Source organism: Drosophila ficusphila, unplaced genomic scaffold (assembly GCF_018152265.1).
Source record: "Drosophila ficusphila isolate 14025-0441.05 unplaced genomic scaffold, ASM1815226v1 contig_855, whole genome shotgun sequence".
NCBI lineage: Eukaryota > Metazoa > Arthropoda > Insecta > Diptera > Drosophilidae > Drosophila > Drosophila ficusphila.
In genome coordinates, this window is record NW_025064807.1 from 911,608 (window position 1) to 1,053,565 (window position 141,958).

General features: G+C 38.6%; 11 protein-coding genes across 14 annotated transcripts; 3 read left to right on the plus strand and 8 right to left on the minus strand.

Annotated features, from left to right (window-relative positions):
- Positions 1-2,330: 2,330 nt before the first annotated feature.
- Positions 2,331-3,573, minus strand: LOC108100911 (accessory gland protein Acp29AB). Its single transcript, XM_017205025.2, has one exon. The coding sequence runs from the start codon at positions 3,549-3,551 to the stop codon at positions 2,706-2,708; it is 846 nt and encodes a 281-aa protein (XP_017060514.1). The 5' UTR covers positions 3,552-3,573; the 3' UTR covers positions 2,331-2,705.
- Positions 3,574-4,533: 960 nt separating this feature from the next.
- On the plus strand, positions 4,534-5,578 carry LOC108100885 (SOSS complex subunit B homolog). Its single transcript, XM_017204995.1, has 2 exons — positions 4,534-4,742; positions 4,795-5,578. Exons 1-2 carry the CDS (start codon positions 4,611-4,613, stop codon positions 5,293-5,295), a joined length of 633 nt encoding a protein of 210 aa, XP_017060484.1. The 5' UTR covers positions 4,534-4,610; the 3' UTR covers positions 5,296-5,578.
- Positions 5,579-5,783: 205 nt separating this feature from the next.
- On the minus strand, positions 5,784-9,973 carry LOC108100883 (probable trehalose-phosphate phosphatase C). The gene is made up of 4 exons (XM_017204992.2): positions 9,807-9,973; positions 9,416-9,740; positions 8,723-8,909; positions 5,784-6,233 (listed from the first exon to the last, which is right to left on the minus strand). Exons 1-4 carry the CDS (start codon positions 9,869-9,871, stop codon positions 5,980-5,982), a joined length of 831 nt encoding a protein of 276 aa, XP_017060481.1. The 5' UTR covers positions 9,872-9,973; the 3' UTR covers positions 5,784-5,979.
- Positions 9,974-10,793: 820 nt separating this feature from the next.
- On the minus strand, positions 10,794-12,636 carry LOC108100884 (trehalose-phosphate phosphatase). The gene is made up of 4 exons (XM_017204993.2): positions 12,528-12,636; positions 12,144-12,276; positions 11,182-11,803; positions 10,794-11,117 (listed from the first exon to the last, which is right to left on the minus strand). Exons 2-4 carry the CDS (start codon positions 12,206-12,208, stop codon positions 10,983-10,985), a joined length of 822 nt encoding a protein of 273 aa, XP_017060482.2. The 5' UTR covers positions 12,209-12,276; positions 12,528-12,636; the 3' UTR covers positions 10,794-10,982.
- A 5,722-nt stretch (positions 12,637-18,358) lies between these two features.
- On the plus strand, positions 18,359-28,374 carry LOC108100904 (ras-like protein rasS). 2 transcript variants are annotated; one of them, XM_017205018.1, is made up of 7 exons: positions 18,359-18,804; positions 19,159-19,298; positions 26,499-26,629; positions 26,694-26,830; positions 26,889-27,047; positions 27,104-27,256; positions 27,746-28,374. In XM_017205018.1, exons 3-7 carry the CDS (start codon positions 26,521-26,523, stop codon positions 28,172-28,174), a joined length of 987 nt encoding a protein of 328 aa, XP_017060507.1. In that variant the 5' UTR covers positions 18,359-18,804; positions 19,159-19,298; positions 26,499-26,520; the 3' UTR covers positions 28,175-28,374. The 2 variants fall into 2 exon arrangements, with proteins under 2 accessions (XP_017060507.1, XP_017060506.1); XM_017205017.2 differs by lacking the exon at positions 19,159-19,298.
- An 81-nt stretch (positions 28,375-28,455) lies between these two features.
- Positions 28,456-31,346, minus strand: LOC108100903 (armadillo repeat-containing protein gudu). The gene is made up of 3 exons (XM_017205016.1): positions 30,624-31,346; positions 29,012-30,263; positions 28,456-28,675 (listed from the first exon to the last, which is right to left on the minus strand). The coding sequence occupies exons 1-3, from the start codon at positions 31,238-31,240 to the stop codon at positions 28,535-28,537; spliced, it is 2,010 nt and encodes a 669-aa protein (XP_017060505.1). The 5' UTR covers positions 31,241-31,346; the 3' UTR covers positions 28,456-28,534.
- A 393-nt stretch (positions 31,347-31,739) lies between these two features.
- Positions 31,740-35,692, plus strand: LOC108100871 (MTOR-associated protein MEAK7). Its single transcript, XM_017204960.2, has 7 exons — positions 31,740-32,002; positions 33,353-33,577; positions 33,908-34,223; positions 34,283-34,656; positions 34,719-34,825; positions 35,082-35,172; positions 35,240-35,692. The coding sequence occupies exons 1-7, from the start codon at positions 31,874-31,876 to the stop codon at positions 35,342-35,344; spliced, it is 1,347 nt and encodes a 448-aa protein (XP_017060449.1). The 5' UTR covers positions 31,740-31,873; the 3' UTR covers positions 35,345-35,692.
- A 119-nt stretch (positions 35,693-35,811) lies between these two features.
- On the minus strand, positions 35,812-43,952 carry LOC108100870 (neither inactivation nor afterpotential protein C). 2 transcript variants are annotated; one of them, XM_017204959.2, is made up of 14 exons: positions 43,847-43,952; positions 42,902-43,205; positions 41,742-42,605; positions 40,492-41,429; positions 39,928-40,220; positions 39,595-39,866; positions 39,102-39,388; positions 38,786-38,935; positions 38,632-38,729; positions 38,513-38,566; positions 37,715-37,902; positions 36,772-37,187; positions 36,441-36,717; positions 35,812-36,387 (listed from the first exon to the last, which is right to left on the minus strand). In XM_017204959.2, the coding sequence occupies exons 2-14, from the start codon at positions 43,184-43,186 to the stop codon at positions 36,010-36,012; spliced, it is 4,500 nt and encodes a 1,499-aa protein (XP_017060448.1). In that variant the 5' UTR covers positions 43,187-43,205; positions 43,847-43,952; the 3' UTR covers positions 35,812-36,009. The 2 variants fall into 2 exon arrangements, with proteins under 2 accessions (XP_017060448.1, XP_017060447.1); XM_017204958.2 differs by having other exon boundaries at positions 42,902-43,232.
- A 371-nt stretch (positions 43,953-44,323) lies between these two features.
- LOC108100783 (protein Wnt-10b) lies at positions 44,324-62,222 on the minus strand. Its single transcript, XM_043209371.1, has 6 exons — positions 61,799-62,222; positions 55,651-55,798; positions 54,202-54,280; positions 47,212-47,594; positions 46,165-46,624; positions 44,324-44,631 (listed from the first exon to the last, which is right to left on the minus strand). Exons 1-6 carry the CDS (start codon positions 61,999-62,001, stop codon positions 44,444-44,446), a joined length of 1,461 nt encoding a protein of 486 aa, XP_043065306.1. The 5' UTR covers positions 62,002-62,222; the 3' UTR covers positions 44,324-44,443.
- A 13,443-nt stretch (positions 62,223-75,665) lies between these two features.
- LOC108093530 (protein Wnt-6) lies at positions 75,666-89,791 on the minus strand. 2 transcript variants are annotated; one of them, XM_017193632.2, is made up of 4 exons: positions 88,456-89,791; positions 78,768-78,991; positions 76,768-77,288; positions 75,666-76,397 (listed from the first exon to the last, which is right to left on the minus strand). In XM_017193632.2, the coding sequence occupies exons 1-4, from the start codon at positions 88,515-88,517 to the stop codon at positions 75,936-75,938; spliced, it is 1,269 nt and encodes a 422-aa protein (XP_017049121.1). In that variant the 5' UTR covers positions 88,518-89,791; the 3' UTR covers positions 75,666-75,935. The 2 variants fall into 2 exon arrangements, with proteins under 2 accessions (XP_017049121.1, XP_017049115.1); XM_017193626.2 differs by lacking the exon at positions 88,456-89,791 and adding an exon at positions 79,905-80,220.
- Positions 89,792-110,273: 20,482 nt separating this feature from the next.
- Positions 110,274-120,083, minus strand: LOC108093336 (protein wingless). Its single transcript, XM_017193337.2, has 5 exons — positions 119,532-120,083; positions 117,538-117,788; positions 113,696-113,997; positions 111,966-112,393; positions 110,274-111,686 (listed from the first exon to the last, which is right to left on the minus strand). The coding sequence occupies exons 1-5, from the start codon at positions 119,645-119,647 to the stop codon at positions 111,380-111,382; spliced, it is 1,404 nt and encodes a 467-aa protein (XP_017048826.1). The 5' UTR covers positions 119,648-120,083; the 3' UTR covers positions 110,274-111,379.
- Between the last annotated feature and the right edge of the window lie 21,875 nt (positions 120,084-141,958).

Here is a 141,958-nt window from a genome sequence, read left to right on the forward strand (position 1 = left end):
CTCACTTCATATGCGATTTTTGGTATGTCGAACACGATTTAAGAGGATGAAAAATAGACGTTGGGTAATTGTCAGACTTACTCAATACGCTCACAAAATTTCATGAGAATCGGTATAGCCGTTTCGGAGGAGTAAGGTCACAAAAACTGTGACACGAGAATTTTATATATTAGAAGATATTTCGAATTCATTTAAATCAAAACTAAAGGCCAAACGGATTTGCCTTCTTTTCATTGAAAAATACGAAAGATAACTCTTTGGTCCTGGAGGAATCGTCTTTTATCTATTTTAGACTTTACATATGTACATATAGTATAATTCAATGGGCATGTTTGTTGTGGTACCTTAGTACGCCGAGTTGCGAATATTTTTGTGCAGAGAGTTAAGATTAAACCTGGTATGTGTAACAAAATCAATGGGCGAAGATATTCCCCTTTGTATGGTTAAAAATCAATCTGCAAATGAGTTCAGGAACATTTATGAAATCACTTGAGGCTTTTCTTTGCCAGCGATCAGAAAGATTGAATATACATATATGTATGTAACACATAATGTCTTATATATTACAGCTAATATCCTTTTTATTAAGGAGAAAATACTCGTCACACATCTAAACCTAAATGTTTTTTGGGTTCATTCTAACGAGGCTTGTCTTGTAATTGTAGTAACAATAGTTGACTTCTACATCTATTTCGTTCAAGTTGTTATTAGGCGACGAAATACAATGCAACTCTAGGTGGTTTTTTCTAAAATTACTCATTTTTCTTATTAGCACAGATATCATAATTTTGACAAATGATCGATGACCACAGATATTTTCAATAGTTAAGTTTTCATTATCCAAATGCATGGGGAAAGAACTAAGCCGAGTGTTTTGTTTTAATTGAAGTTTTACCTTAGCAGCAAACAAGTCAAGTCGAATTTTTCGGATGAGTGTGTTTAAAGCATTGCTCCCTTATTTTACCTTTGCTAAATGGTTAGGTTTGATATCATTTCGCTTAAGGAAAGCGGAGGACAATACCATCATCATGGAGGAGACCTGTGTCACTAGTTCCCGTTGGAAGTGGTTCGCGTTGATCCTGAGACTTGTGCCCCTTTGTGTCGATGTGTATATACACGTTTCGTGGTTTTCGGCCTTGGAAAGAATCGCCATAATACTGCACAGTTTTCGGATTTTACTTACGACTCCTTGCTACCTAACAATGATTTATATCCAGATGTTTCGTGGCAAAGACTTGATAATGCTGGTCAATCGCTATCTTAGACTATTCAGACGAGTGAGATCCCTGCCTATCAGAAAGCGAAAAGGATTCGCAGAAGGACGAGAGCTGCTGCTGATTCTTGTTTCCTTAGGATGTCACATCATAGAAACCGTATTTATCATTGGATTGATGACTTGGCCTCCCAACCTAAACACAATTACTAATAATTTCGTCATCTGGGCCAGCTTTACGTATGTCAGTCTGACCTGCAATCTGTCAGTTCGTGTCAGCTTTGTTTTCTATCTTAGCTTGGGTGTTCTTTTTTCAGAACTAAGCAATCATATCTGTTTTGAGACGACAATACAGATGGAAGCCCTTAGACTTAACAGAAGAAACCATTTTTCACAACGACAAAAAAGTATTTCCCAGCGACTGAAGAAAGTAATGAGTATCACCAGGAAAATATCTTATATCGTCAGTTCGCTGCAAAACATTTTAAGTGCTTGCCTTTTTTTTAACATTTGGTACACTGTTTCATATATAGCCGTACTTTCCTACATTATGATACTTAGTTTAGATTTCTTTAACTTTTGGATGTGGTTGGTCATTATAAAAATTTTGCTCGATGTTTTTATCTTATGTTTGGCTGTTCAAGAAGCGATGGATAATTTCCAAAATATTAGGAAGCTTTCTCTTGAAATTTTCTTTGTGGACGCGCTTCAAAATTGGTACAAAACGGTGAGTAAATTTGTTCTATACAATTTTCTGATAATATAATTTTTTTGACATTAGGTGGAAATGTTTCTTAACCATCTAAACCTAAACAAGTTTGAGGTCAAAGTCCTTGGAATTTATACAATTTCGAACAATATGTTCCTTTTAATTTTTTCTGTTATTAGTAATTTTCTCGTGTTTATTATTCAGTTAGTTATTAAGTACAAGCAACAGTAGTATGTTATTAAAAAGTTTGTAACTTATGAAACTAATAAGTAATCATGTTGTTTAATTTAATCTTTTTGATTATCTGTAAAATGTAATCCTTTGAAATAAATAGGTATAAAGTAACCCATTTAATTGTGTTTTATTCTGCGTAAAAGGTTTAAATTGAATCACCAAGTCTTACGCCAATTAAAGTTGAATTGAAAGTTTAATTAAAACAGTTTCCATAGACTGTAATGTAGAAAATACAATAATAACTTAATAGTTCTTGCTTATTTAGTAAAATTTTATTGGTTTTCATCCTTTGTTTTCGTAACTGACACATTCTTTGCTTACTTATTTTTTTTTTTGGTGACTTTGCTCTGTAATTTTTAAAAAAAAGTCGCCAATGAAATAAAAATATTTTAAATTACGCAAGCTTCAATTTAATTGAAATTTTTGAACTTAATAAATAAATCGAACATTCATTTATTTTTGTTATTTATTTTAACGAGTACATTTGTAATGTAAATGTTTGTTTTTACCTATATTGATCGCTGTGAGTTTGTGCCTTTGCTTTCTTATCTAAATTTCACTGTCTGATTGGCAGATAAAATGCATATCATCGTTGACACAAGATCGAACAATCATCACCCCGTTGTATATGAAAACGCAGTGCTGGGTGTCGTTATCGTATTTGGGTTCATTGGAGCGCCACTTCAAGTAAGGAGCTCGTTTTCCAGAGGCCAAGGATATAAACGTGCCCTGTTGGGCCAAATCGTTGATGCCCAGCCAATAGTTTGCCTTACTGAGCTTGCCTGTAATAGCCTTGTACTCCTGTTCGTTTTTAATCGCGGCCAAATGGCCACCCATCTCAACACAGATCGATTCCGCAGTTCTCCAATCGACAGATAAACTGTGTTCAATGTAGAATAACCTCGTTCCAATCCGCACAGGGAAGTTCAGAAGTTCGATTTTCCTGCCAATGTTGGAGAGTGAACCCTCGACGGCATCGTGGCGGCTGTCCAAATTTTTTTGTAGAACTCTCAGTTGATTGTTTAGTTCTGTCTGGTTTCCAGATATCCTGTCAAGTTTCTCATTAAGGTCCTGCGGAACTGAATTCTTTAAATTTTCGTCAAGGGATTTATACTGATTATCCAATTGTATCTGTGTCGCCGTTAACTGGTCCTCTATTTGATCAAGTTTCGCCTGGGTTTCATTTAACTTTGCTGTGCAAGTATTCGAATCCTGTTGTTCATTTGTTATGTGATCGATCACTGTCTGCAGTTCGGAAAGGCAGTATGGTCCACATTGGTTCTCAGGATCAGTCAATAAGCATACGTATCGCCTACCATCCTGTGCTCCTGCCAAGGATCCATATAGATGCAGTGTCATAAATGCACACAAAAAGTACGTTGCGAATTTCAACATTCTGAATAACCGTTGAAGTTGAAACTCGATACTGAAATGAATCAGAATTGTTGAAAAGTCATTATAAATGGTCTGGCTTATTTTTGATAAGCATATTGTTTTATTTTATTTTGATATTTCCAGAAATAGTGTTATCTTTATTTGATTATTGTTCGGCAATAAATTAAATATTCTTATAATATCTTTTGTTTGCCCTTCAGGAAGAATTAATTGTTATCTGTGATAATGAAGAGTATGATTCAAGTTAGAGCGCTTTGGTTGAATTGATTTTTATTACTTGTAGATAGTGTGAAAATATTTCCGGTCTTTCTTTTCTTGGTTAATATAACAAAATTGCGTGCTTGATAAGAGGTCAATGAAAAAGTTCAGTATCATTTGCCATTATATTTACAACTCGTTTATTAAACTTGTTATCAGATAAATAAACATAAGCTTGGCGGTGTTTTTTGATTAACAAAGATGCCAATCACCCCAAAAATTATATTTCAAATTGAAATAAGACCTTTACTGCCTTTTGATGTGTAGAACTAAAAAAAGTTTTTTTCTATTCATTATAAACCGGATCTAAATAAAGGTACAGGATTATGAAGTATTTTGTACTATATTAGATATATTAGATTAGATAAAACAAATTTTTTCAATTAGTAAGAAATAATTTGTGGGTGTTACCTTTCCAATATTTAATGGTAATTACAAATACTTAACACAAGCTGTTTAAGCTATTCAATTTTAATTTATTGTTGTTTAGGTAATTAAAATATTTAAATGCCAATAAACTTAGTTGAATTAAAAGCCAATATGTGTATTTAATATATACATCAACGATAAACACCTTATATCTTAGAAAAATGTAACAACATGAAATATTTTTACCGATCGTAAAATAATATAGAACTTTAATAGTTAATTATTTGCATTTGGTCTTATTCTGCACATCGTTTATCGATACCCGGCTACCATCACTATCTGCGGGTCTCCCATCTCTAACAACCGACGCCAAAACAAACCAAACAATACGAGTTTTCTTTGCACTTTCGAAAGTTATTTTACTATTTAGCCATGTACAACGGAGATTGCATTGCCATCAAGGACATTAAGCCAGGCCTGAAGAATATCAACGTAATCTTTATTGTACTGGAAGTGGGCGTGGCTACCGTGACGAAGGAAAACCGGGAAGTGCGGAACTTTAAGGTGAGACAATTTAATTATTTTGCACAGCAAAGTAAACTTTATAGCTCTTTAGGTTGGTGACCCCACGGCCTGCATAAATGTATCAATTTGGGACGAGCCGGGAAAACTGATAGCACCCGGGGATATCGTGAGACTTACCAAGGGCTACGCCTCCATTTGGCGGCATTGTTTGACCCTTTACTCTGGAAAGAACGGCGAGGTGTTTAAGATCGGCGAATTCTGCATGGTCTTCAATGAGGCTTTGAACATGAGCGAACCGAAGCGTGCGGAACAGCAGGGGGTGGCCATTCCTGGTGGATTGGTAGCCGTTCCTCCGGCAGGACTTCCCTCTGGCAGTGGTGGTGCCGCTATTCTTCCGGCGAAAGGCGGTGGAACAGCTGGCATTTCACAGCCCGTCGTAGCTGCCGCAGCCGGAAATTCCGCTGCCCAGAACCCTGTGACCACAACTCCCGCTCCTGCAGCGAGCAGTGCTCCCCAAACGGCAACGAAACAAGGAACCCGAGGGGGTCGAGGCGGCGGAGGACGAGGTGGCCTCAAAGGGGACAGGCGGTAGTAGCAAAGTAACACACAGATGGGCTCAGGATCAAGAACTAAGCGAACAACAACTATAACTTTGACATTAATGTATAGCTTAAGCAGACCCATTTCCACAGCGCTAATAATCAGCGTTTGGCTGATTCCATATCGGTATGTTATACTACGTGTTATCTATACAATTTTGACTTTGCAATTAACGAACTAAAGTGGAAAAAATAGGTTTAAGATCATTTCACACGAAGTGTGTATGTTTAACATTCACTTGTGTTTATATTAAAGCTATGTATATTTTGATAAAACATTTTCTTTTAAAGTGGTATTGAAAATTTATTGTAATATTACAGTTTTGCAGATCTGTTTTTGTATTCCTATTGATCAACGCTTGTCGGTACCGAAATCAAACATTTAAGTTAAATTTAAACAGACTAGTTTCTTTTCCTAATTAAACCGAAGATCGAACACGTTTTTTACGATTTGAAGGGTTTAAAAACAACGAACTAAAGATTTGTAATGAAAAATGTTTTATATATGTTTTATTTTGCAAAATCAAAGACACAAAAAGATTGTTGAGAGAGACTGTTGAGGAAGCATTTATAAAACTCAAACAGACAAATCCCTCTCCTCTAGGTGTAACTATGAGTGTGGTTAAAGTGAGTGTGCGTGGAATTTAGCTTAAGCTTAACATCCTCTGGCGTTTAACTTAGGCCTTCTTCTTCTTCTCGTAGTAGGCCTGCACGGCTTTCAGGAGATAACCGACCTCCTCGACGGTCTTGATCTGGTAGTTGGCATAGGTCTTCAGCGTGGGCAGCTCGGAGACACGGAAGGTCTTGCCGATGCCGTGCAGCACCTTGATGGCATCCTCGTCGGTGGTGTCATCGCCCACGTAGACGATCTTCAGGTTCTTGGCCCAGTCGGCGTCGAACTGCTTCTCCAGGATCATCTTGGCGCCCTCACCTAAAAAGTTAAGTGAATTCGTTTGTTAGAAAGCCAGCTACTAAAATATTTTATTACGACTATATAAAACTAGTCAATAAAAAGTAAATGAACATCCCTGCCGTCTAAAATTGGCGATTAAACAGTTGAAATTCTTAAAGCCTTGAAAGTATCTTTAAATCAACATTATAAAAAGAATTTTTAAAATCATAAAACCTAATTGGTTAAAAAGGCCTATATTACTTAACTATTTTAAAAAGTGGATGCTATAAAAAATAGATAGCTTTAAAATTAGAGTTCATTAGGTCATAGGTTTTTTCTATTCTTTTCATTCATGATTTGAAATTTTGAATTTATAAAGTTGGTTAGACTATTACGATTCCTTTCGCTTTAGTTTAATTTAAATTAATCAATTTATAACATAAATATAAATTTATAAATTTCTTTGTCTTAATGCAACCTGTGGTTCCAAAAACGCTCGATTTCTTGTGGAAGCCATGTGGAATATATAAAAACAACTATGCACTGCTGGATTTCGTCCAGAATCGCTCAGTAAACAAGCGAGAACAATATTTTCAAATGTCTAGAATTCTTCTCGGCACACATCTTAGATCATATAAATCGCATTCAGCAACAAGAAATAGAACCGAATTTTTCCTCCTTTTCAGTGAATTATTTTTAGGTGTCGACGTGGGCGGATCTTCTCTAGTTTTCGTTTCGTAATTTGGTTTGGCCAAAAGCGAGTGTTTGAATAGATGAAATCGAATCGTTTAAAATACAAAGAAGCCGTTCGCAGTTCATTTGAGCATATATTAGCAATTTAGTACGTTAATCCACCTCCTCTAATTATTTTAATTATTTTTCTTGCCCCATCCCTCCTCAGCGTTTAACGCCACATTTTTGTTTAATTGGTGACGCAGTCTATTCACCGATTTTCCACCCCCTTTCCCAACTGCAGTTTTCTCTTATTTTTCAGACGGCACCAAGAATTCTTGTTCTCTTTTGTATGCGCCAGCCAAGACTTCAATTTTCACGAAAAATTTATCACAACAACATTTTCTGTCGGCTTCTTTCTTTTTTGCAATCATTTTTTTTCTGGCCCCTATAAATTTATTGCCTTTGGAGACGTACACCATCATAATTAATTTTTGATTTTCACGCATTTTATACATGAATATATGATCTTAAATACGCTCCTTGTATTTTGTCGCCACAGCCCATTGGCCTGAACGACAATTTTGATGGGAATGGGTTGGATGTCTTCTAGAGGACAGAGGCGACAATTGGCTACCATAAATCTTCTTAAGAGGGGTACGAATATTTTGTAGATAAATTCTATAAGAATTTTGGAACTGCAGAAATATTTATGGTTTATTTGCTGGGATTAAAGCGGATCAAAGATTGGGGATAAGTTATGTTTAAATATTGAAATTTTTAAATATCTCTGATATCTCAAATGAGAAAAAATATTTTTATCGGACCAAAGGCAAACGAAATGTCAGGAAAATAAGTGGAAACAAAAAACTAGAAACAATTCCCCGAATTTAAGTACTTACATATGTACTCATGACAGATGTCGTTTTTATTTTCATGATTGATGTTTAAAAATTACTTAAAGAAGTTCTGAAGATGTGCAATTATATTTTTGAATAAATCCTACTTTTATATTGGTTTTTATGGGTAATAATGAAAATTGTATCTCTAGTTCTAGTCAAAACTATATTTTTATGGCCTGGCCTCTTTTCAACTATATGTCATTAAAACTACGCATCGTTAGAGAAAAACGTCATCAAATTAATTTGTTTTCGCTTCTTTTTGACTTCATTCATCTCAGGAAAGGGTAAAACAACAAACACCTCCGCCAAACGGAACAGTTTGTTTTTCAAGTGGGAACCAAAACTTTCCGACAAATATTTTGACTAGCAACGAAAACAAGAGATGAGCAATCTTAAAAGCGAAAGCGAAATCTTGTGTCTATGAAAAATTACAAAGATATGTTAATTTATCATAAGGAATCGGTCGAGGTACTGACTATGTATAAGAAGACAAGTATATATAGTTTTAGGCGCGCTTTTAACATCACTTGGCTGCGGGATGTTTTGTCTACCGAATCATTTTTTATATAATATATGCCACAATGTATATATATTTATTTTCCCGAGACGTTTTTATTTTGTCTGATTTTTGTGACTGAACTTTCAGGCAGGCGCTTGTGTGAAAATTTTTCCCAGAATATATTTTTTGTGAAAGACGCCCACATTGGATTCCCATCGGGGTATAGAGAAAATAAAGAAATTTGGCAATAATTAAATCATCGAAGCGTCGAGTCAAAAATCGAATTGTTTCGAGCAGGTGCCGAAGTGCGGAAAGCTGAAAGGAATGCCATGGGGACAGTTTGCAAATGGATGGCAACAGTTGGCAAATTGTTTTACGATGACGGGTGTATTAATAACCTCTTTGTATGATCGATTCGGATGGGATTGGATTCGATTGGTTTGGGTGCAACTAACCTTTGTCCCAGTTCACGCGGGGCTTGCCCTCCAAGGCGTAGGGGGTTTCGATCAGCTGGAATCCATGGGCCTGGATCAAGGCCTTGGCATCGGCGATCAGCTTGGCCTTCAGCTTGTCGGTGACGCCCTTGTAGTGATAGGTCACGGAGATCTTCTTGTCCTCAACCCAGGCACCGGAGCACACGACCTACGGAAAGTAAACAAATGTTTTATAAATCCGATTATTATATGGTATTATTACAAATTTTAACTTAATTGAATGGAAATCCAATAAAATGCTATCTTAAAAAATTAAACCCAAAGGTAAACTTAGGACTAATAAACCCTTACTATATTTTAAGAAAATTTACTTTATTAAATTGGATAAATTATACAAAATATTGGGGAAAGGTTTAATTTCATTTATATAGTTTTTCAAGATTTTTGTACATTTTAAATTGTTTCTTTTAATGGCACTAGTAAAAGAATTTAATTTATTTAAGTTATTTCATTTTGTCATATATCATAGATCCGGAATATTTATATTTGTTTCAAAAATTCGTTTTAAAACGAAACATTTCAAAAATTTGTTGTTAATCTATATCACTTTATATCACTCTCACTTGAATTTTGTATTATTTGAATTCTGATAATATCCGATCGGCTCAACTTATTTTTAAATTACACTATTAATTAAAAGATCACTTTTCTCACCTTCTCCTTGAGTTCAGCAACCAGTTTGTTGTGCTTCTCGAGCAGCTCCTCGGGCATCTCGATCTTGAACTTCTTGCCGGAAGGATACTCGACCTCCAGACCGTGGTTGCCGGCATAGGTGACATTGGGGAACTTCAGGTGGTTCTTGATCTCGCTCAATTCGCGACCGGAGAAAACGACCATGAAGATCTTCTCGTTGGCGGCCAGCTTCTTGATGTTGATTTCCGTATCCTTGGGCATCACGGAGAGCTCCTCAGTGAGGGGAGCCAGGGTGCCATCGTAATCCAGCAGAAGAGCCACCTGATCCGTTTCGGGGTTAATGAATCTGTCGATAAAGTTTTATATCTTCTGATCCTGGAAAGTCCTGTCTTCCTTCTTCTCGGAAACTCACCCCTCGAGGGCCTTCACGTAGTCCTCCTCCTTTTTCAGCAGGGGTGCCTTCTTCTGCTCAGCCATTTTCTATATGTGTATCTCTGTATCTGAGGTGTACGAATTATTTTGTATCTAACGGATATTGCGCGCCGTGCTGGACGTTCCTCGACCGATTTAATACTAATGGCCAGCTAACCTCAGCAGCCATATATCGCCTGTGATCTATAAGTATCCCGCGATCCCATCGCGCTCTCATTCTGCTTCTGCCTCTCTCTGAATGTGCGGTGGCAACTCTGGCCGCATACGTTGGCCAAGTAATTCCCACAATATTTATGAGGCATATGCGCATAAAAAAACACATTCTATAATGGATTCTTGACTGTATTCGAAGCGTATTTATATAAAGAAGGAATATACACACCGTTTCTATCTATATAGCCACAGATTTTCGTTTTTTGGGGTGCGGGGAGAAAGTATATAGTGTTTATATATATTTTGATGATGTCTTTGATGCACCTTTGTTTGAGGTTGTTTGTGTTTTGGAAGTGTTTCTCTTGTAAGATGACACACTTTGGGATTAGTATATTAGTCTGATATATTTTGGATTTTATTCGAAAAAAATAATACGTTCTTTTCTGTTGGTTTGTTTTTTCTTTGGTTTGTAGGTAACACAAACCATAATGTTGCGAATTATTGGTCAGTTGGATGAGCGGAAAAGTCAATTTCATTGGATTAACGTTCTCTACAAAACATTTCCATGATTTATTTATTTTCTTTTGATCTTCAAACGAATGGCAATCGGGGATGAGTCCGATTTAAGATTGATGAAACATTTTGTATCAGATAGTCTTGAAAAAAAAAATATTTTTTGTTTTCGAAGATGCTAATCAAAATAAATCTTAAATACATTCTTTAAAAAAAAAAAAAGCTTCAATTTTATATATAAATTAATACGTATACATTTTTTAATCCTTTTCGCTATAAATCCATTTCTTAAATATAAAACTTTTTTAATAAGAACATATTTGGTTTTTATTTAATTTTTACTATTTATACATAAACAATTACACAGTATCGAAATGTACCGATTAATTAACATAGATCTTTATGCAAAGTAAATTACCTCTTTTAGAACAAATCTAAAAACTGATATTATTCAAATAAACATTTCTAATTTAACAAAAATCTAATAAATCTAGGAAACATAAGCACCAGCTATCCATTTAAGCAGATCCGTCATTACAGCCTGTTGGGGCAATCGGAAATCCGCGAAAGTCTGGATCTGAGGATCTGCAGAAATTCTAAATGAGCAACCGACGCCTTGGAGGGCCTAAAATATTTCAAATAATCAAGATAAAGTAAAGTACAGTAGATATAATAGTAGTTGAACTCACTCTCATGGCATCTTCATCGGTGGTGTCATCTCCAGCAAATACAACATTTATAACCTGTGGCCAATTATCACCGAATTTCTGTTTCAGGATGTACAAAGCCGCCTCTCCTTTGTTCCAATTTACTGGGGGCTTAGCTTCGATAGCTTCGTGGGCCTGATTTGCTCTGAATCCGTACTTTTTGCAGATCTCCGAGGCCAACTGTTTCTGTTCATCCTTGAGTTCAACGGGAGTATCCCTGTAGTGATAGGTGAGCGAAACCTTCTTATCCTCAACCCAAGCTCCATTCTTCTCCACCTTTTGCTTGAGTTCCGCCACCATATCTGTGTAGTTTTTCTGGATTTCCTTGGGCAATTCGTAGTCGTGTCTGGAGCCATCGGGGTACTCGATTTCCAGTCCATGGTTTCCGGCATAGATGGCTCCATCGATGTTCACCTGTTTCTGGACGTCCTTGAGTCCTCGGCCAGAGATCACAGCTAAAAATACTCGGGGATTCTGGGCCAACTTGTGGATTATGGCTTCCAGTTCTACAGGCATTTTGGTCTTGGCGGGATTATCTGCTATTGGAGCCAGGGTGCCATCGTAGTCCAAAAGTACGGCAATCGGATACGATAAATCGATCCGGCTGTAAGAAATAGTATATAATATAATAAATAAACTTGATAATCATTGTAAAATAAAAGTATTTAAAATTGAAAAAACGTTTAAAATAGGCTTTGTATGTGTTTTTATCTTCAATCACAAACGTTAAAAAAATAGATTATTTTAGAAAATGAATGTTTTGTTGCTGTAATAAAACCGCAAGAAAAGAGTCACCATGTAAACTTATTAAACATTTGATAAGAGAGAAAGAGAGAACTAAGTAAGCAGTGATGAAATTTATTTTCCTTATCAGTAAATTACTCATTACATGACATAGACAAGGTCACTCTTCCGTTGTTAATTATTTAACTATTTCGACTTACTTGGGTAAATTGTCCTCAAATCCTTTCAGATCCTGGATAACAGTCGCCACATGTTTTTCCGGCATATTGGCAATTTCCTGATAACTTCTTGTCGCGTTTAGAAGGAAAGCGAAAACAAATACGAGCGATTTCACTGCAAAATATTATAAGCAGAAGATTAGTTTCGCGTTTGAATTTGGCTTATCAGCGTGTTGATGTCTCAGTGTCTCAGTTTCAACTGCGAGATCTTCCGGCTGAGACTTGCTTTTAAGGCAGTTTGATAGTTCTCACTCTCTGGTGATAAGAAACCCGAATCGATGGGGAGTCTGTTTTCGGGATTCTCGCGCTCTTTGGTTAATTATCACCTAAGTACGATCAGCTCTAGAGATCAGATCACTTTTATACCTTATACGAGTACTTTAAAAGTCAGAGTTTGGATGTTTTCGACTTGCTATCGACACCTTTTCCTGATGAATCTGCGAGACGGTTTGACTTGATGTTTCTCCGGCACCTGCAGTTTTATAATGTTTCGTTGATGGCGATTTCCTCAAACATTGACGACGGGTTTTTGTCCTATGGAACAAAGGCGGAAAGCCACCCACCCAACCCCCTTTTTCGATTATCTGATTCAGTGCATCATGCGTCGCCTTCGTGTGCGGTGCGTGCATTGCCCGCTTTTTCCCCCCAAGTTCTTCAAGTTCACATTCGTGGGCAATAAAACAAAAACCGAAACTCATAAATTCCACCCACCAGCTCCCACAAACATCATCCCATTATTACCCCCCTACCATTTCTCCTCTTTACTTTGACCATCGTTAATTAGCAATGAGCATGCAAATCTGGTTATGTCGACCGCGTTTGTCCTCGCCAAATCCCTTTGACTCTCCGATAAGCGTGTCTCTATAGGAGGTAACCGAATGACTCCCCATGAATTATCCTATGGACCCCGACCCTTATCCCTATCCACACCACGATGCCAACGCGATTTCGGGACACAAATATTTGCTACATGCAGTAGAATTGATTAGGCGAGGCGGCCCTCTAAAAATAGTCACAGCATGGGCGCGACACGCGAAATCTGTGGAAATGGGGGTGGGAAATTAAGGGGAAAACCTAATAGGGTTTATAAAGATAACAAAAGGACCTTAAAGGGGTGCCAAAACAAACATCTCCTTATGATAGTAAAATTTGTTTGGACAATTTCTACATTTTTTCTAACAAAAAGATATTTGTTATCTAATAACTACTGCTACTACTAGAAAATAAATTTCTCTCTTAAATCAGTTGATCCCATATTAAAAACTGAAAATTTAAAGTACTTTATTATTTTTATTTACCTTTAAAACGTTGAAAATTTCCTTTTAAAATTTATCTTCTAATTATATTATCACATAAAATTATCTTACAATTTTCCATTGTCCACAAAATTTTCCAAATTGAAAATGTTATCTAAAACTCGCCATGAGATATAACCTATTAAATACCCAGCAAATTTTCTGGAAAGGTGAACAGTGGAAACTCCCTAGAATAAAATCAATCGCAGGTGGCTTAGAAATGTTTTGGGTTAGCAAAAATTATAGAGGTTGACTGCTAAAGTGAATCACGCTACCTGGAAACAGCAGCATGCTCCTAAAGCATGTTCGAACAAACATCAATAAAGACCAGACCCAAAACCAATCCAGACCTGACCAGGCCAAACTGTTCACTCGCAATATGACTACAGATGGAACTTGCTAACTCGAACCAGAATAAAGCACTTTCAAGGTGGCGTAATCAAATGGTTTTACTTGTTATTTACTCGAAAAAAAAAAAAAAAACAATAACAATATGTATGAATATTTTCAATAATAATTCTATCAACTAAAGATTTCAATAAAATAATCAATAAAATCTTAATAAAAAAGTTCTATGCATTTTTGACATTACAGAGCTTTTTTTATTAGTAAATAAATTATGTTAAATATACTTTTAATATATTTTTAAAAGAATAGTGTTACTTATATGGAGGTTGACTGTTTTATTATCGTATCTGTGGCTTTTTTAAAGAGGGTTTAGATGCAGACAGCACGCTTATATCTAAACAAACAAATCCACTGGAGTTGGAGCCCCCCTAATCGAATCTTTCGATGGGCACGAGCACAGCTGTCCGACTTTATCTGGCTGCTAATTTCAATCTAATTGGGAGGCGACTAATTTTCACATGGTAAACAAGTGTCTGGGGAACCCCCTTTCCCCTTTTTTGGCGACCCACCATGAAAAGTTTGAAATCAGCATCGGAACATCGACACATGAATATGTCTTGATAAATTATTTTCATTTTCCCACTCACTTTTTCACCGAATTGCACTGATTGACCTGTCACAAAACTTAATTCGCCAATTATTCAAATACAAAACTGTCAATTAATTCAAATAAATCGCAGAATTGGCTTTGATTTTGGTAAATATTTTCGCGTTTCATCGACTGAATTTTGTTTTCTTCGTTCCTAATTTTTGTTTTGCTTGGCTAGAAAAGCTTTCGCAGAAGCTCTAAGATCAAGCTCTCTGACTCAGGTAATAATGTGGTAATGATGACGGGATGGGGAAGATTTATTGGCCGCCCCAAATAGATATTTGAAAACTGTTTGTAGAGGAGGCTGTAAAAAGAAATGGCCAAAAGTAGGCACAGTGTGCTGCGATGTTACGAAAATTTTACCAAAATATTTCGTTAAATAATTTCACAACAAGCTATACCTATTCTTTTACTAACATGATTCACCTTAATAATTTTATGATTTTTCGATTTTATAGAACTTTAAAATAAAATTTTTTTATAAAAAGAAAAAAAAATTTAACTGTAGACTCGTTTACTGAGCCATTTAAAAACCTGTTTCTCATTAGAGAGTAGGTAACTTACCATAAGTTTTCCAAAATGTTTCCTGTCAATCTCTATAAAATTTTAACATTAGGAAACGTCATAAAGAAAATAAAAATAAAATGGATAGCTGCATTTATTTAAATTATACTATTCATTTTGATCATAAGTAGATAATAATGCAAATATAATATAATTAATAATTAAAATATTTGAACTATTTGGAGCAGAATGTATGTATTGATTTCAAGTTCTTTGCATCCATATGGCTTTTAGGAAAATATGCCCACCATAAACATTAATTAACATAAGCAAGTGTCAGGTTGTTATCCTACCTATCCTACATAGCCTCTAAAATCTTTAGTTTCCACCCTTTTAAGGTTTAAGGGAATTAAAAAGAAAGATGGGGGCGTTGTTTTGAACACCTTTGCGTTTCCTATTTGTAAACAACAAGAATGCAAAGTGACAGAAGAGCATGACGAGCGGAAGGGGTTGAAAGGTCGGGCATTGGGGTTTTCGGGGTCCTGGGGGCAAAGCTTAAGGTGGACATTAATCAACCGAAAATCGCTGAGAGGGGGGTCGAAGGGCATGGGCAAACCCAGGCCAAGGCCAAGTCGAGCGTGAGGCATTAACGTTGGCCGAAATTAATGTTCAGCTCGGCTGACAAAATCCGACCTGTTGCCACTGTCAGAAGCAATTAGTGGACGTGCCACGAGGCGTTTCGATGTCAACAGGTTGCCACATTCCCTCTAGATGCACACCGATAATATGGTTAGGTTCACTGGATCCATATAGTGGCTAGAGGTTATATATATATATGGGGAGGGGGTGGATGGTAATGTTTTTGTTAAAGGCGGTTTCTCTGTGCGTAGAAAGCCGTGTAAACATTTATTTCACCGTTTGCGTGTGGGCGGCGTGTTTAGAATAGCATTAGGGCATGGCTTAATGCCAATTACATGGAGAATGTTTGCATACTTTCCTTCGTTTTTTGTTTTTATGTTTGTTCTGTTTCTCGGGCCTAATGTTAAGTGAAGGTCAGATGGACAGAAACAAAATTCAATTGCCCCCCGTGGTTAGGGGAATGTTTGTGATGGGCGACCTGGCAACAGAAATAGGCCTTTTCTATTCATCTTTAGCAACATTGTTGCCGAATTCGATTAGGATTGTAGGTCAAGTTTACGATAATTGTGTGTGCTTTCCTTTTGGGTATCTTAATATTAGAGTTGATAGCTTGGCCTATTAGAAAGAATGTCTGTATTAAGAATTTTGGGGTAGGCAGTAATTAAGAAAATTAGGTAGGTTAAATGTATTGTTCCTTATTAAACTTTAAATTATTTTAAAAGATAACATTTTTTAAAACGCCAATTACTCAATGGTTTATATAATCTGCTATATGAAGTTATTCAAGTTATAAAGTTAACACTAGACACGGGCACTGTATTAGAGGAAATTATAAAAACATAAACTTTTTGTTGATAAGCTTATTGCCACTTTGGTTTTACTTTGGTTCTTCCCAGAAAATTGTTTGATGTTCATTGTTTATATAGCTCTTAAAATAAAACATAGAACATAAATTTTTTTTGTTTAAGCGAAATTTATTATTAAGCTTTATAACACTAAGCCCAGAATAGAACAAAAGTCACTAAGATGTTTTTATAAGCAAATGTATATTTTATTTTAACTTAGATATATTCTTGTATACATTATTTATTAAACAAACATTTTTGTTAAACTTTTAAAGTACGTTAAGCGTATACATTATTTTTTCAATGGGTTTTATATTTTCTGATTTATATATTAAGGTTCGTTTTTTTTAGTTGTGCTTGCTTTACTAAATGTAGTCATCTGATTGACAGATGTAATGCATGGCATTCCTGTTGCATTGTTCAAGTATCATCTCCCCCTCGTAAATGTAAGCACAGTGCTGATTATTGTCGTTTTTGGGTTCATTGGAACGCCACTTCATATATCGAACTTTTTCTTTAGAGGCCACGGGTGTAAACATGCCTTCTTCGTCCAAATCGTTGATGCCTATCCAGTAGTTTGCGTTTTTAAGCTTTGCAGATATAGCGTTGTATTCCTCTACATTTGCAAAGGCTGCCAAATGACCACCAATTTCACGACAGAATGATTCGGCAGTACTCCAACCAACAAGATAATTGTGTTCAATGTAGAATAAACTTGATCCAATCCGTATTGGAAAGTTCTGAAGGGCGATTCTCCTGTCAATTTTCATTTGTGAATTTTGAATGTCGAGGAGTTGGCCGTCGGTTTCCCTTCGATTGATCAAAATTGCGAATTTTGTATCAGACAAATTTCCAAGTATGTGATCCAGCTTTTGGTCAAGTACCTTCGGAATTATTTTAGTTACATTTTCCCGAAGCGATTTAAATTGACTTTCGATTTGGATCAGTGTTGCGTTTAACTGTTCCATCACTTGATTAAGTTTCGCCTCGGTTTCATTTAGTTTTAGTTCGCAAATATTCGATTCCTGCTTGTCGGTTCTTAGGTGATCGATCACAGGTTGTAGTGCAGAAACGCAGTAAGAACTGCATTGATTTTGAGGATCACTTAATAAACAGACGTATCGCATACCATCCTGTGCTTCTGCAAAGGATACGTTGAAATCCAAGGCAACAAATACGACAAAAATAAATGTCTTGAAACTAAACATTTTGTATATCCTCTTAAGTCGAAACCTAAGAACTGACTGATATTGTATTCACTGGCGGACTTCTTAAAGAACATGCATTGTTGTTGATAAGCTTGTTTGATCTTCTTATAATTATTCTACCAAGAATAATAATTAGGTTATCAGAGTTTGAGAGCTTGGTCAATATAATATAACACTAATACTTCGCTTTATGACTTCAAATCATTTGAAAAGTGTCAGATTGTAAAATGTTACATAAAAAAGCATTGCCTACTTTTTGGTTGAAAGTGTTATTTTGGGTTTGTCTTAAGTTCAATTAATAATGAACATTTTTTGTAACGATGTTTTTGATGCTAATAGCTAATGTATGCTGTGAGAAAATAATAATTCTGTGTATGAGTAAGTCAACTTAATCTTAGTTGAGATAAAGGGTTTCTAAGGTGATATATTTACATCATTATTTTTAGCTTGTAACAAAAACTCATTATTTTATTTTAAAAAAAACTTTTTTAACTCACTTAAATTTTAATAGATTCTTAATCTTTTTTTTTATATATTTGTTTATAAGTTGCTTCAAATTTTTACGTGCAACATGGCAACTGAAAAGATACACATGCGGCTAGCATCACAACAAGTTGCTGGCAACATGTTGCTGATTTCATATTGCGCGGGCTTTCTGATTGTTTATAAACCTTTGGGGCTTCATTCAAGCAACGGCAGCGCAGCAGATGCGACGCGTCGCGGTCGCAGAGGAAAACTTCGTTCGAATTGTTGTTGCGGACTCTGCCGCAGATTCCGCGCCCGATTTCGATACGCGTATGTGGATATAGTGCACCGACTTGCCGAACTCTTTTGCATATTACATCTGTCTACGTATTACCAGTCTTTTAAAAACACCGCTGCGAAGGTGGAAAAGCCGTGGTAAAGCGGTGGAAAAGTGGGTGGCCACTCGAGCTTTGTGTGTTTTGTTATTGCCGCACAATGGCAACGCATCGGTCGGCGTTGCGTCGCAATAAACCTACTTGGATGGCATCGGCAGCGGTACTAGTTGGATATATAAAAGCATAATTGCTGCCACCCAGCGGTTTAATACGCAAGTGGAAGCTGAAGTGTCAACAATTCGCCAAATTCAACACAAAAATTCAATTTCTCCAAAACTAATTACATTTTTTAAATGTTAGTAAAGAAGTTTAAATATTAAAATCTTTATAAAAAATAAAAAATTAACAGGGAGTTCCAATTAATACAAGTCTATACTGACAAAATAACAATTTATTTAAAAAAAAATATTGAATGATACTTCTCAGAAAATTTAAGTCCTTGAAAATCATGCATAAACTCAACAATAAGTACAAAAAACAAAATGATTAATCCAAAATTGGGAAAATAAAGCTAACAACAAAAAGTCGAAGCAAATAACAAACTATTAAGAAAAATAAACATAAACAATAAAAACATATTTTTACATCAAATATATAATTTTTAAAATAAGGTACATATTTGATATAACATTTATTATTTTTCAAACAGTGCGTATACTTAATATATATATAAAACATTGCTAAGAAATGTTAACCAGTTGGTCTCATAAAATGGTTTCGAATAAATCATAAATACACATACAAGACAACTAAAAATATTTTTGAGGAAAACGAAAACTTGTTTAAACGGTGCGTATACTTAATTGTTGTTACAAGTAAATAAAACATCAAATTTATAGCAATCAAATGGAAGAAAACTTTGTTGCAAATTTTACAAACACAACATTTCATGAACACATAATAAATTAAATCAAAACTTGTGTTTTTTTGATTGTTTCTTGTTTGTTTTGTAAACAATTATGAATCAGTGGCGGTGGTAAAGGGTGTTTCTAGAGGGACAGACAGCAAAAAGTCCTAAGTAAATAGATTTCAGAAACTTATATCAGCTATACATCTCCGCTGTTGTTTAAAATACTTGTTTGTTAAAAGCCCCAAAAAGTTCCGCTCATGCTCGATTAATATTTTTGTTTCTCCAGTCGACCTTGACTCGCGTCTATAACATTTCACCTGATGGTCTGCACATATACTTTTCGGTTCTCTTGATTTCTAAATCATTTTAATTGGCTTTGATTCTGCTACTTCCGCCCCAACAAAAAGAAAAAAGTCTTGTGCAAAACTGTTTGACTTTGAATTGGTTTCAGAAAATAAAACAAATTGCTGTGTGCCTCTCCATCTCTTTCTGTCTGTTTTTGATTTGTTTGTTTGATATGTTTTAAATTTGGCGGCGAGGTCGTCAGCTTGTCTGTGCAAAAGTGAAATGCAAATTCGTTTCTTTTTCGCCGACCGCTATGCGTTATCTCAATTCTGTTTTGGATGTAAGGGGGTTAAAGGGAAAGGTGTCTACGGGGCAGCAAGATTTATTGCATCAACTAAACATAATCAGGCGCCTTAGCACTTTTCCCCCGATCCGACACACATCGCACCTTTATGTGGTGGCTAGTTAATAGCACCCGATACTAAAGTGCGGTGGAGGACGGCTCTTACTTTGTGGTGCTGCTAGTGGGTATAAAGCCACAAACAAAAGCGTTTTATTGCCAACCGACCGCAGACACGACCAGAGACAGTAGCAAACGATGACAAACGCCATAGCCGCAAAATAATAGAATTGCCCGAATCATAGTTAGTGAATCGAGACTCGAAATACCCTAAAACGATTTAGAAGCTATATTTTTGCAGACAGTTTCACCTTTAGATCCTTACCATTACCTTTATAATTTAGAACAATATGCAAGTATAATATATTTTAATAAAATAACGCTATGCAATATATTTTAATAAAATATATATAAAAAAGATACAATTTTATTATATTTATATTTTGATAAGCAGAGGAGCCTTAAATTACTATTCCATTTACAAATAGTTCTATTGTGGTGCAAAGTTTTAAAGACTAAGTGGTAACAGATATATTATTGAGTATTATTGATAATATATTTTTAGCTTCACTAGATGTCATTAAATGTTTATAAAAATGTAGGTATGTAAAGTAAACAGTTCTCCCAAGAGTTACAGATTTAAATAGTTCGACAATTTAGATACCATTTTCCCAATTATCTAAAGTGACATACTATTTTTAATGCCAATTAAACTCTCTGTTCTAAGGGTAGCAAAAATAATTCATCGTTCCGAACAACTGACACAATGAGTGGGTACGACAAGTGCATGGGAATTTTATGAGGATGGGGATCATAAAGAGCAGAAAGCTGGAAGTTAAGGGTTGGGTTGCCGATGGAAAGAGGGTTATAACATGTTATGGCGCTTTCTGAGTTATTGATATTTTGCATCTCGGCCTACGACAAGTGGCAAATGTGGCAAGGAATGTTTGAGGCTAAGGAGATTTCTTTCAATTTGTGCGTTCTCTTCACTGCGAACTGAGGGTTGGTATGTCCTCATAAATTCCATTGATATTTATGAGGAAGCCCAATTTTTATTGGAATGGAAGAGGAACGAAAATAAGCAGATAAAAGCCTGCCAGACTTGATAAAAATTATGTGCGATGGGCGCGGGTTGTTTGAAATAGAATAATGCATACTTTTAATGAAAGACTTGAAAACGAGATAGACATCAGTTTTGTGGGTTCCTTTTGATTTTTCAATGGAACACAAAATAAAGAATTAAACGGAGTAGGAAATATTAACCTCATAAGTAAAATACATATATATTTTAGCTAACCAATAAAATGAATTTAATTTTAATTACTTTAAAAACAAGTCACATCCCAACGTTTTAAACTTTCCTTGTCCTTTCTTTATTATTTTCGTTTGCTCATTATTTCCTGATTAAAGTTTTACCTCATTTAAAATTCGTTCCAATTTTACCATCTCAAATTTCAAACAGCTTGAAACTGTTTAAGTTTTTTCCTTCGCCCCTTTTCTCTTTAAATCCTATCACCTTTTTTTGGGCATTTCCAATTCTTTCGCTATTACTTGGACCTTTTTCCTGAGAATAAAAAACATGTCTATGTTTATTTAAATGGTGCTTAGTCATGAGAAAATACCCCGTGTGAGCCTAACTAAAATAACATTTATGACGCTTGACTTGTATTTATGAAGCTGATTTAGCAATGTCTGCTTCCAAGGTGCCACAACAAAAGAGAGAAAGAAATTTCTTTTCATAGATTTATTTTTATATATATTTAAACCCCACTCAAGGTGAATACTTATGTGGAGGAAGTTGACCGCCAACTCCAACCATTTTTACGCATTTTCAATTTCATGGCCGCACAGCAAAACAAACTGAGTGTGTGAGCAAAAAAAGCAATGGAAACATTGGATATTATTGCACAGTGAAAGAAAATCTAATTGGAATAGTAAAATACAAATTGCACTTTAATTATTTAATAATAATTTCTAATGAGAATCTTAATAAATGTTGGTACATTTCTTTTTTTTTGTTTTTATAACTTGTTTTTTTATAAGAAATTTCCTTATAGCAAATAAAAGAAAAAATATGATACATTTATTTCTTTCATTTCAATTAATCATTTCTGTATTAAAACTATCTACATTTAATAATTTTAAAAAAGCAATAAGTATTAAGATATACTTTTTGATATCAAATTGTCAATTAAAATATTTACAAAACACTTGATTAAACCAAGTGTATATATTTTCTTCCTGTGTAAATACGGTTAATGTTAACCTGCTGCTCGATACCGAAATGAAATGACAAGCAAAAAACGCGGGAAAAGTGGTGGGGCAGGTGGGGCAAGTGGGGCGGGTGGGGCAGTGCCATCGAGACAACGTGGAGTGGGCAACTCCAATCACCAACAATGGGCCCCGAATGGCAAGTGGCGCACTTCCCATGACCTTAGCCGAAAGTGGAATTGGTTGGCACCATGACAACCCACATGGCCCCCTCCCAACCCCCTTTGCCCACTTCCCTCGATTTCCTGAACAACCACTTGTTGGCCGGGCAGTTTGATTTGTTTTCCGTGGAACTCCAAGCGGCATAATCATCCTCATCAACCCAATCAACATCGGCTCTCGGGCGATGACAACCACGACTGCCCAACACGTGCCCCCAAAACAAAATTTGGAATGGGATGGGAGCTCACGTTGCTGGAAAAGAAGGCCAAAACTATAGAGTCCCGTAACTCAATCTTCGTCTGGACCTCAAACAATATTTTGGGTGCGCAATAGAACGCCATGTGTTGGTAAACATAACAACCAGGTCAACAACCCAAATGGTCCTTTCCCATTCCATCGGGGTTTTCATTTTCAATGCCTCTGCCAAGGTCCAGTCGACGTCCTCGCAATTCAGGCATGCGAGTGTCCTGTCATTACCTGACATAAGGGGTGCTCCATCTCCATGAGTTGGGGTTAGTTTAGGGACCCGATGAAAGATAATCTGTAAGATAAAGTGTTCCTTTGATTGCCGGGACCAACTACGCAAATAGGGGATAGTCTGTGGCAATTAAGAATTAGGGCATTAAAGTGGGTTATCTTATCAAGCTTTAAGGGTTCTTTTGTTGAAAATTTAATATAAGCCCAAGTTAAAGCATACTTAAATTGCTAGCACAGAAAACGATTTGTTATACCGTCATAGTAGTCAAAAGTCAGAGGTATCGTTGAGGTATCCTTTTATTTTATAGATAATGTATATTTTTAAAGGTAAAAACGAACTAAAATTAATAATCGTGACAAACTTGTTTACTGTTTTGCTTACTTGAATATTTATTTCCTTGCTAGATAACAATACACCCAAGGTCAAGAAATAAATCCATAAGTGCACCCCACTCTTTTATAAAAAGTTCAAGGGTAATCAACCCTCTTGTCATATAATTTCAAAACAACAACTTAGTTCTTAAGGGAATGCCAAAGAGCTCAGACACTTCATTGTTCGTAAATTTGTACTTGTTGCTTCCTCCACTGCAGCCACTTATTTATTTTTATTTTATTTTATTTTATTTCACAAGATCCCAGATTTTTTTACCATTGCCTCGGAAACCAATCGCTTCCATTTGATTTCATTTATTGGGGCAGCCAAGTTTTAATACGGCGAATACCCTTAATAATTTCTGGTGGAAATTCTGTGAAACTCATTAGTGTGCGTCTAACACCTTGCTTCACTGCATGTCCCTCGCTCTCTCCACTCGACTTCAAATCATCTCCTGTTCAAGGACCCCACCAACCCCACCATCATCCTTTCCGTTTTCTAGAGATTGCCTGCGCAATAAAAAATGAATCCCTGCGAGTGTGAGATAGTGGGTGTAATGGAGAGGCAGGATAATAATATAAATTGATGAGTTCCATTGCAGACTTTCGGGCGTGTGAAAACCCAAATATGTTGACGAGTCTCGCTTTCCCGAGAATTTCCCCAAAATGTATAATTAAATACAAATTAGCAGGAAAACGGAAAAGTTGTTCCTTTCCGGGGATTAAAACCGTCTGGCTACAGACAAAACTTTCCTGATCTGCCTTAAATCCAACGCCCGAAAACCACTTGATGCTGGGCATTACGTATACGCCACGTTGGTGATGCCACACCTGGCTGAAGGCAAGGGAATCCGAACTTGAGGCTGGGAAAACAGGAAAGCAGGAAAGCGGGAAAACGCTTCATTAAGCACGCACCGTCGAGTGTTTGAGTTTCAAATCCAACTAATTAAAATCTACGCAGCACAACTTGAAGCAGGGAAAACTCGGTAACTCAGTGTTGCTCGTGTTTTGGATGAGGTGAGGTAAGCTGGACTTAGATTGCTCCTCATCCTGGTTGCCGTCGACCGTCGAGTTCATTTGTTTCACTTTGTCTGAGAGCCAGCCACAATAAAACTTCTCAGTTGCCCTTCGAAACCTTAAAAGTTGTTCTATTATACTTTAACCGAAAATACGTTTTAATTACTGATGAATGAAAATGAATCATTCATAGAATTTCATTGAACTTGTAGACGAAATTACAAATAATGAGTTATTTACTTTAAAGACAACGAATGTAAATAATGTAAAACTCTCGCTTTGATTAAAATTTTTACAACTTATTGATATCAACAAAAATAGAAAGATAACAAATCTGAAAAACTGTTGTTGGGAAATCCGATGATTAATAATATTTTTTCTATATTTATTTATCGACAATTTATGACTCAGCAGCTAATCAGAATTATGAATGACTTTCGTTTTTAATCAGCAAACATTTATCAGCAGCTATTCAATTGTATACATTGAAGTGCTTTCAATATTATATGGACTCACAATGTCCGTAGTTGTCATCAAATAACTCATGTCCTTGCACGTGTCGTTGAACTGAGCCAAGAACTTCCTCCTGCGATTCTTCATAGAATTATTTATGTGCTCGAAGGACTCATTGATATCCGCAAGCGAAGGACACAAATGAGCAAGTGACATTCCGTTCGAGGAAAGTGATAATTGATATTTTATTGTCGTCACTTGTTGCTCGTTTATTTTGCTAGTTCTGCCATATTTTGATATCCTCTGACATCCGGCGCTAATCGGCTGATGGGGTGTGTCCTTATAATTTATTATAATGACCATGACAAAGACCAAGGACTCGGTTTCCTGCACTTCCAACTTTTTTTTCTGTGTCTGCGGCTCTTTCTGGAGGACAACGCAGAAAGTGTCCAATAAATGTTTTATAGTTGTCGGTAGTCTGACATTGTTGACCTTATCAAAAGCACAAACACTCCTACTCCTTCATGTGAGTGTGTTGGTTTGTTTGTGTGTGTGTGTGTGTGTCCATGGGTGGCTATAAAAAACACACAAGCCAAGCGTCTTTTGTTTGGGATTCTTGCTGAGTTTTTGAATCCATGGCACTTTAAAAATCTTTTACCAATAATGACAATTTTTTTATGGAAACATAAAAACATTTTATTTTAAATCTGTTGTATAATTTTAATGAATGACATTTGAAACTTCATCCCAGAAAGAATTATTTTGCAGTCAATGGTTTTTCTATATTTAAAAATTGTTTTTGCAAAAGACTATCCAAACGCCATTAAAAGAATATAATAAAACAACAAGTTTTATTATAAAAAGAATATCATAAAACAACAAGTTTTATTATGAAAAGAATATCATAAAACAACTAGTTTTATTAATAAGATTTTTTATTTCAGTTAAACAGGAATAATTTTAAAAATTAATTTTGTATTGTTTGACTTTAAAAACATAAATATGTTTTTTGACTGTGTTTACAATTTTTCTGTATTTTCCTTGTGTCTTTGCGCTTGGAAAATATGCAATATTGCTGGAAGTCACTGGCCAAAATTAGAAAGCCACCTAGTCTAGTTTTCTCTTTAGTTCTAAGATATTTTGATGTGGGTTAAGGGGACCAGAGCCAGCCACAACAGCATCTGGAATCCGGGGCCAACAAAGGTCGTGTCACTCATTCCCAGCAGACATATTGTCTCGGAAATACGAGACTTTAACACCCACACCCAAGGAATAATAGCAAATAGTTGTACCCTGGAACAAAGTTAAAAATGCTACGAATTTTTATCTATTTTGCATGATTTTTTTTTGTGAATAAACAATTTAAAAACAAATATTATTGAAAGCCATAATAAAAAGTTTTTCACACCTTTAAAATTTGGACACTGTGTAGGGAAAAATAAAAATAAACATTAAAGCGTTCTTAAAATATAATTAAATTCTAAAAATATATTTCTGCAGTTTTATTAAATTTGTTGCGCTTGGTGTCCTATAAAAAATATAAAATAACATAAATAAATCCAAATTAAAATGAAAATTAGAGAAAGTAATCTTTATTACATTTCAATACCAAACAAAAATTAGCTGATAGGTAACTAAAGGTCTTATATAGAGTGGATTTTCTGATTTCTGACTTACCAACCTTATTTATTATATTTCGCAGGCAATTGTTCCCCGTATCTGCAATGAACGCCACCTCACCGAAGTCATCGCTGGTCAAGTTGGGCCTGCATACCAACAAACAAAAGACGCTGAAGGTTATGGTCTTGGGCCAAAGTGGCGTGGGAAAGACGGGTGAGTTTGCCACTCACCTACCGAGAAAAAAAAGAAACCCATCTTAAGGGACCTCCCCATTTAGCCATGGTGGTGCGTTTTATTACCCGGCGCTTCATTGGCGAATATGATCCTAATCTGGAAAAGATTTACACCTGCCAAACGACGCTGGACAAGGAGCAAATTCAGTTTGACATTCTGGATGCCACCGGCCACCTGCAAGTGGGATTTAAATCTCTTTTTCACATTAGAAAAATTTTATTAAATCTTTTTTTTATAGGAACTAGATGGCGTTAGTCTAGAATCGAACATTCGCTGGGCCGATGCTTTTATTCTCATGTACTCCATCACCGATAAATGTTCCTTTGATGAGTGCAGTCGCTTAAAGTTCCTTATTAATTACAACAAACGAAGACGCAAGTTGGGCTCGGCTAGTAAAGTAAGTAATTGTAGAGAACCATAAGTATTAACTATATTTATTTCCTTATTATTTAGGACTACACTTTGGATATTCCTGTCATATTGGTGGGCAATAAGACGGATCAGACGGGGGATAGAATGGTTAGCTTAGAGGAGGGTCAGCGGAGATTCAGGGAGTTATCGTGCGCCTGTTTTCATGAGATTTCCGTCAGAGAAAGTGTGGATCAGGTAAGAATAAATTGCAGAATATAATATATTCGGATATGATAAAATACGTACATATATGTACATATAAAAGAAAAATGGTACATACACAAATACAAAAAATCAATTAGATCTATGTTACTTATTCATTTCCTAAATTTGTTGCACATATATTTTTGGTATAAAAAGACCTTAAATATGTTCTAAGACATTACACAAAAATAAAATGTTGTTTCTTAGTTCGTTCTTTATTTTCTTTATGTTATTCTTGGTCATAAATAAATTTGTGTTGTAATACAATATCCATTGATTTTTTACGATCATAAAGTACATTTCACGTTTGTTAATATTTATATAATAATTATCTCACTTTTATATAATACAAACTTTAAACTTTACCAATGCTTTTTATAGAACCGTTTTTTTATATATGACTGTTAATATTATTATGCAGGCACAAGTATATTTAGGCATATCTAATTTATTTATAAACTGTTTATTTTTTCCACCCAGGTGCAAAATGTTTTTCGCGATGTGTTTCGCTTCTGGCGAGTCTTCAGCAAATTCCCCAAGCTCAAGCGCTCCACGAGCGATGTGGCCAACACGGATGGAATCCTCACTCCAGATTCCGGATCCTGTTCCTACTACGATGCTTCCTCTTTGGGTGCTGGTCGTCGCTCCTTTTTGGTGATTGGAAGCGCCTGTTTGGAGGAGAGCAGCGGTGACCACACGGAGTCCACGGATGAGATCGGCAGCAGTAGCTTGAGCAGCTCTCGCAGCGATATTGATGCCCCATTCCGGAGTCGAGCTTCGACTGATGGAACCTTGTTGTCCCGACCACGAAGATGGCGATATCCACCGCCTGGATGCCTACTGCCACACACAAACCGAGTGGAGCGACGGATGAGCATTTCCACCAGGGGCAGCAACGCCAGTTATTGAGAGGGGAACCAAGTCCACGGGGGTCAAAGGTCGAGGGTCGAGCTTAGCTAGTCAAATTGTAGCGACAAATGTATAGCTAGATGTTATTGTCATGAAATGTGGCTTGTGTATTTTTGGGAGAAAAATATATGGTGTTTTGTTGTGATTAAAAATAAAATTTTTTGAGAAATTTCACACAAATTAAGTTACAGGATTTTCCAAATACAAAGTTTATATTTATTTAAAAACTGATACAAATTTTCTAAAATCGGGAACTATCGTTTTACAGAAAGTTGTTGATATCCTTTTTCGTATTTATTTAAACATCAATTACTTAACAAAACAAAGCAAGAAATGGGATTACAGGCTATTGACCATAAACTAGTCATCGTCGATTTTAAGCAGATATTCCTCGGCACGCAAAGCGAGTTCTCGGATATTCCGCAAACATCCAGCGGCGGCCAACTGGAGCTCCTTATTAGTAGATCCAATGCACTCCAGCAGGAAGGGAACCACTCCACTCTGAAGTAAAATAAAAATTGCAGTTTATTTTTAATAGAAGTATACAATTTTAAAATACCGCTATTTGATAGTAAAACTAAAATTAAATTCCAAATTACTACCTATAAATGCTCTTAAAAACTTAAACTGAAATGTATTTAGGTTAATTATGAATTTTAATAATTTTTTAATGCCTGTCTTTTTTCGTTGCTTGATTGACAAAATAGTTAAAAGACTATTTTTATTGATTTTAAATGATAGTATTATTTTAAAATAACACTTAAAAATCAGATAAATATTAATATATTTATAGAGCAATTGATTTAGAAAATATTAAAAAAAAAAAAAGTTTCTTACCTGGTGCATGGTAATGCAGTTCTGTGGATCCATTGATAGTTTCTCCAGAGCCATGGCTGTGCTGCGGTGCACCAGAGGATTATCGCTGGTCATGTAGGTGACAATCGGAGTCACAGTGCGCAGGCGTCCCAGTTCCTCGGTGTTATTGCCGAAGCAGGCGCATGCGGCCACGGCAGCTGCCAAATTCATTCGCAGTAAGTCATCCGTAGTCTGGACAAGATCGGCCAGCTTATAGATAACCCTCAGATCGGTTAGAATGGCTAGATTGGTCTGATCCTGGGCAATTGTGGCTATAGCAGCACAAACAGCAGACAGAACCATAATATCCTTGGATTTTAAGAGACCCACAACAAGTTCCATTGCGCCAACCAAACTCCTGACCAATTCAGCAGAATCGTGGGCGTTTTTAACACAAGGACAAATTGCATAAGCGGCATGAGCTTGAACTCTGGTGCTGGTGTTTTTCAAAAGCGACCAAATCAGTCTGACGGCATCCAAGTCCTCCAAAATCCTCATGCTCTCGGGATCTTCAGCGCACTCCTTTAATCCCTTAGCTAGATTTTCCAGCAAAGGACCATGGGAGCTGTTGAGTAGAGCAACCATGGCTGGAAGACCTCCAGCTTGTCGCAGTTGTTCTCTGTTGTTTTGGAACCTCACACATTCGGAAATTGCTCCAGTGACATTGGTCAACACCTCGTCACATTCATCATTCAGCAAAGCCACCAAATTGTTGACCGTTCTCAGTTGATCCAAGACTTTGACATTCGCATCGGTTACGGCACACATCCAAATCGCCCCAGTGGCTCCCCTCAAAAGGGGTTTGTTGTCTCTCAAGTTCTTTTCTTTTATAATAGTTACCAGGGGTTCCAAGCCCCCCGCCTCCCTCACCAATTCCCTGGTACTTGCATCAAAGGCACACTTATAGATAGCCGTACTGCCCTCCATCTTCAGTTCGGTATTTTCGGAACTCAAATGGGTCACGATATCGGGAATCATGCCCTCCGTGGTGATGGCCAGTTGGAATTTCGGTTCCGAAGAGCATTTACGTACGGTTCCCATTATCGGAATTACTACATCGATGTGGCAGGATTTGAGTAACTGAGCCATCAGGGGTACGATTCCACTTTTGCGCATCTGTTCCATATTGTGTTTCGAATCGGCCAAAGTGAAAAGGGCTCGGGCTCCAGCTCGTGTCATATCCAAAGATTCCAGATCATCGGGGTTCAATTGATCTCGAGGGGTTTTTAAAATGCTACAATATATTATTAAGTGTTAACCAATTTTCTGAACTAAACAAAATCAAGGTAAAGACTAAAAACGGAACCGGGAAAAATATTTTAATAAAAATTGTATGCACCTTAAAAAAAAAAAAATTGTTGGATGTTTTAAATATCAATTTTTGTTCTCGCTTAATAAGATATTTATTGGATTGCTTTGAATTAATTTAAAATGTTTTTCCCTGAATGATTAACATTTTTTAACGGTATAGAAATCTTTTAATTTTTACTCCTAAAAGTCAATGTTCTTTTTTGAAATAGAAATGTATATAACAGGTAATTTTTGGTTTTATGAAAATACGATAAAAAAATATTTTTTGAAAACACCAACTCACCTTAATTTGATATCGATAAGATCCACCAGCTTGGGGATTCCCCCACAAGTTCTTACATACTTCCTAGCCAGTCGCACCTTGCACACATTAGCCAATGTCTCCGCCGCCATGGTCTTCAAATCTTTCATGGAGGAGTTTAGTATATCAACAATCAGTGGAATACCATCCAGATCCACGATGGTCTTTCTTATGTCGATGTTCAAAGTAATATCCGAGAGAACGGTGAGGGCGCCCAAACAACACTTGGTGTCGCTGCACTCCAGAATATTGACCAGGACATCGAGTCCACCGATGTCCGAGATGGCGAACTGGTTGATCTGGGTGCTCAGATCGTAGTCCTTCAAGCAGCACAACGATACTATAGTGGCTGTCTGATTGCCCGCCTTGATGTACTTCACCAGTTTCTGGATATTGTAATAGTCGGCTGGAATTTCAGCGGCCCTAGCCACTTCCTTCCAGCGATCCTCCTCATCCGTGGACGATTCCTCTTCCGTGGTCTCCGAGTCCTCGGCGACCACCTGGCGCTTATCCTTGGAGAACCTGTTTGGACAGGATCCGCACTGCTCCCTTATTTTCTTTCCCCGCTGATGGGAAGTTCCGCTGCTAGTGACAATCATGGGTTCTGTTTTGGCCAATTTTATTCCTGAAATATCTGTCAATGAGCCTGGGTCTTTAGTTTATGTATGGGAATTTATTGTGTTATTGTGTAGGAGAATTTTGGGCTAGCCAATTGATTAAATACTCCTTGTTACTAAGGTAACAAAACTTAACTTTTAAAGGGCCCCTAATAAAGGAATACGTTTAGGTAATCATGAAGCCAGACAAATATAAACTAATTGCTGGAAATCAAGTCACATTTCTCTTTGAATTTTGACTAAGTTATTGATGCTTATTTGTATTGATTAATTACATTCAAAGTATATATATATAGTACATTTTTAATTTTAAAACCGAAAATTAAAACTAATATTATTTGAACTGAAAAAAATCGGTGGAAACAGCCCAAAAATTTAAACTCATGGTTTGGGTATTTGCTAAACTCCTCCCGAGCTCCAAACCGAAGGTTTTTGTAACAAGAAGATTATTTGAGTGCTTTTCCGCGAAGCATGCACGGTCACTCCGGCCGTTTGTTTTCAATCGGGTTTGTTTTTTTTTTCAATTAAAACTCGGCGATCGCAAGAAGCAGCAGCTGCATTTGTTTACCAACCGCTGTCGTAAAGTCACCCGGAAAATATAACGGTCTGAGGGAAATGGGAAATGCGAGCGGCAAGCGGGAGACGGATAATCTCTACACGTCGGAGGAGCTTCGCATGCTGGATTTGGCCTACAAAAACGCTTCTGGCGGAGCTCTAGAGAAGTTGACCCAAGACAGATTGGTGGTAAGTTCGCGGCCAAAATGCCACGTGTGTAAGTGCGAAAATCAATGCCCAATGCAGGCTGCAACTGCGGAAGGGTCAGGGTCACAAGTTCAAGGACGCCCGGGGTGAACTTCCTTTAAGAAAAAAAGGCCAAAAAAGCCTTCGAGTGCCTGACAAATGGCCATCCACCTGCTGTGATTAACACTCTATTAAAGAGTATACTCCCGACTCACCTGAAAGTTATATAAACTTCAATCGGTTTTTAATGATTTATTTTTTATTTATACTATTTAAATTTTTTTTATTAGTAACATTTTCATTGAACGTTTTTGTGGTATAGATTTTTTGTTGTGAATTTGTGGTAAAACCGATAAATAAACATGATGCGTAGAAGCCCTTTTTTGTTACTAAAAAATCATTTTGGATGATCTAAGACTGTTTTTATAGTTTTTGTCAATGTTTATTGAAAGACTAGGAAATTCAACAACATAATTCAAATTCTTGAAAAATGGTTTTAATTGTCTAGCTCGTATTGGGTTTAAGTAAAAACTATTAAATAATGTATACATTGTAATATAAAAGCATTTGTCATCCAATTTTTTTTCGATGCCGGTTCAAGGCCCCAGATTTTCATTCGTTTTATTTTTACCACAACAGATGACGGAAATGCAACCATTCAAAAATGTTTGTTTGTAAAAAGATAATTCTTCTTAATATTGCTTGTTTTGTCTATTTATAGCTGACATTTGATAAAACCATAATTCGCTAGGGTATATCAGAGTTCGATATCCATAACTAAATGCCTTGGCTGTTATCAGTTATGAACTGATAATTCCTTGGCCTGTGCGAACGTGTCTACAATTTGTCTAATTTGTTTGCTGTCGCCTTTCGTTGTTTGACTTTTGCTTTGTTGAATTTGCTTGCTAACGAATTAGTCGTGATTTCGATGACTGGGGTCGTCAATTAGGGCCAGCCCAATTGAATTAAAAATAAACAATATGCTTAACCCGTTTGCGGTAGCATTATGTCCCGCATACCCATAAAATTAATAAAGGCTGCACAGAGAAAAAAATTTTTTAGGCGGAAGTAATATTAAGATTTATTTACTTTGCATAGTATACATATATATTACGGTTTATTTACTACATTCATAATTTTTTTAAATACATTTTGAGGCCAACTTATTTTAAATGACAAATTTAATAATTTCAAACTCAAATATTTTTTTGTGTGCAGCCCTCAATGGGTTAATCTGTGTCAGCGCTTCCCAGACCTTGGTTCCCTGCAAGAATCTGCTGACAGCAGAGGGAAAATTATGTTTACGTATCCGGTGCGCATTTTGTTTATTTCATTGTTTTGCTTTGAAAACAGGAAACTTGGTCGCAAACCATCGAACGCTCACTGGCCGAAAGTACGGCTCAGTATCTATTTGCACCCACGAAGCCTGGTCAGCAATGTGTCAACATACCGCTGAGGAAGTTCGGGGAGCCCTACTACATCATGGAGCGAGGATCCTTTGACCAGAAGCTCCAAATGCTCCTGGGATCGTTGGAAAGAACTGGAAACGACACCTTCAACAGCAAGCAATTGGAGCAAGTGAGTCTATAAATAAACAAACGAATATGAAATTGTAAACACTATCACATGTCGAAGAAATATTATTTAATACTGATGCAATTTAAGCTATATAAGATACATACAGAGTTGAGGGTTTGGAGAAACAGGTTTTCGTTTTCCCCTTCGTTTTTTGTGAAGTTCATAGAATTTCATAGAGATCATAGAGATTCATTGGCTAGCCTTTGCTATTAAAGAATTATTTTGCTCTTTAACATTGCCAGATTGTCTTAAAAGCTGAAATATAGTTTTAATTAAAATTAAACTTTAAATAAATAGATTTAAACAATTTAATTAATTGATTTTTTTTAGTACATCTATTCGGTGATTAAGAGCTATGTGCACTTGGAGAGCACTGCCAAAAACTCATCCATTAAGGACTGGCAGGATATGGGCTTCAATACCACAGAGCGGTCGGCAGCCACTTTTGCCAAGGGCCTGATGCGAAATCTTGGCAAGGAACTGGAGCACACAATGCCCAATGAAGCCTTGGAACGGTGGTTGCATGTCACTCCGCAGTTTTTGCAGCTCTGGCGGGAGGTCTTCAGTCAGCTATATTGTCGCCATGGTGGCAGCAAACGCAACATAATCAAGGAAATGGAAATTCCAATTCTGCCCGAGTTGTGTGGTAAGTTAACCAATTTAAAATAAAAACTAACTTTAATAATCATTTTTCCTTTTTTCTAGATGCTCCCCAAAACAGTCACTATCGCCCAATCATCGAACTTCCGCACGTCCTGTATATTAATGCTCAATTGCCCCGAGAGCATCGTCACAAATGGCGCTTCCTCTTCTCATCGAAAATCAACGGGGAAAGCTTCTCGACGATGCTGGGAAAAGTTCTGGACAAAGGACCCACGCTGTTCTTCATCGAGGACGAGGATCAATACATATTCGGCGGCTATGCGTCCGAGACGTGGTCAGTGAAACCACAATTTGGGGGCGATGACAGCTCATTGCTCTACACCTTAAGCCCAGCCATGCGGTGCTTTTCGGCCACAACTTATAACGATCACTATCAGTATTTGAATTTGAATCAGCAGACTATGCCGAATGGTCTGGTGAGTAATGTTTATATTTAATTGATTGATTGCTTTTCTAATTGTGTTTATTCTGTATACAGGGCATGGGCGGTCAGTTTGATTTCTGGGGCCTTTGGATTGACTGCAGTTTCGGAGATGGACAGAGCGTTGAAAGCTGCACCACATATCGAGATTATGTGCAGTTGAGGTAAATACAAATAATACAAAACATTTCTATTAACTTAACCCAATAAGAAATACTGAGGCTACGTTCCATAAATATTTTTGGAATAATCTGAATCCAAAATTTTAATTGATTGCTGTTATTTTAAAACCGTCCTTTTAATATATAACTTAATAGACTGTTTTAAAACTACTAAAAAATATTTTTTTTTACAAATTTGTTTATCATATTTGTTATCAAAATTTATTTTCACAATTAAATGGTTTCCATCTTTCAACAGTAAACGCAAACAATTCAAAATTCGCAACATGGAAGTCTGGGCCGTGGGCGATTTACCCGTAAAAGAAGATGATGAAGAAGGCAACGGTCAGGTTTGTATTTTTTATTTTTGTTATCAACATATATATCAGTTATTAAGTTTAATTATTTCCCTTCCAGAAACGTTCGGTTTTGGATGGCAATTTGGAAGACCGTGCGATGCTAGAAATCGCCGGCAAGAAAATGCACTCTGATGGTTTACGCGAACCCGGCATGGATGATTGATATTATATGAAACTATTAAGAGGAAAAGCTTGGTTTTATCACGTTCAAGAATTTATAAGACCATGCCCGTTTTGGGTGTGCAGTTAATAATTCGATTCTCTTTCCTTTAGCCTTATTGCAAAAACCCTATCGAACACACAAAAAAGTCCTGCGAACAAGAAAGTATTTGTTCAATCCATTCCTATAAACGTTTTTGTTTAGCTATTAATGTTTATATATATACAATGTATAATGGATATAGTTTATGTAATACTGAGAGTATTGTTGTTGCGTTGTAGATCTAAAAGTGTGAAAATGAAATCATTTAAATGGTAAAACAAACAAGCAAACAAAATAAGCAATGTTAAATCGTCGAATTTTCCCCTTTTTATCCTACGTCAATAAAATGCAAAATATTTGCTGAATTCTTATTTAATCGAAGGTGTTTTAAATTATGTTTTATGAGTTTTAAAGTTCAAACCAATTTGTTAAAATTACTGGAACCACATTTATTATTAAATCAAGATACATTATTAATGTTGTGTAAAATATTTTTAGAGAAAGTGAAGAATCCTTCGAAGTGATGAAATACAGGATTGCATTTTACTATTGCTATGGAACTTTGGTGGGTTTATTATCTCAAACTTATTACACTGCATAATCCTTTATATTCATTTCCGTGATGTTTAGATATCCACTGCATATCCGGATAGTGTGACTCCAGGGGCAATTTCCTCCTCTACATAGGATCCTGCCTCCTCGAAGGACCTGGCGTTGCTATCCTCGAAACTGCGGCCCACGCTGGCAGGAGCTTGTCTCAGTGTCGGAGCCCTCTGCTGTTGGCCAAAGTTCCTAGAGACTCCATAGTTTCCCGATGAGGAGTTATAGTCCTCGTCCTCTTGGAAGCGACGACCGGTCGATCGCAATTTGGGCGCCTGGAATGTGTGTTGACCGCTGTCCGATCCGCGTCGATTGTTGAAATCATAAGTGCTGGTTTCGGATCCCCTGGGATAGTTTGTCTTGCGCAGCATGGCCTTGAAGTTGAATGGTGGGTCCTCAGAATTCTAAGAAATATATATCTCTATAATTGATCTATTTAAATACCTTAGAGACTTACATCTCCCTCATTGCGAGCCATGTTTTGAAGCTCCCTCACGGGATCCGATGGTGGATACGAGGATCTCTGCTGATAATTGCGCTGCTGCTGGTTGGGATTATTGCGATAGTAGTTGGACGAGGGCATCGGAGGAGGAGGAGGCGGAGGCGCCGTATAACCCTTCAAGGAGTTGCGCCTGGATCCTGAGCGATGGACACCCCAATTCTGATTGTTGTAATTGCTGTTGTAGCTGTTGTAGGCATTGTTGTAGGCATTCATGTTCATCTGCATTTGATTTCTGCACAAAGAAGCTGTTATTGGTATTCAAATTAATGATGAATCGAATTCTTACCTTCTCAGCTGCTGGGGATCCCTGAAGTACCCTTGATTGTAGATATTATCGCTCTCGCCCATGCGATCCCAGTTGGTCTGGCAAGCCTGCTCCTTCTTGTAGGCATTGTAGGTCAGGGCACACGAGGTCATCGAGGGATTGCGCTGGAGAGGACTGTCCCAGGGCTCGTCATCCTCCATGTGCTGCATCAGCAACTGGTTGGGGAACGTCTGGCGGGAAATGGAGTTGGCCGGGTCCACCATGTACTGGGTGTCGTAGAAGGGAATCTGGTCCAGCCGGAAGGGCATCTTCTTCATCGGCACTGGCAAAGGTCCCAGCTGCGAGGAGTTCACCTCCCGCATGTTGATCCTCTCGAAGGGCACTGCCCGGGTGCATTTGTTCAGCCCTGCCACCATTCTTTGGTTGTAGATGTGGACCTAAAAAAAATAAATATTGGGGTTTCTAAGAAATTTTTTCCAACAAAGAATTTATATAATAATAAACTGAAAGCTTCATAAAGCTTGCATTTGCAAAAAACTCAGAAAAAACAACTGATATTAGACTTAAATTTAACGTCTTTAAACTAAAATAATTCTAATAATTTTAAAAACAAAATTAAAAACAAATTGATTTCCCTAACTCAAATAGCAAACACAAATCATTAAAATTCATAGTTTAAAACGCGGACGACAACAATGAAATGACTGAAATGCAACTTTTAACTTGTTATTAATTCCAGTAACAATTAAAATAAGGGATAAAATAAAAAAACAATGTTAAATTTAACGGTATAAAAAACTTTTTAAGTAATGCAAATTATAATATACAACTGTATAAAACGATATTAAAATAATATGTCATTTAGTTATATTTAGAATTGTTATCCACACATTTGCTCAGAGGAAATGTACTTCTTTTTAATCTTTGTTTTTCCTTATATTTTGTGGAATATATTTTGGAATACCTGCTGCGAAAGATTGACAAAGTCCTGGAAGCGAGCCGCCCTGTAGTGGAGGAGGACCTGGAAGATGGACTTCTCGCGCCACTTCTTGGCAAACGGGCGGATAAAGTCGGCGGTGTTCTCGTTCAGCTGTCCGGACTTCTCGTTGACCAGCGGAGGGAGGCGGACCCGGTCGCGGAATCCCCTGTAGGCTGTGGGAAATATAAAAAGGGAAAAGGCGGAGGAAAGCCGTTAGAGTAACCCGTTTACAAAAGGCGGTCAGCGGTCAGGTGGACGGAGGAGAACGAGAGGGAAGTCACCTTAATTTAATTAAATTTTCATTTCTTTTCTAGCACAGCACTTATAATTCATCTCCTGCCGTAGGTGCCGTCGATGTTAAGTGTTATGTCTCAGACTGATATAAGCCGATTGGTTGCATCAGATGGCGGAATACAACCACCCAGCGGTGCGGTATGGGGATGGATCCACATTTGACACCACTAAGCGGCTTAAGTGGTTGCCGAGACCCTAGACTAGTTGATTGCCTTTGTTGTTGTTTTGTTTTTTTTGCATTTTCTAGATTTTATTGGTAGTAGTATTACGAGTAGTATCGATCGATATAGTGATATAGTGTGTATAAATGGTATATTGCTGGGGCCTATTCATCGACGGAGGCCTGTTCGATCTTCGATATCCGCACTGCCGCCAGAGCCTCGTCCATTCTGGCCTCGAGGAACATGTCCTCGGCCTCCGAGGGCGTCTCACTTATGTCGATGTGCTCCTCCTCGTACTCCCTAAGCTTATCCACCTGCGTTTTTTTACCTTTTTGTATTTTCGATGCGGCCACATCATGATGCTCCTGTCCCTTTTTGCCCACTAGGAGTAGGAATTATTGTTAGTTTTGAAAGTAATACAAAGTTAATATAATTTTAAGAACCTACATTTGAACACCTTGCCGCCTTTGACGCGTTTTCGTGCCAGCAAAGCCCGCATCATGGATTGCACTTTGATCACCTTCTTCACCTGCAGCTCGTACAATCTGTTAATATTATTAATTATTACATTTTGTTTGAATTTAATAAATAGATAGCTCACCTGGCCAAGAACTCGTCATTGTAGTAACGCAAAAACACCTTGGTCTTGCCCAAGGACCAGCCTTCCATTTTAAGACGCAAAAACAACAGGCGACAATTATCCTTGGTCATTTCAACAGGCTCATCAAAATCAAAGGCAAGGAATTGATATCTGAAATATATTTTTAAATTTATGTTTAACAAATACATATTACAACATAAGAATAAAAATCTTTTTTAGGTTCCTGTCAATTTCTAAAATAATATTATTGTAGAACTTTGTTTAAAGACATTTTTTTAAGAACAAAAATCGTAGAATAGTTTCGGCAGTTACTCACCTTCTCAGGAACTCCTCGAAGGGCAGCCGTGAGCTGTAGCCCTTCTGCCGGGCAACAACAGTGTCCAGGACGCCCAAGGCCTTCATCTGTTGCTGCACCACATCCGAGTGGAAAGCCCTGGGCTTGTACTCCAGATCAGCGCGAATGCAGCGAACAAAGTGCACCCCGAGACTCGAATTCTGGCTTAGCATTTTGAGCAGGGTCAGGCAGGTGAAGCGGAAGTTGGCCGCCAAAGTGCGGAGATTGTTCACCTGTGAGATGCAGCCGGCACTCAGGGTATTTAAGGCCTATAAGAGTTAGAAAAAATAAAATGTATAATTAAATTGAGATTTTAAAAGCATTATTTTGACGACAAAAAATATGCTACAGAATTTGAATTTGTAAAATACAAATCCCATCAAGATGTTATTCACATGTGGGACTTTTCTAGCTCAGATTACTTCAAAATTTAGAAAAACACCTCTTTATCAGTAATAGTAAATAGTAAACTCACATATGACTTCCTTTCGGTTTCATCCTTATGCTGAACCGCCTCGAAGGGCATCGTAAGGTTTCCAGCCTTGGTCAGTTGATTGGTAAACATGAGCATGATGCTCTCATCCAGCGAGGAGCGGAAAGTTTCGATCATCTCCGGCGGTACGAAATCCCGGTTAATGTCGGTGAAGGCGCGCGTATCGTAAATAATGCGGCCCGTATAATGAGCCACGGAAATCTCAGTGGCAGTGTGCTTCTTCACAAACTGGCTGTGCTTCTCCGAAACGCGATCTGGTTAAATACAAATTTCAGTTCAAGGTGATCCAATAATGTGTGACTATCGCATGCATACCCATTATCAAATCCTGATCTTGGCAGGAACGTGAGGCATCATCAATGATGTAGAACAAGCCATCCGGTTTGGTTAGCAAATTATCGAGAGCCGTCTTGTTGTCATAGAAATTCAGGTTGATGGTGTCTATATCTTCAGCCTCCATTTCCAGCATTTCACTGATAAAGATGCGTTGATTGTAGTGATACTGCATCTGTTCGTTTAGAGTGTTGATCATCAGTTGCTCGAGACCGTTTCGATTGAAGCACTCGAAGCCAAACATGTCGTGGATAACGATGGCATTGGTGTCACCACTGAAATAGGTAAACAATGGTGTTACAGAAACAATTTCTAAACAAAAAGTTCGTAAAAATTATTTATTAGCAAAAAAGTGAAACATTTTTAATAGAATTAAATAGATTTTTTAAAAAAATTTTAGACATAGGGTCAAAAAAGTACCCTCATACAAGAAGCTTTACAAATATTATTAAAATATTTTTTTTTTTTAAATAGTTATTGTATCTATTATATTTAAACACATAAATTTAAAAAAAATTTTTTACAAAGAATTATATTTATACTTACAACACTGCCCTTGGGAAGGACATGTTCATATTGATCCTGTTGATGATGAAGTCCACCAATCGGGAGTAAAGGGTGCTGGCCACTGCATCCCGAGCATCTCGGGCTTCTTCAGTAGAATACTGACGCCTCTCGGCAATGCCGCCCTTAACCATAATAAAATTGGTAAGGGACCACATGAATTTTTTCTCATCCACCCGCAAAAGTTCTGCAATTCGGGAAACAATATCGGTGTTTTCGACTTCGGCGAACTTTCCGCTCTGCCGGAAACGGATGTTGCCGATATTCAAAATGGCCGACAAGACCTTGCGAACGGTCTCCAATTGTTTGTGATTGAAATCAATATCCCTCAGGATGTCCTCGAATTCCCTGTACTTCTCTACATTTCCCTGCGGATCGTCACGACGATATTTAAGTTTGGATGGGGGAACTTCTGGGGGAATTCGCAGATAACGATAGTTGCGGTCAGCTTTTAGGTTATACTCTTTAAGCTGATTCTGCTGATTGATGAAGTCGTAGAAGTAGTAGAAAATATGGAAATTGTGCTGGGTGCCATCCGTTGTGGCCACTCGTAACTTTTCCAGCATGTACATATTGAAAACGGCTCCACTCATCTTGCCAGTTTTTCCGAAAGTCAAACAATATTGCAGAACACATCTGGTCGAATCGTTGTTCACCGGTGTTCCAGCATTCACCATCATCAAAATGGCTTTGATGGAGCTCTCCACTCTTCCAGTGGCTCCTCGATTTCCGGCACCCAAGTAGCACAGGTGCTTGATCAGCAAATGGGCATTGGTGGACTTGCCCGAGTAACTTTCACCGGAGAGCACAATGTGCTGCGGTTCCTTGTGGTGCAACATGTCCTGGTAGGCGATGTCGGCCACCGAGAAAATGTGCGGCTGATTTTCAGAACGCGACTTGAAGCGGTACTTGGCATGGAACTGGAAAAATTTAGGGAATTAAGTCAGTAAAATGTGTATTAAATTAGGTTACCTAGCTAAATGAATACCAAAAAAAAATTCCGAAATCGGTTTAGCACAGGCGTTTTAATTAATCCAGTCCCGGTACTTTTTGACAGAAGGTAGATTATCTACAGGAACTTAAGATTTGTCTATGAAAATTTATTCTTAATTATTAAAGGAATATAAAATCTAAATTGCAGTTCTCATCTATCCAAATATCTTTTTGACTACCCGTTTTATAAAAACACTACACCAATCCCCACAAATAACAATCAGTAATTTCAAGCTTACCTCCGGGGGGAATTCATTCTTGATTTCATTCGAATTTAAAGACAGCAAAATATCCCCAATAAAACTGAATGATTCTCCATTTAAAATGCGATGTCGCAGTGATTCAATTATGCTCTCATCCACTGGGTTCTCCAAGGCAGCCAAATCCTCGGGATACATTCTCTCCGGTTTTTCATCGAACCTCTTGACATAACCGCGGTCCACAAATAATTCCGGCTCCTTGTAGAGACTCTTCACATCCCTGGAGAGTTCCAGCATCTCCGAAATGTCCGAACGCATCTCGTCCTCGTTTTCGATGAGTTCCGTGAGGAATGGATGCTCCACCATCTCAACCATCATGGGCCGATTCTCGGCATTCTTCTCCAGACACTCGGATATAAAATCATTGATCTGCTGGGACCAATTAGTCGGACGCATTAAAGTTGGGGGAGGATTGCGAATAATCTGGAACATGGCCCTGGTTGGATGCATGTCAGCAAATGGTGGCTTTCCATCTGCCAACTCAATGGTGGTAATTCCCAAAGCCCAAACATCGGCTCGAACGGTGATATCTGGTTCCCTGGATTCCATGGCGGAAACCACTTCGGGAGCCATCCAACAGGGCGATCCAATGCAGGTTCCCCTCTTTCCCAGGGTGGAATCCACCTGACGGGATAAACCGAAATCGACGAGCTTCACGCGTCCATTTTTGGTCAGCAAGATGTTATCTCCTCTGATGTCCCGATGAAGGACATGGTTACGGTTCAATTCGATGGCAGCACGACAAGTCTCCCGGATGATATAGGCAATATGCTCCTCTCGCATTCGACGATCCAGTTTCAGAAGCTTATTAACCATATCCACTGCAGTTCCTCCAGAGCAGTACTAAAAATAAATATTAAATCAAACAAATTTAAAGAAACTTTATTCGAAAAATGTTTTTTTTTTAAAGAAAATCTTTTCTGAATGAGATCTTGCTTGCTTAAAACCCAATTTTTAGAAGTTTAACGAAAAATTAACGTGTCTTGTAACAAAAGGAGTATTTAAATTAATTTTTTTAATAATTTCTTTGTTAAAAAATAATCTATTTTTTTTTTTAAATTAATCATACATTTTAGAAAAACATAGTTCCGAACTGTATTATTGCTATTATTATTATATTGTTAGAATTTTTCTCTTACCTCCATGACAAACCAGATCTCGTCAGGTCCATTAGGCTTCGAAAGCTTGTAGACTCCATAGAATTCGGGGAGATTGGGATGGTCGCAGTAATCCCGCAAGGTGCGATACTCCTCCTCGATGGACACCTGGTGCTCCTCATCGTAGTGCTGGATCTTTAGGGCAACGATTCGATCGTTTTCCAGCTCCTTGGCCCGAAAAACCTTGGCATTGACACCTTGGGCTATCTCCTCGTAGATCTCAAATTTATCCGTCGGATCCGGCAGTTGCGAGTACGGCAAATACATCCTGACTCAGTTACTTATCCTGCACTTTCGAATAATTGGTGTTAAACTTGGGGAATAAGGTCAACATAAAGAGGTTGTTAAGGGGATTGCATTTTTCAATCTTCTCTTATGTAAATCGCATTATGCTTGTGTTCATTGAGGCGTTTTGCATAAGACTTGAGTATAGAAATTCTAGGGATTCTTTTAATCTTTTGGTTCCGCAAGTGTTTTTATCCCTGATTGTATAAGCATTTAAATGTAATGATATCCTAAAATTACTCTTATTTAGTTACCTGAAACTTTATTTTTAAAAGAATTTTATGAATGCTTTAATTGATTCGATGGAAATTGAAATTAACTTTCAAGTTTGTGAGACCTTTCAAATTTGTTTTGAAAATATATTAAAACAATTTTTTAAGGGCCTTTTATAAAATTAAAAATTTAAAAAAAACAATTAAGTCTTATTTGTTATTTTTTGTTTTCAAAAATGGTTTTATAAATTGAAATGTTTTATTTAAAACACGTATTTTATCCTTTGGTGCACAGATTCCATATCCTTTTTAAGGATGTTTAATGTTTGGATTTTCTTTGCTGCAACTTTGGTTTTGTTGTTTAATTTTTGTAAGAAGTTCAGTTCACAGATCTTTGATCACTTAATCTTTAATCCTTCAGGACACACACCTTTGTTCTTTGATCAGAATTTTTTCACTTTTCCCACAGAAGTATGCTTTCAAGGAAGTATTTATTTGTTTTGAATTTCGAACCGACCGCACGCATGCAGCACGTACCGCTGCCGTAAGCCAACTAAATGATGGGCCAATGCAATCGACGGCTTTTCACTGGCAAGGAAGGAAGCCTTTCAATGGGCAGTACCTGGGTGCACACCTTGGACAACAATTTAGCTGGCTAATTCAATTAGCGCTGGCGACATTCACGTGCCAGAGCAAAAAAAAAGAAAAACAGAGACACAGGTGGGCAAAATACCCAGGTGAAAGCGAAATTGCCAACGCGAGTGAAAGTCAGCTGATTGACAGACTAATTATGCATCTTATTATTCGTATTTACAAAATATATTTATAAGTATTCCAAATGGCTGGAGATTGCTAAACTAAGCATTGCATTTACACACGTTTATTGATTTCTGCCCTATTGCGTATGTTATGTTTTTTTCTTTAATACTGATCTGTGTGTTAAGTGTTGTTAGATTGAAGAAAAGTCTTTTCTTATTCGCGTGGCTGGGGCTCCCTGCTTTTCCGATTCCATTCCACTCTGTTTCCCTCAATTGCATACGCTAATCCATTCCTCCACGTGGCACTCCTCGCACTCCACGTTACAGCACCATTGGAATTTACAGTGACACCGCTCCGCCCTCCTCTGGATCACCTGGCTGTGGCCACGCCCACAGCAGAGGGAGGTGCACCCGTCGCTGGTCGTCGTGTTCCGGTTGCACTTTCGACCCACGGTGCCTGCGGAATAATTAAGATTAAATAGGAAATTAATATATATTAAACATATTTATTTTTTAAATTGATAAAAACAGATTATATATTAAATTTAGGTAATACCAAAATTTTTAAAGTTTTAGTATTTAATTTCATAACTATTTTTAAAGAATTTATATTGGGGTTTCAGCCAAATCCCTTTAGTTTAAATAGTAATATATATTCTAATTTGTAACGATTGCATTTTTCTTTTATTGATCTTATATAAATTGGAATGGAATTAACCTGCAAACAAGTATTTAAAATTTTCCATTGACAAAATCCACGAGCAAACCTTTTTTAATTCCTCCCACTAAAGAAAAAGCTATTAAAATGCAATAAATAAACTATTAAACTAAAGCTGAATAGACAAAGTATCATAATTGTTTGGCCGGCGATAATTGCCAGCGTTAATTGGCATCATTTGCCTAGACACGACACCGGACATGGACACATGAATCAAAACGCCCGATGGGCTGGTACCCAGTTCACTTCGGCTGGAGCTACCTGGCTAAGCCGGTGATTAATTATAAATTTGCGTCGTAATTAACACTTTTAAACTGCTGCCAGTCGCCGGAGCAACAGCGGCTTTTGATAATTTGCAAATGTGTCAACGGCAAAATGGCTAACGAAAATTGCAAGTGGCAGTTAGACGTCGATTTTTCGATGTGAACGTGCCGCAGCTCCAAACGATCCCGAAACCAGAGGAGAAACCAGAGGGGTAAAGTTACTTAATCAACTTTTGGTTTTACTAAAAAATAAAAAAAGTTAACAATATTTGTCACTTAATTTGAATACATTGGTTATTGGGATGGATTAGAAAATTAATAACCGCAAAGATTTCCAACAAAGTTAAACAGTTCATTTCATATTTAAAAGATGTTTGGCCATTAAAATTGGCTTTTAAGATTTAAAATACATTTTTTTAAACCCCCCTGGGATTTTTTAGCCTTCGTCTCTGCTTTTAAAATTCCAAACTGAGCTAAGCTGATCCGATCCGATCCAATCCGATCCAAACTGAGCTAAACTAAACTGAGCTGCTGTGCGCATGCGTCGTTGTCGCATTTTTTTCGTGAATTATGTGGCATGTTTGGTAGCCCGTTTAAAAAAAGCGTTTTTGCTTTTGTTGCATTTGCGGTTGCTGCTGTTGTTAATTTGCATATGTGATTTATTTATTAGAGGCAAATCAAATTTATCGCTTGGATCGAATCTGTAAATCATTTTTAATTAGTTGCACCGAATTTCTTAACGTCAAAATTGTAAATTAAGTTATAACGTAATGGATTCTGTGGGTTGGAATTTGTATTGATAAGAGGTTGAAATTGTAAAGAAAAAATAAGGTGCTATTTGAGTTGATAAAAGGTTTCAATTGTAAAGATAAAATAGAGTCCAGCAAAGTTAAAAGGTAGGTGAATTGGATGTAGATTACCAAATTAAAATATAAATAATTTAATAAAATGGCTTAATGGTCAGTAAAAATTTTTGATAATTATTATAAACTATTGATGATCCACTCACCCTGAATATCAGCTCCCAAATCCCGTTCACAAAAGTTCGGCGATCGTTGGTAGTAAAACAGAGAGTTCTCCAATTTGCGGGCCATTCTTGCCGCATTTTTATCGGCACTCGGTTGCAACGTGCCCCGCTCAACTCCGAGCTCCTCATGCCGTCGCGTCTCCGAATCTCCTGTGCCTCCTCCATCGGCGCCCCCAGATGCATCCGCGGTATCCGAATCGGGGGACGTTGATCCCGAGCCACTGCCCCCATTTGACTTCTTATTGCGCGCCCTTTTCAAAACGACCACGGGCTCTCCATTTCCCAGATTCGATTGGTCCACCAGAATGGCCTTCCGGAACTGGTGCTTCAGCACCTTGCCCACCACGTGGAAGTCGGGGGCGGACTTCCAGCAGGTCTTCAGCTGGCAGCTGCCGGACATTCCGTGGCACTTGCACCGGAATTCCATGTTGTTGGAGACGGCCTAGAAATGATAAAAAATCATAAAACAAATACTTATATAATAACAACAAAAATCTATAGATATGCTAAAAAAAGAATTTGTCGGCGAACAGCATAGTGAAAGAACAAATGCAACTGATAAAGTTTAATAATTTTCCACAAATCCATATTTTAAAAGTTTTATGAATAGTTTTTAAGATATACCATATGATAAGGGCATTTAAGTTTGAAAAATTTATTTAAGTTTTCAAAGAATAATTTTTATTTTTTTTTTTGAAGAAAAATTAAGCGTGGAAACATTGTTTTAAAAATTTCAATACAATAAAAATTACCTCTATTTTTACATTTTTATTATGGTATTTTCATTTGAATAACCATACAGGGAAAAATAAAAGCAAAAGAATACATATGACCAAGGCAAAGCTTTTATAAAGTTTTCTTTTCACATTATTCCAGATTATTTATTCTCGATAAAAAATAATTATTGGTTAACATACTATATATTATTCGTCTAATGTGAAAAGAAAACTTTACCTTATTAGGAAAGAAGGATTAATTAATTTATAATTTATTTATATTTATTAATAATAATAAAAGATCTGAACTCACTATCCTGCCGGCGTGATTGTTGTGCAGATTGATCTTGGACTGGATGTCGCCTGCTTTTTCGCGGCAGTCGAGGAAGAGCTTGGAGTACTCGACGCCGAAGTCCATGTTGTGGGAGCAGCCGCCCCACTTCCACCGGCTGGCGATCTTGGACCGCTCGTACTTCTTCTCCTCCTCGGGTGTTAGAATCTGGTTCGTCTCCAAGTACTGGAGGAAGAGCTTCTTCTCCTTGTCGAGCGACTGGCGCAGGTTCTTGTTGAGCGTCTTGCGGTTGATGGTGGGGTCGCAGCCGCAGGACATCAAACGACCTTGGCTGCAGGCGCGGGCCACACTGTGTGCCACCCCGGCAGCCGAGATGGCAAAGGCGAACGCACTCTCCCGATATCCTAAAACGGAAACAAATGTATTGGTTGTGGCTCTCGAATGGGATTTAGTATCGTAGTCCGAATGGCTGGACAAGCGGAGGTCCTGCCCCTGGGAATCATTGCCCACTGCTGCAATTTATGCGGTGTTATTTTTAACGCTGCATTCGAAGCAGTCGCCGCCCTGGGAATTCAGCGGCATTTCAGCTTTGACAACCAAAGCCCAAAGCCAAGACACTGTGGCAAGACCATTTTAATGATGCAGTCCACACCCACCCAAGGTTTGGAAACACTCAGCAAAATATTTTTGGGACAGGCGAACACTTTTTTTTTTTTAATTTTTTGGCCTTTATATATAATAAGATATTTGTTAAGAACCTTTAAATATTTAACTTTAACTATTAAGCTAAATGTATAAGTAAAATTTTTGTTTCAAGTTTCTATTATAAATAATTTTTTATTGCAAAAAACATTAAATTTCTTTCTTTTGTTCTTAACCTAATAAAAAAATTTTGGTTGACTTTATTAAGGGGTTATATACCTTCTTTGTCGAAAAAAAGAGGAAAGTTCGGATTTTTTTTTAGGTATGTAGCAATTATTTAATTACACGGGTGTTTTAATTTTTTGATAGTACACTTTATTAACTATGTTTGTGCAAAATTTCGTGGAAAAATATCAATTAGTTTTTAAGGGGTGGCTGTTTCCCTTCGAGGCCTTTTTTTTTAGAGCCTTGCGGTGATAACGCTCCTGGTCGAACCGGTCAATTGAAACCATAAAAGTTAAAAAATTTCATTAGTTTAGAGTAATATCTTGTGCTTGAACGAACGATTTAAAAATTTTTTATTTTTTTTATGCATACGGGAACGTTTTATGCTAAAAATGAGCTTTTTGGTCTCTAGAAATTTCACTAAAAAATTAATTTCGGCGAAAAAAAATTTTTGCGTGAAAAGTCGATCGTTCAAGCACAAGACAATTTCATTACGAACATTTAAAAAAAAATTTGAAGTAAATCGGCTTAGTAGTTTTCCGCCAATCGTTATCACCGCAAAGTCATTTTTCAAGAAACACCATTTCGAGATATTCGCGTTTAAAGTTTCAAGTTCCAGTTCTAGCCGCTACGAGGCGCGCGGTTAGGAGCGCTGTAACTTTTTTCTACTGCTCAAATCTCTATGAAAATTTGGGAAAATATTCTCAAAGAGTGGTTCTTTAAGATAAAACAATAAAAAAAATTTCGATTTTTTGAAAATAAAAAAGGTATATAACCCCTTAAATGTTTGCTTTTTTCCCAAAAATTAGCACAATTTCAAAAACGTTGTAGTTTGACTATATATTGAATGCCAAACAACTACTAGATTTTTAAGTTTTTGAAATAGAATTTCCAAACTATATACTATATTAAAATATATTATTGTTTATAATATTAGATTATAGTCTTTTAATAGAGAAGCTAGCAAAGAAGCTAATAATCCTTCTGCAAATTCGGAAAGTGTATTATTTGAAATGCCTTATGCAGCGCTGGCAGCTGTCAAACGGCTGTCAAAATGCTGACGTTAATCATGGTCGACATGGCCGTGAGTGGCCCAAAGTTGGCAACATTTGTCAAGCGATTGACATGCAAATGGTCAGCGCCACTTTGCATAAAGCCAAATCGAGTCGCTATACTCTTAAAGAGAAAAAGAGAGAGATCTCCGAATCGGCGACAGTACATATGTCAGCGTGACAGGCTTGCATCATTCTCGGATCTCGGATCTCGGGGGTCGCGAATCCGGGCTGCAATGGACACTCCTCTCCTTCGATCCGCTGTCAAGCAATCAGTCAGTCAGTCAAGTTGGCCAGTCCGTCACTCAGGATGAGCTCGAATGCAAATGTCAATGCTGTGACAAGTTGTCGTACAGATCGGGGGTTCCAGCAATCCAACCGGCGATCGAAGTGCAAGTGCAATGGAAAATTGTGTGTGTAGCGCGCATTTGATTGACGATTAAGACGCCATCAATCAAGGCATCAGCGAACAGTAGCCCCAGCCCACTCGGAATTCTCCACTCCCGCTTTTCACCGATCAACGATCACCGATCACCGATCAGCGTTCAGCGATCAGTGGACTTGATTTATGCACGCTTTGTTCGTCTGGCCGTCCCCTTTCGGGCCATTTGCAAATCCAAATCACATCATTGGCAACAGTTACATTTGACAATGCCTTGGGGTCCCTCGATCTACCGATCTGCCGATCTACCGATCTCGCGATCTCTCACCGCCTTGCGCATAAATTGGCCACAAAGCCAAGATCTTGGCGACCTGTCTCGATCTCCGCCAGAGTCTGGAGCTCCAATCCCCTTTCCCCGGTTCCCTGTTTTCTGTCCCGTGTGTTGCAATCCCAAGTAATTGTTTGCGACATACGTCGCTCGCTGGTTGTCACAGAAACCGAGAGAAACCCGAGAGAGAGAGTAGGAGAGGCCCACAGATAAAGGTCGATCTTAAATCAATCACTAAAAAAATATTTTCTGAAAACTATTTTTTAAAATAAATTACAGCTATCACCCCAATTCTTCAAGAATTCCTTTAAATGCTTTTCAAAATATGGGTTTCTTGATCATAATCCGTTCCTTATTTTGATTACATTTATCAGTTGTTAAATAAGTAAAAATCTAGCAGATTAGTGAAACTTTAATTATAATATAATCAATCCTGATCAATCAGTTATTAACTAACCATTCAATAAATTATCCATCAATTAATCATCAAATCAATAATTTAACTTTGAGTACATTAAACGTGAATCAAAAATTTTTAGGTAGAATTAGAGATATTAACTAAAAAAATAAATAGTTTTAATGAGTACTAACCTAATTCAGAGTGTCACTTCACGTCCCAAAATTGTACTTCTTTGGGAATTAAAATAAAATGTATTTTAAAAATCAAAATAAAAAAGTAATTCATTTTGAATAGTGTTAGCAAATGATTTGAATATTAACTAAATATCAATGGATGATACTTAACTTAAAGGCTTAACTTAAAGCCTTAATAAATATGACAAGCTGAGTTTAGAAAGTGAATCCCTATTTTAGTGGCTTATCTTTGAGTGTAGGTAATCCTTTTACTACTTTGTGTTGAAGGCTTTGGGAGACTGGGGGAGCCTCCCCCTCTGCCGCTCCACTTGATTGACAATAATGCATGGTAGCAGCAGCTAAAGCAGCAAAAGCAGCAGCAGCCGTCGCAGCAGCAACCCAATCCAAGATCAGCGATCTGCAACGACGACGACGCTGCGACGATCGACGAGTTCCATAAGTTATAGTAGATGTATGCAAAATAGTTGACCTGTCCGTGCGCCGTTTCGATTGTCAGTCATTGTGCGACTTGGCGACCGGGCGACTTGATTTGTTTCGTTTCACTTGGTCGCCCCATCGTTGGCCCCCGATCTTCGGGGTCCCATGTCCACTGTCCACTGTCCACTATCCACTATCCACTATCCAATGTCCAGTGTCCACTGTCTACAGTGTCCATCGTCCATCGTCCACAGTCCAATGTCCGTCCATCGAATCGATCCCTGACTTTGTGGCTGCCTTTCTGCCCTTATAAGTCGTCTTCTTTGGCCGCGATCGTTGCACGCGTTGCTGTTGGCCTGTCAATATTGACTCTCGTTATGTGCAGTTCCTTCCTTATTTAATGGACGCACGAACGGACCGGGTTGACAAACGGACAGCGGACATACGGACGGACAAACGGACAGACGGACGGACAGACGGTCGGACGGACAGACGGACGATCCTCAGACATGTCAGTGACATAAGCTTGGGTTTACCATATTGGCTGAAGGCTAGTCGAGAGTTACTTGGAAGTGCTGCTGCTCCGGCTGCCGCCGCTGATCTGGTGTGGCATGCATTTGGAGATTTATGGTTCGGCATTGTCTTTTCGGCAATGTTGTTAACTTTAACCCGCCGGCCTGGCATTTGCCTCGATCTGCTGCCAGGCCCCCGAATGCAAATAATATGCACAACATTTGCTGTAATGGAGTGATTTGGCTACAAATTCCTTATTTCGCAAAAGCATCAGAAGTGTTTTCATTCGCAGATAAAAAATGTAGAACTAACATTATGTTTTTTACCGTGAATAGGGTATACATATTTTAATTTTAAATTCGCCTAAATGTTCTTTTAGAATAATCAATTTAATATTGGCACTCGACAGTTTCTTATATTACTAATTATTCTTACTATATTATATGCTTTCTTTGAGAGAATATTTTATATAATAATGAACAAATGATAATAATAGTTAGTTACCAGTTAGTGCATATTTATATAGATCATCAAACTTGTGAATACCAAGATAGCTTGGAAATAATACATTTATCAACAACTCAGATTAGCTAAGATTTTTTAGAACTATTTTTTTTTCCCAAATCTAAAATGAGAACAACTTGGGTTCCAAAATTTTGGTCAGATTGGGAAACGGGAACGATGCTGATAATCACATCAGCGGATTGACAACAACAATGTTGGGACCCTGTCCGTGTCCTCATCCTTATCCTCAGCCTTATTCCCGTCGAAAACCATATCCCATGTCCATTCCCAGGACTGTCCTGTCCTGTCGTCTCCTCTCCAAAAAGCATTCGTTTGTCTCCGCTGTTCGTTGTCATTGGATGCGGCAGCATCCGTCAACGGAGATAACAATTTTTTAAATTGAAATTGAATGAAGTGGTTTGCTTACAATATAATTTATACGATGAATGCAAATAAATTACGCCGTTCGAAAGACGAAAACGAGATGAGGCCTCTGGCCTTTCCCTTTTTTTTAGCTTCTGTTGCCGTTGTTGTCGCCTGTCGCATTGAAATTTGTGAGAAATCTCCCCAACATCTCCGACTATACTCGTATATCGTTTGCATCTGGACTGCAGTGCCGCCATTTTGCCCATTTCCATTGTGTTTTCCTTGGCCACCGCTCTTGGGCCTCCGTTTCCCCCCTTTTGGCATTTTTACAGCACTCGAATGATGCATAATTTAACTAATGAAGCATTCTGGGTAAAGCGTTGCGTTTATTCCCATACGACGTCCAAAGTGTTTGGTCAAATTAGTGGGTAATTGAGCGCGGATTTAGTTCTTTGAATTGGGTTTGTATTTAAATGATTTTAAGTAAATTAAAGCCTTGAATAAGGCAGTAATGAATATTCAAAACTTTTAGCTTGAAAAAATATTATTTTGTTATCTAATGAATTCTTTAAAAAAATAAAGCAACAACATTTTTTTTAAATACATACCTACAATTTATTAAACATTTTATTTCTTATTTGACTTTCGATGTTAGTTAAAATGTTGGCTAATATTATACTATTAAAAAATGTAATTTAAGTTCAAGGAATTCATGTATTTTCGATGTTTCGAACTTGAAATGGTTAAGGAGCCTTAGCGGTATTACCACCCCAACCCATTTATTCATGACTCATAACAGTAGTCAACGGGAAAATAAGAAGCTTGCAAGCTTGCGGAAAAGCCGAGATCGGCGCCTGTGATCAGAGTTACCGCTACTTGTTGGCCCGGCCAACAAAAGGGGCTTAGAATGCGGCTCTTCTTTGTTGTATTTAGATGGTTAGATGGGCTAGGGAGAGTGTGTGATCTATCCGTCATAAGGCACACGCCGCGTGGGTTTCCAAACGGCGGATTGGGTAACACAATGCCCCGCGGACAGATTAAGATATCAAAGTCAAAGTTCGCATAGCCGCTGTTTTCGCGATGCGATGCACCGGGCTGTGACAAAACGGTGGGTCCCAGACCTCAGAACAAGCTCCGCTCAACACTCTTACTCGGACACATAGAAATTTGATCTAGTCCGGGTAAGATGAGTGCACAGAAAAAAAAACACCTTTCATAATACTCATGAATCTTGAATGGAAGGGAATCATTATGCCATTAAGAAATTCACCATAAGTTAAACGGCTATGTTGAAAAGTTGGAATGATATTAAGACATTTGATATTATAAGAATATTTAAGTAAATTTTGGTTTTTTATTGGAAAAAATACACCTAAGGAAGAATAAGAACTTTGATATGATGTTATACATTAGGGAAAATGATTTTTGGCATCTATAATTCTATGATCTAAAAATCACTTCTTCGTGACTTTTTATTACCCATAACTTCTATTTAGCATAACATTCATATTTTTTGTATAATTCTGGTTTAGTTTTTTTTCTTTTTATTGCCAACTTGTATTTCCCATAAAATGTTTCCTGTGTGGGAGCATTAGAAGCTGGGATCGTATTGCTGCTGTGGCTTTTGTGCCGTGTCGTGTCTAATAATGCGACGGTTAATAGCTTCGGACATTGTCTGCTTGACCAAACGTCTCCGCTATGGGCAATTTTAATTAGACTCTTTGCCTAGCGGTTTGCGTGTGGGCCGGCAATGTTTTCCTCCTACCAAATCCCCAACCTCGACTTTTCTGAACCGCAAAACTCGTTGACAGTTGGCGGACTTTAGTTGGCGACTCGGGCCGGTCATAAAGCGATTTTGTTTGCGTGAAAGCTGAGCCACGCTTACTGCACATTTTAGTGTCAGCTTAATGGCTTTGGGCTACGGCTACCACTCCACTACCACTACCACTGGTGGCAACCTGAACCTGGGAAACTCTCAGCCAACTCACCTTTCTTCAGCAAACTGGAGGCATGCGGATTGCGGCTCTTTGTGCTCAGCGACGAACAGTTCCAGCGATGCCATTGAAACTGTTGGGATAATGCAGAAAAAATAATGAAATTTAAATGGTTTTCAATGCTAAGGAGCTCATTAAGATAAAGGGGAAAAGTGTGTTACTTTTGGGTGCTTGATTTACTTTCTTTTTTCAGTAACTACTTTTTGTGGCAAGTACATAAATACTTTAGTGGAAAATTATACAATTATAGGTAAGTACACTTGTCTTGAAAGGTCGTTAGTAACATTTTAAAATCCTAAAACTTGACCAAAAAGTTTCGAGGTCGATTGGAAAAAAAAAAAAATTATAATAAAAATTTCGTTATACATAGTAACATTAATAACAGTTACATCAAGAGAAATAGAGCGGAAGTCATCTTAAAAAATTGGTTTACTCCTTTAAGCCAGTTTATCTATACTAATATTATAAAGAGATAAAATTTGTTTGTTTGTTTGTTTGCAGCGAATAGGCTCCGGAACTACTGGTCCGATTTAAAAAATTCTTTCACCGATAGAAAGCTATATTATCGTGGAGTTAAATAGGCTATAATTTATTTTGAAAAAAATTAGGGATCCGTAAGAAAATTGCAATATTGTCGCATATAAAGTGAGTTGCTACCTCATCACTCTGACAAACACGCTTCCATAGCATTTTAACTCAATTTTTGTGTTCACTGTGAAATTGTGAAAAAAAAAAGAATTTTTATTCAATTTAAGTTGAATTGTGAAAATGATGTGGATCGTGCATTTGAGGATAAATTCACCACTCTGTCCATAGTCCAAAATGCTTAGAGGACGACGTGCAAACATTGGCCGCAGACATCCAAGCCAGCAACAAGTATATTCACAAATCTTAAGCGAAGAAAGACAAATGAGCACATGGAGATCATTGGCATCATTCAATCGCTTGGCATTCCAATATGACCCCACTGCGAACTACAGTGATAATGAAAATTTAGATATTGGACCAATGGCGACTATATACCGATATTGCAGTGCGTTAAAGTTTAAAAGAGAATCGGCTGGATTGTGCTGCGCAAGTGGAAAAGTCAAACTGGAAAAGTGTTAAATCACCATCTTTCTATACTTCCATATATTTGAAAAATGTTGCAACATTGACTTTTATGTTGTTAAATTGTGTTGACCAGCGAAGCGGACACAGGACCTCTAGTATTTGAATAAAGCATTATGTAAGGGCCACATAAACATTTAAATTTGAGGCACATAAATATGATTTAATTCTTGATTTGAGTAATGCAGACTTAAGACTGTCTTTCTGACTGTACAATAAAAAATCTTCTACCCAAAACGTTTTTTTTGAAAAAAATTAATTTTGCAGCTATACATTTATACTATTTAACACTTCTTTAAACATTTAAAAATTTTCTAATTTGTAATTCCATACCTGAATTTGACATTCACGAATGGCCATGTCGAGTCCTTCGAGAGCTGCCGCCGTCACATCACTGGCCTTGTAGCAGAGCTCCACTTGATCCTTGGTCAATCCAGGCACTGAACGGCAGGTGGCACGGCCATCCGGCAAGCCATAGAGCCTTGAAAAAATATTACGGAATTAAATTAGTGAAGAATGCAAATAAATTACTTCCATACGCGCTGGGAACATTTGTTGAATGACTGCGTTGACTTTGCTCCCAGAATTTTAAATCCAATTAAAATTTGATTACAGCTACCAACCGCAGTTGGCAATAAATGCTCCAAAAATCCGAACCCAACCATTCGAAAACCGTAATTAACCTTGAGTGGTTGGCTAAAACCGCAGAAGAAACCCCAAAAAACAAGACTAAACTAATTTAATTTCATTTTGTTTTCGTTTCTCTAGATGTGAAATTAAATTTGCTTTTATTTAAGCTCAGATTTTATCGTGCTATTCACAGCGAACCAGGTTGAGACAGTAGCTAAATATAATTTTTGTTGCCAAGTTTGTCATAAACCTTTTTGTCAAATAGCTGGGCGATGAATCACTAAACTTTGCAGCAGCCAAAAAGTAATTCTGGACTAGATTTGGTGTTACTTAACCCTATAAAATTGATTTAAGCTCACTAACTAAAAATAATTATTGCGGTAATTAAAAAAATTAATACCAGAATGTTTAAGCCAAGTTAAATTGTTGTCTTTTAAATTTATTGGATTAAAAATGTGTCTTTTCTTCTGCAACTAATGTAAGTTACATTAAAATTCGATTTATTTCTCATGTGTTTAAACAGGGTTAACAATTTCGCTCCCGACTGAACCCATTTAAGACCGGGCCGTGGCATTCAAGGTCAGCTAAGTTGAGTTAAGCTGAGTCGAGGTGTTCAGATCTTCAGCCAGAGATACAGATACGAGTTTTTTCGACTTTTTTTTTAGCAGCAGTAGTCTGTGAGTGAGTGCCAGTTGACGTTGAACAACTTCATCTGACTTCAGCTATAGGTCTAACTTCAGGTGATGTTGGGGTAAAGCTGTTGTTGCCACATCGCGACTTGCATCGCTTTGGAATCGCGTCGAAATCGCGTTGATCTACGACACGCAGCGAGGAATACCGGGCGTATACGTGATGTGCGTCTGGCGTCTGCAGCTTAAAATCGTTGGTAAATATATATTTTCTTAATGCCCAGACTCGCTTACTCGCTGCTGCTGCTTCTTCCTCGCGGGGTTAATTGTGGCACGTCGCGTGTAGGAAAAACGAACAAAAATGCCTCAAATGTAGAAACGTGCCATTTTCACACACGTCTCTTTGTTGCAAAGAGCGAAGATTTAGAGATCCTCATCGACATCGCGCCTCATTTGTATGCCACTCGCGATTCGGCGTAACTGCAGTTGATTTGGCCAGCAGATCAGCAGATGGCCAGATCCGCACAGCAGGTTCATATAATTTAAGAAATTTGTCGCTTTAAACGCCGAATTTGCATATCAAATTCCCGAGGGGTACATTATTTGGATAAAACTAAAAGCTTGCAAAAGTGAATGCTTTAATAGATACAATACAAAGTTGAGAATAGTGCAAAATTCACTCTTTAGTTTTTGGTAATTTTTTTCTCAGTTCCCCAAACTTAATACATGTTAAAAATGTGGAATAAGGTACAAGAGGATAATTTTTTTTCAATTTCCGTTTTAGAACACATTCAACCAAATATACTAACAGTCATTCAATTTTCACAACATTTTAACTAGCGCGGAATGATTTTTCAGCTTATCTCAATCACAAACAAACACAATTAGATTCTAATAAAAAGCATTAACCAACAGCGATGTCTTTCACTCAACAGCCAGTATCATTATTTGCCAATCAAAGCAACAAAACTGCAATTTAAAAGAGTACAAAAAGTACTAAACCAAAAAAATAAGGGGATAAAAAGAATCTGAACAACATCTTGGGCAAAATGCATTTTAATTGGCTGACGTTTCTGCGATACGAATGCGAATATGCAATGCGGACCAGACATCTCGCCAGATAAAGAATTTAAACTGATGCACATTTTGTTAACAGCTTTATAAAGCATATGGCTTTTAGTTACCATTGCCGATGCCATTTGCCGACTTCAATAAAACTGATAAGCGAACGTAAAGAGAGAAAGAGCAGAGCACTGAGAAAAAGATAGTTTTATCTTAATTGAAGGTAACTTTAATTACCAATTTAAAAATATACATATATGTTTTGTTTGAACATTTATTAATTTTTTTCTTTAGTGTCTTCTTCATAAATCAATGTTTAAATTCGTAATACATAAAATATTTTTAAGATACATTCTATATTTTTGTGCTGTGCACTAAAATTGCCTGAATCGCCGGTTTCAGGACTCTGAGTCATGCTTTCAAGCCAGTTCAGTTCCCAGATTCCTCGTTTGCGTATTTCACGCGATGCGATAGCAATGCAATTGATTCGCTTATAAAATTTATCGATCGTTGTTCCCTCGAAAAGGAGCGAAGACGTTTGCTTATCAGACGCACAGAGTGTTGGTGCCAAGATAAAAGCCGGCAACTGGCCAGCTCTAAATTTCATTTCGATTTTCATAACCGCTGCAGTCCTTTCTCACGCTCGATGGTTCTCCCGAGTTCTATTGAAATGCCATAAAAAGATTGAGGCTTTAATAGGCGCCGCCACAGCCAGACTTTTTCCACCTTATTTTTTTTGTATATATATTTCTTATATTTTTTGTCTGGTCTGTCAAACGGTAGCCCATGCATAAATCAAGGATTTTTGGTGCTTTCGGCTTATGCCTCCAGCGAACTTTATACACAATCTTTGTTATTCAGCTAGCCTAAGCCAGTTAGGCAAAACAATGTTTCCCACACAGAGATAGATACAGACGGATAGCCGGAGATTGAAGCATTTCAGACGGGGCAGATAACTTTGGTGGAGACATTCCTGAACAGTTCGCTTCGGATTGGAAGGGGATTGAATTCGGATTCGGGCGGCCGCAGCAACAGCTAGGAATGTCTTTGATCCAATCCGTCCGTACAGGGTGATCCGGCTTAAAAATGCTTCATTTCCATACCCCTTCGCCAGGGTTTTTTGATAATTAAATACAATTATCGCATATTTTAATTTTTGGATTTAATTTATGATATGTTGAAAGGTTAAACAAAGAAAAGGGCAAACGAATATTTGGGTAAATATTGAAATATTAAAAAAATATTTTAAGAATTTAATAATAATTAAATATTTACCGCCTTTTGTATCCATACTATAAAAAAATAAATTTAATTAAAGTAAAATTATCTTGTAAACTCAGCTCATTGATCTTTTAATATATACAATTAATAACTATGTTTGTAGTTTTGTGCTTTGGTTTTTATAAAGTTCAATACTAATACATGATGTAAGACTTTATTAAAGTTGTTAGTGAGCATTGGCAGTGCCAGCTCTTGGTTTTTTTTTTTTACCTAATTTTCTAGCATTAAAGAAAGATAAAATTTAAGTTAAATAATGAACGCATTGATTTGCTTGCAATAATATTATGCTAGCTGGCGGAAGCTGTCAAGTCAGAAGCTCTTGGCTCATAAATAAATTCACTTCAAGTTGAAGCTGTTGATACGAGAAAAAAAAACAAGTGAAGAACCCTTGAACGTGTGAAATCCGCTGCAGTGTTGGCTTATTTGTGCGCAGGTGTGTGGTTGGTGTGCGGTGGGTGTGTGTGCACCCAATTAAGCTCCAAACTGCAGAACTGGCGACCCGGAGGCGTGGCACTTCGGCAATTCATTTGCATTTCAAACGGGCGAAATTGTGGCGCACCAACACCAACTCACCTGCGAGTGTGCTGGATGTGTGTGCCTCATTATGCGTTGCAATTATGACGTTGCAACTACAAGTATGACGACAGCAACGACGAGAAGAGCAGCAACAACGCCAGCGAATTGCAGGCTGCACTTCAGTTGCAACATCGCTGCATTGCTGCACTGCTGCAGTCTCAACAAGCAGGGCAAAAAAGTATGTTGACAACCCCGAGGAACAAGAAAAGGCTGAATTACTTCGCAACTCGAAAACTGCAACACCCTTACGCGCTGATAGTTTCTGTAACCATATCTTTTTTCAACAAAACCATATACAAATTCATAATTGTATGTGTAAGATGTTAGTTTGATCAATTAAATATGGGTTTGAAAAATAATAAAGTTACTACAATTATTTAAAAATGTCAATAGTACGAAAAATCAATGACAAAAAAAAAAAACATTTTATAAAATGTTTTAAAGCAAAAAGTGAACTCCTAAAATGGGTTGAAAAGGCAGTTATATCAATGACAGATAATTGGGTGTAAGTATCAATCGATGTATCTAAGTACATGTAATTTTTTATTTGGTTTCTCAATCATAGCAATTAACGCTAATGTAGCTGAACTCAAAAAGTCCCAGACATGAAAAATATTTAAATTCCTATGCAATAAATCAACGATATGGAATTTGCTTTTAAAGAACGTAACTTATATTGACACTAGTAGATTTTGTATATTTAGGAATACGATAACTTAAAAAGATAAGCTACTTCCAATCAAAAAGGTTAATTAAAATTAATTTAGATATACAGTGCAATAAATATACATAGTATATTTTATATTAAATGCACTAATAGCTTAGATGTACCTACAGTACCCCCTGCAAGTGTATGAGAACAACGAGGGTAACGAGATTAACAAGCTGCAACTACAAGGCGAGGCAACCAGTCAGGCAAGGCGAAATAATGCAGCCAGCATCCAGTGTGCAGAGTGCAGTATGCAGTATGCAGCATAAAGCCCTGATCCCTGCTCCCCGATCTCTGATTCCAGCTCCGCCTCACTGGGCACATGGAAAACCGAGAGCCAGGAGACGCGGATTGACAAGCGACCCAGGCGCATTATAAAACTTGAGTGCCGGGGACCACCCTGCAATTGGAAAATCAGCTCAATTGTGTGTAGGCCCCCGTGGTTCAGCAACTGCGAACATTGGAGGGGATTCCGATTCCGATCCCGATCCAGCGACAGCCGGCAATCCCAACTCCGACTCCAATCATCCACTGACGATGCGGCGACCACGGGAGCCGTTGGCAATTTTATTTGCGGCAAGCTGCAAACCCATAAAATGGCGGTCGTTGTTTGGCTTGGTCTAACATGTAAGTTGCCATTTTTGTTAGCATGGCTGCCAGTTTTGCAGGGTCTGCAGTAGAATGGGTTTTTTAAATCACTCGAGATATGATTGCTTATTAATTGTATTTTAGATTAAAAGAATTCAATTTGTACAATAAGAAATAATAAACTTAATATGGTCTTAGTTCTAGAGTAATTTCTTCTCTGCTAAAAATATTTTTGATGCTTCAAAATTTAAATGTGATCAAATATTTTTTTATGTCACTAACAATTTTTGTCAGCAAGCAAAATGTATGAGCTTTAAACAAGAGATCTTTGTCGTTAACAGGGTTTCATTTATTTAAACAGAGTGTTTATAATAAGAATAGTATAAAAATCTTTAAATTTCCAAAAGAGCTTTAATTTACAAGAATCTATAAAATAGGAAAAACTTTATGCCTTTATTGGCAACAAAATTGTAAAAACAATTTTGAGCAATACTTTTCCGACACCTTTTAACTTTTAGAAAATCTTTAAAATGTAACTACGCATTTTCCGTAAAACCTAAAATTAATACAGTTCCGATTCTCATTTCCGAAAACCATGCGTGAAGGGGAAAACATCCCGGTAACCGTCGAGTATTTCCCACAACCGCAACAATCTCATGTTAATCGGCCACAATTAGGTTAGCCTAAGTTCCCTGGCCTATCACTAGATCAATATTAATTATGCCAACACCTCCGGCCGACAGCTGTTTCTCTCGCCCGCCCAGGCGATTGATTAATCTGTTGTCGCTGCGGCAGCAACATTAACCCAGTCGCTGTTGCCGCTTGTCGTTTAATTAATTAACTGGCCAACAGCAAAGCCGCCATATAGCCATATAACACGGCGTAATGAGCCCGAGCTGGAGTTAATTTGTTGACAGGCTTTTTACAGTGCGCAGTTTAGCTTTACATGCTTGCGAATGGTGATGGATTCGGTCTTAGGATAGAATACACCTCGAGTGCGACTTACCAGCGTGTGCAGCAGGCCAAGATAATCACAACAATTAAATGCAAATTGCAATGGCGCGATGTTGCCGGTGTGGCAACCAGGTTGTTGCTGCTGCTTCCTGTTTCTTGTTGCTGCTGCTGCTTTTGCTGTTGCTGTTGCTCGTGGCCTTTTGATGTTGCTTGCCACGCAGTCATCGCTCGGCTTTGATTTGCATAAATTTTCATACAATTGTGGCCAAATGTTTAATTGCACAGCATTTTCGTTAATCAATTTATCACTTGGCACTCTGGTTTTGGTCGTTGTTGCAGCGGCTTTTGAATTCGTTTGCAGGGGCCGAGCAGCAGGAAACATTTTGTAGAACTCATTTGAAAACTCTAGAACTCTTTCCTTTGTTCTTTATTTATTCACATTATTGTTAACTTTATTTCAGGGCGGCTCATTTTTAGTAATTAATTTCAAATCACATTTTTTTTCGATGTTTAGAAGTTTCTAAGGAAAGATAACTAAGCCTAAATTTACAAGTTATAAGTTAGGAAATAGATTTTATAACTTTAAGTTATATTTGCTTAAAACTTGTGGGTGTATTAAAAATGTTCATTTTAATTTATGCACTGTGTTTGTATATGTCTTGAAATTATTTTTGACACTTATTTTTTTTGTTTGTTTTATTGAACATTTTTTTGATTAGGGCCGGAAAGTAACTTCACTATTTACTTTCTCCTAATTTTGTTTGTATTTTACCATTAAAAATTAATATTTTCCTTATGCAATTTTCGTTTACAAAAATATTAACAAACGCTTTGTTTATTTGAATTATTGCGATTCTCGCTTCTTCAACAATTCTTTCTCTTCAAATTAAATTTGTTTTTCACTTGGCCAGAGGCCAAAGTCCGACTATTTCACGATCTGCTCTGGCTTTCAACTTTGAGCTCAACTCTCTGGCTACTGAATGGATAGCAAAAATCGTTTTCTCGTAATGTTTGTCGTTACATTCGTTATTTTTATTTTCCTTAGTTACAATCGTTTTTTTGCCGGGAGACTGGGCTTGTCCGATTGGTCTGTAGTACAAGTTTCGGATTCTTGTAGGTTTTGCATGGAGTCTTTCATCGTTTTTTGTTGTTTTCTTTTATTCCTGGGTGGTTTGCCTACTTTGATTTGATTTGTTTCTACGTTTTTGTTGGAAGGTTATTTATTATATTGTGGCAATCGTAGCCGAAGATTTTAAGAACAAAATTTATGAAAAGAATATAATAAAAAAATAAAAATAAAGACACGACACCTTAATAATTATCTTTGTAAAAATGGTTTTTTATACCATTTTTTTTGATAAAGTATGTATATGATGCCTAAAGCATACTTTTTTAGATTAACCGTTTAATTTGCAAGTTTTTGTCTATAAATTCGTTTAATTATATAGTTTTTACATAAAATGTTAAAAGATTTTATTCATTATTTGAGAAAAAAGAATTTAGAGAGATTTATTTAGAAGTGTTAAAAAATTTATGTCACTAAATTGTGTTTATATTTTGTAAGCTGTTACATTCACGAGGTTTATTATAATTTGATTGATAAATCTAATTTTGATCACTCTTTTATTTAAAATTGAAACTAATTTGGTTTTTGTGATGGGGTGCTTTATTTATTGCACGGAAGACACAGGACACGAACGTCCTGCCAGCAAAGCGATTCGCGGGACTATGAGACGAGAGCCGAGCCTGCCAGTCTCTAAATGCAAATTAAAATTGAAATATTTGAACCGGAGGCTGGCTTCGTTGTTATCGTCATCGCCATCAACGTCGTCGGTTGTTCTCGTTGTCGTCCTCGCATCGTCCTCGTCATCAGCCTCGTTGTCCTGTGCGTGTTATCCTGGGAATTACGGACCCATGGTGTGGGACTTTCGTTGGGAGGTGGATGTGGAATGTGCGCGTGCCTTTCCGTTGGAGGGTGAATTCCTGATTCCTGGCTCAGCGACTGGCTGGCGAAAGGACAAATACATCAAAGGATGCAAACACCAACAACCACACAGGCCATGTATTGAGGCAGGGCTGCTCATTCTGGTTGCACTTATCGCATGCGAGAGAATGTCTTCGGCTTTCGATTTGCGGTCCAATTAACACATTGGGATAGGCATGATAAATGCATTTAATGGCATTTGCTGGTGCTTAAATAAATTATTATGTAAGTGATATTAAATATACTCAAGTACTATTTAATGGGACCTTATGAAGCTTTACAAACTTACAGAAATAATTCCCGAAAAATGCAGAAGCAATATATAAAATCATAAAAAGTAGCTAACTATATCATCTTTAACATTTTTACCAATTTTTTCTAAAACGTTATTTACCAAGGATTTTTTCAGAAAAAATCCTTACTTTTCATCCAATTTCCATTGCCTTTAATTGATTTAAGGTTTAACCCCTGACGGCTCTTGACACCTGACTGCCAGTCTGGCCTTTAAAGACTGATTAAGCAGCATTCTTCTTGTGTTTTTGTTGCTGTGGCAAGGACACACGACTGAGTGCCACTTCTGCTGAACATCAAAGGGTTAACAACAAAAGTGAAACTGGTGCAGTGTCGCCTTCCTCTCGCTGTCCTCCTCTCTCTCATGTCATTGTTGTCCTGTCAAGGACTCCAATTATTGCAATTTCGTTCTTTTGTTGTTGTTGTTTGCCTTTGAAATATGCTAATTTATATACTCGAGGCGGCGAAAAACAAAGGCCGAGGCAATTGATTCACGTCTGCTTCCTTAGTTAGTTCAAGGGGTTAAGTGTGGGGGGTTTTTTGGGGGACAGACGGAAGCATCGCAAAATATGGGTCGTTTAGACAGGCGGCTTTTCTTTTATTTTCATTTGGTCCGTGTGTGTTTGTGAACTTAACCCTCTTTGACTTTTCACTCGCTACTTGTTACACTTCAAAGGGATTTTCTCGGCGAGCTAAAGAAACACTTGTTGCCAGCTGTTCCTCAATGCAATATGGTCTGCATTTAAAGGACAACGTTGAGGGAATTTATGCAATTAAGGGATTGATCAACAAAAATTTCAAATACTGTTTTTACTATTTTCACGACAATAAGTAGCCTTTTAAATTGAATTAGCCAATGACAATTAAGGAAAAAAGGTTGCCAATGGAAAGGGTAGATTCAATCAATTTATTAATTTAATAAAATGGTGTGCATTATAAAATTGAATGTTGATTAAGTAAAATGACAATGTAATGGTGTAAATAATATTATTTTTAATAATTAATATCCTTTAAAACACAGTAACTACTTGCCGTAGCTTTATATTTATATATTGAAAAAATTACTATAAAGCCATCAAGGTTTTAAATAGTTTATTTTGTGTTTTATTATAAAAGTACAAGACATACTTTCTGTTCAGCACAACTTTATAATATAAATTTGTGTTAATAGTCCTTATAACTGACTCAAATGGATGTTTTCAATAACTCTCGTTGACTCTTGAATGGAAATTCCTTTCCAACAACTTGCGCACAATGTTAATGTTAAAGCTCATTAAAAATTACCCGTTAACAGCTCGAAGCATTGCACCTCCCATTCCGCTCAGCTCCTAAAACTCCCCGTCCGTTTTCCATCCATTTTGCAGGCCACTCAAACCGCAAAGAAACCACAAAAACCTAAAAAAAAAACAAAAAACAACAACAACAACGGAGACAAACAACGGCAGCGGGCATTTGACCATCGCATCTACCGCATACAATTGCCATGAATCACCATCACCTGGCGGTGGCTTCAACTGCTTTTGGGCCGGGCTCTGCCATTTCTGCCCGGAGGAGAGGAACATCCATCAATGTGCCGTTGACATTTGCTTGGACCGCTGACAAGAATTGTCACAATAAACAATACAACCACGAGGACAACAAGAACAATGTTCTCAATGCGATGAGGAGGACACGTGACGTGATCAGGAGCAGGAATCAGATTCGGATCCGGATTCGGATTCGGCTTCAGAATTGGAATCGGAATCAGCCTGATGATTAGTTCGGTAAGTGGCAGCTTTTTTCGGTCGAGGGGCGCATAAATTATCGAAAGGATTAACCAACCAGACTCAGACAGCTGAGGGAAAGGACAGAGGGTAGAATATCATTGTTTTTGGCGGTGTTCAGTGAACTGTAAGGGATTCCACCGGAACAGAAAATCCAGAGTCGGGGGTTTAGGTTCAGACACCGGGGGGTTTGTTTAAGCATCATGCTAAAATTACAATCAGATCAATTTCACAGATATTAACATGAGTATTTGGGCTAGGGCAAGTGTCGATGGGAGCGAGGGGTGGCTCTTATTGAATTTTTAAAAAAGGGTACGATTTCTAATGAGCGAATGCAAATTGGGAGGGTGGTGGTAAAATAACTGACTGGGCTTTTGAGATACGTGTTAATGAATATACTTACTATTGTAAATATTTAGTAATTTTTTAATTTTTTATTTTGAACTCTGTCTATGATAAAGTATTTAGTCAATACATACAGCATAAAACGATTGCAAAAGATTTTAGAATATTACAATTTATTTATACAAATACAATATAATACAATTAAATATAGTATTATAATTAAACAGCTTAAATTGTTTTAGAAAAACCTTTTATTGCCAAGGTAAGGGTTAAAGCAAAACTTTGTTTCTTATAACTCCTATTCTGAGTCCGAATTCGAACCCCACCTTATGCCTTATTAAGGACAATCCCACACAACAGCATCTACTATATTTACCACCGACTTGAAATCTTTTCTGTAGGTGTGCCCCCGCCAAAGTTCAAAACAATTTTGGCTCATTAAAAAGGAAAAATCCGTGAAAAATTCATCATAATGACGTAGCCCAGGGTTACCGAAAAAGAAGCAACCATAATTTAGTTAATTTTCGGTTGGGCCTTACATTGTTTTTTGCTGCCGCCATTGAGGTCGATTTTTGTTTTTAATTAACTCGAAACGATGGCGCGTTCATAAATCCTGACAAAAATCTGACAAAATGACGCAAATTTTCGCGTCGAAGAAATATCTGTTCGCCGGAGTAAGAAATAAAAATAAAAATTAAGCGAAAATTAATCGAAGTAATTTCGAGAGCAGCTTCTGCGGCAGCGGCAACCCCTGGCAGCCCGCAAAATCGGGCGACATTGCGAACATAACTTGTGGAATTCTTGGGGCCAAAGTGGCACAAGGTAAAAAGGGTTTTGGGGCCGGGGCTTTGGGTCTGCTCGTTCGTATGGGAAAAATTCCGCTGGCCTCCAATCAGTGCACACAGTTTGCATTGCCCTGACATGAAAAAGAAATCAGTGCAGGGCTCACTCTTCTCCCTTTCCTCTTTTTTCCCTCTTTTTTTTTATTCACAATTTTCGGTTGCAGATGTGTGGGAAAATTTTTCAATTTTAATTGCACGTTGTGCGTTGTCGTCCCAAAATTTAAACTGTCGATATCAGCGAGGGCCCACCTACAAATCCCGCCCGTCTGTAAGGGTTAAGAGATCCCGGTGGTTGGGTGGTGTATCTCCAAGGGGGAAGGGGGAAGGGGGGTTAACTCACAAAGTTCGTTTAGCTCGCGTCTGCATACCAGAAGGGCCTTTCTATGAAAATTCCTGGCAGCATCTCGTCGCAGCCGCGACTGGCATCCCAGCAATGTTTTGGCTCTCAACTATGCAAGCGGAGCTTCCGAAGTCCGTCCTTTCCCCCTTCCCCTTCTTCTGGGGATGCCCCCTCATACCCCGTGTACCCCCCTTGTGGTGCCGCCCCTGTCTCAGTGCGCGGTCATGTCAAGTTTAGCAACATTGAATGCTGGGGAGTTGGCGGGAAGGCGTAGCTTTGCGCAAATTACAATTAAAAATTGTTTCAAGTGGTTTACAAACCACAGCACGCACACAACGAGCTGCTGGAAGCGGACTTAAATGGCCAGGGATGGATCGGAAACTTTTAATCTAAACAAGGATATTCAATTAATAAAGATTTAAACTGTTAATAAAAAGGTTTAGGTTTAAAAAAATATAAGTAGAATAATACACATTGGATTTTTCTATATTGATAATAATGTTATTTATCCCCTATATGCATCCCTTATAAGGAAATTATAACAAATTAAAAAGAAGAATTCAAATTAAAAAAAAAAATTTTTATAACTACTTAGAAAAAGAAAAAAGAAAATTGTCTTATACATTCCATGTACTTTTAAATTTTATTCTTTAAAAGTAGTTGGTATGAATTTGTTGATTTTTACCTTTCCCTATTCTCGATTTTAGTTACAGAAGATTATTTATTTTTACAAACAAATGTGAAATCTCTGTCAGAAGTATGCTGCAGCCCTTTTGCAACGATAGTGGTTAGCCGGACTTGGACTGTCCAGCGCCCATTCACATCATCGTCGGCGTTGTGGTCATCATCATCATCAAAATGAAAGTTCAAGTGCATGGCACTCCACTCGTTGGCTCCAGCGGCCATCTTGGCTTTTTAGTGACTGCCAACCAACCAGAAGAAGTGCCGGGTGAACGGAATGGAGATGGAGATGGATGGAGATGATATAGGGGGCACCTACGGACCGTTGAGGGATCGGAATGGGTAGCCGTTTGGCCAGGGACTCCATTGTTGCTGTGCTTTATGACGTTGATGTGGCGCTGAACGGCGACTGCATTCGTCATCCAACAAGTTGCAAACAGCAACAGTTGGCCCAAAACCCGATGAGGGTAAGAAGCCGGAGGCTATGGAATTTGCAGATGCATTCTCATTGGAGGCAGCAAATAAAAGGCCTGAAACCATTTTGGCCACCGCTGCCTGTGACTTTGATTTGCTGCTGTCACTTGGGCCGTCTTTCGATCTTTTTGCTGCACTGCCATCCTGGCAACTTCATTTTGTTTGCCGGCTGGCGAACGGAGTGCATCCAATCCACATCCAACCCCCAGGTTTCCAGTGCGCATGTCTGCGGTTCCCGACAAAATGAACGCCCTGTGTGGGTGGAGCCAAAATCGGAATGAACTTGGGTCGGAGCTTTCAGAGCTTTCGTTTTTGGGGATTCACCAGGGAAAGCTTTAAGCTTGGACAAAGGACACACCAAAGCGTTGCCAGATGTTGGGGTAAATCATCTTAAATGGGAAATGAATTCAAGGATTTCTTGGGACTTTAATAAAGCAAAATCGGTTAGACTTCGAAAAATACATTTTTTCCATCTTGAAATATTTAGTTTTTGATGTTATATTCCTACTAGTAGTGTTAGGCAATTTGGATTTTATTTGTACTATAATTATATTTTACATAATGCTTTTATTTAACTTCTTCTTTCTTCCTTTATTTTGTGCCTCATTAAAATGGTTTAAGTTTAAGTTAATAACCATTTGTGGGGTATCTTTTGGTCGCAATGGCTTTAAATATACGATTCTTTCTTATTTCTTTTATCGCATCGCGCACGCGCACAGCTTATGAAAATTATGAAAGATTTACATTAATAATTCTTTACAAAAGCCACACATAAATAGCCGACCGTGCAATCTACAGAGATCCTCCACCCCAAGTGCACTCCCCTTCGCCACGATTCCCACCACAGAAAAGAAGCAAAAAGAAGTAAAACACAATAACCATTTTTATTAAGCGACAATCAGCGCGCGCTGCGCGAAGTCCGGTCAGTGGATCCCCAGCTCCAGCTTAAAGTCCAGATCTCCGTGCGCCTCATCCTGCAGTTCCATCTGCGAACTCTCTGCTCCAGGGTCCAGTTTACACGCTGAGAAATAAAAGGTTTTTGTAAATGTTGTTTTAAAAATACATATAATTGGTAAGGGATCTAGTTCTTAAGAAACCCCATGTTTCTTACAATTTGCAGAAAGGCAAATATTTAATATTTGAAACATTAAAGCTCTTGAATTAAATATTTATTACCAACAACTTTTAAAATGATTTATTTGACTTTTTATAACGCGTTGGCACAATTGTTTTATGTATATAAAGTAAATATAAAGTACTTTTATTCGTCCACAAAACAACCAATTTAATTTAAAATCACCATTATTAAATGAACAGGTTGCTTCAATTTAAAGAAGTAACCTAATTGATCAATTTTTGCTACAATATAAAAAAAGTGTATGAAAAATTTTTTCCTGTGCACTGAGTAAGTTGTTGAAGTCGGGGTCCAGTCCGAGGTGCACTGCCAGATCGGAGCTCTGGACTGGGGAACTGGGGACTGGGGACTGCCCGCTGCGCATGCGTGCGGGGCTCTTGCATGCAAATGGAATCACTTTATTAAACAGCTTACATAATTCATGTGCTGCACATTTAATTTAAGGTCATCAGGCCCGGGCAATGGGCAGGCCGCATCATGGGGTCCGCACATCCCGGGCATAATGAAAAAGACTGTGTAATAATTTTTAAATGTTTGTAAAAATAGGTGTAGACAAGTTGAAATTTATTATGGCGACGTCGAAGGAAACGTGGGCAGGATATTTCAGCGGAGGGGGAAATGGTGGTACGGAGGAGCGGACGGAAGTATTTTGGGTTAGTTGTTATTGGCAACGGTGGGGTAATTAATTTTATTATAGGTCTTAAATGAATTTATGTTCAAGAAGGGGTAAAAGGAAGTGGTACTGCAGTAATAATAATATTATCAGAGCATTTAATCGAAATACATTATTTATGTAAATTAAGAATATGTTTAAATTAAAGGGTAAGTATGATAAAGGTTTAAATTAAGTTAGTTATTCACAAATATCTTCATTACTTTTAGATTATAAACATCAATGGATATTAGGGTTTTAGTGATATTATACTTCGAAGTTCTTGTTCTGATTACATATCTTCTTACTATATTGTTAACTAAAAAAACCATAAAAAACAGCAAGTAAAGATATTTTTCCAGGGCATAACTTTTGGATTGCATCGATGTAAATCAAAAAAGAGAGACAGGAACTGAAAAAAAGGACGGAAAGAAAGAAAGAAAGACGGGCAGAGACCCACCTGGCTTGACTACCCACCATGACTGCATTAAAAATCAACTTAATTTCACTGCCCATGGGGTCATTTTTATGGAAACACAAAAACCAAGATCAACACAAACACGGCAACTGGCAAGAAGCAACATTCAACATGCAGCAGCAACAGCAACAACAAAAACAGCAACAACAACAGAAGCAACAACAATAACCGAGAGCAACGATGAAAAAATGATGAAGACCTCCAAAGTGGCAAAACACGAAATGGCAACAAAAATCATATTTTCACAGGCGCTTGGCGTTTGCGCAGAACTTCGCACTTGATCGTCTTATGGAATTGGGGGGAAAATGGCGGGGAAAATGGGGAACCGGGATGGATCTCCGCTGAGAGATCCCAAAACATACGCAATTATGTGTTTTTTATTAACTCGGAGATCGGGCCTCCGGGAGGAGAATCCACTCCGAGTTCGGTTCAGCGGAGTCCATCGCCATTAGGGGGGTCCACTCGTACGGTCCACACACGCACTCTCTATATAATTTTAACACATGCTGCGTTTTGGGCCTTTCGTTTCCCAGTTCGCATCTTTCTTTTGCTCCTCCTTTTGTTTTCCCCTTTTTTCCTGTTTTTTTTTTTTTTTTTTGGCACTGCAACATTTCCCTTCAAGGCTCCAAGGCTTAATAACTTTATTTAGCTTAGATGGAGATGAAGATGGCGATCGTGAGCCGTGTGTGGCTCAAGCCCAGCATTTGAGGCACGAACGGATCGGGATGAGGCTTTCGCTTTGGTATTAATTAGCGCGGTAGTCCTTTGTGGAGATGGCTAAGAACCCAGCCACAATAACCCACAACAAAGGTTGCACAATCGGCTCGGCTTTGGTGTTGCGTTATTTAGACATCAAGACTTTGATTGATGACTCTTTAGCCTTTTGAGCCGAATGACTTGGGTGTTAACGGATAACTAATAGCATTGGCAAGATGTAATAACACTAAAATTGATTGTAAAACTTTTATGGACGCTGAACACATAAACTGCAGCAAGAGATTTAAAAAATATATACCATATATTTACTTGCTTAATATCCACAATTTAAAACGAACAATCATTTTATTATATATATTTTTTTGATCCCAAAGTAATATCCCCATTCGTATTCCGTAATATTTTATAGCCCAGATGTAACCTTCAACACCCACTTCACTTAATTTTTATCTTATCCACCTCATTTTTCACATTACAAGTCAAATTAGCAGGGCGCAAAACCACACAAAATCCTGCGCCACATGGAACAATTAAATAATTCATTTATCTTAATTTGTCTGCAATTTCCTTGGATCACCTTGGAACCCAGCTGCCTTCTGCTGCCATCGGGCCGGAAAAAAAATTTGAAATTAATTGCTGCCAGCGACTTTCGTTTCGTTTTGGTTCCACCGCCGCCGCCGCCTGAGATTTCTGCTGTGTCATAATCTTCACACCCGAAAAAGGATTCACGATCGCTCCGCAGACAGATCGTTCGGGGTGATGATCTTTTTCTGCAGCTCTACCGCCTCTTTGTGGCCCGTTTGGAGGTTGTAATCTTTAAATAATTTAAGCCAATTCGCCGTAAACCGTTAAGGGTTCGAAGCAGTCCAGGGCGTTGCCCATCCATCTGCGATCTTGCCGATCCGATCTGTGTTAATATTTGCTCACGATCATCGGCTTTTAAGGATCTCCGGCGGGAAGGACGGCGGAGGAAGTGGGGCAAAACCCTAATTACCACATTAAGGTGTCAAAATGATGAGCATCATCTGCTTTGTCTGGCGTTTCTTTGCCGGCAACAATGTGGCAAATTTAATGAATATGTCAAGTAGTCAGCGCTCCAGAGTGTCCAGTGATAAATCTGCCTTAACGTCTTAGAACGCTGGGAACCCAGCCGCAATTGACAGCAGTCCAGCAGACTCGCTGGAAGCCATGGGTTTTATGAAGGAATCTGTGGAGAAGTCTCCGGTTTTGCTTATGGAGCGTGTCCGATCACCAGATGGCCACATTTTGTCTTTGTGCCTGGGAATTTTCTGAAAAAAGCCCTTAAAACTTTGTGGCTGACTTTTGTGGTCTAAAATTATGTAAGCAAAGAAAGGTGAGAAAAGGTCATTTGGAATTTAAAAATATTTTTTAAATATTTAGTAGCTTAGTTCAGTACTTCGATCGAGATTTATGCATTCAACATTTAGATAAAATAAGAAATTGATAAGAGATAAGTTAATATTTTAAATCTATCTGAGTTCCCTTTATATTGAACCTTTTTTTTTTTGATTTCTACAATACATTAACTAACTGTTAAACTGCTATTCAGTTTATAATGAGGACTTTCTTACTTGAATTTTCCCTTAGGACAGAAAGTCACTTTTCCATTTCCTATAGTCAGAAGATCCTAATTCTTTGCTGCTTTCCAAATCAAAGTCAAAGTCAGGAATTGACCAACCCAAAAAAGACGATCGACCTTTTTTGCCTTAGCCTTCTTCCCTTCCCTTTTTTTTGCCACATTCTTTTACGCTCGCCTTCTTCATTTCCACTTCTTCGGGTTGTCTTTTGAGCCTTCTTGGGCTGTAGGTCTCTTCGGACCCAGGTTGAGGTCCAGGTTGCAGGTTCTCCAGGTTCCAGGTTCCAGGTTGCAGCCAGGTCCATCGGTCGGTCGGTCGGTCGTTCGTTCCATTTTAATAACATTAATTAAGGTGTTGCCTTCGTTGGTGTTCTTCACGCCTTTCCTTACAAATTACGCAGGAATTTCATGTTTCAGGTTTTGTTTCTGTAGTTTTTCGTTGCTGTTTGCTGTTGTTGCTGTTATTTGGATCCCGGACAGGCGTTCAAGCGGTCTTAATAGTTGTTCTTCTTTATTGTTGTAGCGCCCCGTCTGCCGTTCTTTGTTGTTGCTTCTCCTGCAAAGAAGAGAACTGCTGGCCAAGAACTGCAATTTGGCTAAAATGGTTCCTGCCGACTGATCATTGAGGATCGATACGTACACCTCCGAATTAAGCCATTAGCTGGTGTCTATATAGAGGCACATTTATATACTCCTTATATATCAGATTGATATGGGGCGCCATTTTAGGCGCCACTTGAAAGAAATTCAGCCGCTTTTATGGAAATTATTATGCAAGCGGAAACATTTAACATAATATATAGTATTATATTAAATGTATTCGTTAAGAACACATCTTTAAAAACTAAATATATTATCAATATATTATGGTGTCACGGATATCGTTGTTCATAGAGGCAATTAAATAAACAACCTATACATAATTCAAATGAAAGCTTTAATCTTAATTTAGATCCACAAGATGTACATATATTTAATAAACTTATGCATTTTCCTCTGTGTAAGGACAGCATACAATTTTAATTTTATTAAAACACCTAAAAGAAGAAGTAGTCGAGGAGCCATCTTCAGTTACCTCAGCCAAGGTCGGCTTGAGGTCAATGGCACTCTAGAAAAAATAATGGAAATGGAGTGAGAGGTAGCGCCAGCCTCGTGTTTAGTTTGTTAGATGGATGACTAATAAGCGTCGCCACAATTAATTGAAATCCACTGATACGCATCTACCGAATGGCTTCAGATACAAGCAAATCTCATTAACGCGCCCAAGATAAAGCCACTGGAATCTGGAAAAACAACGCGAGGCGGAGGAGAAGAGATGCGATCCCAACGCACATATATCTCAGCGTACATTTTGTTCAGTCAAGTGAACCAAAGCCAAAGAAGCGGCCAAGAAGATTCCATTCCCGATCCCAATCCCAATCCCAATACAATCTTGAGCCCAATTCCGTATCCACATCGGAGGCTTTATAAATGCATGCAGATACAGTTTTCGTCTTTTGTCTCTCTTTTTTTGGAAGTCAAGCGGTTTGCATTTGTACGATAAATAAAATGAATGCGATTGTTAATTAGTTGTTGCTTTTGGAGAGCTGCTGCCGCTGATGTTTTGCTGGAAGTATCTTATCGTTGCCATGGGCTTGTCTCCTTGGCATCCCCAAAATAATAAACCAAATAAGAGGCTCACAAGTAGGCAAATGAATCGGAATTTAGTCTTTGGTATTTATTGGGGTCCCTTAAATTATTTTTTAAAGTAAATTAGAATTATTATACAAACGAAGTGGTTATAAAAATAATTTAATAAAATGTTAGAAAGTTACTCAAGTATGCTTTTTTAAATAAATCAGCTTACAAGAAAATCTCCGCCCATGAGTGAAATTAGTAAAACACACAAAACGTTTTAGCCATTCATCACCCACTTCTCATCCAATTTAAAATTCCAATAGAGTCAATTTTTCTGATAGCAGCATATATAATGCACATTTGTTTGCTTCTGTTGCCTGCGTTGGAACATCACAATATGATATTCATTTAATTACATGCATTTAGCGACATCGATTTGATTTTTTAATTTATGCATCCAAAGATCGATGGCGCTCAATCGATCTGTCTGTGAATCTCGTAATTTATTCACAATGGGCAAATCAATTTTCATTCTGTTCAATGTGCGTTTTGCATTTTTTTCGTTGTCATCGAACTTTTGTTTGCTGTTTAGGCAAATTTCTATAGATTTTTATCTCGTGTCGACAACAATAAAATTGTGTTAATTTATGGGAAAGTCAACGGAATGACTATGCCCAAAAGATAGATAGATACACTTGAATGAAACTGGGAAACTTGTTTTTGCTGCCAATCGATTAGTGTATGTTGTTGTGTTGTCTTCGTTAATTTACGTTTAATCATTTATGCAGATTTCAATCAATGGGCGAATCGACTTGAAATACATTTCCGTTTAGCATATAATTTTGTTGTAGACAATCTGGTTATTTGAAATTCAATTTGTTTGCAATTAATTGGATGACAAGCAGAAGGAGTTGTAAAACGGTTCAATGAAATTTTGATTCTATAATAAAAAACATTGCAAGAAATCAGAGATACTTTTAAAATAATAAAACTAGTTTTATTGTTAATTTTTTCTTTGACTTTTATTACAAATATTTACAAGGCTTACATGAGTTGCATATGAATGATATAACGTAGGCATGTTTATGTGGTTTTTATTTCGTATTTACAACTAGCTAAAAGATTAGAGATACTTGTGTTTACTTGTTAGTTAATACTTAAAACGTTTTCTGTGTAAGTGTGTGTTTTCTATCACGCGAAATGGAAAGCTTTCAAAAATTCTATTCCTGACTAAGCCGAAGAGAATAATACAAATAATAATAATGGTGGCCATTCAAAGACAGGTGTTGACTGCTCGATGCTCCAGGCACTTTTCACAGGTCACCTCGCAGCACCATTTGAAAACGCATTTGCAGTTGGTCTGCTCCTCAACAATCCTTCGAGTGTGACCGCGGTTGCAGCACAATCGATCGCATCGATCGGATCCCGGACTGGTCACATTGCACTCCCTGCCCTGAGTTCCCAGCGCTCCTGTTTTCGAGTTGGGTAAGCAAAAGTCGGGCGACTCGTCGGCGAATACCAGTTGGTATTTGTTCGCCGGCCTCGAGTGCGGACTTTCCGGCATGAAGCTATCACCATCGTTGCGCAACGTCACCTTCCTGGCGCTGTCGTACCGGTCACGCAGTCGTCCTGCCACTTCCCGGAACGGGGGCATCTTCAGCCAGCAGGTCTTCACCGTACAGGATCCGGAAAGCCCGTGGCACTTGCACTCCAGCCGCATGGCATCGCGAATGGCCTGGAAGGGTTATGAATAAAATCCTTTACTGCTTTGATTTTAATAGTGTTATGTAAATAGTATTTTTTTAATAATTGCGATCACGATTTCGATTCAATCGCACAGAATTTTGTGCTAAATTTATGTCAGTAATTTTTTTCAAAATGTACTTACAACATTTGTCAAAATAAATACCTTAAGTTAAATATTAAACTAAATTTCTTTACTTAATTTTTTTAAGTGAAACACAAACATGGCATACTTTTCCTTTTTTTTTTGCTAATGGCACACGGTTTGAAACAAGTGCCTTTTAATAAGCTATTAATTTTTTTTATAGCTCAATAAATATTTTTTAAAAGTTAGTGTTATACCAAATTGGTGGAGAACTCACCAATCTGCCCGCATTATTGTTGTGCAGCTTGACCAGCGTGCCGAGATCGCTGCGCCTCTGCCTTTGCTTGGCGTCGAGGAAAACGCGCGAGTTGCGAAGGCCAAAGTTCACGTTGTCGCTGCAGCCGCCCCACTCCCACTGACCCTCGGGGAACTTGATGTTGTCCCAGAACTTGCGACGCCCCCTCCTGCCTCCGTGCTTCCGATTCCGTCCGTTTCGGTTCTCCGGCGGAGATAAGTCCGTCATGGTGCTGCCGTTGTTGATGCGATTCATTCGCTGCTGCTGACTAAGAAGTGCATCCTGCAGGGGCAACTGTTGCCGCAACATCGCAGCCTGTTGTTGCCGTTCTAATGTTGCCTCCGCGGTGGCTGCCGTCACCATTTGGGGCTGGCCGCCGTTCCTGCGCATGTGAGCCTTGTCGCAGGAGCACTCCACCAACGTGCCCATCGTGCAGGCCTTCGTCACCGCGTATGTCACTCCGGCGGCTGTGATTGCGTTCACGAATCCCGTCTCCCGAGAATCTGGAAAAGTAAGAGTTTAAGATTTAATTCCTGACATTAATACTAATTCTTAAAATATTTTTTGTTTATATCAAATTATAGGAAAACTATATAAGATCTAAATTTAAATAAATTGTTCCTATTTTTGTGAGGTAGTTCCTTATTACCAATAAAAATATTTAAAGTCGCTTTGAAAATATGTAAAAAACAAATAAATATATATTTTTCGATTATCACAAAAATAATTATTTATTTTTTTTATGACGCTTGTCAATAAATTTAAATGTATTTATGCAGAAAATCTGGTAAATAACAAATATTGTTTTTACTAAAGTAAGTCCCAACCAAAAATTTGTAAGGAATTTGTTGTATAAAGTTGTTTCTCCTGAAATGCTTAAACTAACTACTATATCTAAATAACACAACATTTACATTCACCATCTTACTAAAAATAAATATTGTCTGAATAGTTAAATTGATTTTTTTAACACCCCCATTTTTAGTTGGTAATTATCAATAATAAGTGCCACATCCTTTTCCCATAGGCAAACGCACCCTGTGCCAATACCAATATGCCAGACGTTCAATCAATACTCAATCATTAGCCTTGTCAGCACGTGTCGCCTGATTGATTTTAATTTGTCAGCCTCGGCGACAAAATGATTTATTGCTTGTTCGATTGGCGATCACCAATCAGCGATCGCTGCTCTATGCAAATCACAAATCGCGAGTGTCCGCTTTCAGCTCGTGGTGTTTGCAGTCACGTTTAATGAAAGCGAAATCGAAATCCGAATCGCAATTGTAATCGCTGCGTTTTTAATTTGCATAAGCTTGTAATTCACGTAAAGGCGAAGTGCTTGTTCTTTTTCCACCGCGACAGGTGATTTGTCTTGAGCCACCCTAAAATGGAGTGTTACATGAGAGACGAGAGAGTCTTCTTCGGTATTATTTTACTTTTTTATTTTCGCTGACAGGTTGACAGGGCGAGGCTTTAATCCAAGCCAAGGGGAATTTCGGTGGTTACGCCCTTGGAATTTATGGCACATACCCACCGTTTGGTATGTGTTTTGTTTGCGCATTGTTGTCATTAAGTGCAGGGATCGAGGATCGGGGGCAGTATCCAACCCATCCATCCCAAACCATCCTCCTTTCGCCTGCCTTTTTCCTGTGCAATAATTTATTAAAATTGACAGCTTTGTAGGCTCATTTCAGGCGCTATTCATCAGCGCGGGTCGCTGCATTTTTATTATGCAACTTGATGGATGGTGCGGTCTGCAAGGCCTTGTCCATGACAACCCGAAAAAAAACTGAGTTGAGTAAAATAAAGTCGGGGCGTGCAACGATGAGTTGTAATTAGGCAGCTAACCGGCGATAGCATCTCCACCTGGTTTTCAACCTCTGTGAGTCACAGAGTGTTGACAGGTTGCCTGTTGGCACTGCATAATAAAGTCGATCCCCCTCCACTGAAACTAGTTTCGTTCGCCTCTGAAAACTACTTACCGCGCATTAAGATTTTCCTCATGCTCTTGCGCAGAACAGTGCAGTTCCACCGCCGGTTGCGGAATTGAAACTCGCATTCGCGGAAGCCCAGGTTGATGCCACTGACTATGATCTCTTTGAGCAGGGCCGAGTCGTGCCGGCAGATTTCGGCCAACTTGCCACGCAGACGACGTGTCTTTTTGCACATTAGATTTGGATCGAGAAGGATGTTGGTGCCCTCGGCCCTAAAATAATAACAAAGAATTAGATTTATAAAATACAATATAAATGTGTTTATACATGTAATTTTAAATAGCTCACGAAAAATAGATAAAAGATGCTAATAGATTTGACCGGTAGATAACTTATTCGAAACTAAAAAAACAACTGAGTTTCAAGTACTCGACTTTTTTTTTAAGCCTGAGAACTACTAAATCTTTGGTAACCCAAATGATACTTAGTATTAAACATAAAAAATCAGATTTGTCAATTGTTTCATTTTATTTATTTTGATTTTTTTAGTGGTATTGTTTTTTTTTCTGACTGGCTCAAAAAAGGTATTACCCATATTTCTCACCTAGGACACACCTAAATCTATAGCGTCACAGCCGATAAGCAATCACGTATTCGATTATCTATGACCAACTTTTTGTTTTCCTTCAAGGGTTTGTCTCTGACCCGAAGGCATTTATCAGACCAAGCACTTTGTCATCGATGAATATTCTGCACGTTGTTCACATTTTGAAGTTCGCCGAAACTTGGCAGTGATTTCTTGTATTTTTAGACTGACTCAGCCGAGAGTTCCCCTCACTTTTATGGCTCTGAAAGCACCAATTGCGATTCGCTTGAAGCAATAGATAATAGACAAATCGATCAATCAGTGCTTGAGGAAAGAGCAGAACTAGCAGCAGAAAATACCGGCAGCAGAAGGCCCTATTAGCCGCTTTATTTACCCCGGAATCTCAAACCGAGCAGAGCATTAACCATCCGAAACACTTTCCAAACAACTGGAAATCGGCGCAAAGTTCACGAACAGCCAAAGTAAATTTCACGCGAATGTGCAATGTGAAAAAAAGCGAAAAGCCGAGCGATTGAGCTATTAAAAAGTCATAAATCTGAAATGGAAAAACATAAATCAGCGCCAAAGGCGAGCAGTACCCGCAGAAACAATTTCCAGTGGCCGCTTCTGAATGCTGACACATACCCGAGTATTCCGATCTCCAAATGAATATATACTGTACCATAGGTATACACACACACACCCACGTATATATTTATATTTGTGCATACTGCACCCACATTGTTGGGTAATTATTAATTTTCCACCTAAATTAAATTTTAACGCCGCAGAACCAGCCGGCAAATGGCATTCAAAATGAAAACGAAAATTGCATCGATTGGGAAAATTGCAAAATGTTTGTGTGCGCAAGTATGGGTGAAATATTATTGATCGACTTTTGCTAGCGCTTCGGTTCTATAAAAATAAACAATGGATGAGGACCTCTTCATCGTCGCCATTACGTATACGCAGCATATGACGGCCATAAAAAAGCCAAAAAAACTGAAAAATTAGTTCATCTTTTGGAAGTTCTTGTTTTCCTTTGGCTTTCTGCAGTCTTAGCATTTTGGGCAAAATAAACGCTGGCAAATTTCGGCTACAAAAACAAATACAACTATTTTTAATGAACTTGTGCGTGGAATGATATACGAATTGTATGGCGCCAAACTCATAAGTGGAAGCTTAGCCGACAAATATGCTAATTACCGGATGATATGTGGATCGGATTTGTTGTCTCAGATATATTTTACTTATTTTACTAGATTTTTGCCAATCGCAGCATTGCAAAAAATGGAGATGTGGGTGCTGTGCTGATTTGAAACACACACGAAGCTTTTCATTAAAAATCTTTTTAAAATTCACAAAATTTACAAAATATAAAGGAATATACATACTTTAACGATAAAAATTATCTAATTGAATTATAATAAAATATCAAGATTTAAACAACGGAAAGAATTCTGCTTTATATTTTGATGATCTTCTTGAAATTCTATCAGTATAAATACTGATCTATTTATACTGATGAATATATTGTAGTAAAACTGCATTTATAACCGGTTCTAGAAATTCTCAGCATTCTCCCACATCCGATAACCCAGTTCTGGTGATCCCAATTTTCTCAGAGCTAGTAGATAAACCACTTGAAACGCTTCAGATTCCCATTATCGATGCCCACCTGGGTCGCCTTTGCCACCTGGCTGTTGCACTGCAGCTCCCTGTGGCAATGCCACAGAAATTATACACACACTTCCAAAACACTCGACGAGATTATGACAACTTAATAGCTACAAAATGAAAAAAAAACAAAAAAAATCCGAATAACAAATAGAGCAGACACACGCACGCACAAGTACTTAACGAAAATATTAACTCCAAAGGCAACAAAAAACAATCGCCTCTCGACCGCCAAACACACAAACTTCAAATGATAGACGCGCTGGTAAACAAAGTAGAAACAATTGAAGTTCAAATCACAATGATCATCTTCATCTTCGATCGAGATGTTGCTGTTGCTGTTGGGCTGTTGGGAATCTAGATGTTGCTGTTGCTACTCTAAATGTTGCTGCTTTGATGATGATGACGTCTTGGCTGCGTTGCGTTGATGACTGGAGAGATCTAAAGAACTCAAACACCTTTCAACCACACAAGTTGCCACCACCACCGAACACAAATAGCAACGCGAGGCACAAAAAAAAAACGCAGGAGATTTTTGTTAAGCGGAAAATAGCCGCACAGAGAGTGGAGCAACCGATCGTTCGACACTTTTTGGTTTTTGAAGTTGAACTGAAGTTTACTTGGCAGCGAACTCGGCAGCGAAGTTGTCGGCAAACATGAAAAGGAGCCAGCGCAACTTCAGGTCTCTCAGGTCCCCTCCCCCCTCTCCTCCCTCTCACAAAACCCATCCCGTTCCCCCTGCTCCCAAATGCCATCCCATATCCCACACTATACCATCCCATACCATCCCATTCCATCCAGTAAAGCAACACTTGGCAACGTATCTTTATTTTGCTCCCAGTATCTGTGTGCGTTTGTTTGCCAACTGTATGCATGTGTGCGAGTGTGTGTGTGTGTCGTTATAGGCCTCAATGGACTTTCAGTGATTCCTTTCCCTCTCTTTCTCTTTGTGTCTGCCTTTCTCTCCTTTAAGGTGCTTTGGCATTGATCAAAGTGCCCGGTTTGGTTTGGTAGCCCCGAACAGACAAGTGGTTGAAATTTCCCATACTATCCCATACCCCATAGGATTGTAAGTGCTATTAAAAAAGCGGGGAAATATTTCGAAATTTTTAGGGAGTATTCCAGAACGCAGAAAATTTATATTTATATTTTTTTTATAATTTATGAATTGGGTATTTAAAAAAAAGTTCTAAAAATTGTTGTGGGGAAACAAACTTGTGTGGCTGAATAAATATTAATCAATCGAATCACCTTTAATAAATGTAAATATTTTAAAAAAGTTTAACCCAACGATTTTTAAATTCACAGTTAAACTGTTCTATGAAAAAACTAATAATATAATTAAGTACTTAAGTGAAATGTATGACTTGTTTGCTTAATACTGACAGGCCATTGAAAGTTAGTTAAGAAATTATCAGTATAGTTAACAGGTAATTATTGTTTAGTATTATAAATCTTGTAACCTGCAATGAAAAATATGGGACTCCAATTATACAAATATGTAGAGATAATAAATGTGATTTTATGCGAGTTAGTAACAACGTCCTGCATTTTGTGAAAAAAGTTGTATCAAACTCACTGCAGTTTTTCCCACCTGCTATCTCGATTGCTCTGTGTAAATAAGTAGAATCGTTTGATTGACTCATTTTCGTGAGTTGCTTGTCCAGGTTGCCGCTTTACTCCCCTCCCCTCCTGCCTCCTCCCCTTGACCATACGAATTCCCCTTCTGGCCCGTGTGGTCAGTGTAAACAAATCAACGACTTAAACCACTTGTCAACATGCGAGTGGCAAAGTATTTAAACAAAGCGTTGACAAGTGAATGAATGGCCATTGGATTGGTCGCCCGGCTGGCTCTCTGGCATTTTTATATTCTGACTTTCCTGACTGCCTGCCTCTTGGCTCTGAGCTGGTCCGTTGGATTTTCGCCTTGGCCAAGTCAAGTGCTGTTGCGGCTGGTCAGTTTCATTTACGCGCTCAAATATTTGCCTACAGAATGCCTCGGCGCAAGTGCTGATCTCTTGTGCATACGAATTTCGAGGGAGAAGCGTTTGATGTGGGCGGCAGCATTGACAATCGATTAGGTTCCCCCCAGTCTGAGCTACTGGCAAAAAAGCTGGTGAATAAATAAATAAGAAACACCGAAAAGGTGTTGACATGCCTGGGAGTTGGGAGCCGATCTGATCCGGTGGGTGCGGCATCGTGTGTGGGCGCCACATGCTGCTTTTTGCCACCTTTTTTCGGGGAAGAAGAGAACGAACTGGCGTTTGTCATTTGGCAATTAGCATATTATCTCAGGCGCCGCTTTTAAATCCAATATATCATTTAATTCTTTATAAACTATGCAGTAACATATATTTATATTTGCTTTGTTTATTTGTTTCAGTATTAATAGTAGTTTAATAATGGCATTATTGAAGTGTATATTGTTCTTATGTCAAGAGCACGATACCATTGCATAGAAATATTTGAAAGTTATAAATATTTAAATTTGTAACTTTTAGTTCCTCATAACCATAACTAACTCTATTTTAACTTCAATTTCAATGCATTCGATTTAAAATAACTCCAAGCGTTGTTAGTCTTTAATCATTTTCCGAGTCATGTATATAATTCACTGGTCAGTCAGAAATCATCAATAAATAATAAAACCTATTAAAAATTAGAGTTTTTTCTTAAAAAAATGTATAAAAAAGTTATAAATTTATAATGATTTTTTAAGCCTCAGGTTACTTCAATATATGTCCTTCTACTTTTATTTATGGCACATCGACTTTAAACTAATGTTTAGTTAGAGCTGGAATCCCAAACTTAGGTGTTCGCACTGTTTCCCAGGCATGCCCATGTCCAATTGGCGCAACAAAAACGCCGGCTAATAATTCAGGCATATTTACTATGAGCATTTTCCGCGCCAGGCGATGTCATTCCTTTAACAAGCCTCCTTAAGTTCCAGTGGGCAGGGCACGACTTCAACTTTAGCCTTAAGTGCTTAAAACTCCGCTTAACTCCCTTGGCCAACAAAGGCGACATCAATCTCTGGGCTTGGTGACTTTGAGGTGCGCAAATTGCGACAACGTTTAACTTAATTATGGCTAAAATAGGCGTAGCTGGGCTTTGGCAACGATCATCGTCGCACGGACATGGTCATGTTCATGTCAAGGATGTCTAAACTGTGCTTAATCACACTGATTGAGGTTGTGAGAACGAGGAATTGGGTACCTTGGCTGATGGACAAGGATTCCTTGGGGCTTAGAATGCCAGCGACATTAGAGATTGGAAAATATTTTGATATGGGGAAAAATTTATATGATTAGGTGAGCAACATAAAAGGCATATAGTTTTATTGGGAAAATTATTTGAGACGAATTGATATCTTACAGTTGAACACATTTCAAATTTTAAATATATATATTTTTTATTAAAAATATGTTGGTTACTTTAACATATAAAAATTGGGACTATCGGTATTATCACCATTGTTAACCTATTAAAACATTAATGAATAAAATTACTGGAGGTTTTGAAGGAATATTTGGAGAGTTTAGATTACTAATGTACCGATCACATTTAACTCGAATATCCTTTTTTAATTCTAATGAATTTGCATAAAGCCTTTTATGAAAATCCTAACACTGATTCCCTACATTTTTAATAAGCTTCCGTAATTTTGTGATCCCAGTGCACCCTATTCCCTTCGAGATGACGGCCAGAACACATTCTCGAGGCACTTGGCTTACATTGTTTGACAGACATCTTGGCCTGGCCCTCTACCTGTTCATGGGCCACACTGTCCTCCAACTTGACCCATGTCTGGTCGTGTTCTTTTGTTTCGTCATCCAATTTAATTATGATGCAGTCGACAGACAGACCGAAGACAGACACATTCGTCAATGTGACGTGGGGAAAGCGACAAATTACCGAAATAAACAAATGGCATGACTCGTAATTAAAAGATTTGCAACATCTAGTGCTCGGGAAGTAGCTGCTTTTTGGGGTTGAGGTTGGGGAAAGAAACTTGAACGTGAAACTTTCTCTAGAGACACGGACACGGACGAAGAGACTCTCGTTAATGTCGGGCGAATTGTGTCAGAGACTCTTTTTTTTTTTGCTGCTCATAATCAACTCATCTGCATTGGATTTTGGCAATTGGCCGAGTTTTGTCTGCTCGTTAGTTGAACATAATTATTGTGTTGTTTTTGCTTTTTGCGGTTCGGGGGTGTTTGTTGCTGCTGGCTCATAAAGTGTGCCAAATTCGCGCTAGAGATAATCTCGTGGTTGCACGGGGCGTATGAGCAATGCAATGTTGATGCAACCACCGACTGTGGAGCCAACACAGCTTGAGACTAAGTGGCCACTGGGCCACCCACCACCCCCTGATCGCCTTAACCCATAAACGCCCCGCCTGGCATTAATTACCATTTCACATGCTGCGAGTGCCCGAAAAAAAGAAGGAAATCAGAATATGAGGGGCACTGACTGAACCGATTTTCGATGAATGAAAATGTGTATTGCGAATTGAATGAAAAGCAGGAAGTCGCCAGCAAATGTCAAATGATTTTTCTAACGGAAATGAGCTCATTTAGGGTTTTTTTTAGGGGAAAACTCAAACTGCAGCTGATCTCGCAAATTGCGAGATCTTCATCATCGTCTCGGGCGCTGGTTTTAATTAAATTCCAGACACATCAGAGCTAAATTTCTGCCCGATCGACGGCAATTTGTTGTAAGATTCTCTGTAATTGGCTGCCCCTTTGCCGGTCCCTCAGCTTCCCGGAATTTCCATTCATTTAACGGAACGTCTACCCACAATTCACAATACGATCCCCGTCGATTCGCATTCGTCTCTGCTCATCTCTGCCCATCGATTATGATCTCAATCGCTCACACAACGACCGTTTGATTTAGTGCACTTCGGCTGCAAATTTCGCAAAATGCACACAAACAAAATGAGATACGATTTTGTGGAGCCGTAAACCTCCCAAATCGCCTCATTTTCGCTATTTCCGGACCCATTCCAAAACGCAAATGGCGCAGATCCGCTCTTCATCGCTGACTATAAACCCATCGATGATCGATCGGATTTGTGCGTGAAGGCAGATTTTAATACATTTAAGATCTGGAATGTTACGCTTAGTTTTAGGGTTATGTTGAAAGAAATACTTTCCTTTATTTTATGAAATTGTATTCTAAATTATATTTAGATATCTTGTGGAATTCGAACCACTATTTTAAAAAATATTTAAAAACGGACTTGCTCCTGATTTTGACATATTTGTTATTAAATAGTTATGGCAATAAGCTTTTAGTTACAAAAACTTACAAAAATCTTAAAACATCTTTACGTACACCCTTAATATTTTAAAACAGTTTTTTGTTTAAAAACTAGATAAATACATATGGCTTATTGTTAATGAAGATATAACATTTTTCACATTGCTAAACCAAAGTTAATTATTTAAATTAACCAATATTTTTATTATATGTTTTACTTCTGACTTTGAGTTTTCTTGATGGGTGGTATTGGCCATATTTTAACACCTTGTCCCTCAGTCAGTAGGTCCGTCTGTCACCTTTCATGGCCTACAGGCTTTCATCAGTTTGGCTTGTTTTTTTTTTACATAACATTTTTGGTTGCATTTCTGGCTGCCCCACCGCCCTTGAGCGGCACAGATGAAGCGTAGAAAGTGGCACAGCCAAAGGCAGACGTTCTGGTATCTTTTTTGTTTTCTGTGCAACTTTTGGGTAGTGGCGACATCATCGGACGCACATCCACATCTACTCTATGGCCACATCTCGTTCAGCGTTCGACATCAAAAGGCGGCAAAAAGGAATGACAGCGCTGAACTTGAGCTTTAATTATTTAATTAATTTATTGTGAAAATGTTGCAATTGAATTGGATGCAGCATGGAAACACCCATCCACTTTTCTTCCCCTTTCCCTTTAGTTTCGCAGGTGGCCACCTTTGCTGGCTGACGCGCCCAGTTGCACAGAACTCAAATTAAATTAATGAAAATAAAAAAAATGTAAAAAATATATACTCGTATATATAGTAGGTGTAGCCGCATAATCGTCATGCAGTCTACGCCACGCGACGCCCACGCCGCCCCCTTTTGGCCACCTTACCTTCCTGCAATCCTGCCAAATTTTAGCTTTCGCTGCTGTTGACAGCCACAATATTTCTACCTTTTGCCAAATAAATATAAAAGCAGACCTCTTTGGGTGAATTCATTGATGCCACTTTGCTGGCAAATATTTTGGCAAAGTGCATAACTTATGTGTACGTAAGGAAGCCCCTTTCTTCCCGTCACTATTTTTCCTTCTATTTGATGTCTGTCCTCCTCGGTTTGTTTATTTATTTTTTCATCTCGTTGGACGCCTTTTCGCCTGTAATTTCGCGCATAAATTGCTCCAAGTGTCATTTGGTTTTTCAGCTTCATCCGCTTCTAAGCTATTTATTTTGGCAACAAAAAAAAAACGCCCAGAAAAAAAGAGGGAGAGTAGAAAAGTTGCCATGTAATTAAATCTAAATCAAACGTCACATTTTGAAGGTCCGCCGAGTCGGTCGCCACGCTCGATTGGCTCTGATTTGGCTTTGCATTTGCATTTTGACCATTTATATCGCTTTCGGCTGTGCATTTATTTTGGTGACTGCACTTTTTTATGTTATTTTCGAACTGTTCAACCGGAAGCTGTTACGCCAATCTCTATCTCGTAAATTGATGCGATTTGACATGGGCACAGATGCTCTGTGGCCAAAAGACCTCCGAGCGGGTGGTAATGGGTTTTTTGGCATTGAAACAGAACATAAATTGCATGTTGAGCGAACACCAACAGGCCAAATCAAAGCGACTTGGTTACCTAAGGTGCATAAGATAAACTAGCTGATTAAATTTAGAAACTTTCTTTTTTTCAAAATTTTCTCGGGGTAGAAACACTATGGGTTGGCTTAAAAATTTAGTATTTATATTTTAATCAATCACCATAATTATCTTCTGACGATCCAAGACCAAGAGGTATGTTGCTTCATATTTATTTTATTTCATATATATTTAAAACTTGTAGGTCTGCTCGACTAAAAATTTAAAAAAAAATCTATGTATTTCAGAAGTAGCCCATTTCTTTGAAAAAACTTAAACCATTTTTTGGAATACAGGAATGTGTGTAAGCACCAAGATTCAAAACTGATAAATTCTAATTATCTTTGAACAAACAAAACTTTTGCTTTCGTTTAATTTCCAAAAAAAAAAATGTTGCTGCATAAGCAAGCATATTTTTTCTGACCCAGGAAACCATTGATATGCATATATATTTAATATAAAAAATTTATCAAGAAAAAATTTAATTACAGACATTTCAATACCGTGATTATTTACTCTTCTTAATGATTAAAAGATAGACATAATAAATCTAAATAATATAATCTTCGTTATTACAATTAAGTAGTTTAATGAAGTGACGGTTAATCAGAAGACACTTACCAGCCGAATCCAGTCATTGGCATTGCGAATATTAGAATTGCAACTACCATGAGCAAACGCATATCGATTGAAGCCGCCAAGTGCAGCGGCAACAAACCGAATTCTGGCCCGTTGAGCTGTTTTGTTTTTCTCAGTGAGTGCGTGCTAAATATATATAATGTTTTTGTTGAGTTTTTGGCAGGTAGTTAAAGTTAAAGCCGTTTTTATTGCGGCCACGATGAGTACACGAGATGCTTATTTGAATATCGTTGACGTGTGCGAATTAATCAAGCGTCTCAAGCTGAGTGGATTTTGTGGATTTTTTTTATTCATTTCGTCAGGGGGAAGTTGGCGGTTGGTTGCGGAATCCCGGGCGACATGATCACCGATCTGATCCGAGGTGATCTGGCTGATCTTTCCTGATCTTTCACTTTTCGTTTTTTATTTTGTTTTTGTTTTTGGTTTTGGTTTTTTGCTGATTTCTGCGGCAGAGGCTGCGTACGCACACGGAGAAAGCTGCCGGCGTACTGAGCAGCGGTCAAAAGGAATATTGCCAAGGAGTCGTCGTCGTCGTCGGCCAGGTTTTGCGATCCAGCGAACGAAACAAACAAAAAGTTCCAGGCCCAAAAGTTGAACAGCGAATCAAAAGCCTGGCCAAGGGTGGAGTCCAACTGGGGAATTGTTTTTTTTTCGGCCCGGTCAGTTGGGATACAATATATATGGGATATGGCGGGGTGCAGGATGACCGGGGAGTAGCGTAAAAAATGAAATTAAACGCGCGCTTTAATCAGAATCGCAGGCCGAAGACCCAAGTCGCGCGACTCTGCTTTTGTCCGCGCTTTTTATTTTGCTTTTTATATTCGCTATATACGCTATATTCGCCTTTTGGCTGGATCTTCCTTTTTGCGCCTCTTATGCTCGTATTTTTGTTAATTTTGTTCTTTGCAGAAGTTGTGGCGCATCCTTTGCGCCCGTTTTTCCCATGTTCCCAACATCACAAGACGCACAACATCGAGGAGGAGAATTCTTCTCGCGATCGGAACACTCGCGCTGACCGTTCGTATGGATCTGAGGGATCGCTAGCCGATCATTTCGAGAACGTAGACTCGTAATAACAACCGTGGGATTTTCCACCTCCTCCGCGCTCGCGAAAAACTCACTCGCGAAATACAACGAATACCGATCGGGCCCCGGACTCTTTTCACTGATTCTGCGGATCCGATCGGTTCGGATCGTAACGGATCGGATCGGTAGGGTATCGGTGCGGTACGTTACGGAACGGAACGGATCGGAGAGATCTCGACGACCCCACAAAAAATATAAGGCACTCTATGAATGGACGTCGGTTGTCGGTCGGTTGTCGGATCGTTTCTGATTGTGATACGTCGCCGTCGAAAAGTCTCTTCCTCCACTTTGGCTGCTCTGCTGACGCTCTGTTTGGAAGCGTGAAAATTTATTTCACTCATGCGCGATCCGAGCGCTCAAAATCTGTGGCGTTCTGTTCTGTTCCCCCAAACGCACACTGGGACAGGTTTTTTGGCACTCTGTTGAACATTGGGCTAAAAAATATTTTTAATTTTATAGGTAGGTAGGATTGCTAAAGTGATAAATTGCAAAGTTTGTCCGAAGAAACTGTATATTTTTGTACCTTAATAGTATATTGTAATTATCTGCAAAGTGTTTTAGGAAAAAAAGATTTGAAAAGTTATGAAACAATTTTTAAACTTTTCTTAGTTTTTAAATTTTTAAGTTTTAAGACATAGTCATAGTCATGTTGATTTCTAAACTTTATAAAAACTTGTAAAATAAAGCTTGCCAAAATATTACTCATCCGCTATGTTGGTTACTTGTATAACAATGTGCATTTCGCTCGAAACTTTACATATTTGTTGTAAATAGTTTAATTCATGTAACCATGTATATTTTACTGGTTTAGCTTATGCCAAAAGGCCTAAATTGGCCCACTGTCCAACTTTGCAGTCGCAGTTGACGTCTCAGTTGGCTGCGACGCCACCGCCTGTAGTTTTTGTGTTGATTTTTGAGATATTTTCTAATGTATCTGTAGATTGTGTTGGATGTGCTTTACTTTTTGACGAAGTATTCGGCTAATACAGTGATCGCCATTTGTTAGCAAACTAAGTGAAAGTAAGAGATGAAACAGGAAACTTCTAATTAACCCAATATATTAAAATATTATGGGTGTTATATTTACTGAGTAGCTGTGCCATATAAACTCTTTCGGCTTAAAAAAATTATAACTTATTTTCGTTGTTTAATAAAAGTTGAATATTAAATTTCTATTAATTGGCTACCGGTATGCGTCGCTCACCTGAGACACATACTTTTGCTACTAACTGTAGGCTCTTTGACTCGGTTACGGTTACCTACCCAGTGCGACATCATGCCTCTTGATTTCCGTTTCGGTGACATTGCTCCCCTCCCCACCCCGCACCTGTGAACCTTCCGTCCTGCCACTCATCCCCCATCCCAATTGGCTCCTCCACCCGCGCTCTGTTTTGGCCGCCGCGAATTGTTTACACGCGACAAATTTGTCATCTTTTTTCGTGTACCTCTGGGATGATAAAAAGGTTAGCGACTTTGTCTTTGGCTTGCTCTCCGGTTGTTGGGCTAGGCCACGAGCTCAGGTAACAACAAACAGAGTATAAAAAAAAACCAGAAACAATATCAACCGGTGGTCAGAAGAAAAGAGCAGAGAAAGACACACAAAAATGAGCATCAAATCAAGTCGCATGATCATAAAAATTGTGCCACTTTTGTACCCAACCACTGTCCTAGTCATTCGAAAATATTGTGTTCAGAGTTTGCATACACTCCATCTTCACATCCATCTACATCGCCAGACACGTTCGCGTAATAACGCTTCGTCTTCGTATCTGGGTGGCTAATCATTCTCAAATACCATAAAAACACATTTCACAGAGAGATCAGCTGATGGCTAGAAAAGCTGGCCAGAAGCTGAGAAGCAGCTAAAACAAAAACGGGAGCAGCTACCAATAGCTTAGGAAGTCAACAGTCAGCACAAATCTTGGCCGTACGGCGTGCTAATCTCGTGCTGCCGTTTTAACATGATGCGTACAGTAAAAACTAAGTATATTATCCCAAGACTTAAATACGTCTTTTTAATTTTTTATTTTTTAATTGAAAATCTATGAGCATAATAGCATTAAATATTGTGTGTTGCTCAATATTAATTTAAGAAAAATGTTATTATTAAAATTGGGTATTATTTGGTATATCCCAATGATCAATAGATCATAATCGTAAAGATCCCTATACCATTTTATACACTTTAACTTTTTGAACACTAGGTCTATATCTTATATTTACTTTCTTTTTTCGTTTTTTTAAAAAGTGATTCAGCGTTTAATTAAATAAATTTTCCACGTATCAAAAGAAAGGAAGTTCTATTTTATACGTGAGGCTCCAGTTTACCTGTCCATCAGAGGGTTTGTTCTGTTAATTCGGTTGTTTAAATTGTTTATTCCGTTTAAAAAAAAGTATAATAATATTTGCTGTATACAAAACAAATTTTTTTGTGATAAAAACATATAACCGGTTTAGTAAAGATTGGTTTATTAAAACTATTTACGTAGGCAAAATGCCTTTTTAGTCTGGTTCCTTCCAGCTCTTTTATTTATTGTATTTTCATTAATATTCAATCTACCCTCTTACTATGTCTTTAGCTTAAATTCGATGATTTTCGATATGGTTGTACAGCTCTTTTACTTGATCTGTTCAAATGTGGGCTAATCGCCGCTGGTATTATTGATGTAGATGCCTTTCACGATGCTTCAGCTGCTTGGCGCTTTTCTGTTTGTTTATACATCTCAAACTTATTTTTCTTCAAGCAGCTCAAAGATTTCGGCAGCATTTTGTGATTGTTCCTTAATTGTTGTGGGTATTTTGTGGTTTATGGTTTATGATACGTTGTACTACTGATGAGATGGAAGCTACAGAGAGGAGTGGCGGGTTGTCAGTCTAAAGTTCACAAGTTGTCAAAATGTTTGCGCTAAAGTCTCAGACCCCGAGCATTTAGTGGCCCGGACTTATCTGACTGTGTTAACACATTACCAACACTGACGTCCAACTCACGGAGTGCTTTTTTCTCATTTTGACAGGGCTGATTCAACAAATAAACAAGAGGTGAAAAGCACACAGAGAACAAATGTTTTTTTAAATTAATTCAAGGGGTTAGTGAAATTTAAAAGAGATTTGAATTTCATTGAATTTCTATAATCTTTTAAATGAGTTTTTATTTTCTGAAATTATATTTTATTATATTTGGGATCTTTTGACCAGTTCTGTGGAACATAAAAGATCAAATTGATATTATTATCGATCTCTATACGCTAAAAATGTTTTTTTTTACAGCAGGGGCACCATTTAACATATAATATATTCGATTGGAATGTAATTTTTTTTTAATTGTTAAAATTTGTTACTATGTTTTGTTCTCTGTAGTCTTCAGGAAAATAAATATCTACTAATTGGAAATAGACACTGACGAACCCGCGGAAAAGTTTCCTCTTACTGTACTTCTCTCAATTCACTTGCTTAAAAAACAATAAAAAGCAGAACGAGAGGAAAATGCAGACGTTCTTCCGAGGCAATGATTAATGGATGCCAAACGATTGTGAAATCCTATAAACAAAGTCGAACCAGAGACAAAGACTCACAGAGGGACCTGCCCCCGGAAAACTGCATTTGGCTTCGATCACCTTCCAGAATCAACTGTCAAATCTGTGAATCCTCACCTGATCTGGCTGTGAAATCAAAGAGTGGGTGCAGAAGGCGCTTGGCCATAGAATTCTCTCGCACTATCAATGGAAAATCATAAAAACTTTATGGCCTCCGGCAAAAAAGAGAGAAGCTGCCTCAGCAGAAGCCACAATTCTTTTAAGTGCCCTCGGTCGTAATTACTCCCAAGCCCAAAGTCAGCTGAAAAATATGCCACTACAGATCTACAAACATTATTCTGTATATATAGTTCTTCTCGATAAGCAAACATTTTCGTGGGGGAGGGCGCTACATCGATTGTTTGGTATTGTTCGGCCGAATGACCGATTCGGGGAAGCCATTCCCGATTTGTGCCACAAAAGCTCACTCAAACGGCTTTAAAGAGTCCGAAGCGAAGAACAACAAACAAAAACGTCGTGTTATGAGCTATTAACGTAATTGGAAAATGGCATTGGGGGAATTTGAGCGCTCGTTGAAGCACTACAATGAAAAACTTGAGCTACTGTAGATGAAAAAAATAAACACAGAGTTAAGCGCATATGGAGTTAATGAACAAATTTCTGGTTACTAAGTGGATAGTAATTACTATTTATTTCAAAAAGTTTTAAATGAGTATTAAGTTTATTTTTATTAAATAGATAGTTGGACTTATGGCATTATATTTTGTATAGGGCTTATAACAGCTTATCCAACTTAAATTAAAGAATCATAACAAAAATTACACTGCATTCCAAAATATGAAAAAAAAGTATTTATATTCGACACTCTTTCCCTTTCTCTGTGCTCTTTTCCTTTTCTCGAACTGGATCATTTTGAGGTATCTGTGCCTGAGTTTTCGGCTTGTAATTAAAAACGCATAAAATCGAAACAACAAAGTAGCCCAACAAAAACAGCAATAACGAGAAACAAACAGAAAAAATGTTAATACTCTGCCTCGGAATCATTTTTACGCAATGTTCTCTTCATAATTCAATTGTTTTTATTACGTGCGCCGACACACGGCGATCATAAAATTTTATTAATTTAATTGGATTTTTTTCTTGTTTTAGTTTTCGGCTTTAGTCGTAATTAACGTAGAAAGTGCTGAGTGCGCGGCCACAGGAAATGATTCTTCCCCGTGCAACAAATTAAAAAAACCGCAAGAAGTATAAGAGCAAAAAAAAAAAGAAAACAACAAAAAACCGAAAACAAATTTAGTTTATAAATTATTTCAAGCTTTTATTATTATTTATTTACCATTTTTACCACCCATTGTTGCTTAAACAATTAAAAATACACACAAAAGCCCCGAAAAGAGCCACAAAAATAATATATTTCGAGTCAACTGCTTGGCTTTTTACGAGCGATTCACTTGATTTACTAGCCAGCCCCCGAAGAAGTATCTGAGTATCTGAGCATTCGAGTATCTCAGTATTTGAGTATCTGTGTGGGACAAGCGTGTTGAAACGGACAGTCAGCATCAGCAGCGGCCGAGTACTAAAAGAGATTTATGCCCATTTTGTCAGCTGCTCACTCACTGCAGACATTCCGCCACTCCGTTCCCAAGTTCAAACTCTATGAAAATGGATTTCAACATGAGTTTTACTGGCCGACATAAATAAAGCCACTATCGCCCCACCGATTCGGCCATTTCCATTCCCGGTCACCTACCGAAAAATAAGTGCCAAAGCTTAATTAAGCCACATCCCCGGTCTCGGTCTCTCATCATAAATTGGCCTTAGTGTTGAGCTGATGCCGAGCGGTTCGATCAAAAACAAAGAGCAGCCTTGCCAAAGGACCACCGGGGATTTCGGATGGCCCAGTATAATGGGCCAAACTGGTTTTCGGGCCGCTGCCTCTGCTGCGGATTAAGCGATTAAACAAATTAAAACAAATTACGTTTTTGCACCCACCACAGCGACGATGAGCATAAAATTAATAAAAATTTACCTGTCACGGAAAGCGGCCAACTTAAATTTCCTGAACGTTGCTGAAAACTCAAGGTATTTCGTAAAAGCCAGTTACAGGGTGACATATTTAAAAAGTTTATTTATTTCACAATTTAAAGCTTTTGTTTTGTTGAAATAAAAAATGAAATATAAGCTCAGATTATAAATATACGGAATTGTTAAGAAATTGTGTAATTTTTCTTTTAATTTAGTACTTAAGAGCATTCCATTCAAATTAAGTTTAATTTAACAAAAACTTTATTTTTGTAATTTGTTCCTATGTCTATCACAAAAAAATTGTAAAACCTCTTACAGGGTATCTGTTCCAGTTACTTCCTGATTTTTCTATTCGACGCCAATTGGTGCAGCTCGGTTTGTGTTTTGCCAGCCCATTAATTTCCTGGTCTCGACCAGATATCCAGAGCTCTTCCTGTCCGACGCGCCCACTAAATAATGATCGACAAAATGGGCAATTATAATTATTGTTAACGATTTGTTTAGGTAGCATTAGTTTGCCTGTTTAGTTAGTTTGGTTAGGCCAATGCCGAAATTTATTTTAATATTTATGCACTGAAGTTCATTAAAATGCAAATTTATTGGGCCTCGTGGTCCCAGCCTTGTGGCACGGCCAATTGGCCAATTGGATTTCAATTGAAAACCGCAAAAAAAAAAAAGAGAAAAAACTTCTCGAAATTTATAGCAATTGTGCAGCTTCGTAATTGTTAACAAATTTACTGTATATACCTCTACTTGCTTATAATTGAACAAGTTTGTATGTTTTGCCTGATATTGCGTATGCGCCATGTGAGTTTATGGCGGACGCGTGTTTGGCTATATTAGTAAAACATATACACTCCCATATTGCTCATACGCAGCGTTGTACAAATGTAGTGAGAATCCGGTGATTCAGTCGCACTAATTGAGGGTTCCCAAGAAATATGTTTGCTTCGGGAGAAAGTCTGGGTTAACAGAGGGTTTATGTTTATGATTTGCTGGAATTTATTGTTTTGGTAATTTTTTGGGTTGTTCTTGATAAACTCCAACTGAGGGTTCTTTTCTTATTTCTGGCTCACTGAACTTGTGAAATGTTTTCGTTTCTTGCTAATTAAGAAAGTCAGTTTCTTTCATGACTTATAAGTTTTATGGGAAAATAAATTACACACCTTTAAGATGATTTTTAAATATTTTTTTATATAATAAATTTTGTATCTGAAGTTATGACCAAAGGACCTAGACTCATCTTGTTTTCCTATTCAAAACTGATCTCAAGAGATCGCATTTCACATGTCAACCCTTCGCTTACTATGTTTTAGAGATTCGGTTACATCGGTAATTACTCAACAATTTTGAACCTGATTAAGCAGAAGCAGCAGAAAATGCTTCACCTGGACAAAAAGCACTGCCTTGGGGCAGCGACATCAACTTGTCGTCGTATTTTTTCTTATTTATTTTTTATTTTGTTTTTGCTGTTGTTGTTGTTTTTGTTGGCTGTCAATGGCACTCAGTGCTGAATGCAGGGCATGTGCTGCATGCATTTAACTTTAACATGACAAACCGCAAACTCATAATACACAACATCGGCGACAACAGGTTTCCACAACCACAAGATAAAAGGGGGTTCAAGTACCTCCGACTCCAACTATATCTCCAACTCCGACTCCGACTTTGACTCCAACTCCTCCACTCAACTGGACTGCATCTAGATGGAGGAAAGGCAACAAAAACAAAAAAAAAAAACAAAAACTGTCCCAACTGTCTGAGCGGGCGATTCATAATATCATATTTCACTTCCTTCAGGATATCATAAAACTTGGCGCATTGCGTTGTGGCTCGCTGTGTTGTCAACATTTATTGAAAAGTCGTGCCGATTTTATAGCCATTTTCACTGTACCACTGGACACAGGAATATCCCAATCTCCCAAACCCAATCCCAATTCCAAAGCCAGAGTCCAAGTCAGAGCAAAACCCAAACCCATACCCAAACCCAACCCAAAACCCATCCCAATGCTGCGGAATGGCGCTCCAGCTCCATCGCACTGACTTAGTTTATTTTGCAGCTATTTATCTCGCTTAGTTTGTACTTTTGGCGTAGATTAAGTGCACTAAATACCACAAGCCCGGCTAGAAGAGCCAGAAACGATTTGACTCCCGCCGATCGCCAGACGCAAAGTCGGAAAAACAGAAACCCAGACGGAGTTGCAGACAAACGGCTGGACTGTTGGACAAGGAGTTTCAGTTCAGTTCGGGGTGAACTGTGGCATAAAGTTGCATTCGCTTATTTATGAGTTAATATACATGAATTATGACATCAAAGGCCCCACAGTCAGGCGAAGTTGCTCTCTAGTCCGACTGAAATCGAAAACGGAATGGAAATGAAAATGGACGCCGCCGCATAGGCAAAGATAATACACCAAGAAAAAACATTATTTATTTCTTAGAATGAATGTATAACAAACAATGGGATTTAAGTCATTATAAAATCATAAGAATATAATTTGAAAAACAATATGCAATTGCAAATTAGATCAAGCCTTTGAATTCTCTGCAATCATTAATAGAAATTATTTTATTTATTAGTAAAGTGTGTATTTTATTTTTGAGTCCTAATTCGGGGAACATTACTTAATATAAATAAAAATGATATGGTGTGCTATGATATGGATTCAGCAGATTTTATTTTACATTTTTTCTTCGAGTGCAGTGATCTTATCCGCCAAAAGGTTCGGTCAGAGAAAAAACGATTGTTTTGACACGCGGCGTTTTGTCTAACGGAGGCGGCTTAATTGAGTTTCATTTGATTCACCGATTCGGTTTTCGGGATTCAATCGCTGGGGCATCGGGGCAAATTAAGAGACCACACGCAAGGTGTGCTCCGGAAACAAAAAATATCCATGCTCGAGCGCTCGGCAAATTGAAGGTTGTGTGAAAAATTGTTTCACATACAACGAGCCACGAAAACAGATACAAGATACCAAATAAAATGGAATATTTTATGACTAAACGTCAGCCAACAGAGAGCCCGGCAACAATAGCAGAAACCCGGCCAATAACAACAACAAACTATTACCGAAAAAACAGAATAAAAAAAAAAATAATAAAAAAGAATATATATATTTGTTCGAGCTTCTGTTGCGGCTTTGCGGTCTGAGTTCGGTTCATCGTTTGTCGGTCTTTTGCCTTTTTTGGCAACGCTTCTCCGCAGCTCCCAATATCCCCAGGTCCTCATTCCAAGTCCAACTTCATCGCTCGGTGCGTGTGGCATGTTGCCATTTGAGTTTTACATGTGTTTGCGGCCTTTTTGAATGCCGCTTTGGAAGCGTGTGCTACCAGCTCTGAATTGCCTGAAATAAGTATCCCCAATCTGGGCGATCCCCCGCCTCCTGATCACCAATTAGTTACAGCTGTGAGTTGTGGAGCCATGGAGTTTTTTTTTGGAGTTCGCCCTGCGGAAGGAAGTATTAGTCAGACTCTGAGAAATTCAAGGGCACGTGGAGAAACTATTAAGCGAATTTCGTGAATTCTTGAAACCGATTCGCAGTGAGTCAGCCATTGATAGTGTGACGCATAGAATGGAAAATCGATGAAGAGATGCGATGGGTGAATCGATTTATATATATTTGAGCAAGCAAATTGATAAGATCACAATTATCAAAGACATGCTGGGTACCATTAGATAAGAACCATTCTTATTTTAGAAAAAATCATTTTATGGTGAATCAGATAAATTTCATTTCCATAAATAAGATTTTAGTTGAATTGCATTAAAAGTGCTGAAACTTTTTATTTATTGTAATTTCAGCTTTGAAAGACATTTAATTCTATAGTTGAAGCATCATTTGTGAGAATCATTCTCACTCTCGTATAAACTAATTTTAAGATGAATCAGAAAGATTAGTATTGCATAAAAATGATTTAGATGGATTACAATTAAAAGTAGTTTATAATTTCACTCTCAAACATTTTACCTATTTTGTAGAAAAGTAATTCAATAGTTGTAAAAAGTTTATTAGTTACAAAACATTCAGGGCTTATTTCCAATCTATCCCCTTAGTCTACAACTTGATTCCCTTCAACACGAACATACCTTTCTATTCGATTGCCATGCCCAATGCATTTGTCAGTGCGAATTTGGTGTGATGGAAGCGAAATCGAGAGCATTGCTGACCGCAAGATGTCAACGTTAGGACAAAATGCAATGCGAGGTTTCTGTGGTGCGCCCAAACCAGATTGGGTTACAATAATTTCCCCATAAAAATGTCGAAAAATACGCGCGCCGGAACCCTTTTTTTTATCATTTTCGGACAAAGATTAGATCTGCCATGCGCAAAAATATTATGATGCGGCCTAACCGCAAACAAAACAAAAATAAAAGCGCAGACAAAAAGCTGAAATCAAAGCAATTTGAGGGAAGGCCGAATGGAAAGCAAAGCACCACTGAATGCTTGAATGGATGCCCGGATGGATGGATGGCTACCAATCTGGCTGCTGAATCATAGAAACATAAGCGCGATCATAAGCGATCGGCCAGAGATAACCCATCAAAGTTCCAAAAAAAGGAAGCGGACCTAACTGGACTGAAAACCTATTGTCGAAGATCGATGTTGGGAATACCCTTTAAGTGCCTTTTATTTGTAGAAAAATTTGAGAATAACAAATAAAAGGTGAATATATAATATAATGTAATGATAGATATCTAATAAAAGTAAAATATTTACAAATTATTACTTAAATGAGTTAGTAAATTTAAAATCTAAAATATGAACAATACACAAAAGTTTTAATTTAAATATTTATTGGTTTCATGTTTTCCCCACTAAATATTAAATATAATATTATACTTTAATTTGTGTATTAAATATGTAAGTTTGTTTGATTTATTTGATAGTAATGTATTTGTGCTAAGCGAAATAAATAAAATAAACAAATAAAATAATTTGTGTTTAGGACGAAGCACATCTTAAATATATTGCTGCTCTGGAAATTTCAATACTCCCTTTGAGGGTTAATAATATGTCGAAGCTAAACCGGCAGTTCGACATTTTTGCTAATTTGTGCAGGGCGACTGCCAGGAGGCATTAATGTCGCTCAGCTGTCCGCGGCGGAGTGAGCGACAGAAAATAAAGGGACTGGGCCTGAAGTTGGACCCGAGGACCTCGATCGAGATCGGGATCGGGATTGAGGAACCTAAAACTGGGTCTGCGGCTAGGGCGATCCACTGTCAGCTTAGGCCTCGAACTACACGCGAAATCGGTTGACAAAGCGACTTTGGCGAAGATGACTTCATTCGCGTTTTGTGTGCGTTTTGTCTGGGCTCACGAGGATCGGATCCCAGCGATCGAAGCGATCCCCGATCTGTGCCAATTTATCGATCAACACGCTTAAGCGCATTTCGCGTTTCGCGACGACAACGTCGCCGACTTCTCCTCATTTGAGGGCATTTAATTTGCCCGCGCTTGCCTTCCTCCTGGTGAGCCTGATAAGCTTTATTGATGCGATTAGCGAAATGAGCTTTAGCCTGACAGGCATCAACTTCAACTTCAGCAGCAGGAGAAAAGCCAACCAAAACCGACAACCGACATTTCTCATTAACAGAATCTTTATTTTTTCTCGACTCTCGCCCTTGTTGCACTTTGTCAATCGATGAAGTCTGATTTTCGATGAAGTCATTTGGGACCGACCTTGACGTGAAAGACTTTGGTAGCAGGAAGTTGTTGACGGGCCAATAATGTCCCGTGTTGGCTTAAAGTGATTTGTCTTGTTAATTATAATTAGCATTTTAGGAAGATATTACCAAGTACATAAAATGAAAATCAGGGAACTACAATGAGCTGCAAATGAAATAAAAAATAAAAAAATAATAACCAAAGTAAATATTTACAAAATACAATTTTATTTCACTTATAAACCCCCTGAAATTGACATTACCAACATCACTTGGCAATACCTACCGGCAATCCGCAAAGTGTCACTAATAAACTTTGGGCCAGCTCATCACGCAACGCCAACTGATGGCCTGAACCCAAAGCCAGATTACTTAATTCCCAAATTGGCCCTAATTCACGCGCCAAAGTGTGTTAAATTGCCATGGCGAGGGAGAATGAACCGGAGGATCTGAAAGTCCGAGGCGCTGAGCTTTTGCATATGCGCCCACCCGTGACTGGCCGTGACTACCTGGGAGTTAAATCCATCCTCTCCACTCCACTCTACAGTCCACTCCACTCCAGTCCAGTAAAGTCCAGTCCAGGTTCAGATTCAGATTCAGATCCAGATCCAGAGCCATAGCCATCCCTTTGGCCCCGGGCACTTTGGATATCTGCTGCTTCGACTGTCTGTCTGTGTATTTTGATGACTACTATCGGGTGCAGTCGCTTAAGCTATAAGAAAAGTGCCAGGCGCATCCGGAGGTCTCTCCTGATTCATACACTAAAAACAAAATTGGGCTTGCCAAAAGAAAAAATAAATAATGAAAAGTAAAGCAAATTACAAAAATACTTACTGAGATTTCAAAAATAAAAAACATTCTAAGTAAATGTACCATTTTAAAAATTTTCAATCTTTAATCTTTAAATCAGCTTGTTTTAATGTCCTATGGTTTATCTTTACCAAATCAAAAAAAAAAAATCGTATTCTTTATAAAATCAAGTAACTCACAAGTAACGAAATAAGAATACAATCTGTTTCAACTTATTTCTACATATATTTTATTAATATCTCAGCATTCTTTCCCTACTTTATGATGATCTTCACCAAAAATTAAAACCTTTGTAAATTTGTATTATAAAGTTTTCTCCGCAGTGTATTCCTGGCCATCCCCCTCCCTCGACCAAGGCGAATGAAGACGTTTCGTGACGATGACTGAGGTCCAGTCTTGTACCTGGCTTCATGCTTATTATTGAACTCAATTTGGCCGGCGCGTGTAATTTGACTTTGCCTTGAATTTGGCATACGGATTCGCTGCGCCTGCAATATTTGCAGAGGCCGAGGAGCCCCAGGATCGTTCGGCCAGAGCAGCGGCTCCCTCCCTAGAAAACATAAAACCAGATCGGAGCCAGACCGCCACTAACATAGCTGCATGTCGTCGGCCACTTCCTTCCTCCCATCGAACGCCATGTGAGATCGAATAACCGAGTCTGGGCAGCCAACACACAGGCCCACAACATAATTAATAAATACCATCAACATTGATTAACTCAACTAAGCTAATAAAATCATTTGTCATCTGACTGGAGCTCGACTAGTTGCCCCGACTGCCTACCAGTTGCCTGGTTGCCTGGTTGTCCTCCTGATCCTCCTGCTCCTCCTCCAACATCGCTGCTCCTCCCGTTTGGCGAGTACATAAAAATCGCGTGACTAATTTTGCAAAATTAAAGCTGCAGCTAAAAAGCAACTGCTGTACTCGAGCACAACGGGCCAACGAGCGTGTAAATAGCGCAAAAATTAATCAGCGATGTGGGTTGCTAAAAGGGGGGTTCGAGGGGTGGTAAGTTGGAGCAGGTTCTCCCCAAGGACAGAGAAGAAAGCGTGACACGAAAGTAGGAAATATAATATAAAAAGGAAGGATTTGTTCTTGTACTGCTCTATCAGCTCAATTTAAATCCATTTTCTATTTCCCATGATTTAATTTTATTAAGAAACATACATTAAGCTAAATGCAGAGATATTTTTTAAGAGAAGATGTGGGGGCTTAATATTTTGTTTTATATAAACATCTATGCTATATTTAAAAATTTTTCCTCTACAAAAAACTTTAACTATGCTATTGCTTAGAATACAAATTGAAAACTTTGTATTACTAAGTAACTTTATTATAAAAACTATACAAATTTATATTACAAGTATGTTTGGTATTTTATCCTCTTAGCTTCCTTCTTTAATTTGTATTGATGATACTAGAGCAAGAATTAATCACGCTATCATCTTTATCCCTGCATTAACGACAAAGAAAACACAGAGATGAAAAATCCCAGAACACGCACTAACAAAGCAACAAATTGAAACTAAATACTTTCGGTGCGAGGCCATGGAAATGGAGATCGGGCGGCAGGATGAGATCGAGATTCGGTTCCAGCTTTGGGCCATGGCTTCAGGTCCAGGAGCTCTAGCTTAGAGATACGCTTCTTGTCGAGCCCTGTTCGTTCCATTTATTTAAGCAGAAATTGTTGCAATCAGTGCGGAGCTGCTTTTAATTGCCTCCCCGAAGAAAGGGGGCAGTATTTGTAGAGGGATTTGAGGGGGACTCCAGCTCGAGGATAGCGATAAAGCGATGTCCAAATGCCAAAGATTCCAGCCGAAGACGTTCCATCGGAGACAAGAAGACGACTTTGGTCTCATGCGGAAATCGCCAACTTACTGGCAAACTGCTGGATGTATCGCCGCCATCCATCCGCACTTCTCCCCTTTTTTCCATGGAGACAGAAAGGAAATGCCTTAAATCAATTAGTTGAGCACTAATTGCCCCAATACCTTGTGGCATAGTTTGCCATTTGCTCAGCACCTGTTCGGGGTCTCCCCTCACTCTTTTTACCCCGTCCTTAATCTCAGCAGAAGAATTCCTGTGGCCTTCTCATTGTTTACCTTCTGCACTGGGAAAAATATAGTGTTTGTCTGGTTACTTTGTTGGCCAATACATCTTCATCACATGCATTGGTTAGTCAATATAAAATAATAATTAAATACATTCAAAAAGGTTTTAGGATCTACAGTCAACAATGATAATTATAATCATACAGTTAAATTATGTGATATGATATTAAAATATCACTTATATTTAAAGCATAGTTTCCATATGCTTGAAGACTTAATTTTAATAAATTAATTTTAATTTTAATTAATTTTAACTATTTTTTACTTAAATTAATTAGAGTTTAAAAATTAAAATATTTTACAAAAGAATTTAATTTATATACACACCTTTTTTTTTATTCCCAGTGTACAGTTGTATTTTCTTCCCGCTGTCTCCTGTTGTTGCTATCTTTCTCACAATCAAGGTGCACCGAGAAGATGCCGCCAAGTTTAGTCGTCTTCGCGAACACAACAAGTGCAGCAAAAAACTGTCTCAAGTGCTGCGACCAAAAGGAAGTTGCGAGATGGATCGTATTTATATATACATTTCGATATGCCTCGGTTTCGGTCAAGCCAAAATCTTTTGTTGCTGCAGATATGTGAAACTTCCTGTAGTCAAGTTGTTGTGAGATCAGTTCAGCTGAGAGTTCGGCTGAGAGGGTGTGTCTCCGGCGTAAGAGTTCCTTTCATCTTGGGATAATTGGTGGTAAGGATGTCCAGCCTTGCGCTTTATAAGTATTATCAAATCGCACCCACCGAAATGAGGTTCCCAAGTGTAAATGCTGCTATTGGGTACTCTTTCTTTATTGCTGCAAATTTTTACGTATTTTATTCTTTGTGCTTCTTTACTATATAGTCTATATTTAAATGTGAGAAATGGTCAAATACGACTTGGCTCTAAAAATTATTATGTTTTGTTAAAAAAATGTCATTGAAAAATACTTTCTTAAATCAGTACTTAACACTGGAAAAGTACAACTTTAAACACAATTTAACAGATTTTTGCTTGTAGATTCCTTTATTTTCCCTTAATTTACGCCATATCTCATCATCATTTGCATGCGATCCTGGCGTCACCAAAGCCACAATATTATCGAAATGCCCCAGGGCTTCCACTTTTTTTCGGCAAGGGCATCCTTAAAAACCAACAACAGGAACAACAACAACGACGACAACTACAACAACGCGGGCAACGAAAACAACGAGGGCAGGCAATGAGGAAAAAGAACAACAAACAATAAGCCAAGGCAAAGTTAAACAAAGTTGGCGCACCAACTCACTCGCCTTTTCGGATCTCGGCTGGGATCGGATCGGATCGGATCGACTTGGATCGGGTGGGATTGGATGGGATCGGATCGGATCGGATCGGGCACAAGGGTCAGGCTAAAGGGCCCAGGCAAACAAAGGAGTGCGTTGATGTCGATGAAGACGGCCACAAAAGCGCCCCGATGCGATGATCGCTCCAGTCGGTGGTTCTCCTCCTTAGACTTCCTCTCTTCAGTCCTCAGCTCAGAAATGCACTAAAAAAAATTTTCTTAAGTGTTGATGAAAATGATATAATAATTGTAATACTAAACTGACTAAAAAATAATATTTCTTTCTTGTTTAGCTATCTGTTTACCCATTTACAAAAGTAATAACAAGCAATTATGTTTAATGCCTCCATCAATTTAAGATTATTAAATCGAAATCATTTTTGAATCGGATGTGGAATCATTTACTAAAAGCTTAACCAACTTTTTATTTTAACATTTGTAGTTTTTCTGTTTAAAATTTAGGCTTATTATTCAATAAGACAATAACGAACTAATTACCTTTTTAAAACCTTCGTATCATTTTCCTGAGTGCACATCTCAACCTGAATGAGCTCGCATCCGTTGACTGGGAATTGTAGTGGGCACCCAGGCGCACTCCCCTCCCCCTTTTTCCTGCCCCTCGCCTCCCTCCGCCCCACCACCTGGCCATGCTCCTTTGTTCGGGCTTTATTTTCTTGTACACATGTGTGTTTGTGCAAACCTGACGCCCATTCGCGCGCACCTTTGGAATTCGGTGGCCGCGAACGCTGCATAATGGAAGCCAAATGATGGGAAACTTTTTTGTGGCCCCGATCCGACAGACAGGCAACTTCGAGGGGAGATGGGAGGGGAAAGGGGAAAGGGGAACGAGGACGGCTCTGAAAAAAAAACAAATCTAATTAGGCATAAAGTGCGTGTAATTATAAAATAAATTAAAGTCGAGCACTGACACTCCACATCGCCCGATGGTTCGATTGACCTTTTTGTAACTCAATTACGATCGTCAGATCGTCTTTGCCAAGTTGACCACCCAGATGGGATTGGAATGGACTGCACGGGAAGAAAACTTAATTTAAAAACTAAAACAAAAAACCTATGAAGTGATGGGAAAACAAATAATTATGAGACTTTTAAGTGTTCTAATTTATTCAGATAAATTCCCTGTAAACTAAAATGTATTCTGTTGAACTTATGTAATTATTTTGGGCTAAGGTATCAAAGTATATATAAAGTATAAAGTATAAAAGCATATATTTTGTAGTGTATTGTGAACCAGGCAGGATGATGTGCAGTCCAGTCCCGATGTCCAGAGCAGCTGTCGCGTCTTTAGCCAAAAATGGCAATGTTTACATGCGTGTCGCCTTCGGCCAATGGGACACCCATATCCAATAGCTGCATCCCAACTCCGACTCCAACCCCATCTTCATCCAAAGCCCCATACCCATCCACAACCCATTCCATAAACGCTTCGCAAACACTTTTTGCGTGCTGTTAATTACATGGTCGGGAGTCTGGTCTAGTCGGTCTCAGAGGGCATTACCAGTTGCCAGTTGCGCCTCTGGTGGTCTCATCTCGGAGCTCGGAACTTGGAGCTTGCAGCTCGGTTCTTGGTGCTTGGTCATCGCTTCCTGGTAGCGACAATCGCAGAACTTGTCGCCCATGTTAACAGGCCGCGGCTCGATGATTGATAGCCATAGGCACTAGGCCAACAATTCATTCCTAGTTAGGGAATACAAATCAATAGCAAAGCATAGGACTCGACTCGGCTTAGGAATGGAAATTAACAAAAAAAAATATATTTAAATCAATAATAAGCTATTTTTCCTATATTATCAACAACCTAAAGATGAAACCCAGAATATTCAAAAATCATTTTAATTACAAAACAAAATTCTATAAATGAGATCACCAAAAACCTAAATGAATGTGTTGTTTACTTTTAAAAAAGATGGTTAATTTTTTATCTAAAATTATATTAATACCTTAGGTCTAACTTTTAGCTATTTATTTTGTATCTTTAAATATAATTAAATATACTTACTCAATTACTTTTGAAGACAAATGTTTTTTTATATCCACAATTACTCAAAAAAAACATTAAGAAGAACTTAAGAAACCGTAGATGCCTAACAAGCGTGTTATTAAATCCCAAACCTTAGAAACACCTCTGGAGCACAGATCTCCCAAGTAGCGATGCCTTATAGGGCGATCTTTACCCAAAAAGGGGATATACAGCGATAAAACTGAACCCAAAACCATTCGGGTCTGTCCTAGGTCACTTACATTTCTTTGCCTAATCCGCCAAATTCTCACGCCTCGCAACAATTGCCACTTAATTAACGCACACTTCAAAAAGGCTTGAGTCGAAAATTTTCATTGTGGCCAAAGGGCCAAAAGAGTTAAAAAAGCTGGGAAAAGGGGAGCGGAGGGGAAGCTTGAAAGTCTTGTCATGCCAAGAAGTGCGCGTGCCGGGAATGCCAAGTCAATGAGATGCCCCCATCGCGATATATTGCCCATTCCGAGCCGATCTGTTGCAATTTCCAAATCAAACAGCGCGCGAAACGTGTGGCGTCTGCAATTACAACACAAAAGAGGAGCATGGAGCAGGATGGTGGGGAGTAAAGGAGGGGGGGAGCACGGAGAGTACGGGGAGTACATGCTCCAAACATGACGAACAACAACTGTCATTGTCACATCCACATCAGCGGCCAAACCGAACGCTCATGCGCAATGGCAAACCATCGATCCGCTGATCGAACCTGAGAGCGATTGACGACCGAGCGGAGGAAGATGACCGACATGGGGATCCCGATCCGCTTTTTTGTGCCCCGTTCTTATTTCCTTCGTTTCTTTTCGCTGTGCTCCTTCGAGGGGTATGATATTTTGGTCAAAAAGTTGATAAAAACCCATGAAAAAATGCTAACGAAAATTATAACTCTGTTCTCTTAAGCAAATCATTACTAATAAATAGGGATAGTTTTTATATTTAATAACGTGTAATTTTTCCGAAATGTATGCAGTTAACCTAGATTTACTATTGGCATGCCTAATAATATTTGAGACAATATTACTATTTACAAATTTTTATCAATAGAAAACGATTTAATTTGGAAATAATTTATTGTAGTAATTCTACAAAAGCTTTCAATATTTTATTAATGATTGTAAGCAACAGTTTTGAAATGTGATCATACATTTTATATTTTGTTTTAACCAATTTAAGGAAAACTTTAAATCCTTTTCGAGGGTATTTGATAGTTTGTCCCCTAAAAATCTACTTTCTTTCCATTTTTTGTACATTTTGTATGCTGTGCAGGCTGTTTATAGTGGACAACGCTGGCGACTTGCAATTCATTAGGCCGCCTGACCATTTTTGGGATGAGCGTGCGCCGCTTTTGGTCTCTCGCCTCGGCGGACCCAATACCAATAGCAACAGCAATAGCCAATAGCCACAATAACTGCAACAGCAACTGCCATGCCAACATAATCTTAATCCGCTCGTTAGTTTTATTGATTAGGAGCAATGTCTCCTCGGACCAGACAGCGACAACAGACCAAGACTACGACTCATTGGAGACAACAATTGTCGCCTCGCGGTGCCAACTAAATAACAACAATGGCACGTCACTCTCTAACTAGGCGTACTATGTGCCCCGTGGGGTTATGAGATGCCCAATAATGCCAGTAAACCCAGTAGGTTCGCACAGCTACAGTGTTTCTCAGTAACACAAAGAAAAAAGTTTTTTGTAGTAGAATAAGAAAAAAATTACATCAGATTACAGAACTAACTATCACTTATTTACCAATTATATTTTATAAAGGCTGCTCCAATAAATAACATTCATAAAATTTATTTTAGCAAATACTTTTTAGTAAGTGAACAATGTGACGAATTGGACTCTTTGCATATATATTATTTTTATTTCTAAATGTGAAAAGAAAAATATTAAATGTTAATATTTAATTATAATAAAACCTTAAATATTTTATAATAGAAACATTAAAATGCTTTTTTTAAATGCTTTTTTTTCCAGTGCAAGCCCCATTGCTGCTCTGTTATGAGGGTAAGATGAGGCGTTGAGGCCAACAGATTGTGAATCATTTGTCGGTCATTTGGAAGCTATTTTCTAATTACAAGTGACATAATGGGGAACCAGGATGAGTTAGTGTAATAAATATAACCCAAATGATGTCAGACGGAGAGACTGCAGTCATTTATTCTTTAAATCAGATGACCTTCAATAGCCATATGGATCAGCTTCTTTAGATAATTTATAAAAATATATCTGTCAAATCTGACACTACTTATAATGTCCGCAGTTAATTGTAGTCCTTATTGTTTAATACTTGCTACGAATTGATATGAACCTGAAGGAGGTTTTGCAATCCAGAAAAGGTTTACCATGCCAGAAAAAATGAATAGATTGGAATCGCTTCAATCTGGCACTTAGTTCAAGGTCCCTGAAAAATCAGCAGCTAATCAAACATCTCCGTGGAATCCCGTTTTCTGGACGAAAAATTGTTTTCCCACCCGTATCAAAAAAAAAGAGGCGAAACAAAACTGTCAAGCAGAGTGGACACATGTAGCACGATCACTTTTTGTTCTGGCGCGAGTGTGTTTAGTTGGCCGGGGTCTTCAGCTCCATCTTCATCTGCAGATCAGTAGCTGGAATCAGGATCAATGTAAGCCTCATCCAGGCTTAGGTTTATCTCTACCGCCTGCTCTCGTCTAGATCTGTCGGATGTCAGGTTGCATAGTTGGTCCGGCAATTGCATGTCGCGATCGTCCAGCGCCGAAGATCTACCTCAACCTCATCCGCATCCACATCCACATCCACATCCCCACATCCACAACTACGTCCACATCCACATCCTCAATCCTGAGTCGCTAAAACTTGAAAGCCACATTCGATGGCTCGCCGCTGACAGCGCGGAATTGTCGTTCGCATTGTCAGCTGGAATGGGCGGGGGTTTATCCACCGACTTTTGCCGACGATATACAAAAGATGCAACTGTCGCTGCTTGTTGCAGCAGTTGTTTCTGCTTTCTGTAGCTGCCCAGGTTGACAGTTGCTGCAAGAGCAAAAAAATGCGCTTGGGAAACTGCCACCGCGAGCTGGCTGGCTTAAATCAAATATTGAAATGCCTCAGAGCAGATCGGCGATCGGCGACCCTGACCTGTACCCCCAGACCCCCACTGCCCCCTCCCCCTTTTCGTACCCTCCCCAACTAATTGCCCCATACATGAGCCAAATAATTGCCCCAGCAGCCACACAAATAAATTCCATTTTGCTTTTATTTTTTGTAATTTTTTACTCATTGTCGTTTTCTGTTTTTTATTGATTTGTTTTCGATTGCATTCGCATTTTTCCGCTTGCTTTTTCGTTTCTTGTTTTCCTTCGCATTAATACTTTACAAAATTGAATGTCTATGAGCTAGTATAAATTAATTAAATATTATATTCATATCAAGCTATTTATATACTTAGTTTAACTAGCCAGCTAAGTGCAATTAATTAATTAGTAATACCTACATGGGGGAAAACGCACAACTGAAAGGCCGTGGGTATTAAATTAAATGCGTTTACAAAAAAATATTTCATGTGCAAAATTTCATAAATTCCAAGCATCTAAAATCTTTCTCTGTATTTAGTGGGGCTGATATGGATTTATCCTAAAAGCTAAGAGTTAATTTAAGCTTATTTATGTACACAAAAGTAAGTGGTTTTTGTATGACCAGGCTGAGAGTGGAAAACGTTGTTTGGAATTTTTGGTAACGCATTCCAATTGTTTTCCCAGCCCTGGCAATTGATTTTCTTAAAGGATTATCCTTTTGCTTTCCCACTTCACATCCGTTTTGGTCCTGGCCAAAGCAGTATGCAAGCAGTTCAAGCAGTGTTCGCTTAAGAGAAGAAAGGAGCTGCGCGCTATTTGAATTTTCAGTCTTGTTTTCAATGATTTAAAAAAGATTTAAAACGACAGAGTTAGAGGAGGGAATCAGCAGAAAGGGGACGCGCTTCGAAAACTGTAATCTAAGTTAAGTTAATTTTAATTTTAAATTACATTCTAGGGGTACAAAAAAGGGGCCTTTGTAATTTACAAATGATTTTGCTTCGATTGGGAGCTGGCTTACATGACTAAAAACTGGGCAAACACACGTTGTATTCCTCACTTTTTCTTGAAATCTATTCGTTAATATTCCTCGTGTAATACTGCTAAAAAAAAAGTGAGAGTTAAAGGGGACTTCAGATGGGCGGTTAGTTGTATCTTTAACTAGGCTATAGTCTAGGCTCTTAAGGTGCTAATAACAAAGGCTAAGCGTAGACAAAATACATAACACATACAAAGAATGGGGGGAAGAGTCATAGAGGGGGTGTTCTTGAGGTTTCCGGAGGGAACTTCCCTTACAGACACGTATAGATGACCTTCTTGGTCCGACACAGCTTGCACTTGACCTCGCAGCACCAGTGGAAGGTGCAGGCGCACCGCTCCACCACCACCACTTCGTCCCGCCGATAGCCACGCCCACAGCACATCAGCCCACATCCGTCCACGCCCAGCGAGGTCTCGTTGCACTGCCGCCCATGGGTGCCCAGGATGCCGTGTCTCAGATTCTTCTCGCAGAAGCTCGGCGAGGGCTCTAAGTAGACGAGGTCCTTCGAACCCGGCGGCTTGTGCTCCGGATTGTGGGGATTCAGTTGGAAGTGATATCTGCAGAAGAAGAAAGTAAAATGGGTTTAGTTAGTAAGGTGTTTTAGGAATTTGTTTTAATACAAGTTTTAAAACATATATTATACAATTAAATAGTAAATTTTTGTTTTCAAAATTAAATGTTTGTGTCTCAATTCGGTCAAAAAAAAGTTAATTTGGAAAATTAAATACATATTTAAAAACTACTTAAATTAAACATTTTTTTATTAAGCCTTTCCAAGTCCAGGTCTTGGATTATATTTTCTTTAGATTATTTCTATAGTATCTGGTGATCTTTACCTATTATGCTTGCGACCCTGTCGTCGTCCATTCCGACCTCCCCTTTGACCCGCGAGGGGCAAACTGTTGGGCGAGGGCATGTTGGGGTGGTGGATCTTGCTGATCGGATGACTGTTCTCCAGCAGGATGTCCGGGATGTGGTCGTTCAGCATGCGCTCCTCCTCCTCGCCGTAGACCACCGATTGGGGAATGATCAGGCCATTGGAGCCCACGGAATTCGAACCAGCCGCATTCGGACTTACTCCAGCCAAGGCGTTTGTGGCCCTCAGACTATTGGTGACTTGGACGCGGGTGGCTCCATCGAAGCGGGCTTTCAAGTTATCGCCAATCACACGGAAGTTGGCCAGTCGCATCCAGCAGGTCTTCACTGTACACGAGCCGGACATTCCGTGGCATTTGCACTCCTGTCGCATCTCCGCCTGGACGTGCTGCAGATTGAAAAGGAGCGGGGAAGAGATTGTTCATTAGTATGACTTTATTAGGCTTCTTGCGAATCGCGAATCGCAACTCGCAACTCGCGACTCGCAATATGTTTTTCACTTAATTATTTTGCGGTTTTTTTCTTTGGCCCGGTTGTTTTTGCCCGGCTGGGAGATTGGCGGCCCGCCTGCCACGTTGTTGCAGTTATTAAAAATCAATAAATGTTGTTGCAACTTGCTGTGCGCTTGTTGCATGTCCCCCCACCTCGAAGTTGCTGGTTGTAATGTTGTGCGCGGACCAAAAGTAAGAAATCAACGCAGTTGGGGGGCCTTCAGCAGCGGCCATCCAGCAGCCCGATGATGATCATCATCGTCATCATGCTGATCGCAATGATTATGGAGCTGCGGCCCATAACAAGTAATAAAATAATAACACAGGCGGTGGGCCCTGCTCCCCAAAGGCGGCGGAAGGAGGCCGCGAGGACTAGGTCCCGGATCGGTAGATCGGTGGTTCGGTGGATCGGTGGATCCGGTGGGATCGTATTGCTCTAGCTGGATGCACTGGATGTTGGCGCTGTGTGCTACTTTCTACGCCCCACTAAAACGGACAGCGGGAGTGGCAATTCACAGTGGTTTAACTAAGCAAAGTGCTTACCAAAAAGAGGATTTTCTGTAGTAAAATTGATCAATGCATAAGCCTAATAAATTAGGTATGAATTTGAAATATCTTGTATGAAGAAAAACCCCTTAAGTTTATTAGAATTTAACAGTATATTTATTTGATTGGTGCAATTTTTTTTATTACCCCTTTCACCACTGTAAATGTGCCCCCAAAACTAAAGTCCTACTATTTTCTTCTTGTGGAGGGGAACTGGAAGCTGTCAACGAGTTAATATACGAGCGACACAAGCGCAAACGAGTGCAGAAATCCCCCCATATTCCCGCGTGAAAGAGATAGCTAGAGGGGGGAGCGAAAGAGAGGGATTATCTCGAGCAGCTAGGCCAATTGGCGTTCGACTCCAATTAATTGTGGGGACGGAAATTGTCGTCGCTGGTTTTTATTAGCGATCCAGTCGTAAATCCCCCAGCCAGGTTAAAAACGAACATTAGGACTACTTATTACGAGTTCCACAGAAAAAAAACATTCAAAAAAGGTAATATTTAAAACAATTTTTATAGTAATGAATCCGGTATTTAACCTGAATTAAATTTGTTAGTTGAAAGCAATTATTTATTATGCAGTTTTAAGATCATATTGCCTTGATTTAAATTCCTTTTTTCTGTGCATTTATGTAATAAAGCTGAACTTACCGCTCGACCCGCCTCGTTGTTGTGCAGATTCATCTTCTCGCGCAGATTGCGACCCCTCTCGCCGGTATCGACAAACTCCCGGGAGAACTTGAACCCGAATCCGATGTTGTCGGAGCATCCGCCCCACTCCCAGTCCCGAACTCCGGCCACACTGCCCGCCTGGTGATTCGCTTGTGGGGATCGCGACTGGTGGCTATAGTCGCAGGTGCAGGACTCGATCGTTCCTTCGCTGCAGGCCCTGGCTATCGAGTGGGTCACCGCCGCACTGGTGATCGCGTAGATGAAGCTCGTCTCTCGGCAGCCTGGAAAAAATAAAACAGAATTTTGATTAATTTTAATTCCTTAAAAAAACTTAAAATCACATAAACAAGTATGTTTTAAAATAGTAATATTTATAGAAGGAATGGTGAGTATTAATCATACACAAAATATAAAATAATAATGCAAATGGGTTTAAAGTCAAATAAGGTAATAATATTACATTAAATTACATTGCACTTAAATATTAGTTTTGTTTGAACGGAAAAAAGGGGAGCTCTAAACAATAACTGATATTTAATCAGAACTTTATTCTCTGTGTAATCATTATTTTTGCTTTCTGGGTGTTCCACTTGGCACCGAAGTCCACCAATACCGCGGCCAAGACAAGATCTCAATCTCGGCCAAGTGAAGTAGTGATGGCCGGAGACGTCGTGGGCAAGAGTTGAAATTTTCGTTATGAGTAATGGCACTTGTCTTCCAAAGCCTGGTCAATTATGACACTTCAAGTTATCAATGCCATGATGGCACGGCGGAAAAGAGATGAGCACACCAAAACCTGACACAGATTAAACGCTCAACTATAAATTCCAACTTAACACTTTGGGCCCATCTCTGCACAATCCATTCGAGTGGACAGTTTGCCCCTTGTGCGCTTTACTTTTATTATTCATTTTCATTTTCGTTTTTATTTTTAGTAACTGCCTCCGTTTGCAGCCGTTTCTGTTTCTGTTCGGGTTTCTGTTCTGTTCTGAGAGCGAGACCATCACAGATAAAGAACAATGAAAATTGAATTTACATGTTGCAGATAATTTTTCAAGTGGCTTCGCCTCGGTTCATAGCTCAAGATATGATATATAGGGATGGTCTCGCCGGTCAGGTAGCTGAAAATTCTTGAGTTGAACCATGTCAACGTCGTTTGGAATTTTCAGTTGCGCTGAAGAGAGTGTAAAGTACTTGAAAGCAACAAGTTCATATCTATATTGGAAATTCAAATTTACCTTTGAACGAATTTATTGAAAATACTCCCTATATTCTTAAATTGTTATAGAGAAGTTTTGAGGTTTTAGAACTACTTCCTAACTTATTTTGGTTCAAGTGTCGATTGATGTATCTGTGATTGACTAGTCTGCACTTGACGATTGACACATTCTTGTGCTCTCTATATCACCGAAAACAACTTCCGCTTGGTGTTAAAAATTTCGCCGCTTTTGATTTCGATTTCCTGGAATTCGACCACGAAATAATTTGTGTTACTTTTTTTCCGAAACTATGGCAGAGTGAGCCTTCAATTCCCGGTTAATGTTTGTTTGTTTGTTGTTGGTGGTTTCGTTTTTCCTTAAATAATTTCACGTATGTAACGAAATTTAAGGCGCACACAGGTAAATTGTGTGTAAATATGTGCAAGATGTTTGGGCCGCGATAAGGCGGCAACGCATGCGCAAACGGTTTGGGAATCGCAGAGGCGGGGGGTGCGAGAAGGGATCGCGGGGGGAGGGGGTGGTGGTAGTGGTAGTGGAAAGGGGGCTCAGAGGCGTGACACACTCATTGGTGACTTTGTTTTTTCTGGTGATTAGCTTAGCAAGAATTCGCGTTACCTTTTGGAAGCGAAATGTTGTTTGCATTTCGTACTCTCCTTTCGTGGTTTTTTGTGTAAATAGCGAACAAAAGATAATAAAGTACGAAATATATATAAATAATAAAAAGTAAAAAGCGGGGATGGTGCACCCTGAGCAATTAAGCAAATAAAGGGTGTGGCCAAAATGGAGCAACCAAAAAATAAATTTCCGCATGTAATGCGATACGTTTCGTTCTCTTTTCTGTTTTATATAATTGCCAAAACGGATTTCCGTTGTGAGTGGGCGTATCTCGAGCTGATTGAAATTGAGAGCAGGACGAAAATCAGAAGCACAATCCTGCGCCGATCCTGGGCCCTCGAAAAAAAAGAGGGAACACAGCTCATCTCGGGGTTAAGCTGCTTAGTGACAGCAGCGTCAGCAGTTCCCGGAATAGTTTAGACCTCTTGATATAAAACCCACAGGGACATACGAACACAGGGATACTGGGACACCCGGAGCGGCTTCGTCACGAACCAATGATTGCCAAAAAAAAAAAGGAGAAGAGATCCCTGGCAGAAACCCAACGAGAATATTCACTAATAGAGACGGCTTGTTAAAGCGTGTGGCGTGGCAAATTGACAAGGTGTCACCAATTAGAAAACAAGTTAGGCAGCCTTAGGACTTCGAAATTGAAATAAAGAGAGATCTGAGACAAGGCAGGAATTTCTGTGTGCCCCGCTGGCAGGGTTCTCTCCAAGCGGTTTGGAAGCCACTGGCTCTCCATTCCGAACCCCAAGTGTTAATGGTTCGCTCTAGGTGTTAATTAGGGCCAAGGGCACGGCCCGGCAAATACATTAAAAATTTGATTGTGGAAAGCGATGAAAGTGCTGCGATAAAAAGCTGTCACCGGGGCAATAATTTCCCTTTTCTTTTAAGTAATCCATAAAATGTCGAGAGCTCATAAAAAGGATGTTAGCTGGCGGAGAGTCAAAATAACTTGATAAGGTCAAGAGCCTGGCTATAAAAGTCAGCTGCCGTTGACAGACGGACCGAGCGAACGAAGCCACGCGACGCTTGCCACGCCCACTATATATATACGTATACAGATCAGGTAGTAGTGTCAGGATCTCGGGAATAAGGACAAAACAGTAGCTAATAAAACGGCAGGCGAGGGCGGGAGTCGTATGGATTTCCGGCTAAAAACGCGGCAGGACAAAAACTGCGCATGCGCGACTTTTGTTTACATTTATATAAGCTAAAACTGTTCGTTCTCTTGGGATTTTGCTGGCGCAGCAGGCGAACTAGAGTCCCAGAAGACAAGCACGTTTGATTGATTTGAATGACCGAGTGAGTGAGTGAGTGACAACACTCAGTTGTCCTCTTCGGTGGTTCAGTGGTGTTTCAGTGGTGCTGCCAACTTGTGCTCATTAGCATAAACACGCTGAAACGCAAGTGGAGCAAGTGCATTGAGCACAGAGGCAGCTCTTTGTGTCCCCGTCCAGGGGAAAGTGGCCCCTTCAAAAGGGTAGTCAACCCATATATATATGTATATATAAAATATACATATTACCAAGTGCTCAGATCGTATTACAATAACAAACAAGCGCCACATACGAGCAAGAGGTCCAGGGGAGTGACATTTCATAACATAAATAAGGAGCAGGGTAAAGGGAAAAACTGGATTCGAGCTGCTGGGTTATGCAAGCAATTTGTGTGGCAGCCTGGTTTTCTAGTAGTTTAGTTGCGGCAAAAACGAAGGCGTTGACAACAATAGATCTGTAGATCATATTTCTCTTTGGCAAAGAGGGCCTTAAGTGAGTTGCACTGAAGAACTACTGTGTGCAATTGAAATGTTCAATTAACCAAGTGTTTTTATAGCTTATGTGATTTTTTAAATCATTAAATGGAAAAATGATTTAAAGAAAATTGTAGAACTTGTGGAAATTGAAATTGAAACTATTTACAATTATATTTATAAGCCATTAAACTAAACTTAACTCATGTTTAAATGTTATTTAAACTCACCTCGATCAACGATTTTGCCGAAGAGGTTCTTGCCCCTCGAGAAGTTTCTCGTCGAGCAGTTCCAGCGGCGATTTCTGAACTGGTGTTGGCATTCGCTGATGGCCAAGTTGGCGCCCTTAACCAAGGCTCCCAAGACTCCGGGATTATCCCTGACCAGTCGTCGCTGTTTTCTCCTCAACGTGGAGTGGATGGCCGGATCCATGTACATAATGGGCGTAATATTGTTGGGTTCGCCGACCTTGGCAATGCCCCTGAAAGAAAATGAACCAGAAAAACCGAAAGTTAATAGAGCAATCTTTGGGAAGAGGTTGTCAAAACTATTAAATGCTTCACTGAGTTTTGCGCCTAATTATGAGAACGGGAATAAAGGGAACGAGGATTTCCACCAGCTGAAACATTTTTTGTCATTTTTCGTCAGGGTTTTTGTGTCTTTCCACTTGACTTGAGATCGAGCTGTTTTTCTTTCGGCTGTGCGTATCATTTTTTTTCGGTTTTTCATTTTGCGGCTTTTCGGTGTCTTTTCTATTTTGAGCATTTGTTGTTTCTGGGCGGTAAACGTCAATTGCCGGCGTTACTCAAGCATAAACCACACACAAACGAACATACGAGTATATATTAGGTACACTCACATGGAGATGGACAAATATTTGCAGACACCTGTCGGCTAACGCTTTGCTCCTCTCTGACCTGTCATAATTTATTTTCTTGTTTCAATTGTTGATCTTTATAATATTTTTTTTCCACGCTTCATTAGCAGCCGCAGACATATAGATATATTTATTTATGCACATAACAAACAATAAGCAAACATAAACAAATGTTTATTGACAGGCTGCGAGAATGCAAATTAATTGCCAATTCAATTGAATGCTGATTGCGGTGGGAACAAAACGTTGCGCAATGCAACGAAAATTAATAAAAGTACGTAAATAAAACAAAAACTTGATCGAATGTGTAACATCTGCGCGGGGATTCTCGGGGCAACGATTGCCAATCGATTTCAATTCCCAGGCGGATTAAATCGATGCCCCAGCGGAGATTTATGCGACGGCAATCCGAAGTCGCAGTCACAATTTGTGTCGTTGTATTTGTTTGAGCTTTTTATGTTTTTTTGTGTTGATTTTTTATTGTTGAGGTTGGATTTATGCCGTTATAAAAAGTTATTAGGGCTTTGTGGAAGTTTTGCACATGATAAAAGTCAAACAAACAACTCATCAAAGCCCGAGAATTTGTGGAGGCCGGTCAATAATACCAAAAGCAAATACCAGATAGGATTTAAAAAAGATAAAACCTTAAAATTCAGTGAGATTTGAAATTACCAAAAATCTGGTTGAAATTGACATACAACCAGTTAGGACTACTTAAGACCGCGCTTTATTTTATAAGTTTCAATTAAGTTAGCACTTATACCCCATATTTAATGTTTATAATTTTTTTTATTATAACTAATTGTTTTCATAAGCAAAACGAAAGACTTAGGCAACGAACTTGATTTACTGCGTATGCTACTGGAAATCTGTTGCCTCAACTCTGCTGTAGATCCCAAAGTCTGGACTTCCTTATCGAGGCCCCTCTCCTCAAGTTTTTTTATTACTCCGCTTCCATTCACCCAAAAGCCCATTCATATCTCAAACTGTGTCACACACACACAAAGTTTATCCCAAGTAAAAGTTGAATGCGCGCTTAGAATTTTTAATTGCTTCCATCAGGCGAAGTTTGTGAGAAGTCGGAGCTTTATTTTATTTTTTAGTGTGTGTGCATTTTGTGGCTTCCGCATTTGGTGCGTGACGCACAAGACCTTTAACATCTTTCTTGTTTTTTGTTTGTTGCTGTGGGAAATGTTTCTCGAAAACTTTCGGCGCGTGCCTTGTTGTTGTTTCTTGACTTCTGTCTGGGTTTTTCACATTTTTTTTTCGTTTGGCTGCTGTTTGCTGTTTTTATTGTCGCCCGCCCGCTAATTGCCCAATTTAATGGAAAATATTTGATGGACTTACCACCACATGGAGCCCCGGCCCCTTCCGGATTTCTGTTTGCCCTCGACTTGGCTCAGACTGCTGCCGCTGCTGCAGAGGGCCATCAGGCAGATCACGAAGATATAGCTGATATCCATTGTTGGCTGTTTAGCTTTTTTCGACACACACAAATTCACTAAACACTGGGTATTACTTCTTCCCTTCGAGTTGTTGTTTGTTTGCGAATGGTTAGGGTGTATTGGACTTTTATCGAGCAATTTCGCGTTCAATTAGCGCACTATAAATGAGGCATAATCATCATTAGCATGCGTATGCCGATACTGCTGCTCATATTTGTGCGATTAATTCCGATTTCGATGGATCACACGGCAATCATGGGACACAACAAGAACTTTGTGAGTTTTCCTCTGTAAGTTATCAGTTAAGTATATTAATTCGGTCGTTTCGAATAGAACACTCTCGGTTTGCTCTAGTTATAGATGGCAGATCGTTGGATCGGTAGATCAGTATATCGCGACGATTCGAGCGGAGGAGTGAAGATTGTTGCCCGGTTCAGTGCCAACTCTTAACTGAAACACACCGTGCGTTCTTTCGTCCGACTCTGCGTTTTTCAGCAGCGACCCGAGATCCCCGATCCGATCGTATCTACAGACTTCGGATCCCTCACGATCGCAGTGTGTGTGTGCGAGTGGGGCGGAGCTATCACTGCGCTGCCACTTCTATCCGTGCGTTAGAGGAGCATGGCTATCTCTCGGCGCAGTCGTTCGTTTTCTCTGTCGTTTCGTGATCGTTTCGTATGTGTTTCGGCTTCAAGTGTGTGTGTGTGCGGTATATAGCCAGTATCGCCCAATAAGAAATGGCGGAAATGGAAAAACTCTGCCCGGCATTTTCGGTGTAATCGATTGTATTGCCGGATTATTTGCGCAATCTCATGAAATTTCGTAATAGCGTAGACTGCATTTAATTATATTTATTTGTCGCAATTTTTTCGGCTATTTTTGTAAGGTATTTATGGGATTGGTTTTCATGGGTTTTTTGACACGCTTACTGTTCACCTAAAAACTATTATTTTTGGTTGTTAAAAGGGGTCTTTAACATTTATGAATGGTTTTTGGTGATAAAGGTAGTGTTTTGTATGGCCAGAATAAAAGTCGCTTTTTACATAAATAAATCAAATACAACAAAATGTTTTTTTTTTTAATTTAGTTTAATTTTTGTTAATCAATATATGTTTCTTATTTAATAAAAAATATATATGGTACACAAAAGACAATATTTTTTAAACTTTATCATGTAAAATTGTATGTAAAAGTGTTTCGAAGGCTTAGTACAAATTTGTAATTTTTTACATTTATTTAAAATTAATCTATTTATATTCAGACAATTTAATCAATTTACAAATAAAGTTGTAGGGAATTAACACTTGTAGGTTTTGCTTCCCTTTTCATAAGCATTCCTGCACATGGGCCTAGTCAGAACAAGTTTTCTGCTGTTTTCGGAGTAGATTTCGGAGTAGTCTTATGTACTTGGCTCGAATGCAGCCGGCTCCCTCACTCTCAGTCGATTGTTAACACACACTCTGGCATTCCGAGCTGACTTTATGTCTTACCTTTTCCTCATCCATTGCTTGGCTGCTTCCACTAATTGGACAGTGTGTGCAGCTCAAAAAGAGCAGGTATCCCCCACCTTAACCTCTATCCCCACCTTTCGAAGACCTCTCTTTTCCGTTCGATCTTTCGGCCATTTTCCATGAATTACACATTTATTCGCTGTCCGGATTATGTCAAAACTAATAATGTATGATTATCCTACGGACTTATTTTTATTAACTTATTCCCCTGCAAAGAAAATTTGTTTTTCAAAAACATATAATATACATATGCGTTTTAACATATAAGCCTATTAAAAATTCTAAAGAATAACAAAACAATTAACTTTTTTTATTTATATTTAATTTATTTAATACATAAACAACAACAGGAAAAACGTTTTTCATCGCAACAAAATGGCGAACGGATAGAGTTCCGTTTTCGGTTCAGGCCAAAAATCCCTTGGCCAATATTTGCACAGTCTGGGCGCTGGAAAAGAGTTAGGGGAAAAGGGTGGAGGAGTTGCAGGAAATTGTGTGCGCTTATTTGCTTAGGCCCCGGGGCCTGAAAAATTAGCGCGTTCTTATTAATTTTATTGCCGCGGAAAATCCAAATGATGAGACACACACGCACTCCCAGACATTCACGGCGAGTGAGTAAGAACAGAAGGCTGGAATGTAAATAAATCATAAAATCTTAAACCTCTCTCTCCGCTGTAGGTAGCGATCACCTCTCGTCTCGACCCACTCGCTTTCCGAGGCTGTAAAAATAACCCGAATCGGCAGACCTACTAAAGTCTGATGGGTATATTCATTAACTAATGGCAGATAGCGAGAGTGGTGGTAATTTCTTTATGATAACCAATCAACTGCAGCAATTAAAAAAGTAATTCGGAACGAGGTTAATAATTAAATCCATTATTTATACATTCGAAAATACAATATTATGTATTATATTAAAAATCAATTTAAAGATAAATGGTTTTCTAGACTATTAGCGATAAATTTAATTTTTATTTGCCTTTAATATTTTTTGTTAACATTTTATTGGCTTTCATGCATATCTTGTTAATTTCTAGATTAGAAAATAATAAAACAAATTCACATGTTTATTTATGACCAGTAATCTCTGCATAATTGTTGCTCACACTGTTAGTGTTGAGTTCGTATTTTGGTTAGCCAACACAAAACAGGTCGTAACAAATTCGAGGCTAACCAAAAGCCGACCTTCGATGCGATATGGCTAATCCATCAAAGTAATATCTATCCGTAAAACAACGCCACAACAATTCTAAACAAACCAAACCCGATCGAAGTCCAAGACCCCCGAGAGACTCGACCTTGAAGAGTACCAACCATATTTTCCAACCTAGTGGTGGGCGATGTCCTTGGAAAATTCACTCAAGGTCTACGATTTGGTCAACCAACAAGGAGCTGGGACTTTGAGGAGTTTCCCAAACTCAGGTGATTAGAAAACAAGTCGAGAAGTCAAACTTTTGTTGGGCTGCATTTGAATTTCCATTTCGTTGCACCTTTTTACAGGGGGAGTTGTTTCACTAAAAGTGTAAAATCTCGGCTCATAATTGCAAATAATCGCCGGCTCTGAAGCGCGACTAAAGCGCTGGAGGCGGGGGGCGTGGTCCTGTACCTGGCAACAGGCAGATTTCCATGCTAATCGCTCACAATCGGAATTTATATGGTCGGCAATCATTTGGCATCATTTGCAACTTTGCGTCCGGGGACACCCCTCTCCCTTTTTTTTTTTTGCCTCTCCTGATTTTGACCCTCTGAATATGTAGTTGTCAAGCGTTTCGGAATTAGCCACGCTGTGTCCTGTCAGCAGAATTGGTAGAATCAGCAGCAGCAGCAGCTACGGCCACTGGCCAGGGGTCATAGGTCAGCCCCGATCGCCGCATGACTTTTCCGAGCCTGCTCTTCGTCGTCGTCCCTCGCAGGGTGTGAAAATTGCTTCCAAATAAAAATTTGCAACACTACGAGTTTATGGGCCTCCTGTTTCTCAAACAGCTAATGTGCCGTGCAAAAATGCTACGCTTCGGCATCGATCGGGATCGAAGTCCGGGGTTCCGTGTCCGAGGTCCCGTCATCATCGCTGCGATCATGGACAGCTCGCGATCGGAGGAGATGGTCCTCCTCCCGGTGATCCTCAGCTGAGCGTGTCGTGTCTTTGTTGATGGAAAACAGTTGGGCACTTGCTGTGTGTCTTCTGCATGTTTTATTGCACTCGATTTTACGCTCAAATCTGCTGCACAGATCGGGGCAGATGATCGGCCAAAGATCGATATTGATCGACTCTAATGGGCATGACATGCGGCGATTAACCCGGTGCAAAAGGTTGTAAATGTTTTCGTTGGCTCTTATAGAGGATCAACCCGATTAGGGCATTTTCGGTAATAATTGGGGAGTAATGCTGCTAAAAGATAAAAATAGTCCTGGATACTAAATATCCTTTATTTTAATAGTTCATCTATTGTATAATCGGACTTAATAAACACTAATCGGCTTTTTATTTATTAGTAGTAAATCAGTAGTAGTGGATTGAAAAAGACTTTTTGATACTAAAATTGGTTTAAATAAATATTTTTGTAAAATAATCATTATTATCAAAAATCTTGTTCAAACAAACTTCAGAGCCTCAAAAATATAACTATGTTAAAGCTAAATATCAAACAAATTTCTTCAGTATTTTAATTTGTTTTACAAATTATCAGTTCTAAGCCGTAGATTTTACGAAGAACTTTGTATTATGAGGAAGAAGGCTACACCAAAGTAATTCAATGTTAACCCAAGAACCTAAGATCTCCTCTGCTGGCTATCTAATCCCCAATAATTTAGGCTTCCCGGCTGCAGCCAGAAAATTGCCCAACACTCTTGGCCATAACAACCGCCAATGGCCAACTCGAGACTCGAGATCCCAGCTTTGCGTGCTCTCCACTCCCACTCTGCGGATACTGCTATGCGATGCTACGATTCTGATTCGGATTGCGAGGCTATTGCTGTTGCTGTTGCTTTTGCTGATGGTGATGCTGATGCCTTGGCCTGCCATTGATGACTCCACATAATTTGCTCTTGCCCACTTTTTTCCACTTCCAAGAAGTGGAACGAGGATGGATGGAGGGGCAAATGTATATGGGTGAGATTTGAAAATAAGCCATAATCAACGCCATCATCATCATCATCGGCAGCCGGGCAGGGGCATCCATCCAGCCATCGATGGTGGTCGCTCTTTGGACGTCAGCCAATAAGGTAAGAGGCTTGGCCCGATACACCCCCTTCCACCACCACCAGCACCACCAACACCAACACCATCACCACCACCACCTCTCACCTGGCAACAAAAACAACAGTTACCACTAACCAACTGTTGGTTCTCTTACCGCTCGAGGCGTTAATATTTTTTTTTCTGGCCAGGTCCGCTTTAAGTTCCCACTCCATATATCCATTCCCTCGTTGCGTGTCTTTCTCTTTCGCTGGGAGGTCCATTTTGTTGTTAACTCCACTCCACTACTAAACAATAAATTTTGTTGCCTGTGCTGGCTGTTCGACATGGTTCACGCACTTTAGGCCAAAATATGCCACTAATAACTACCGAAAATGGTTGTCGGTCCCGAAAGAAACTCCAAAAAGTTGAGAAAAATGGGCGTTTAGTTACGCTTTGATGACAGTGTAGAATTTCGGGCTCCGACAATTTATATTTCCCGTTCCCCCGCCAGCGAAAGGAAAAGGGCAGCGGCCACTTTTTGTTACCAAAAATTTATGCACAGAGGGAAAAGTTGTAGCTCTGCAAATTCAAATTACTAAAATCAACTCATGGTAAAAAAAGAAAAGCCAAAGATATACATAACTCATACATTTAGTAAGAATAATCTCTCTGCAGTCTTTTTGCATTTAAACTTTTTCCATTAATAATTTAAGCTCCATTTTAATTCTTATTTTAATTTAAATATATTAAAATATTTACTGTTCAATCTATAATATTACCTTCATTTGTAATTGGATTATTTTCGGTGTATGACCCAGCGTTTTTTTTTTGGTTGTTAAGTGCCTATAAAATGTTGAAATTGTATCTTGGCATGCTCGGCTACATTTTCAGGCTCGTCCTAACTATAGGTGTTAAAGTTCTGCTTATCGCGAGTTAATAACAATTAAAAAGCAGCCGGTGGAATGCATAATGCATTATCATCGTCCACGTTGGCGGTCTGCGAACTCCGGAAGTGCGATCCGCTGAGCAGCCATCGAGGAAATATGGCGGGGCAAAAGGAACCAGCGGAGCGTATGGTGGTGGCATGTGCAAAAGATTCAGACTGGTGGTGGCGATCACTTTTCGGTGGTTTGGTGGAGGAAGCCATTTTAGTGCTGACATTTTGGTAACAAGATCGTTAATGGGGATCTTGCAACTGCTAATGGAACGATAATGGCAAATATTAGCCGAACGGAAAAGTTTTAATGTGTTGAATAAAAATGGAATAAACAAAGGGATAAAATATTGTAAAAACAAAAACTAAAATCAATTACAAGTATTTGGGTTCCAAAGACTACAATTATATTCTTATCAAAAATAAAAATTCTTGATAACAGTTTTAAAAGTATTTTATAGACATATTTAAGGTATGTATTTTATTAAAATTAATTTTTTTTCTTTATTAAAAGGATAAACTGGGTTCCCATACAATAACAACGTTTAAGCAGCATATATTGTTTTCTACTTCTTTGACCTTTTTCTTTCTCTGAAAATATCCTTTTATTTCCATTTTTAATCACATAGCTGTGACCGTCACCTGGCCAGTTTTCAAGTAACACACGCCCCATTCATTTATTTACCACTCGTTTGATGGCCACATCTTGGGCGTGTCAGCGAGCCATCAACCGTCAGCGATGGTTTTTTATTTCAGCAGCGTTATTGGCGCCATTTTGGTGGCAATTAATTTGAATTTTTCCTGGCGTTAATTGCACAATGACAAAGCTGTCGTCGCCTGTCGCCGTCAGTAGCCACCGCCTCGTCTTCATTATTTGCCGTTTAAACAACAGTCGAAGACAAGTTGCTACCGCTTCGCCTTCTATATATTGTTGTTGTTCCTTTTTTTTTTGTGACGCGCCACAAAAGCACACACAAAAAAGCCGAGAGATCTTAGTAGCAGCAGCATCCGCAAGACAAAATACAAAACGAAGACAAAAACACTAAATAGCAAACAACAAAAAAACAAGTTGGCCAAAAGCCACTCAGCCACTTGGCTTGCGTTGGTCGCAGTGACTAGCGACCGTGTTTGCCTATTTGTTTATGGCCTTAAGCCGCCTCGACTGCCGCCTGTCAATAACTGTGGGAAAAGCCAACAAAACTTGATGCGCACCACCACCGAGAAATCGCTGGTGGATGGCTGGTGGTTGGGGGAGAGGAGGTGAGGGGGCGGCGAAATCGAGATCATTGGCGATCAGTGGCGTTAAATGGTAATCGCAAGTGGCTGTCCTTGTTCCCAATGGATCCTCCAAGATCGTTGGCTTATCGCCGATGCAGGAAAATTATAAGTGATCCTCAGATATAGGCAATTTAAGACTTTTTAAAAGAGAAATGGTAACATGAAAAAAGATTAAGACAAGTGAAATAATAATAATAGTAATTAGAAGTCAAAAAATGTGTTAAGAATGTACACTTATTTAAAAAAAAGAAGTACATTGAATGTGATCAAAACACTATTCAAAATAAAAAATATAAATTTTTAATGGAATATTTCCAAAATAATTTTTTTATTGCAAATGCTTTTTATTTTTTCTAGCCTTCATTTAAAATAAAGAAAATTGAAGTGCAGATGGATTTATAGATAAAATTTAAATCTTTTTCAGCTAACTTTATTGAATAGATGATTTCCAAAAAAAAAATCTAATAATCTTATTAAAAGTCAGTCAATGTTCTGTATTTAACAGAACTACTTATAAATGAAAAGAAAACATGGAAATAATTAAAAAATTTGAGTTAATTCCATTTTTAACTATTGGACTTTAAGTTACCCTTATGTTGAACTTACAAATTAAAACTCTTTTATCCGAGATCCTTTCGCACGATCTCAAGCACGTAGAACGACCACCCAAAATGGTTTATTTCGCTTCCTGGAAACGCACACTTTGTTCGCCCCACATGACTAATTAATATGTGGCCTTTTTGGCACAATTGTTTGGCTACCGAGCGCTTGGAGGATTTCCAGGAAGATTACACAAATAATTAAGTTGTTTAAGGGTTCATTATTTTTCACGGCTTTTGTCGGCCTCCGCCGTCGAGCTGCTGACCTTTTGTCCTGGCGGCACAAGTCACACGTAGGTACATCGATTCCGGAGGGTAGCTGCCAACAGCTGGCCACTCAAAATCGATTTCGAGGATTCAACTTTATCCTTCGGCCATGGCGAATGGGGGCAGGGATTTCGATAGCGACTGTTGGATGCCTCTATGCCTCTATTCAATTCCCAATCGAAGATAGAGCGATGTCGTACGTGGCTGCATTATATCGGCGGCATTGGGTCAAAGGGCAGCTGGAGGCGTCACCGGGTCGCGACTCGATCTTGGCGCCAAAAAGAATGCCTAAAATGTGTGGAGACCCCGCTCCCGATCGGATTCGCACTTCATAAAATGCATAATCTAATGGGGCCCCACACGAAAATCGAAAATGGAAAATCAGAGAATCGTAGAATCGGAGAATCGGAAAATTCAATTATTAAGTAGTGGCAGGAAATCCAGCGACATCAAGGCGGCGCCAAACCTGCACTTGATTTTCCTCCATTGATCTCCACAGTCTGACGCAATAATAAAGTCATTTTAATTATTAGATGACAGCCACCAAAAGCAGAACCAAAACACAGGCGCACAAAAAAGAAACTCAGCCGCCGCCGACTATTTTTGGTATTTTCCCTCGGTCTCGCCAAATCCTCGAGAGAGTTTTTTGTTTATTTTGACTTGATTCAGGTTTTTCACACATTCGTTGGCGTTTTTTCCGATCGCTGCCAGCGGCGGTGCGACAACTCGGAACGAATTTTGGTCAGCAGTTAATAAGTTTCCACATTTTATGCAAGTGTCTCCCGCACTCAACTTTGTTTTTCTTTTGTCGTCATTGAGTAGTTTGGGAAATTTACACGCTTAAGTGTTTCCACAATGGAAGAGGAAAACAGGAGACCAACTCACGTACGAGTACACGTGCCGTTTCTTGAGTTGATCAAGGACTTTTTGATTGTTATTCTAGGGTGCATTGACTTTTGCCTGCTAAACATGTCCGGATATCCAAAACTCTCTAAGTAGGGCTTGGCTTCACTTCGCTAAGCCCCCTGTTTGGTTATTTAGTCCCTGTTTTTTCCCACTCGGATTGGCATTCTAAGTGGCCGTGTCGAGCAGTCCGGAAACGTATGGATATTCATGGTTGGATATCTTGGTTTCATGTAACAAAAGACAATTAAGGGGATTGAAAGATGGAGATACCGCTGGTTTGAAAAATCTTCCAGTTACACACATAATATTTTAAATTATAGTTTTTTATTTTAAAAATAGAACAGGTTGTTTTCTTTTAATTTGTTCCTTACATAATATAATGTATGTGCATTCCAAAATGTTTGAGATTTTATTCTTTATTAAATAAAAACCTTTAAAATAAATAGCAATAGAAGGAAAGCAATTGTGACATTTAGATTTAAAAACGATTCAATGAAATAATTTCCAAAATTTATATAATAACCTCTAATTACCCGAGAAAAAAAATATGTCGGGTAGCACTCTTTCGCCTTTATCGCTTTCTGCATTTTGCAAAAAAAAAAAACAAAAACAACCTCTCAACACTAAATACAAAGTGATCTCCAATTGATGGAAGATCCTGTACAGCTAATGCTAATCCCTCTCGAACGAAGAATTTCCCATGAGAAGAGTCAATACAAAGTGCGGCAATCCCCGAAAAACATTCCCATGCCCAGGAAAACAGTGCGCGAGTGAGTTGGGAAATTCCCCAGGACGACGTGGCATTTCCTTCTCGGCTTCTCCCCGATTATTTTCCTCTCAATGAAAGTTGCGCTTGCTTTATAACCGTATAAATTTTCCCCAGTTGTCGGCACTTTCTCTGTGAGAGGAGCAATCGAAGCAACTTACTGTTCATATAAAGATTAAATTTTGGGTGGCATTTTTCTTAGGAAAGATAAGGCCGAAAGGGAATCGGAATCGGAATCGGGTTTGCTGGGTCGACCTCACCCATTGACCAAAACTCGCTCCCCGAAATGGGAAAAAAACACACAGATGAAGACATAAAGCGTGGCTAATCGAACATTTCGAGCAGAGTCGGTTTGAGTCAAGTCGGAGTCAGATTCACACCGGCGATAAGCGGCCTAACCAATATCTACAGGTGATAATTATATAATTTGTGACGGATGGACAAGCACATAAAAATGTTTCACTACAGAATATTTTTTATAGTCACTCTTCGCCTTCTCTGTTTGCCGTCGAGTGTCTTTTGTCTTTCGCCTCTATTTCTTTGTTTGCTGACGATTCCATGAGTTTGGAGGTGTGGCGTATACACCCAGACAAAAGTGGACTAAATAGTAAAATTTAATAGGCCAAAGGAGAGTAATATTGTATACAACTTTATTATAAGAAAAAATACACCAATGTTGATTATATTTTATTTACAACTTATTTTATTTGACATAAATTTGACATTTCGAGAAAAGTTCTTAAAAATATAAAATACACATAAGTACTTATTATTTTGTTTAAATCCAACTATCTTAGCAAAGATTAAAACTAATTAATAAAAATGATTAAAACTAAAAATTAAAGTGTTCAGAGTCTTAAGCATTGCTATATGTAGATAAACATTATTTTCTTTTTGTTTTCTTAAAGTTTAATAGTTTTTCTTTATCCTTTACTACTAAGAAGAAAGAAAACTTTTCTCTTTTTTTTTAGTGCACCTCGAATATTGCCGATGGGAAAGTGGCAGAGAAGGAGTGAAAATTGTAGCACTGGGTGGGCCGTGGGAGTTTCTGCAAAGAGCTCACACGTAGAGATCCACATACTATAGTTGGGTAGGAGGAATTCGCCGGTCCTCGAGATATCCCAAACACGATCTCCTCGCCGTGGCTCGCCTTTTGTTCGTGCTTAATTGTCGTTGCGGGGAATTGTTTGGAATTGCTGGTTTGGGTCTTGGCGGATTCCGTAAATTTCGCATTCGTTCCGAGCCGCAGAGCTATGGGCTATTCGTCATTCGCTTGTCCGACCGCCTGACCATGGCCATCATTATCATCATCATCCGCGCGATCATGATCTTGTTTGATTTTTTGCGATTTAGCAAAATTACTTTTTGCCGGACGCTTTGGACGGCTTTGGTCTTCTTCTGCTGGCCGTGCGTTCTTTTCACAGCATTTCACAGTTTTTGTTGCCAATATTAATTTCGCAAACGTTTTAAATGGCTAAGACGGAGGCCCATAACTTTAAATATGCCATGTGAAGCACCGAAAGAAGCGAGGAAAAAACCAATCTCGAACCAAAAATCCTTTTTCCTGTGACAGTTTGCCATCAGCAAAAAGTTAAGCAAAAAATGCTGTCTGTTTGTTGTTGCTGCTGCTGCTTTTTGGCATTTTTGTGTACGCATTTCATTTGGGCTTTCGACTTTTTTATAGGCTTTTTTCGACATTTCATCTCCGAGAGCGTGCAATTCTCCGGAGACATTTTTCTGCTGGCGAGCAAAAAACTAGAACGAAGCTCGGAGATTTATTTCTTTCGTTAGGGATTTCTGAGGCGGTTTTGCATTGCAGATCCTTGTTACGCAGCGGATTCGTCATTATCTTCGGCCACAGATCCCGAGCTGTCAGTCAGTCGGTGTCCAGTTCGCGATCTCTCCGCCTTCGATCCTTTTGGGAAGTCAACTCTCGTCATGGCATCGTGGCAAATGTTTAACATTTGTACGCCTGTTTTTTATTTATTAATTTCTGCTTAGCTTTTTCGAGATCTTTTTCGCATTAAGCCAGGGCAATATAAAAACGCTTCTTTTGTTTCTCGCTTGGCCATTTTTTTGCGAAATAATAAAGAAATATTTTTAATAAGCTTTCATTCATTTTTAACGAGGGTTAAACATTCTGTAGCGACATTCATTTTTTTCGGTGGTTTGTTTGCTTTCATGCGATTCGATTTGATTCATCTAATGGATTTCGGGTAGCTGATTGAAATGGACCCATGGGAGCCTCTCGAATGATGTGTACAAAATCTGTAAGTTCAATCAAATTGCAATTAGATGGATGACTAAGATGGAGCTGGGGAGATTTTTTGCCATTTTTATTGAAGAGATTGGGATTCCAGGAAGAGGTTTTTGTATTTTTTCTTTGAAAAGTTAAAATATTTCCTTTTAATAGGTTAAGTTGTTTATAAATTTCAATTTCAATTTCAATCTCCCACCTTATTTTATTTATTAAAATTCGATTACTTCATCGCTTAACCCAACAAGCGATTTAGTTTTCCGCATCTGCGACTCGAAGCAAGTCAACAACCGACCCCATTTAAATTGCCAAGAGTGTATCTCACAGGTGGAAGATTCAAAGAATGGAAAGGGGCAGCTAGGCAATCTGAAAATTGCAGACATCGAGGCAGACACACGCCCCATTAGGCCCGACATTATCGTTTCCATTTCCAGACATTTTGCAAAGCATTTCGAACCGGAGAATGGGGAAAACGAAAATGAAAATTGACATTGAAATGGAAATGGAGTTTGCTCGAGGGGGCCATGTGGCCACCCATCTGTTTTTCTGCCCGTAATGGACCGCTCAATATGCAAAAAACAATTAATGAGGAAGTTGGGCGAGGTTATGGATGATAAGACAACTGAATGGCCAGCGGATTAGGGACAATGCTTCTGGTTGATGAACAGGCCACTTGTGGCGCAAATCGTTTAAAAAACATTTGCAATTGTGCGATCGGTACGGTAGTTTTTTTTTTGGTTTCTTTTCTGGGCCACCCTGAAGGTCCTGAAGGATGTGCCGACAAAAGGAACTAACTGTTCATCGCACACGTTGAAGATGAAGAGGAAGGGACCGATCGACCGATCGACCGACGACCGACAGAGGCGTTTGTATGCCAGCAACTGACAGCCAAAGAATGGGCCAAAATCTTAGTCGATAAGGAGGCAGGGTCCTCCTCACCCTCTGTGAAAGTAAATGCTTGTCAGCTGCGGCAGGAAACACACAACACACACCCAGGCAGGCAGAGGAGAAATACAAGTTAATAATGTCTTCATTATTGTTGAAGCGTAACTAACGTGGTTTACACATATTAGCCGGGCCAGCTAGCTGGCTGGGAAAGGTGAAAGACAGCGTTGAAAATCGCCATCTAGGTGGGCCCGGGTCCGATCAATGAGACCTCAACCGATCCACAATTGTATCTGCTTTTCCCCCTCTCCTTATACTCCTCACTCCGTATATGTAGCTGCTGTGATAAGGCGAAAGGCCCCTGCCGGTTGACATGACACAATTTTTATTCAAATGGCCAGCAACATGAGGCTGCATTATCGTCGGTGGGAATGTCGCACAAGACGCGAGCGAAGTCGACGACGCTGTTGGCACAGTGGCTCAAATGTTTACCAAAAAACCTTTGAATAAATTAATAATATTCATAAAGTAACCTATAAGATGTTGGTGGGTATTGAAAAACGACTTAAAAAAAAAATCTACGAAAAAGCTACGAAAAGCAAGGAAATAAAGATGAAACATAAAAAGGTTAACACCTTTACTTAGAAGAAGTGGAAGAAAAATTTTGAATAGATGGTTATAATTTGATATTGAAAGCTACTCATTATTTGCTATAAAATATACATAAACCGTTAGTTTTGGTAAATAAAAGATTTTTTGAATGGAAATTTTTTTATTTGTCATTGAAAATAGTACTTTTTGCTTTAAAACAGAAAATTGTATATAAGTTTAATTTAATTTTCCTTTAAAATACTGTATAATTCTTTATGTATTTCTACCAATATTTCCCACCTTTTTCGAATGTCTTCGAACCAGTGTGCCAATAATGGGATCCCCTGGCGAGCATAACTTTATCACTTCATTTGCTGCCGGTGCTGCAGTTTGACCATCACTTCAGTTCACTGCTTCCACTTCTTTGATTTCGCCTCCCTCCGGTCCCTGGTCCCCGGATTCGGTTTTCCGACTTCATCGACCGCATGCCGCGTGTGGCGGTAGCCAAGATTGAGCCAAGTTCGGTCCAGAGACAGAAGATTCAAGACCGGACCGGAGCGTCGTCGGACCGCTCGTCATCATCAACATATGCAGCTCTATGTCGGACCAACCGCACAGCAGCCCAACAAAACAGGCGACCACCCAGCTCATCCCAACCTGAGATCTCTTAGAGAATATTATGGGAACGGGATTGCTATTGGTATTGGAAATGGGAATGGGAATCGGAATGGAACCGAGGGACTTCGACTGCGACTTCGACTGGGACTGGGACTACCCGTTGCGTTTGGCATTCTTCGAGCTGTCGTCGCCCCTGAATAGCCACGGAGATAAATGGTAACAGACTCTGGATAGAGAGATATCCCATACAGAGTCGCAAATTGGCAGCTGGTCGTCAAGTGCTTCCGTTTGCTTTCCCTTTCCCTGTTCCCATCGGCCGTGCCGCTTCCACTGGTCACTGGTTCCGGCGCCGCATATGCCACAAAGATAAAAATAAATAAGGGATAGAATTGGGAAATTAAAGGTGACCCCCACAAGCCCCTGATATTACCAACTAAATGCCCTTAACTGATAGGTGTCTCTGGCGATTACAAAGTACAGTCTGACTTCGATAAGTTCAACCAGAGATTGATATATCTTGTATATCTTGTATCTCTACCTATATAAATATGAATTAATTAAATAAAATATAATTATATTTGCCTACAACTACCAAATACTATTAAATTTTCTTGTTAAGAATTTAAAAAAGTTGGTTATGAAAAGCAAAAAAAATTAATAATTAATATAATATTTTTCAAAATTTAATAATCCATTATTCCTAATTAAACTTCTGAATTTGAAATTCTCAAATGCTTTTCAAAGTATTATACATATGTGCGCATATATTATACATAAAATCAGGTGCCAAATTAAAAACTGTTTTTGACTCTTCAATAATGTGTTATTAATTAAGTTTTCTCGCGTTACACAAATGCGACTTAATGAGGTACTACTGTATCTGTTTATTGTTTTTTTGACCAATGCGGAACAGCTGCCTAAAGTCCAGATATCTGGCCTGGATATGGGACAAAGTAATGCGGCATAAGTCGAGCATATTTAGTGGGTTTTATATGTTAGCACAGGAGAGGCGGAGGAATTCGGAGTGGGGAGCGCATAAAACGAGAGCAAACGACTAAAAGGCTCTGGCTGTCGTCGTGGCCAGATAAGATTAAAAACAATTTTATTGCAGCTCTTTAGTTGGACTCGCTTCGCTGGGATCCCAAAACTGAAGCCAGAGTTCGAGTTCGAACCCAAACCGAATACGAAACCCAAGAGCCTGTAATTTAATTAATTTAATTTTTATTCAAAAAAATGCCTTTTGATAAGCGCAGACAAAGTTGAGGCCCCACAGCCGAGCGAACAGGCTCCCACATTCCTTAACGAAAAACGAAAAGAAAAAAAATAAGAGGCCGAATGATTGTGGCTTAAATCGATTAATGCTCCTAATCTGAGCCAAGAATCTCCGGTGCTGTGGGATCTTCGTTCTGGCTTCATTCAGGCCACTGGCCCTCTCGCTCGCTCATTGATTCATTAAAGATTTTTATTAAAAGGTTTTAATACTCACATTAACTCCACACGATCTCGCACACACCGGATCGTTCGATCGGATGAGTCGCAATGCCATTGGTCAAGTTTTAATGCTGGATCTCCGGTGCTGGCGCTTCTTTTTGCGCTGTCATCCATCGTGTCATGTTTTGTGCTTTTTCATGCCGCCTCTTTTTCATTTTCTTCGGGGCCCCCGACCTCTTCTTTCACTCCACGGGTTTTTTTTTTGTGGAAAGTGTGAGAAAGGAAATATCTTCATTGTGCGATCAGCCGAGCGATCAGCGATCGACAATCCACAACAAAGTGCAGCCCTATGCAGCATTAATTGTGCCACAAAAGATCAACAAGTCAGGGCGTTGATGATTGGCTTCATCTTCATTAAGATCGGATGGGATTGGACTGGGATCGACTTGGACGGGATGGGCTGGTGCCCGTGGAGTCACCTCACCGCAGGAATGTTCAAAACGCCAAACGCACATTTAATTCCCCTTTTTCGGGCCAGTAAGAAATATGGTTTTGTTTCTTAATGTTTCACAATTTGTTTTTGGCTCGGGCCTAAGAGGTTCTAATTGAGATGAAGTCAGGTCGAGCCGACTCTAGGCATTAATTGAATTGACAACCCCCAGGTCCAAAACAACTGACGGGAAACGGCAGCTGGCGCTATGTCCACAATTTTCCACTGAGGAAAATTTTATACAAAGCCAGCAAGGAAATAAATTGCAACTATTCTTATTTAATTTTTTCTTATTAACTAAATTCGTCTCTTAGTTTTTTTTAAAAATGGATCTATTTTTTTTACGAAACGGTGAATTACTACCTTTTGATCTATTTATTATTTTATAATAATCTATTATCAAGAAAGAAATAAATTTGCACGAATTTCTATTAAGGAAATATTATTTATTACATTTTATTGTTAAGCACTTATTTAGTATAATGCAAACTTGAATTTTAGATATTATTTATCAAAGCAATGATATACATATTTTATTGGGTAAAAACTTAAGTAGAAACTCTTGCATCTAAGTCTTCTACTGTTCCACTATTAGCATTTATGAATTCATGTCCAAATTATGCCATCAAAAATAGTTTTAATCATAAACATACTTTTCATGTCTTTGGTTAAAAGAAATTGAAGTGATTACTTATGTTTTGTCAATGTTAATGTAAATGTTGATTTAGTAAATTGCAAAATGATTCTTTCTGTGTACCAACTGCGATCCGATCAAGGAGTGCTTGCTTTTGGCTTCGACTCGAACTCCATCTCCAACTCCACGTTGGACCATTAAGCGACCAAAGCGGGCCAAACCTGAACACGGAAAAAGGTTAAAAGGTTCAACATTTCATTGTTGCTGTTGCCTTTGAATTAATTTTTATTGTTATTGTCTTTTTTTTGGTGGCTTGCTCTCGGGCTGTGAACTCAATTAAATGAAACGCCAAGCGATCCGATCGAAGATGTCATCGGTTTTACAGTATGGAAAGCAGCCAAGGCAGCAGCTGGTGGCGCCTCGAAAACCCGAGGCCGTGTTTCTTCTTTTTTGGTGTGACATGTGGCGACAAATTGAGGTTACGTATGGCACATATATATGGCGGAGGGATCGGGAGCTGGCGGAGCTATCCCCCGATCTCATGCTGGGGTGTTGATGTGTGGCCGACTGAGAGCGATTTCTGGAAATGAACAGGAACTGGCGCAGCGAGGGAAATTAATCAAGGTTATAGTGCTGAAAGGTTGGGTAAGGTCAGAAAGAGAGCTTGGGATCAAGAAATGGGATCGAATAGAAAAAAATTAAATCAGCTAGATCTTAAAATTAATATATGTAATTCTAAATTCTTTTAGAATTTCTCATAATAATTTGTGGTACGTGCAAAAAAGTATCTTTATAATTGCCATGATTTGAAAACTAGAAATGCTATTGTGTAAGCTTAAGTTACTAAAAAAATTTGGTTTGATATGGTTTGAAACACTTTGCACATTTATATATACCTAATTGAGTGTACTGGTCATCTTTCAGGTCTCTTAAATAAATCTATTTTAATATACGAATGACGTTGAGTAATTCACCTCTTTCTCTACTTCTATCAATATCATCATGTTCAGAATCTCTTTGGCCCCCTCGACCATCATTATTATCATAGTAATTATCATGATCACGGATGAGATGGGTGGAGGCTAAGTGCTGTGTGCTCCACTAGCACAACTCAATCTCAATCTGCACCGAAGCCTGGCCAGAGATCGCCCCTGGGTCAATATGCCAGGAGTAGCCAGCGATGCGGCTGCCACCAAGCGGCAAACCAAACCAAAGAAACCCAGGCAAACTAAGCCAACCGAACCAATCAAGCGATAAAACATCCAAAACTAAGCAAACAGAGAGGGACAAACAGCAGGGCCTGCAGATCGTGTGGATGTCTATATGGATTCGGATCCGGACGAGTGGCCCAGGGGCGATCGGGGAACGGGTAACGGGCAGAGATCTCGGCGATCGGTAAATTTGAAAGAAAATTAAATCCGTAAATGAGGAAATCAAATATCGTAAAGTGCGCAGTCTTGGTGGCAAGTGGATTTCATGGATGAGCTGGACGGGGGAGGAGGTTGCCATGGGATCGGATGGGATGGTATGGGATGGTATGGGACGGGATGGGTTGGTATGGGATGGAGTTAGGCACTTGCTTTGCCCATCTTCCCATGAATGTTGGCAAACAGAGAGTGAGAGGCCATGGCAGCAAAAGAGATTTTAGCGTTTTGCCGCCTAGACCAAAACTTGTGCACTTAGAAAAAAGGAATACCTCAAAAAAGTTAGTTTTAATAACCAAAATTTGTGTTACAATAACATATTCTAGAGGTAATTTACTTAATCCCATATCAACAGTAACTAAAACCTTTTGAAGTAATATTTACACGCTTTAACCCCTAAGGAATTCTGTATTAAAATTAATTTAAAATTAATAAATTAAGAACAACGTACAATCAGTATTAACACAGTTATTTTACTTAAAATCGTATCTTACATTTACCTTTAATTTAAATTAATCTTAGTTTATTTTAGTATTTATCATTAATAACACTTTCTTTACAATATTTATATATTTCTTTCAGTGATTCTTCGCCCACTCCTCCTGCTTCCTTCGCTCCTTCCCACTTCACCACCTCCTCCTCCTTCTCTCCCCGATTTGTTTGCCCAAAACATTTCTCAATTCGCTGATGCATTTTATGAACGCGTGCAAGGCGCTGTTCAAACAAAAGGCTAAATGCATTCTTAGCCTTTTTTCTCCCCTGGCCTTTCCCGTACCTGTATTGGCCATACAGCACGGATATATCGTCTGGTATATGGGGTTAAGACGTAACGCGTGAGTTCTTCAAATTGACATAACAAACAAAATCGGGAATTTGAGAATTTGTTAAAAAAACAGAAATCAGAATGCACTTTTCGGGCCATGAAGGGAAAATGAAAATGGCTTAATTAGTCGCCGTCGGATGGAAACCATTGAAGACGCAGACTTTTCCCGTTCTCGGACTGACAAAATATTTGCCAAACTCTTTTGACAGCTGTCAAGTGGTGAGCCGGAAAATAGAAACGTAGCATTTAATTTTCTCCCTGGTTTTGTTTTTTGGGGATCTGTTCTCCTATGCAAATTTGCCGATGCACTTTGTGTGCGGTTGGGATCTTTCTCCTGTCAAACTCCATTTTCGATCATGCCTGAGAGCACTCGAAAATAGAAGGAAACTGTTTTTTGTTTGGTCCAAATGAAATTTTCGCCTAATCTTGCACATGTGAGGAGGGAGCAGCTGAGCAGGAAGTGATTTTCCAATGATTAACTTTGCTGAAAGGAGATTTCATTCGGCTGCACACGATCGACGGATAGATAGATACATAGATGCTCAGATACACGGATTCACGGATACGCAGGCGGAAAAGAGGCTCTCAGGGGCCATCGGCGATCGTGTTTTACCTTTTTGCTTATCATCAAGCAGACATCGCCGATCGGGGCTCATTCATAAAAGTGCACAAAGTTGACAATCTTACTCAACTCCTGCCGATGCATAAAGATAACTGAGATATATGCGATTTAATGAGTCCGCTCCCCGCCCCTCAGCTTTTCCTTCTCACTGGGCAAAAGTATCGATTGCACTTGGCCAAACTCGGCTAAATGAAAAACTGGTACATCGCTGATGATCTGGAGCGGCGTTTCTTTTTTTTTCTCACACACACGCCGCTTAGATCAGAGATGGGCTCGTGAGCAGAAGATTACAAATTATACCAATTTTTAGGCCTTACAAAGTTGTAGCTGATAATTTAAAGTACCTACTACTAAAGACCAGCATAGTTTTATGTTCAACAACAAATGATTATTTTTTTTGAATATTTAAATACTTTTTGTTTTTGCATACCGCACAAAAACCACAAACCATAAAAGGCTTTCAGCTTTATGTATTATAACTATTATTAAGAACTTCTTTACATAATATGGTAACTAACGAAGATATATAAAATACGTTTTAGTTTTAGGAAAACTCTGTTGATCTTATGTAAAAAAAATTAATGATTTTAAACGTTTTTAATTTGGTTTACACCTGCAAGTACCCCTTGAGCAACAAAATCTAAAAAACTAAAAATTGCGTGACTGAAACGCAATCACGATCTCACCTCCGTCACAGGTACAAGTTGCCGGCAAAAGAGGAAGCGGGAGGTGTGGCAAGCGGCAGAGCAGCGGCAGCAACTTTGGCGGTCCTTTTCCAGGAAGTTGCGCCTGGCGTGCGCGCTCATCGCAGCTGCCATCCAGCAATCCAGGCTTCCCAGGCCAACTCAAGCCATCCAGCCGAACTCTCATTCACGCGAGCCGCTGCCCATCTCACTCTGCGCCTCTACCCATCTTCCTCTCTCCCGCGTCTTAAGTTTTATGCAAATTAAGCAAAAGCAGCAGAAGCAGCTACGTGAGGTTTTAGCCTACTTTATGGGCCCTGCTCGGTGTCAGCTTCTTTCCGCTAGAGTAATGCCAACCTGGAATTTGAATAAAAGCCAAATCACTATACTTAATAATAGCAAGGTTCCTATAGGAAAGTTATCGGTGGAAGTTGTTAAAAAAGCAATTATAATGAAGTTAAGTCTTAAACAATTTGTGGGCATTTAATTTTTCTGTTAATTTACAATCTAAACAAGAAAAGTTCTAATTATAATGTATAGAATTAAATTGAAATACTCAAAATATCTTACAGGCTCATATTTAATTATTATCCAAAATCAATTTTCTAATTAAAAAGTAAATTTACAAAATTATTTACAAAATCGTACATTTTTTTATTTTCCAAAATCAATTCAGGTTATTATATAATACCCCAAAAATGTTTTAAAAGGAATGGATAAAAGTATAAATTTAAAAAATATATATTATTACATATAAGAAATTTCAACTATGACCAACCAATGGTTTATGAATAATTTATGAATTTTGTGGATCAGTTAGAAAAAAAGGTAAACAATGCGATTCCTCCAGCTAAACAAACCTGAACTTAGCCAAATTGGCAACACTGTTTCGATGGTGCTGCTGGGTTGTCGTTGTTGTAATTTTTGGTGTTGTTGTTGCCGCTGTGGCACTTGTTGTCGAGCTGTCCAACTGTCGAGGTAGGTACTCGGCACTTAAGCACTGCCAGTTTTTGAGTTCCCCTCCGTATCTGTATCTGCAAGATTGTCGTGTACCTTTTTGTTGTCTATTAGCGAACAGCATTTTCGCTCGGATACGGAACTCGCATTCGCATTCACATTCGCATATGCGCATGCGCTTGAGCGGATTTAGCTTAATTTAAATCCAAATCTCTGTGTACGCACCGATCTCCTTTCGGCTGTTTATTGTTTTGCATCTCATCGCCCCATTGTGTTTATCAAGTAGTATAGGTTCTATATCCCGATCCTAAGCAGGGGATCGGGCAAGAGAGTTCAAAGAGGCAGGGGCAGGGGCGTTAGGGTAATGCCTGGAAATTGGACTACATTTCGTAAGCATTAGGCCTCCTCGGGCGATTTCCTCAAGGGTCCTTCAACACAGAACTTCTGGTTTACAACAGCCTTTGACATTCGCAAATCCCTGGATAAATTTCAAGAGGATCTTCACAATTTTCCCAATCGCCTGGGCAAACATTTTGTGAATTGAAATTGCGACAGTTGGTAGCGCAAAATATATCTTAATAGTGGTCTTATGATGGGAAAGGTAAACATATCCTAAAAAAGTACTTTAAATTTAACCAACAGGAAGTTTGCTCTACGACTTTAATTGACTAAATAATATATATTTTGTTATTCCCTTAAACGAGTTATTTGTTATACTCATTTTGGTTTGTAATACTCATTTTAAAAATCATGTTAGAAACATAATTGAGCAAAATCTTTTAAATTAATTTTTCTTTAAGATTCATATTATTTAAAATTTTGAACAAAAAGTATACTTTTTACATAGGATAGAGAAAGTCTGACGCATGGTAAAATATTTTTTTCCATATCTCGAGGCAACTTCCTCGCATTTTACCAAGAACAACAAACCTCCGGAAAAAAAGAATCAATAATGGTTATTAATAAAGACATGTGTACTCAGTCATAAAAGAAGGGAACTTTAAAATGCAAGCCAAACTACGAAGGGGCCGATGGGGCATACGCATGCTAGATATTGTATCTTGCAGATAACTTTGAGTTGACGTACAACAAAGGTAAATTGTGGCAGATATAGGCAAGTTGTAAAGAATGCGCCATTGCTGGGGGCCACACCCACTTTCAAAACAAAGCCCCAACCCCCTCCCCTTTCCTTCGCCCAGTGGAGAACATGTGCTCCACCGGGGAAACCAACGAAATAAAGAAAATTAACCCCAACCAGAAAGACAGACGTCGCGGGCCCAACCTAAACTCAGTCAGCCAGGCAGTCTGTCAGTATCGGGGCGAGTATCACAATTCAATTAAGATTTATTTTTTGTTGTTAAACAATTTGTTGTTATTGTTTGCTTGCTCCGGCCGAGAGTGCTTTATATTAGGTATTTTCTATATTTATTTCCCATTGCCATTGATGGGAACGTGGAAATTTGTTTGACTTGTGT

What these genes read in the sequence shown, in the direction of transcription:
- LOC108100884 (XM_017204993.2), bottom strand. Translation starts at nt 12,208, where the DNA reads ATGCCGGAAAAACATGTGGCGACTGTTATCCAGGATCTGAAAGGATTT. An exon ending in TTTGAGGACAATTTACCCAA is followed by an intron (nt 11,804 to 12,143) that starts GTAAGTCGAAAT and finishes TATTTCTTACAG; the next exon opens with CCGGATCGATTTATCGTATC. An exon ending in CCGATGAAGATGCCATGAGA is followed by an intron (nt 11,118 to 11,181) that starts GTGAGTTCAACT and finishes GAAATATTTTAG; the next exon opens with GCCCTCCAAGGCGTCGGTTG.
- LOC108093336 (XM_017193337.2), bottom strand. Translation starts at nt 119,647, where the DNA reads ATGGATATCAGCTATATCTTCGTGATCTGCCTGATGGCCCTCTGCAGC. An exon ending in CGGCAAAATCGTTGATCGAG is followed by an intron (nt 113,998 to 117,537) that starts GTGAGTTTAAAT and finishes TATTTTTTCCAG; the next exon opens with GCTGCCGAGAGACGAGCTTC. An exon ending in ACAACGAGGCGGGTCGAGCG is followed by an intron (nt 112,394 to 113,695) that starts GTAAGTTCAGCT and finishes TTCAATCTGCAG; the next exon opens with CACGTCCAGGCGGAGATGCG.
- LOC108100904 (XM_017205017.2), top strand. An exon ending in AAGTGGCGTGGGAAAGACGG is followed by an intron (nt 26,630 to 26,693) that starts GTGAGTTTGCCA and finishes CTCCCCATTTAG; the next exon opens with CCATGGTGGTGCGTTTTATT. An exon ending in AGTTGGGCTCGGCTAGTAAA is followed by an intron (nt 27,048 to 27,103) that starts GTAAGTAATTGT and finishes CTTATTATTTAG; the next exon opens with GACTACACTTTGGATATTCC.
- LOC108100911 (XM_017205025.2), bottom strand. Translation starts at nt 3,551, where the DNA reads ATGTTGAAATTCGCAACGTACTTTTTGTGTGCATTTATGACACTGCAT.
- LOC108100885 (XM_017204995.1), top strand. Translation starts at nt 4,611, where the DNA reads ATGTACAACGGAGATTGCATTGCCATCAAGGACATTAAGCCAGGCCTG. An exon ending in GGGAAGTGCGGAACTTTAAG is followed by an intron (nt 4,743 to 4,794) that starts GTGAGACAATTT and finishes ATAGCTCTTTAG; the next exon opens with GTTGGTGACCCCACGGCCTG.
- LOC108100883 (XM_017204992.2), bottom strand. Translation starts at nt 9,871, where the DNA reads ATGGCTGAGCAGAAGAAGGCACCCCTGCTGAAAAAGGAGGAGGACTAC. An exon ending in TTGCTGAACTCAAGGAGAAG is followed by an intron (nt 8,910 to 9,415) that starts GTGAGAAAAGTG and finishes TACTTTCCGTAG; the next exon opens with GTCGTGTGCTCCGGTGCCTG. An exon ending in CCGCGTGAACTGGGACAAAG is followed by an intron (nt 6,234 to 8,722) that starts GTTAGTTGCACC and finishes TTAACTTTTTAG; the next exon opens with GTGAGGGCGCCAAGATGATC.
- LOC108100903 (XM_017205016.1), bottom strand. Translation starts at nt 31,240, where the DNA reads ATGATTGTCACTAGCAGCGGAACTTCCCATCAGCGGGGAAAGAAAATA. An exon ending in CTTATCGATATCAAATTAAG is followed by an intron (nt 30,264 to 30,623) that starts GTGAGTTGGTGT and finishes AATATATTGTAG; the next exon opens with CATTTTAAAAACCCCTCGAG. An exon ending in ACTGCATTACCATGCACCAG is followed by an intron (nt 28,676 to 29,011) that starts GTAAGAAACTTT and finishes ATTTTACTTCAG; the next exon opens with AGTGGAGTGGTTCCCTTCCT.
- LOC108100871 (XM_017204960.2), top strand. Translation starts at nt 31,874, where the DNA reads ATGGGAAATGCGAGCGGCAAGCGGGAGACGGATAATCTCTACACGTCG. An exon ending in TGACCCAAGACAGATTGGTG is followed by an intron (nt 32,003 to 33,352) that starts GTAAGTTCGCGG and finishes CTTTGAAAACAG; the next exon opens with GAAACTTGGTCGCAAACCAT. An exon ending in ATGAAGAAGGCAACGGTCAG is followed by an intron (nt 35,173 to 35,239) that starts GTTTGTATTTTT and finishes TTTCCCTTCCAG; the next exon opens with AAACGTTCGGTTTTGGATGG.
- LOC108100870 (XM_017204959.2), bottom strand. Translation starts at nt 43,186, where the DNA reads ATGTATTTGCCGTACTCGCAACTGCCGGATCCGACGGATAAATTTGAG. An exon ending in TTCGAGGAGTTCCTGAGAAG is followed by an intron (nt 38,936 to 39,101) that starts GTGAGTAACTGC and finishes AATATATTTCAG; the next exon opens with ATATCAATTCCTTGCCTTTG. An exon ending in TGGCTCGCAATGAGGGAGAT is followed by an intron (nt 36,388 to 36,440) that starts GTAAGTCTCTAA and finishes TATATTTCTTAG; the next exon opens with AATTCTGAGGACCCACCATT.
- LOC108100783 (XM_043209371.1), bottom strand. Translation starts at nt 62,001, where the DNA reads ATGAAAATTTATGCAAATCAAAGCCGAGCGATGACTGCGTGGCAAGCA. An exon ending in TTCGTGAATGTCAAATTCAG is followed by an intron (nt 54,281 to 55,650) that starts GTATGGAATTAC and finishes TTATCCCAACAG; the next exon opens with TTTCAATGGCATCGCTGGAA. An exon ending in TTTGGGAGCTGATATTCAGG is followed by an intron (nt 44,632 to 46,164) that starts GTGAGTGGATCA and finishes ATTATTCCGCAG; the next exon opens with GCACCGTGGGTCGAAAGTGC.
- LOC108093530 (XM_017193626.2), bottom strand. Translation starts at nt 79,990, where the DNA reads ATGGTACAGTATATATTCATTTGGAGATCGGAATACTCGGGTATGTGT. An exon ending in ACTGGAAATTGTTTCTGCGG is followed by an intron (nt 78,992 to 79,904) that starts GTACTGCTCGCC and finishes TTATTATTTTAG; the next exon opens with GGCCGAGGGCACCAACATCC. An exon ending in ACAATAATGCGGGCAGATTG is followed by an intron (nt 76,398 to 76,767) that starts GTGAGTTCTCCA and finishes TAACCCTTCCAG; the next exon opens with GCCATTCGCGATGCCATGCG.